This window comes from Musca vetustissima, unplaced genomic scaffold (assembly GCF_032173495.1).
Source record: "Musca vetustissima isolate MV318-11 ecotype Yass unplaced genomic scaffold, APGP_CSIRO_Mvet_v1 utg13413, whole genome shotgun sequence".
NCBI lineage: Eukaryota > Metazoa > Arthropoda > Insecta > Diptera > Muscidae > Musca > Musca vetustissima.
The window spans coordinates 18,947-163,125 of record NW_026879900.1 but is presented as its reverse complement, the minus strand read 5'-3'; the positions used below and the strand labels follow the sequence as shown (position 1 = coordinate 163,125).

The 144,179-nt window shown below is 35.5% G+C and overlaps 13 protein-coding genes across 13 annotated transcripts; 11 read left to right on the top strand and 2 right to left on the bottom strand.

Moving 5' to 3' along the window:
• The first annotated feature begins 10,994 nt into the window (after positions 1-10,994).
• Positions 10,995-12,748, top strand: LOC133325075 (uncharacterized). The gene is made up of 3 exons (XM_061533901.1): positions 10,995-11,048; positions 11,110-11,487; positions 11,813-12,748. Exons 1-3 carry the CDS (start codon positions 10,995-10,997, stop codon positions 12,746-12,748), a joined length of 1,368 nt encoding a protein of 455 aa, XP_061389885.1.
• Positions 12,749-17,235: 4,487 nt separating this feature from the next.
• Positions 17,236-19,447, top strand: LOC133325074 (histidine-rich glycoprotein-like). The gene is made up of 3 exons (XM_061533900.1): positions 17,236-17,289; positions 17,354-17,716; positions 18,341-19,447. Exons 1-3 carry the CDS (start codon positions 17,236-17,238, stop codon positions 19,445-19,447), a joined length of 1,524 nt encoding a protein of 507 aa, XP_061389884.1.
• Positions 19,448-45,165: 25,718 nt separating this feature from the next.
• Positions 45,166-46,957, top strand: LOC133325062 (histone H3.3A). Its single transcript, XM_061533888.1, has 2 exons — positions 45,166-45,471; positions 46,797-46,957. The coding sequence occupies exons 1-2, from the start codon at positions 45,190-45,192 to the stop codon at positions 46,923-46,925; spliced, it is 411 nt and encodes a 136-aa protein (XP_061389872.1). The 5' UTR covers positions 45,166-45,189; the 3' UTR covers positions 46,926-46,957.
• Positions 46,958-54,983: 8,026 nt separating this feature from the next.
• Positions 54,984-56,622, top strand: LOC133325064 (L-xylulose reductase). The gene is made up of 3 exons (XM_061533890.1): positions 54,984-55,044; positions 55,313-55,565; positions 56,202-56,622. The coding sequence occupies exons 1-3, from the start codon at positions 54,993-54,995 to the stop codon at positions 56,620-56,622; spliced, it is 726 nt and encodes a 241-aa protein (XP_061389874.1). The 5' UTR covers positions 54,984-54,992.
• Positions 56,623-57,294: 672 nt separating this feature from the next.
• LOC133325073 (mucin-2) lies at positions 57,295-74,829 on the bottom strand. The gene is made up of 6 exons (XM_061533899.1): positions 74,686-74,829; positions 72,604-74,395; positions 64,765-65,181; positions 59,596-64,713; positions 59,355-59,504; positions 57,295-57,482 (listed from the first exon to the last, which is right to left on the bottom strand). Exons 1-6 carry the CDS (start codon positions 74,689-74,691, stop codon positions 57,295-57,297), a joined length of 7,671 nt encoding a protein of 2,556 aa, XP_061389883.1. The 5' UTR covers positions 74,692-74,829.
• Positions 68,804-71,697, top strand: LOC133325061 (sulfite oxidase, mitochondrial). Its single transcript, XM_061533886.1, has 3 exons — positions 68,804-69,042; positions 69,818-70,815; positions 70,885-71,697. The coding sequence occupies exons 1-3, from the start codon at positions 68,804-68,806 to the stop codon at positions 71,691-71,693; spliced, it is 2,046 nt and encodes a 681-aa protein (XP_061389870.1). The 3' UTR covers positions 71,694-71,697.
• Positions 74,830-77,432: 2,603 nt separating the features above from the next.
• On the top strand, positions 77,433-83,941 carry LOC133325072 (uncharacterized). Its single transcript, XM_061533897.1, has 2 exons — positions 77,433-77,466; positions 82,893-83,941. The coding sequence occupies exons 1-2, from the start codon at positions 77,433-77,435 to the stop codon at positions 83,933-83,935; spliced, it is 1,077 nt and encodes a 358-aa protein (XP_061389881.1). The 3' UTR covers positions 83,936-83,941.
• Positions 83,942-86,541: 2,600 nt separating this feature from the next.
• On the top strand, positions 86,542-87,625 carry LOC133325071 (tRNA (cytosine(38)-C(5))-methyltransferase). The gene is made up of 2 exons (XM_061533896.1): positions 86,542-86,602; positions 86,664-87,625. Exons 1-2 carry the CDS (start codon positions 86,542-86,544, stop codon positions 87,623-87,625), a joined length of 1,023 nt encoding a protein of 340 aa, XP_061389880.1.
• A 12,887-nt stretch (positions 87,626-100,512) lies between these two features.
• LOC133325063 (probable E3 ubiquitin-protein ligase HERC2) lies at positions 100,513-120,707 on the top strand. Its single transcript, XM_061533889.1, has 12 exons — positions 100,513-101,493; positions 104,110-105,088; positions 105,150-107,190; positions 107,584-107,737; positions 107,796-108,713; positions 109,059-110,146; positions 111,142-111,515; positions 111,608-118,966; positions 119,039-119,564; positions 119,623-120,106; positions 120,274-120,450; positions 120,529-120,707. The coding sequence occupies exons 1-12, from the start codon at positions 100,513-100,515 to the stop codon at positions 120,679-120,681; spliced, it is 15,234 nt and encodes a 5,077-aa protein (XP_061389873.1). The 3' UTR covers positions 120,682-120,707.
• A 6,937-nt stretch (positions 120,708-127,644) lies between these two features.
• On the top strand, positions 127,645-132,172 carry LOC133325070 (myrosinase 1-like). Its single transcript, XM_061533895.1, has 8 exons — positions 127,645-127,672; positions 127,735-128,084; positions 128,927-129,241; positions 129,299-129,826; positions 129,878-130,212; positions 130,320-130,422; positions 130,477-130,580; positions 132,049-132,172. The coding sequence occupies exons 1-8, from the start codon at positions 127,645-127,647 to the stop codon at positions 132,170-132,172; spliced, it is 1,887 nt and encodes a 628-aa protein (XP_061389879.1).
• Positions 132,173-133,153: 981 nt separating this feature from the next.
• On the top strand, positions 133,154-137,014 carry LOC133325068 (uncharacterized). The gene is made up of 8 exons (XM_061533894.1): positions 133,154-133,239; positions 133,323-133,474; positions 133,546-133,634; positions 133,820-135,297; positions 135,370-135,602; positions 136,099-136,304; positions 136,373-136,547; positions 136,665-137,014. The coding sequence occupies exons 1-8, from the start codon at positions 133,175-133,177 to the stop codon at positions 137,012-137,014; spliced, it is 2,748 nt and encodes a 915-aa protein (XP_061389878.1). The 5' UTR covers positions 133,154-133,174.
• Positions 137,015-138,464: 1,450 nt separating this feature from the next.
• LOC133325067 (ferritin-2 heavy chain) lies at positions 138,465-139,156 on the top strand. The gene is made up of 3 exons (XM_061533893.1): positions 138,465-138,602; positions 138,660-138,881; positions 138,947-139,156. Exons 1-3 carry the CDS (start codon positions 138,465-138,467, stop codon positions 139,154-139,156), a joined length of 570 nt encoding a protein of 189 aa, XP_061389877.1.
• A 202-nt stretch (positions 139,157-139,358) lies between these two features.
• Positions 139,359-141,114, bottom strand: LOC133325066 (probable alpha-aspartyl dipeptidase). The gene is made up of 3 exons (XM_061533892.1): positions 140,999-141,114; positions 140,361-140,927; positions 139,359-139,421 (listed from the first exon to the last, which is right to left on the bottom strand). The coding sequence occupies exons 1-3, from the start codon at positions 141,112-141,114 to the stop codon at positions 139,364-139,366; spliced, it is 741 nt and encodes a 246-aa protein (XP_061389876.1). The 3' UTR covers positions 139,359-139,363.
• Positions 141,115-144,179: the final 3,065 nt, after the last annotated feature.

Here is a 144,179-nt window from a genome sequence, read left to right as displayed (position 1 = left end):
CACGCCTGGTATTAGTCCTTTAGAAAATATTCTTTAAAAATCCACGCCTGGTATTAGTCCTTTAGAAAATATTCTTTAAAAATCCACGCCTGGTATTAGTCCTTTAGAAAATATTCATTAAAAATCCACGCCTGGTATTAGTCCTTTAGAAATTATTCTTTAAAAATCCACGCCTGGTATTAGTCCTTTAGAAAATATTCATTAAAAATCCACGCCTCCCTAAGTCCTTTAGAAAATATTTTTTTTAAAAATTCACGCCTGTCCTAAGTCCTTTAGAAAATATTCTTTAAAAATCCACCCCTGCCCTAAATCCTTTAGAAAATATTCTTTAAAAATCCTTCTGCTTTAAAAATATTATAAAAAACCCACACCTTACATTAGTCCTTTAGAAAATATTCATTAAAAATCGACGCCTGTTATTAGTCACTTAGGAAATATTCTTTAAAAAGTATTTTTAATTTTTTTTGAAAATATTTTTTGTGAGATCCTATAAATTATATGTTTTTGATCAGAATAACATTATATACCGACTAAGCTCTGACCGTGGGTCTGTCTGCTGAAATCACGATGTATATCCGATACATTTTTAATACCCCTGTGTTGATTGAAAATAAATCGATCCATGCTTTGTTATAGTTTCCATATAAAGATGCCGGACCACATTATGTATTTTGAAGGTTGTAATTTTGCATTCCGGTGTTTTTTAATATCGGCTTATAATTTAAATTTAGCTTCCAAAAAACGGTACCGTCTCTTTTGGGTTAATTTGATGGATCTTGAGGCATTTTCTAACCAATGTGGTGATTAATAAAATTCTTTGAGGAAAATTGTCATCAAAAGTCCATGTTTTAACATAGCTCATATATAAAAGCCACGATATTTAAGATGTTCTCGTAGTCAAAATGGCTGCGATTTGGCATTTCGGGTTTTGTTGTGTGGTCCAGCCTCATTTTCAGTATGTTCAGTGTCATAGCTTATTTTGCATTTCGAAATTTTAACGGATTAAAACTTCTTGGCAGAAAATGCCCCTGTAACGTTTTTACACGTTTTTGATATTTTAAAGGTCAGACCCGAAGTTTCCAATTAATATCGATTTTCTGGGAACACCCACAAGGCCAATTTCTAATTTTTTGCATGCACATGGATGTATTAGCCTCCATGGATCTGACGCTCCCTTAAATGTCTTTAGAGACATCACGATCGTATTTTATATTTGTTAAATTTCCTTGCAATAATCGATGCGTGCCTGTCTTTGTGTCACTATCAAATTGTGCGGGATCCAACGAGAACCAACCACCAACAGATGTTCATGCATTCATTATTGAATGTATACAGGTGGAAGAAAGGCACAAGAAGGCCTCTATTTCACGGCATGTCACATGAAGATTTTCCACAATCACTTTACACATCTTCTCTGTGTCACAATGGGCGTTTTTCGTGTTTGACTTCTATATATCTGATCCCTAGATTTCTATCGAATATATATATATATATAGCTCGTGCACAACTCCTTTTCTTTATAGGCTTTTCACTTCATTTTTTCCCAAACGATTCGCTGACCTTTTGTTTATTTATAAAGACTATAACACAACTCAAGGATTGTCACTCCATTATGATGACACTGTGACCATCTGTTTATATATTAAATTTTTTGACCATCTATGAGATTCCGGAAGTTCAAATACATGTTGTTGATCAGGGAGACATGTTGTTGTTTTTGATCAGCTCGACTTTGTAAATATCTAGGCCATATGTTTTTGATCTGTAACGACTTCTGAAATTCAACTTGGCTATAGGAAACCACTGGCCACCAATATGATACTTCGTTCGTGAATTTGTTGACTACCTTTACCTTTGTTAAGACTACATTCAGCTCATTTAAAAAATCTCCCTTTACCTCGTATAAGAAGACTCCTAGCAGTTCCTTTCTGCAAAAAAAAGACATTCAGCTTTCCTATAAAGAATCCCTTTAGGTGGTATATAAAACATTCTTTTTCGCCTATATACTTTTCTAACCTTGTCTATAGAAACGCCCTTCAATTCGACTATAAAGATGCCCTTCAGCTCCGATCTAGATATTCCATAATGCTCATCTTTAAAAACTCTTCTTCTAGTCTATTACTTACTTACTTAGCTGGCTTGTTACAAAACGGTTGTTCCATAAGCCGAGCTTAAAAAAGATTTCCAAGCGCGTCGGTCTTGTGCGCAAGTCCACCAATTTGGAAGACCACGTTCCAAGATGTTGTTTTCTACTTGGTCTTTCCATCTGATTCGTGGCCTTCCCCTCCTACGGGAACCATCAGTAGGCTCATTTTTATATGCCTTTTGAGCTGGGGCATCTTCATTCATCCGCACAACATGGCCTAGCCACCGTAGTCACTGCAGCTCAATACGACTGACTATGTCGATGTTCGCGTATAAATTGTAAAGCTCCTGGTTCATTCGACGCCGATATTCACCGTCGACGCAGATCGGCCCGTAAATCTTTCGGAGAATTTTTCTCTCAAACACCCCAAAAGCTGTCACCATGCTTCTGATCCATATAATAGCACGGGTAATATCAGCGTCTTGTAAAGTGTGGCCTTGTTTCTAAACTGCTTACTTAGACCATAGTAGCATCTGTTGGCCATCACAATCCTTCTCCGAATTTCAAAACTGATGTCATTCGTTTTATTTATGGCGGTACTAAGGTACAGTGGCTCCATCGAATAATCGGACAAGTGGTTGTCAGATATAATAATGCTATACATTTCAAAAAAATTGTTTAAATGTGTAGTTTTTTTCGCTTTTATTTACACATTACTTACTTATATTTCTGAACAATACAAAAAACAACAACTTTCCTAGTGGTAACAGTAAATTTCGCCAGAAAAACAAAATTAACTCAATTTATTGTGCTCAACGCAAAATCGGACAATGCAAAGTATCAATGTCAAAAAATGCAAAAAATCGAGAAATTAATATTTAGTTGCATATTCTTTGTTGTCCAGAACGGCCTGTAAACGCTTCGGTATTGATTTGACCAAATTCTGGCATACCTCCGGCTCTATGGAGTTCCACGATTTCAGTAAAGCCTCCTTAAGCTGTACCAAGGAGTTACATTTTTTTCATACACTCTTCTAGCTAATTCTTCGCAAAGATGCTCAATTACGTTAAGGTCTGGGCTCTGTGCAGGTGTTTGTATAAGTTTGGGACAGTTATGGATCAACCAAAGCTTTGCAACACCTGATGTGTGCTTGGGATCGTTGTCTTGATAAAAGGCAAAGTTGTTCGCGATACCCAATTTGTCTGCACTTTGATTTACATTTTGTTTTAAAATGTTGAGGTAGACAAATTTGTCCATTTTACCATCAATAAAATGCAAATTGTATATTCCCGCACTCGACATGCAGACCCAAAACATAACAGAACCTCATCCGTGCTTGACAGTGGTTTTTGTATTCTTATGATTAAATTCAGCATTTGGCTTACGCCACACATACATCTTTCCATCTGATCCGTTCGAATTAAATTTGCTTTCGTCAGTAAACAGATCCTTAATATAATGGAAACTATCAATAGAAATGTATTTTAAGATGATCTATCATCAAATTACCTGCTTCCAAAAATCTTCTAATTTTAGTAAATACTCCTTGGCATATTTTATTCTACTGTTTTTATTTTTAAGGCTAATAATCATATTTATGTAATGTATTGCGAATAGTATTTAGGCACACAACTTTTCAAGTGCGAGTTTTTAAATTTATTTTAAGTTCTTTTGCGCTTTTAAATGGATATTGTTTTATTTCTTTTAATATCGAACGCTCTTCTCGCTCATTCAATATCTTCCATTGACCTTCTCTGCTTTTATTGGTCAATCTGAACTCATCACGGAACCTCTTTATAATGTCGTGGACAGTAGATTTATTCATTCCAACCAATACGGCAATTTCTCTTACTGTTTTACCTTCATAATTCAATTTATCTATTAATTGTCTGATTTCCACACTGAATTTTTTCCCTTTTGGAGCCATTTAAATTTATTTTTATTTAGTTTTACCACTTTCTTGATCTAAATGCAATTTACAAATGAATACGACAAACAAAATACAGATTAGAAGTTCATATTTGCATAATAACGGGACTTTTAACATTGATACTTTGTTTTGTCCGATTTTGCGTTGAACACAATAAATTGAGTTAATTTTGTTTTTCTGACGAAATTTACTTTTATCACTAGGAAAGTTGTTGCTTTTTGTATTGTTCAGAAATATAAGTAAGTAATGTGTAACTAAAAGCGAAAAAAACTACACATTTAGACATTTTTTTGAAATGTATAGCATTATTATATCTGACAAACACTTGTCCGATTATTCGATGGAGCCACTGTATATAAAGTCTTTAACTACCTCGAATCTGTAGTTCTCAAGTTCCACAGTTGGTCCGAGTCTACTGGACGTCTTGCGCGTTGATATCATCAGCTTGGTCTTCTCGCCGTTTACTGCCAGACCCACTTTGTCAGACTTCTTTTCAATTTGTTCAAAGGTGACTGTTACCGCTCGCAATGTTCGACCTATTATATCGATGTCATCGGCGTAGGCGAGTAACTGGTGTTGTTTGGTGTACAGAGTGCCATTTCTGTTCACCTTTGCGTCTCGTATGACCTTTCCCCGTAGGATGTTAAAAATATCACACGACAAACTATCACCTTGTCTGAATCCTCGTTCGGTGTTGAAGGGCTCCGATAGGTCCTTTCCTACTTTAACGGCTGATCTTGTGCCACTTAAAGTTATCCTGCATAGGCGTATTAATTTTGCAGGAATGCCGAACGCAGACATGGCTTTAAACACCTCTGAACAGATAGGGCTGTCGAATGCGGCTTTATAGTCGACAAATAGGTGGTATGTGTCGATGTGTTTTTCGTGGGTCTTTTCCAGGATTTGGCGCAGAGTGAAAATCTGGTCAATGGTGGATTTGCCAGGTCTGAAGCCGCATTGGTATGGTCCAATGATGTCATTGACCATTGGCTTCAATCGTTCACACAGCACACTGGATAGCACTTTATATGCGATGGGAAGGAGACTTATTCCTCTATAGTTGGCACATATCGTTTTGTCTCCTTTTTTGGATGCTGAGGTTCCAATCATTGGGCATGCATTCATCTAGCCAAATTGTGTTAATCACCTGGTGCATGCTCCTGACCAGCATCTGGCCACCAGTCTTGAATAGTTCGGCTGGTAACCCATCGGCTCCTGCTGCTTTGTTGTTCTTGAGCCGATTAATTGCTTTTATGACCTCATCTTGGCTAGGTGGTATACACTCTATACCATCATCTCTTCTATGAAGATCCCCTTCAGTTCGTCCATAGAGATTCCCTTCAGCCAGTGTTAAAAAAATAACATTATGACTAAATCAACAAACGGCTAGCTTTTTTTAGTCCGTAGCATTCGTGTTAAGCACGTACTTCACAATCGAGCTTTTTTTGTTATGACTAATCGGCAGTACGACTACATATTCATATTTCGTTGCCGACGAATAATCAGCCCTTGGTACTTACCCGGTAAATACCCGGTTGTTGTCATCCGTTTGTAGTTGATACCTTAGAAATGTTTAGAATGTGTTGGTAATTAAAGTGTGCTATCTGTTGGTAATTATTGTGTGCATTGTAATAAACAAATCATGTAGATAATCAGTGGAATTTCCCGATTTTGTGCGGTTACAGGCAGTATCCTATTGACATATATTAGGGTGAACTATAAATTGTGAATGCCAGTCTTGCTTTGACTGCGTTCGTTAAAAGGCGTGTGTTGCTGATCATAAATTTTTGCATTCACAAAAACAAAGTTCACTTATATTTTGTTCTTGTTAAAACAAAAAAAAAATCAAACAGCACCAAAAACCAAAATCTGCCAAATCTGCAACGAATGCAGTAGTTGTTTAAAATAACAAAAGACTTAACTGTGCGTACATTGTTGTTTGTAAAAAAAAAATCGGAAAAGTAAGTAACAATGATTGCTGGTGAAGTAAATTTAAGTGAAACGAGCAGTGATGAAAGTGAAGGATATGATGACCATTACAACTGGCAAGTACTTGGAGGGAAGAGAACAAACTGTGAGTCCCCTACTTTGCTTCAAAAAAAGAGACAACATCGTGATGACATTCCATCAACAAGCAACAGATGTGATATTCTACGGAGTAATGGAACCAAACAAAACAATTGTGAAGCTGAGACTACTGCGCCAAAACCCCCTCCTATTTTCATTCCAGACGTTGGTAATATAACGAAAATGATCGCTGATATAAGTAAAGTACTCAAGTCATCTGAATTTAGTTATACATCTTTGCGAGATGGTCAGGTTAGTCTAGATATTGAAACAATTGATTCATATAGAGCGTTAATTAGGCATTTTGATACACATCAAATAAAATACCGTACATCTAAAGAAAGGCCATTTAGTGTTGTAATAAGAGGTCTTCACCCCTCAACAGATGTAGCTTTTATTGAGAAAATGCTTTTAAGAAAGGGGCACCAAGTTCGTAGTGTACGTAATATTCTGTGTCCATTCACCAATAAGCCTTTGAACTTGTTTTATGTCGATTTGGAACCCAGTCCCAACAACAAGGAAGTATATAATATACGAGCGTTGGATAATGCTAAAATCCAGGTTGAAGCTCCCAGAAAAATTGATGAAACCGTACAATGCTACAGGTGTCTGGATTTTGGTCACACACAAGCTTATTGTAAAAACGAATTTAGATGTGATAAGTGTGGATTGAACCATCCTACAAAGGATTGCAAAAGAGCTATCAATACGCCTCCTAATGCTATAATCCAGATTGAAGCTCCCAGAAAAATTGATGAAACCGTACAATGTTACAGGTGTCTGGATTTTGGTCACACACGAGCTTCTTGTAAAAAAGAATTAAGATGTGATAAGTGTGGATTGGACCATCCTACAAAGGATTGCAAAAGAGCTATCAATACGCCTCCTAATGCTATAATCCAGATTGAAGCTCCCAGAAAAATTGATGAAACCGTACAATGCTACAGGTGTCTGGATTTTGGTCACACACGAGCTTCTTGTAAAAAAGAATTAAGATGTGATAAGTGTGGATTGGACCATCCTACAAAGGATTGCAAAAAAGCTATCAATACGCCTCCTAAATATATACCTTCTTCAAGTGAACATACTGCAAGCTATAGGGGCGATGCTGTGTATCAACAACTTCTACCTAAACGAAACGCAAGCGATAATGCTTATAAGAGTCAGCCAATATTTAAAAATGAGCCTACTATGCAAATAAAACTAGTCATAGCTCAATGGAATGTCAATGGAATATCGCTAAACCGCTTAAATGAAATAGAAATATTTCTGAATCAAAACTGTATAGATATATTACTTGTTGCGGAATCACATCTTACAAGTAACTCATTTTTTAGAATAAAGGGCTATGATGTCCTTACAGCAAATCATCCCAGTGGAAGAGCGCGTGGAGGTGCGGCAATTTTAATTAAAAGTGGATTAAACTACGATAATGGCAAATCTGTGGAAGAAAACTACATGCAAGCTATTGGAATTAAAATTAAATGCGACAATCGCCCTGTTTCCATTGTGGCTGCATACTTTCCGCCAAAATTAAGCGTAAAAAGTGAACAATTCGAAGAATTCTTTAAAAGCCTTGGCAAAAGGTTTATAGTGGGCGCTGATTATAACGCAAGGCATCCTTGGTGGGGTTCTAGGTCATATAACTCTAAAGGAAATGAGCTCTATAAATGCATATCAAATAATAATTATCAAGTCCTACATACAGGTATGCCCACCTACTGGCCAAGTGGCCCAGACAAGCTTCCAAATTTGCTGGATTTCTTTGTTTATGGAGGACTATCCTCAGATCTTTTTCAAATAAAACAATTGGATAAGTTAAGTTCTGATCACAATCCTATTATTATGTATTATAATACTACCATCTCTAAACTATAAGAAAATGGCGAAGTTCCAGAAGTCCAGCATAGAAAATAATTATAACATAGCTACAAATCAATTGAAAATTAAGCTTAAAAATTACAAAAAGTAAATGTTTATGTATATCCAAAAATTGGCAATGGTAGTAACATCTATCACGGAACAAAATTTATCAAAATACCAAACGACTAGAAACTTTCCAATAAAAGATATGAATGGAGTACATCTGACAAATCAGAAGTTTCTGATTTTAAGACACATCTGGAGAATACATTTAGACTGCAGTTTTTCGTGATGTAAAGCAAGCTTTCGATCGAGTTACCCACATGCCGTTTTATCTTAACGACAGAACTTTTTATGTAAATATAAATGATAATGATTCAGAAATTGGTCGGATGCCTAGTAAAAGTGACGTAACAAACAATAGCAACCTATGCTGATGACACGGCGGTCTTAGCAAGGAATAAATGCCCTATTGCAGCATCTTCGGCTGTTCAAGAACAACATAATGAAGATATTGAAGTATGGTTGAAAAACTGGAATATTAAAGTCAACGAGGAGAAATCTGTACATGTTGAAAGAAGGGGATTGTCCTGCAGTTAGTTAAAATGGTATAGAGATTAAACTGGAAAACTCATATTTTGCAAAAGCGGAATCAACTAAATTCTAAAACCCGAAAAATGTATTGCCTTCTAGGTCCCAAATCGGAACTTAGCTTAAAAGATAAAGTACTACTATATAAAACAATTTTAAAGCCAGCGTGGCATTCAAATATGGGGTACAGGGAGTTGCTCCAACTTTGAGATACTTTACAGATACCAGAATAAAACTCTTCGGTTGATAACAAATGTCCCCCTGGGTTATGAATAATAACAACATACACAACGATCTTGGTGTCCCAATAGTTAAAACTGAAATTAAAATGTTGAGTAGAAATTATTTAGATAGATTAGGTATTCACAGATGATAGCCATGGAATTAAAAGATTTAAGAGACCTTATGTACTTTATTTCCATTATTAGAATAACTTACGAAAATTGTGTATAATTATAAAAATTAAATTATGTGTTTTGTAATGTAAATAATGTATGTAATATTGTTATATTAAGCTGTAAGTTCAATAAGAAATAAAGAATTGGAAAAAAATTTACCCACATGTTGGTTTGAAATTCGTTTGGAAAAATTGAAAAAAAAAAATAGGGGAATACAGAGATTTATGAAAATTAAAAACGGTCGTGCAAATACGTACCTGAAGATAGAAGAAACAATTTTGAATGATTATCAAAAAATTAAATATTTTTTTTTTAGGAAATGAAACTCATATTTTGTCAATATGAAAGATTTTCAGCCTCGACTTAATATAAAGACTCCCTTCAGCTCGTCATATAAAGACTCGCTTCAGCTCGTCATATAAAGACTCCCTTCAGCTCGTCATATAAAGACTCCCTTCAGCTCGTCATATAAAGACTCCCTTCAGCTCGTCTATAAAGACGAGATTTTTAAAGTATTTTGTGATAAATTATATGCTTTGGATCAGGATAACATTATGTAATCCGATAAATTTGTAATACCCCTGAGTTAATTCCACTCTTTGTTATAGTCTGAAGGTTTAACCGAATTTTTGAACCGAAGTAAGTAAAATCATGACGAACTGACTGATTTAACAATTCATCAACGCCCAGACGAAACGGCTGAAGATAGAATCTTGAAATTTTGGGTGCGGGTCACTCTTGGTCCACAGGTGACATATAAAGCTGGGTTTTGGAAATTCGTACTAGAACGGCACGAACAGTACTAAAAAGTACTAAATGTGATACCATTTGTATTTGATGAAACGGTAGAGCTAAAACTCTTAAATTTTAAATGAGGTTCATAGATGGAGTGTAGAATAGATATAGCAAACGGTTTTTTGGTCATTCGAACTAAAAGAATGCGAAAAGTATTAAAATGTACTAAATTTGGTACAATTCCGTAGCATGTGAATGTACAGAGCTAAAAACTTGAAATTTGGAATGCGAATTTTAATTAATGTGTACGAAAAGTACTATATGGTACTATATTTGGTACAAATTTAATTTAGAGTTACAAATCGTGCTGGAATCCTGACATTTGAAATTAACATTACCGGAGTCGGAGTGTTGGATTGGGATATGAACATAGTTTTAGAAATTTGTTACTTATATGTATGAAAAGTACTAAATCGTACTATAATCGGTACAGTTTGGATTTGGATGTACCGATAGAGTTGGAATCCTGAAACTTGGATTTAGGAACACTAAATTTGGTACAATTTGAATTGTGAGTGAACCGATAGAGTTGGAATCCAGAAACTTGGATTTGTGATCACTGTGAGGGTGTAGGGTTGGATATCTATAAATATTCTTTAAAAGGCCTCGCCAGGTCCTTTGGAAAATATTCTTTAAAAATCCCCGCCTGGTGCTTTAGAAAATATGCTTTAAAAATCCACGCCTATTATCAGTCCTTTAGAAACTTTTTTATAAAAATAGACGCCTGGTCTTAGTCGTTTAGAAAGTATTCTTTAATAACAAATGATTACAGTCCTTAAGAAAATATCCTTTTAAAATCAATGATTAGAATCCAAATAGAAAGTGTTATTTAAAAATCCACCCTTAGAGTCCTAATATTCCTCAAGAGAATATCCTTTTACAATCCACGTATAGAAACAGTAACCTATCTCTTCTAAAAATCTAATAAAAATGCTCTTTGGGAGACCTTGAAAAATATATGAATATGACTCACGCCTTCTTCGATTTTGATACAATCGAAATTGAAAATATTTACTTTGGAGACCTCAAAACAATTGATAACACAATTTTTTCACATGAAATTACGTCTTACAAATTGCGGAACACTTCAGATAACTGCTGCTTTAATTAGAATATCGAAATAGTGCAATTGCAAGTAAATATTACGAAATCAGTTATTATTACTGCATTGCCCTTCAAAAAAATGGGAACCTATAAAATGCAATGATTTCTCGCCAAGAAGCACTAGTAAAACATTGCTATTCGAAATCGTTAGTTCGACAAAATGAAACTTTCAATATCGCTTAGTTTCCTGGCTGTATGCCTTATGGCATTTGCGGTAAGTTGGAGCTATCTTCCCTTTTTCTAATAATCCTATATAATTTTCTGACTGTCCTTAGGTCAATGTTAACGCTAAACATGTGAGATATTATCATGATGGTTATGAGTTCAGGGGAACAGAAGTTCCTACCGATGCCACTGAGACCACTGATGTACCAGAAACCACAGAACCTGTTGAAACTACAGAAGTTCCTGATCACCGTCCACCGCACCACAAACCACCCCATCATGGTCCTCCACATCATAAACCTCCCCATCATGGTCCACCACATCATAAACCTCCCCACCATGGTCCTCCAAACCAAGGACCTCCAAATCACCATAAACCCGGTAGCAATGCTCCTGGCCACCATGTTCCTGGCCAATTGAGTATTAAAGAAGTTGATAGCTTTGTTGAACATTTAATGGATACCGTGGGTCAAATAATTGAATCAGTGGTAAGTGATAAGTCACGTCAAAAAACTCCTCTGCCAGATAAAAATTTACATCTGAATCTACGTTTCTAGATCCTATAGCTCCTCAAAAAATATTTCTTTTTTACAAATCTACGATTGAATCTCCGATAGCTTCTCAAAAAATTAATTTAAAAATCTGCTCCTGTAGCCTCGATAGCTCCTCAAAAATATTATAATATTGAGCCTGTAGCGTCAATAGCTCCTTTAAAAAATAATATGATAAAGACTATTTTCCAAAAATATTCGTAAAACCCACACTTTTAGATAGAATATCCCAGTTTAAAATAATTCTTTCTCTCCCTCAAAGATCGAAGCAGTGCACTCTGGAAAACCTCTGGAAATTCAAGAGGGAGAACACCACTATAGACCTCATCCACATTTCCCTCACGACAACAAACACGAGGGATCTGGCGAAGATAATCACAGGGATCCACATGAGGGATCTGACGAAGATAATCACGAACATCACCACGAGGATCATGAGGGATCTGAAGAAGATAATGACGGGAAACATCACGACAAGGAAGATCGTCCTGAAAAAGATAATCATGGACATCACCACGAGGATCATGAAGAACCCGAGAATGATGGCCATGGTCTAGAACAACCCAACCACAAATATGAAAAACCTATAGTAGATAATCACGATCCAGAACACGAAGACCACGAGCATTCACATGAGGGATCTGAAGAAGATAATCACGAACATCCCCACGAGGATCATGAAGGACCCGAGGAAGATGGTCATGGTCGAGAAGAACCCAACCACCAACACGAAAAACCTGTTGACGACAATCACAAACCAGAACACCACAAACATGAAGAGCCCGAAGAAAGTAATCACAAACCAAAACAACCCAACCATCAACACGACAAACCAGAAGAGGATAACCACGGTCCAGAAGAACCAAACCACAAACCCGAAGAACCTAAGGAGGATAATCACCACCAACACGAAAAACCTGAAAAAGAAAGCCACGACCCAGAACCACCCAAACACGAAAAACCTGAAGAAGAAGATAACCATGACCCAAAACAACCCAACAATAAACATGAAGAGCCTAAGGAGGATAATCATGATCCAGAACAACCCGACCATAAACACGAGGGGTCCGAGGAGGATAATCACATTCCTGAACATCCAAAGGAATCGGATGAAAATAAACATGTTCCAGAACATCAAAACGAACCCAAAGATGATAATCTCATTCCAGAACATCCCAAAGAAAAGGAAACCCATTAAACCATTCCAGATGTTCCGTTGGTGTTGAGATAATTAATATTAGGTCTAATTTAAATTGGATTATACATAAGAAAGACGAAATAAAATTAAAAATTAAATTTCAAAATAGCCTTTTAAATTTTTTCAGAATAGCCTTTTAATTTTTTTCTTTAAAAATCCAAGCCTGGACTCCGAACAGCCTTTTAGAATTTCTCTTTAAAAATCCAAACCTCGAATCCCAATAGAATTTTTGATTTTTTTATACCCTCCGCCATAGTATGGAGGGTATATTAATTTTGTCATTCCGTTTATAGCACATCGAAATATTCATTTCCGACCCTATAAAGTATATATATTCTTGATCAGGATAAAATTCTAAGACGATCTAGCCATGTCCGTCCGTCTGTTGTAATCACGCTATCTTCTGAAGGAATTGAGATGGGGTGCTGAAATTTTGCATAGGGTTGTCTTTTGTATGCAAGCAGGTCATGTTCGAAGACGGGATATATACCACCCCCCACCCCCCAAATGTTGGTATTTTGGGGTTCTTGTGCACGCTTTTCAACCGAATTGACGTTTGCTACAATGGGTTATTATTGCGTTCCAAATTTCTCCACAAAAAATTATAAATATAGGTCCACTTTTTCTGGTACCCGCCATATAACGGTACCCTCTAATTTTCAGTATTTTGGGGGTTTTGATCATACTTTTCCACCGAATTGGCTGTAATTTTGTATTTTGAGTTCTTAATAGGTACCAAAACTCTACATCAACAATTATGAATATATGTCAATTTTTTCGGAGAGCCCCCATATAAGGGCACCCCCCAATTTTAGGTTCTTGAGCGCGTGTTTCAACCGAATTCGCTGTAATTTGGAATTTTGAGGTCGTATATGGTAAGAAATTTCCCTACCAACAATTATTAATATACGCCCCCTTTTTGGGGTAGTCCCCATAGAACCCCCTTTTTATATTAGAATAGTTTTCTGCTTTTTTCCGCGTTTTGGGCTTATCCCCATGTTTTCGCATTCCACCATAGTAGTGCAAATATTCTGTACTTGAAATGTATATTTCTATGACGATTTAGCCATCTGTTTTAATCATTCTACCTTCGGGGTATATTGAGGTAAAAAACTAGAACGGCTAGGTTCGAGAATCATATATAATATATCGATATTGATATACCCATTTTCGATATGGTTAATATTTAGCGTGAAGGAAGGTATTGTGATGCGAAAATGTTCGGTAAGAAATAGAGTTATGTATATAAGTCTTTAATATGGCATAGAACCTCAAATAATTACAACTCCAACTGTAAGGTATTTCCAACACGATGTAATAGCCTCCAGAAACCTACACAGTGACATGTTTTTTCTGCAATGACAATATTCATATTAAACCAGCAGTTTCCACGCCTTTTTCACTTGTTTTTCTTTAAAAATCCACGCCTTAAATCCGAAGAGCCTTTTAGAATTTCTCTTTAAAAATCCACGCCTTAAATCCGAAGAGCCTTTTAGAATTTCTCTTTAAAAATCCACGCCTTAAATCCGAAGAGCCTTATAGAATTTCTCTTTAAAAATCCAAACTTCGAATCCGAATAGAATTTTTGAAATTTTTTTCTTAAAAATCCAAGCCTTAAATCCGAAGAGCCTTTTAGAATCTCTCTTTAAAAATCCAAACTTCGAATCCGAATAGAATTTTTGAAATTTTTTTCTTAAAAATCCACGCCTTAAATCCGAAGAGCCTTTTATAATTTCTCTTTAAAAATCCAAACTTCGAATCCGAATAGAATTTTTGAAAAAAAATTTTTCGAATCCGAATAGAATTTTTGAAATTTTTTTCTTAAAAATCCAAACTTCGAATCCGAATAGAATTTTTGAAATTTTTTCTTAAAAATCCACGCCTGGAATCCGAAAGCATTTAGAAAATATTCTTTATAAATCCACGCCTGGAATCCGAAAGCATTTAGAAAATATTCTTTAAAAATCCACGCTTGGAATCCGAAACCCCTTCTAGAAATTTTCCTTAAAAATCCGCGCAGGAATCAGAATAGCCTCGTAGATTTTTTTAAATTTTTCAGCCTCAACTTAAAAGACTCCCATCAGCTCGTCTATAAAGACGAGATTTTTAAAGTATTTTGTGATAAAGTATATGCTTTGGATCAGGATAATATTATGTAACGAACAAGCCCTGTCCGCGGGTCTGTCTGTTGAAATCACGATACATATCCGATACATTTTTAATACCCCTAAGTTAATTCCACTCTTTGTTATAGTCTCCGTCTTTGTTATAGTCTCCGGACCACTTTTTGTATTCTGAAGGTTTAACCGAATTTTTGAACCGATGTAAGTAAAATCATGACGAACTGGAACCTATTTAGAACACAAAGTATTAAATTACAGCCAATTTGGTGGAAAAATACGACCAAAACCCCCAAAATACTGAAAATTAGGAAGTACCGTTATATGGGGGCTACCAGAAAAAGTGGACCTATATTTATAATTTTTTGTGGCAACATTTAGTACCCAATAAGAACCCAATGTACCAAATTTCAGCGAATTCGGTTGAAAAACGCGCTCAAGAACCCCAAAATTTCGAAAATTTGGGTGTACCCTTATATGGGAGCTATGCCTAAACGTGGACCGATATATCCCATCTTCGAACTTGACCTGCCTGCAGACAAAAGACAACCCTTTGCAAAATTTCAGCACCATATCTAAATTCCTTCGGAAGATAGCGTGATCAAGAATATATATACTTTATAGGGTCGGAAATGCATATTTCGGTGAGTTACAAACGGAATGACAAAATTAATATACCCTCCATACTATGGTGGAGGGTATAAAAACGGTCGTGCAAATACGTACCTGAAAATAGAAGAAACAATTTTGAATGATTATCAAAAAATTAAATATTTTTTTTTAGGAAATGAAACTCATATTTTGTCAATATGAAAGGGGAAAACACAGCTATGAAGATTTTAGGCCTCAACTTAATATAAAGACTCGCTTCAGCTCGTCATATAAAAAACGAGATTTTTAAAGTATTTTGTGATAAATTATATGCTTTGGATCAGGATAATATTATGTAACGAACAAGCCCTGTCCGCGGGTCTGTCTGTTGAAATCACGATACATATCCGATACATTTTTAATACCCCTGAGTTAATTCCACTCTTTGTTATAGTCTCCGTCTTTGTTATAGTCTCCGGACCACTTTTTGTATTTTGAAGGTTTAACCGAATTTTTGATGGAGTGTAGAATAGATATAGCAAACGCTTTTTTTGGTCATTCGAACTATAAGAATGCGAAAAGTATTAAAATGTACTAAATTTGGTACAATTCCGTAGCATGTGAATGTATTGAGCTAAAAACTTGAAATTTGGAATGCGAATTAGGGTTGGGAAGTAGGGTCGATATTTAGGAGACGGGTTTAAAACCGTCTATTAATGTGTACGAAAAGTACTATATGGTACTATATTTGGTACAAATTTAATTTAGAGATACAAATCGAGCTGGAATCCTGAAATTTGAAATTAACATTACCGGAGTCGGAGTGTTGGATTGGGATATGAACATAGTTTTGGAAATTTGTTACTTATATGTATGAAAAGTACTAAATCGTACTATAATCGGTACAGTTTGGATTTTGATGAACCGATAGAGTTGGAATCCTGAAACTTGGATTTAGGAACACTAAATTTGGTACAATTTGAATTGTGAGTGAACCGATAGAGTTGGAATCCAGAAACTTGGATTTGGGATCACTGTGAGGGTGTGGGGTTGGATATCTATAAATATTCTTTAAAAGACCACGCCTGGTGCTTTAGAAAATATTCTTTAAAAATCCCCGCCTGGTCCTTTAGAAAATATTCTTTAAAAATCCCCGCCTGGTGCTTTAGAAAATATTCTTTAAAAATCCACGCCTATTATCAGAAACTTTTTCATAAAAATAGACGCCTGGTCTTAGTCGTTTAGAAAATATTCTTTAATAATCAATGCTTAGAGTCCTTAAGAAAATATCCTTTCAAAATCAATGATTACAACCCTAATAGAAAGTACTATTTAGGAATCCACCCTTAGAGTCCTAATATTCCTCAAGAGAATATCCTTTTACAATCCACGTATAGAAACAGTAACCTATCTCTTCTAAAAATCTAATAAAAATGCTCTTTGGGAGACCTTGAAAAATATATGAATATGACTCACGCCTTCTTCGATCTCAAGTATTTTGATACAATCGAAATTGAAAATATTTACTTTGGAGACCTCAAAACAATTGATAACACAAATTTTTTCACTGAAATTACGTCTTACAAATTGCGGAACACTTCAGATAACTGCTGGTTTAATTAGAATATCGAAATAGTGCAATTGCAAGTAAATATTACGAAATCAGTTATTATTACAGCATTGCCCTTCAAAAAAATGGGAATCTATAAAATGCAATGATTTCTCATTCAAAAGCACTAGTAATACATTGCAATCCGAAATCGATAGTTCAACAAAATGAAATTTTCAATATCGCTTAGTTTCCTGGCTGTATGCCTTATGGCATTTGCGGTAAGTTGGAGCTATCTTCCCTTTTTCTAATAATCTTATATAAAATTTTTCTGACTGTCCTTAGGTCAATGTTAACGCTAAACATGTGAGATATTATCATGATGGTTATGAGTTCAGGGGAACAGAAGTTCCTACCGATGCCACTGAGACCACTGATGTACCAGAAACCACAGAACCTGTTGAAACTACAGAAGTTCCTGATCACCGTCCACCGCACCACAAACCACCCCATCATGGTCCTCCACATCATAAACCTCCCCACCATGGTCCCCCAAACCATGGTCCTCCAAATCAAGGACCTCCAAATCACCATGAACCCGGTAACAATGCTCCTGGCCACCATGTTCCCGACCAATTGAATATTAAAGAAATTGATAGCTTTGTTGAACATTTAATGGATACCGTGGGTCAAATAATTGAATCAGTGGTAAGTGATAAGTCACGTCAAAAAACTCCTCTGCCAGTTTTCCTCCACATGAAGCTCCCTAAAAATACTAATGCAGGACCTCGAAAAATATTCTTTGAAAAGTTACACCTGAAGCTCCTGGAAATTTTTTTTAAAATCTGCACCTGAAGCTCCTCAAAAATATACATTTTTTAATCTACACAAGTGTGTATATTTTTTAAAAAATATTCTTTAAAATTATACGCCTGAAACTTCGGTAGCTCCTCAAAAGATATTTCTTTTTTTTTAAATCTACGATTGCATCTCCGATAGCTTCTAAAAAATACTTTAAAAATCTGCTTCTGTAGTCCCGATTGTTCCTCAAAAATATTAAAACATTGAGGCTGTAGCTTCGAAAGATCTTTTAAAAAATATTATTTAAAAATCTACGCACATAGCTCCGAGTGTTCCTCATAGGTAGTCTTTAAATACCAAAGCCAAAAGTTGCGATAAAGGCTATTTTCCAAAAATATTCGTAAAACCCACACTTTTAGATAGAATACTCTTTTTTGGAAAAAACTCTTCTTCAAAATATCTGTTCTATGGCCCTGTATTGTCCTTTTAAAAAATATCCCAGTTTAAAATAATTCTTTCTCTCCCTCAAAGATCGATGCAGTGCACTCTGGAAAACCTCTAGAAATTCAAGATGGAGAACACCACTATAGACCTCATCCACATTTCCCTCACGACAACAAACATGAGGGATCTGGCGAAGATAATCACAGGGATCCACATGAGGGATCTGAACATCACCACGAGGATCATGAGGGATCTGAAGAAGATAATCACGAGCAACATCCCGACAAGGAAGATCGTCCTGAAAAAGATAATCACGGACATCACCACGAGGATCATGAAGGACCCGAGAATGATGGCCATGGTCCAGAACAACCCAACCACAAAGACGAAAAACCTGTAGGAGATAATCACGATCCAGAACACGAAGACCACGAGCATTCACATGAGGGATCTGAAGAAGATAATCACGAGCAACATCCCGACAAGGATGATCGTCCTGCGAAAGATAATCACGGACATCACCACGAGGATCATGAAGGACCAGAGAATGATGGCCATGGTCTAGAACAACCTAACCACAAATATGAAAAACCTATAGTAGATAATCACGATCCAGAACACGAAGACCACGAGCATTCACATGAGGGATCTGAAGAAGATAGTCACGAACATCCCCACGAGGATCATGAAGGACCCGTGGAAGATGGTCATGGTCCAGAAGAACCCAACCACCAACACGAAAAACCTGTTGACGACAATTACAAACCAGAACACCACAAACATGAAGAGGCCGAAGAAAGTAATCACAAACCAAAACAACCCAACCATCAACACGACAAACCTGAAGAAGATAACCACGGTCCAGAAGAACCCAACCACAAACCCGAAGAACCTAAGGAGGATAATCATAAACAAGAACAACCCAACCACCAACACGAAAAACCTGAAAAAGATAGCCACGACCCAGAACCACCCAAACACAAAAAACCTGAAGAAGAAGATAACCATGACCCAAAACAACCCAACAATAAACATGAAGAGCCTAAGGAGGATAATCATGATCCAGAACAACCCGACCATAAACACGAGGGGTCCGAGGAGGATAATCACATTCCTGAACATCCAAAGGAATCGGATGAAAATAAACATGATAATCTCATTCCAGAACATCCCAAAGACAAGGAAACACATTAAACCATTCCAGATGTTCCGTTGGTGTTGAGATAATTAATAATAATAATTAATATTAGGTCTAATTTAAATTGGATTATACATAAGAAAGACGAAATAAAATAAAAAATTAAATTTCAAAATAGCCTTATAAATTTTTCAGAATAGCCTTTAAAATTTTTTTCTTTAAAAACCCAAGCCTAGACTCCGAACAGCCTTTTAGAATTTCTCTTTAAAAATTCAAACCTCGAATCCCAATAGAATTTTTGATTTTTTTTATACCCTCCGCCATAGTATGGAGGGTATATTAATTTTGTCATTTCATTTATAACACATCGAAATATTCATTTCCGACCCTATAAAGTATATATATTCTTGATCAGGGTAAAATTCTAAGACGATCTAGCCATGTCCGTCCGTCTGTTGTAATCACGCTATCTTCTGAAGGAATTGAGATAGGGTGCTGAAATTTTGCATAGGGTTGTCTTTTGTCTGCAAGCAGGTCATGTTCGAAGATGGGATTTACCCCCCCCCCCCATTTTTTGGTATTTTGGGGTTCTTGAGCACGTTTTTCAACCGAATTCGCTGAAATTTGCTACCATGGGTTCTTATTGCGTTCCAAATTTCTCCACAAAAAATTATAAATATAGGTCCATTTTTTTCTGGTAGCCGCCATATAACGGTACCCTCTAATTTGCAGTATTTTGGGGGTTTTGATCATACTTTTCCACCGAATTTGCTGTAATTAAGTATTTTGAGTTCTTAATAGGTACCAAAACCCTCCATCAACAATTATGAATATAGGTCCATTTTTTCAGAGAGCCCCCATATAAGGGTACCCCCCAATTTTAGGTTCTTGAGCGCGTGTTTCAACCGAATTCGCTGTAATTTGGAATTTTGAGGTCGTATATGGTAACAAATTTCCCTACCAACAATTATTAATATACGCCCCCTTTTTGGGGTAATCCCCATAGAACCCCCTTTTTATATTAGAATAGTTTTCTGATTTTTTCCGCGTTTTGGGCTTATCCCCATGTTTTCGCATTCCACCATAGTAGTGCAAATATTCTGTACTTGAAATGTAGATTTCTATGACGATTTAGCCATCTGTTTTAATCATTCTACCTTCGGGGGATATTGAGGTAAAAAACTAGAACGGCTAGGTTCGAGAATCATATATAATATATCGATATTGATATCCCCAATATTGTGATACATTTTCGATATTGTTAATATTGAGCGTGAAGGAAGGTATTGTGATGCGAAAATGTTCGGTAAGAAATAGAGTTATGTATATAAGTCTTTAATATGGCATAGAACCTCAAATAATTACAACTCCAACTGTAAGGTATTTCCAACACGATGTAATAGCCTCCAGAAACCTACACAGTGACATGTTTTTTCTGCAATGACAATATTCATATTAAACCAGCAGTTTCCACGCCTTTTTCACTTGTTTTTCTTTAAAAATCCACGCCTTAAATCCGAAGAGCCTTTTAGAATTTCTCTTTAAAAATCCAAACTTCGAATCCGAATAGAATTTTTGAATTTTTTTTCTTAAAAATCCACGCCTTAAATCCGAGGAGCCTTTTAGAATTTCTCTTTAAAAATCCAAACTTCGAATCCGAATAGAATTTTTGAATTTTTTTTCTTAAAAATCCAAGCCTTAAATCCGAAGAGCCTTTTAGAATCTCTCTTTAAAAATTCAAACTTCGAATCCGAATAGAATTTTTAAAATTTTTTTTATTAAAAATCCACGCCTTAAATCCGAAGAGCCTTTTATAATTTCTCTTTAAAAATCCAAATATCGAATCCGAATAGAATTTTTGAAAAAAATTTTTTCGAATCCGAATAGAATTTTTGAAAAATTTTTCTTAAAAATCCAAACTTCGAATCCGAATAGAATTTTTGAAATTTTTTTCTTAAAAATTCAAACTTCGAATCCGAATAGAATTTTTGAAATTTTTTTCTTAAAAATCCAAACTTCGAATCCGAATAGAATTTTTGAAATTTTTTTCTTAAAAATCCACGCCTGGAATCCGAAAGCATTTAGAAAATATTCTTTATAAATCCACGCCTGGAATCCGAAAGCATTTAGAAAATATTCTTTATAAATCCACGCCTGAAATCCGAAAGCATTTAGAAAATATTCTTTAAAAATACACGCCTTAAATCCGAAAGCATTTAGAAAATATTCTTTAAAAATCCACGCCTGGAATCCCAATGCATTTAGAAAATAGTCTTTAAAAATCCACGCTTGGAATCCGAAACCCCTTCTAGAAATTTTCCTTAAAAATCCGCGCAGGAATCAGAATAGCCTCGTAGATTTTTTTTAAATCTACGCCTATAATCTGTATAGCCTTTCAGACATATTTCGGTAAAAATCCACACGTTTAGAATTTTTTCTTTGAAAATCTGCGCCAGAAATTCGAATAGCCTCTTGGAAAATTGTCTTTGAAAATCCGCGCCAGGAATCTGCCGGAATAGCCTTTCAGATATATTTCTTTAAAAATCCCAGCCGTTAAGAAATTTTCTTTAAAAAGCCACGTCTGGAATCCGAACAGTCTTTCATAAATTTGGCTTTAAAACCCACAACGGGAATTTAAATAGCATTTTAGAAATTTTTCTTTAAATATTCACACTTGAAATCCGACACATTTCTTTAAATCCCTAGACGTTTAAACATTTTTTAGGTTTAAAAAACCACACCTGGAATCCGAATAATCTTTTAGAAATTTTTCTTTTGAAAATCCGCACCTAGAATCCCAATAGAAATATTTCATAAAAAAACACAACTAGAGTCCTAATAGTCCTTTATAAATTATTATTTAATAATCCTAGAGCCCTTATAGTCCTTTATAGATTCAAGCCTAGACAGCCTAACAATCCTTTAGAAAATATTTGTTTTAAAAATCCAACTCTGGTGTCCTAGTATTCCATTCCTAGAGTCCTAATATGCCTTTAGAAGATCAGCTAAACAGCTCTTTAAAAGTAAATAATTAATCCACAACTAAAATCCTAATAATCCTTTAGAAAATATTCTTTAAAGATCCGCACCAAGAGTCCTAATAGTTCTTTAGAAATGTTTACGCCTAGAGAAATATTATTTAAAAATCAACGCCTAGAGTTCTAATAGCCCTTTAGAAAATATTTTTTAAAGATCCGCTCTCGATTAACCTCGTCGGATAGAAAGAGGTCCTTCAGATAACTGTCGACCAGCTCCCATCTATTCTCACTGATAAACCCGTCGGGGTTCCGGAACCTCTTTTGGATCAGCAGAGTCGCTTTGCGCCGTTGTAGGTGTCTGGGCTACCTGCTTCGAGACAGCGTGTTTGGTTTTAACCTCACAATCGATGCTTTTGGCAGGTTTCTCCTTCGACACTACCACCGACGCAAACGAAGCAGAGCACTGTACGGCCGACGACTGCGTGGGCCTCTTTGCAGCAGGCATCAGCTTCCTGGATGTACCAGGACCATCAACAGGTTTCTCCTTCTTAGAAGGGACTACCGCTGAGGTCCTGGTACTGGGTCGGGGGATCCTATCAATCAAGAGGTCGCTCTCAATATCATCAGGATAGTTCCCAGAAAACTTCCTAATGAGTTTGAGGTTCCTCTTGATTAACAGGAACTCCTTCCCCGTGATGGAGTCGCTGTCCCGTCCAATGTATCGTTTAGAGTAATTTACTGCTCTCCGATACATTTTCTTGGCAGCGATCTCCTTAGCGTCGACTGGTCTAGCAGATAATGGTATCGATGAGTCATCCATCTTAACGATGGGAGTCACATCGGTGCCAGCATCTGTTTCAACAGCCAACTGCCTGAGTAGTCTCGCGACATCACTGCAGGCCGTGGAGATTGAGTCGAGATACTCAACCTCGCCAGGGTTTACTTTCCTAGTCAGTAACTGGGGGAACCCTCCTTGCTTCAGAGGAGACACCATGGTTGCTACTATGTTTATCACCGTAGTTTCCATGATGTCATCCTCGTCCGACAAGGGCCCAGAGCTTCCGCCTCCTGACTGAGGTGGAAGGAGCCGGTTTCCTCTAGAATTTCGAGGAGAAGATCCGACTGCCTCTCCAGGCTTGCATTTACGTCGTCGAGAGAAGGACAATTGGCTAAAGAGAGGTCCAGGGGGATTGCTTGGGTCGTCAACACTTGGGGGGATTCATTGATAGCTGACCTTGTAGAATTCGAGACGGAGGGTGCCAAGGCAGCCACCCAGCATCAGTCGAAAAATCGCATGCGTTGTTTTTGGTTTGGGGGGGAGGGGCGTATTAAAAGTCGGCTCCATAAAAAGTGCTGTGAGTGAAGGTTTGCGGTCGACCATGGCATAGCCTCTTACCATGGTAGGGACTTGGCAACTAAGGCTGAAACACTTGTTGAGGCGCCCAGGTATCAACAAGGCTCCGTTCTAATACAGTCGGTACCCTGACTGCAAACCGTGGAACGCTGATAGGCACGAGGTCGCATGACACCCCAGCGTTAGGGGAGACACTTTAAGGAGGTAGTGTCTCAAACCTTTTGAGATGGATATAAGAGAGGGGGCGCCATTCTCTCCTCGTCGCTTCAAAATAATTCATTAAAAATTCAAGATTAGTGTCCTCTAACGTCATTTAGGAAATAATATTCTAAATAAAAATACACGCTATATGTACTGATAGTCCTTTTGAAAATGTTCTTCCAACCATTTTAATTTTCACTTTAAAATTCCACAACAACTTACCATTAGGAGACCTTGAAAAATAAATAAAGATGACTCTCATCTCGCACATCTTCAAGTATTTTGTTAGAATCGAAATCGAAAATATTTACTTTGGAGACTGCAAACAATTGACAACACAACTTTTAAAATTAAATTAAATTACGTTTTAATAAAAATGATACAAATCAGATAATGGAAATTAATTAGAATATCGAAATAGTACATCCGAAGTAAATATTACGAAATCAGTTATTACAACATCGCCCTTTAAATATTGGAAACTATAAAATTGACTGATTTCTCACCAATAAGCACTAGTAACACATCACAATTCGAAGTCGATTGTTGGCATCATGAAACTTTCAATATCGCTTAGTTTCGTGGCTCTATGCCTAACGGCATTTGCGGTAAGTTCAAGCTATCTTCCGTATTTCTAATAATTTTGTATAATTATTTCGATTGTCCTTAGGTCAATGTTAACGCTAAACATGTAAGGTATTATCATGACGGTTATGAGTTTAAGGGTACAGAAGTACCTACCGATGCCACTGAGGCAACTGATGTAACTGAAACCACAGAACCTGTTGAAACTACAGAAGCTCCAGACCACCGTCCACCACACCATAAACCTCCTGAGCAAGGTCCTCCTAATCACGGCCCATCTAACCAAGGCCCTCCAAGTCATGGTCCATCTGGCGAAGAGAATCAGGAGCATCCACATGAGGGATCTGATGAAGATATTCAAGAACATCACCACGAGCATCCACATGAGGGATCTGGCAAAGATGATCAAGAACATCACCACGAACATCCTCACGAGGAATCTGATGAAGATAATCAAGAACAACATCACGCCGAGGAAAATGGTCATAAGGAAGACAATCACAGACCAGAAAACCACCACGAAGATCACGAGGGACACGAAGATGATGGTCATGGTCCAGAGCAACCCAACCACCAACACGATGAACCTAAAGGTTATAACCGCGATTCAGAACACGAAGAATCCGAAGAAGATAATCACATTCCAGAACATCCCAAAGAAAATGGTGAATATTAAAATATTCCAGATGTTGCACTGGTTCGAGAAAAAAAATTTCTTTGGTTATCAATAAAGGAAATTTAAAATACAAATGTGAAATGACAAAAGCAATCATGTTATTTTTTGGGTAAAATAAGTAGGAACATAGTCTGCATAACAGACTGCTTCACATCTATCCTCCTTCACAGAATATATTTCGAAATGATAACCCACAGGAGTGAGAATGTCCCAGCTCAAAACGCATAAAATAGCGAGCCTACTGACGGTTCCCGTAGAAGGGGAAGCCACGAATCAGATGGAAGAACCAGGTAGAAAACAACATCTTTGAACGTGGTCTTTCAAATTGGAGGAGATGCGCACAAGACCGAAGCGCTTGGAAATCTTTTTTAAGCTCGGCTTATGGAACAACCATTCTCTAACAAGCCAGCTAAGTAAGTAATGTAACCCACAGAAGGGGTGATAGAATCCCGCATGTGGCTGACTCAGGCTATGATTGCCTGGTCAACTCGAAAGGTCTCTAAGAATTGGATAAGTGTTTCAGTGCTGACATTATTGAAAATTCCCTTGATATCAATGCATTTAGCTAAAGTAAACATTTCCTTATCGAAGGTAGTTTCAATGTAGTGTACCACCTCATGCAGAGCAATATACCCAGAATATCGCTGGGTATATTGCTCTTTATCATGATATCGAATGTCCGTTTCATAGCCGATACTATTTTTGTGTTCCGAATTTGGCCTGCTGGGCATGCGTATGAAGACTACCCTGGTTTCATGTCAGACTTTAGGAATATCGTTGGGTATATAGCTCTTTATCATGATATCGAATGTCCGTTCCATAGCCGATTCTATTTTTGTGTTCCGAATTTGCCCTTTTGGGCATGCGTATGAAGACTACCCTGGCTTCCTGTCAGACTTAAGGAGTTTACGCAAACCGTCCGCCTCTTTTTGTAAAAAATCTGGGAAGGCGTTAATCATGAACGAATTTTGGCTGCTGCACCATCCTGATCTTTCGTTTGTCTAGAAAGCTAACGTTTTTCTGCTACTATAGATGGTGGGTGGACTCTAAAAACTGCATTTGTGGTATTGGACCATTTCCTTGGTCACTGCTTTAGTGTGAATGCTGGTAATTCCTAATCGATAATCAAGGGGTTCTCTTCTATACTGTTGGGCCCATCTCTTTTTAAGTCATGTAGATCTCTCCTTAAATGCCTGGGTGGGGGAATTCTATACATAAGATGATGACATGGATAATTCCGGCGATAACACCCAAGCAGGTACTGCATCTACAACATTCTGTTGTGATAATGTACGGGTAAGACCATTGCCTCCTCATATAAAAGGTCCACTGGTGTCATATGGTGGCAACCTGTCGCAGTTCTTAAGGCTGCATTTTGACAGGTTTGAATGTTCTACCACTACGTATCGCTTACATTCGCCGCATAGCTTACAACCGACCAAACTATTGCTTTGTAGGAGGTCAACAAGGTATCTTTATTAGCACCCAAGAGCTGCCGCAAGCGACTTGAGGACCTTGTTTCTGCTTCTCATATTATTGCAAATAGCGGTGGATTGAGCAGGCGAGTTAAATAAGCTATTGAAAGTTACTCCCAAAAGTTTGGGGTAGTTTGTAGTCGGAATTAGTGCACCATCGACCATGATGTTCATCGGGAGCTTCCTTTAAGCCGTGGTGAAAACAGTGGCAGTGGATTTAGCGGCGGAATATTAATATTTCACAAATGTCATCCATAATGGAACCCGGCGCCATGATCGTATAATCATCCGCATACATTACGATCTCTTTACCATACGGTGGTTGTGGAATTTCATATAGGCAGAGGTGAAACAGTTCCGGAGATATGGCCCAACCTTGGGGAACTCACTGTTTCACTCTACGGATTTTAGACTTCCTGTTTCACAACTACACATATGACTGGCGAACACACCTGTAATTGATTCTCCAACGTTTCAAACTAGGCTCATCCTATGATGAGAAGTCGCAAAGTCGATTTCGATTCTTGGTTTATTATCACAAAGCTCAAATAGAAAATTTACGCATTCTAGAACTTTATTTTATGCCATGTACAGACGAGCGTCTTTCGCTCTCTCATTCGTTGTTCGACCCTTAATTATGAAGTAATTACTTAGTTCCCCATACAAAAAAGACTGAGCGAACACCGACTTTTGTACGTTGTTCAATTCGAATCACTCTCTGAATAACTAAGAAATTTGTCCCATCCCTAGCAATTGAGAGGATTTATCGAAAATAAATAAATTTTGACAGCATGAAAATATTTATAAAATTTTCAAACTTTTTCAGTAAAAATGAAAATGATGAATGAAAATTTAAAAATTGTATAGTTTTTATATATGCAGCAGGATGTAAATTTTGTTTTCTACATAATGCAATATGCATTTCTTTTCCCTTTATTCCAATTAGCGTACAAAACAAGAAACAAATGTGGGGAAACTCAAACAAAAAATTCTCCAAATTTGTATATGTGACAGTATGTGACATTTGAATTGAGAAAATATAAAAATGTATTAAAAACAACAAAATTTTCAGAAAAAATGGAAAACATGAATGAAAAGTAAAAAGCTATAGGTTCTGACTATATTCAGGAGAAAGAGAATAATTTTCTCCATTTAAATTCATAGGTAATACACACAAATATGTTGAGATTTCTGTGTAAAAGGAGAAACAACAAATTTGAAAAAGAAAATTCTGATGACATGAATTAAGAATAGTGTTGTATGAACGGGTTAATTCATGTAGGTAATTCTGAGAGCGAACTACGTTGTTCGAATGCTCGTCAGAACATGGCATTATCTGTTGCCAAAAATTTATATAAAAATCAAAATTTCATTCGATTTTACATTAGTCGAAAATCGATTTTGAACAGGTTTGAAAAAATCGAAAAGTCGACTATTTGGTCGGGGGCAAAAATATCCTCACCAAATGCCGTTGTTTGTGGTATCGGCGTGTCGAACTGATGCTAGATATTGTCATTTCCTTGCTCGGTATAGTTGTGTCCGATGCTGACAGCTCTGGGGAGAAGAGAAAACTGAAATTTTTGTGACATATTATACAGGTTCTTGGTCGGGAACCTGTGTTTGCATAATATATTTAGTTTATGTGGTTTCATCCAGAGACCTTGTTTTAACAGTCCAAAGTTCCTGTATTAACCCGATGTGTATATTACCTTTAATCATTCTTTCCATTAGTGGCAGTATCGCCTTTTTGTGACTATTTGGTCGGGGGCAAAAATATCCTCACCAAATGCCGTTGTTTGTGGTATTGGCGTGTCGAACTAATGCTAGATATTGTCATTTCCTTGCTCAGTATAGTTGTGTCCGATGCTGACAGCTCTGGGGAGAAGAGAAAACTGAAATTTTTGTGACATATTATACAGGTTCTTGGTCGGGAACCTGTGTTTGCATAAAATATTTAGTTTATGTGGTTTCATCCAGAGACCTTGTTTTAACAGTCCAAAGTTCCTGTATTAAACCGATGTGTATATTACCTTTAATCATTCTTTCCATCAGTGGCAGTATCGCCTTTTGTTATTGTCTCATTTATTGGGACAGTATCTGCCACTAGTATTCTCATGGCTTCTATGCTCTTGTAACATAAGTCCCTTATGCTATAGTTGACCGGATCCTTCAACTCATTGTGGGTCTCCTTTTTTAGTTTCCAAGACGCACTCTTTTCGTCGATGACTGCATAGCATCCTTTCCATAAGAATTTTGATCTCGGGTGAAATATGCCTTCTCTTGCTATTAGCCGACGGTAAACTCAAACTTTAATGTACGCTTTAGTCCTATAGAAAATATTCGTTAAAAATCCATGTCTTCAGAAAGTATTCTTTAAAAGTGCACGCCATCGAAAATATTTTTAAATGTCCTTGCTTATAGCTCTTTTGACCTTAAAGAAACTTTTTTAATAATCCTATTTAATGTAGTCTGATACTATTTTAATTACCTTCGAGATACTTTAAAAAAAATATACACAGATGACTCATGTCTTACAAATCTCAAGTATTTTGATAAAATCGAAATTGAAATATATTTAATCTGGAAAGCCCAAATACTTGATAACAAAACTTTTAAAATGAAATTACGATTTAAGATTGGCGGAGCACTTCAGATAAGTGCATTTAATTATAATATCGTAATATTACAATCTAAGTAAGTACTACGATATCATTTATTACAATAGGGCCCTGAAAAATATTGAAAACTATAAAAATCAATTGCATTTTTGTGAATAGGTATTAGTAATACATTACTATTCGAACTCAATCGTTCGGCATAATGAAACTTTCAATATCGCTTAGTTTCCTGGCTGTATGCCTTATGGCATTTGCGGTAAGTTAAAAACTTCTTCCCCTATTTCTAATAATGTTTTTAACCATCCTTAGGTCAATGTTAACGCCAAACATGTGAGATATTATCATGATGGTCATGAGATTATGGGTACAGAAGTTCCTACCGATGCCACTGAGACGACTGATGTAACTGAAACCACAGAACCTGTTGAAACTACAGAGGCTCCACATCATCGTCCTCCTCACCATGGTCCTCCCCATCATGGTCCTCCCCATCATGGACCTCCACATCAAGGACCTCCTCACCATGGTCCTCCCAATCACGGTCATCCAAACCACCATGGACCCGGCAACAATGTTTCTGGCGCATTGAATATTGAAGAAGTTAATGACTTTATTGAGGATTTAATGAAAACTGTGGGTGATATAATTGAAACTGTGGTAAGTAACAGGGCAAGAAAAAATTATATAGAAATTCTCGCACAAAAAAAAACTATTATTTTGTCGTTTTCTCCCTATGAAGATCGAAGCCATTCACTCTGGAAAACCTTTGGAAATTCAACCTGAAGATGTACCTCACCCTGAAGATCATCACGATAAACATGAAGGATCTGACGAACAACATCACGACAAAGATGATGGTTCTGAGGAAGATAATCACGAACATGAACATCACGAGGAGGATCACAAACCTGATAAACCCGAAGAAAACAACCACGATCCAGAGCAGCCAAACGAAAAACACGATGGACCAAAGGTGGATAACAATGATCCTGAACAACCCGAGGGACCCAAGGAAGAACACCCCGATCTACCCAAGGAAGAACACCCCGATCTACCCAAGGGACCCAAGGAAGAACACCCCGAGGGACCCAAGGAAGAACACCCCGAGGGACCCAAGGAAGATAATCACATTCCTGAAAACCCAAAGGAATCTGATGAAAATAAACACGATGAACCCGAGCATCCCAATGAACCCAAAGAAGAGAAACACACTCCTGAACATTCCAAAGAAGGCAATCACATTCCAGAAAATCCAGAAGTTCTCAAGCCCGAAGAAGATTTGGAAATTCAACCTCGCACCATTTTCAGTCCATTCTGGTGGCTCGTCAAATCGGTGATGAAGACCTTGCGTGGCATCAATTGCAGCATCAAGGGTGTGGTCAATATTAAACACAGTACCGAAGATATGTTGACAAATTTCAATCGCTGTGAAGTTGGTACCGTTAAACAGGTACAAGCTGTTGTCGATTCTGCCCAAAAAGTTCTAAGCATTGCTAATGAAATTCTACACATCAATGATGAGGTTTGTGATAATCGCAATTGGAAGGATGAGAATGTCGATCCCAAGGCAAAGGCTTCGGCTAGCTGTGCCAAAAAGTTGCGTAGTCAAATCATCAGTTTGAATAGTCAAATTAAGACCACTGTTAAGCTGATTAAGAAGGTGCCGAAAGATGCTGGTGATTGTGTCCACAATACATTTGCCAAGTACCGGGATACTATTGCCGATTTCCCTAGTTTTGTTAAAGAATGTTCTAAATTTAAATAATTTTGCTTTTTTCATAATTTGATATTGTAAAAGAAAATTTAATAAAGGTTATGGTATTATTGCATTGAAATAGAAAATTTAGTACAGTACTATTGGAAATTGGCGCCCAACCATAGGTCACTTTCCACTTAATGTTAAGTCCCAAACGCTGAGGTGTTAGGCGACCGCCTGCCCATCAGTGTTTCGGAGTACGGACTATAGTCGAACGGAATCTTTTTGATATTCTGGCGCCATGATCGACCTTTAATACTCACGAAACAAACATGGATGCAAACAACAACAAAAAACCTTTAAAACTCCTTCTTCGGCTAAGGGCAACCACCTCCTCAAATACCTCTATTCCCCAAATGACCACGGACCATTCTGTTTCAAATCCAAATCCCATTACTATTGATAACATAAATGCAAATCGGAAGGGCGGACATTTCCTTCAATCTAATGGAGGAAAGTAGAGTAGAGGACCTAACCTTGGATCGTTGTGGTGGTTCCAGACTTATCAAAGGCCTTGTCCAAAATGAAAAATGGCGCCCAATATATGCCACATCCCATCTAACCGGTAGGGTGTTATGCGACCTTGTTCCCATCAGTTCTGTCGGGCGCGATTATCCCAAATGATAAAAAATGGCGCAGTTCCAATCTTTGATGGCATATGTGAGATGAAACAAACATCTGCATAGCACACATTGTAAATTTCTTTCATATACACAACTAAATCCACACCTAATAGGAAACTCACCAAATAGGAACTCTAAAATATTGGGTGTAACATTCCACAGCCTTTTAAAGCACTTGGTGCCTGAAAAGAACATCTGGTTGACCAGTTGAAGAACATTCAGACCTACCAAAACCTCGCACTGGAAATTGCATATACCCGCCCATCGGCATGACCAAATATTATCAAATTTTTTCACGATCTTTAGAGTGCGATCCAAAAGGTCCAAATGTGGACCTCTATAACAGGTCAGCTTATCAGACAGGCCTGAATAGCACTGATGTAGTCACCCAGACTGTTGGAAAATACTTCATGAAAGCTATACTCAAAGACCTGACCTCATTCCTAACAAGAGATGATAAGCAGCTTAGATCAGAATGATAAAAGATGGCAAACACTAGTTTTTAACTGGGATAACACTTTTTTCCTTATGACAAAAAAAATAGAAAATTGTGTGTTAGCCATGTACAAATGTTGGACCTTTATTGAACATATATATATAGAATTTTTTTTTTTTTTTTGATGTGAAAACTGCTGTGAAGCCTAATTTCAGCCACATATACAGTCGTGAAAAAATGCCAAAAACTGTAAAATACTGAACATGGAACTGGAAAATTCGACTCTTTCAGAAAACAAAAATGGTACCCGCCTTATTTTCGTTTTCTGAATTGCATTTATGGAATATTTTCTGGAAAGTGAGTTTTATTCTTTCAAGTAGAGCTTAATGATCAAATTTTTGCTATGAAAAGGAGAGCCAGAGGATGAACCTAAGCACCCACTATTATGCGACGCATTTCGGCGTGTGTTAATTGGCTCCTAAAGCGTGTTGGACTATGCAAAACTTCGACTCACTTAAAAATCATTCAAATGGTCATCGACTAAAATAAATAAAAATATTTTTTGCAAAGATATGTTAAGCCTCCAAGATCCCGGAATGTTATATAACCTATAACCTTCAAAAATACTTTTATATGGAGGTTATGTCGAAACATGGGCCTCTTTTAAAAATGTTCTGCAATATATAGTATATATATATATAATTTTTTTTTTTTTTTTTTTTTTTTTGATGTGCAAACTGCTGTTGTAGCAATGATTTCCACACATATACAGTCCTTGGAAGTAGAGGTCATTATGCCATTGCCGGAGAGATTTCACAATGCCTATATTGCCCAAAAATCTGTTGACAACAATACTTCTAAAAAATCAAATTTTAATTCGTAAAAGTCGAAAATCGATTTCGAACAGGTTTGACCAAATCAGAATATCGAATAGTCGACTTTTTAGTCAAATACAAAATTCGAAAAATCGACTTTTTGGTAAGCGTGGTTTTATATTTGTCGGGATCGGGATCGGTGTTGATCTCTCTCAGTGGTAAATTGTGAATTGTGTTGGAAAACATTACCACAGGTAGGAACAAAAAAGTACCTAAAATTCTACTTGAAATGATAATAAATCATAATTATCGAGAAATATTGACCAATATTCATACCAGTTATTTGCATAAATAATATATGTTATAATTTAAGCGTAAATGTATTCACGAATAATAAAAAAATCTAATTTTTGTTTTGGTACGTTTATGTAAAATCGAAATGAACAAAAAGTACGCTTGTTACAAGAGAGAAAATCTCGAACAGTCTAAAAGTCCCGACTTTTATAAAACCACGCTAAGGGGCAAAAATCGAAAAGTCTATAAGTCGACTATTGCGTTCATTGGATCGCAAAACTACAGAAATACCCATCCATTTATTTACAGAATAAGAGATAAGGTGTACCAAATGTCTAGGGAGGCCTTCACTGTACACTTTTTAGCCATTGCAGCATCGATGGAAACGAGTATGTTAACTTCATTGCCACTAACCATAACCCAACCGATTCTTACCCAAAATTTTGTCCATCTGATTTGAGACAACACGACAAATCTTCGGAAGTCATATCTTGGAAAGAAAAATGGAATGGAAGTATATATGGCAGACGCAGATTTTATTAATTTTCTCCCAAAGTCAACTTTATTCCTTGGTTCCGAAATGTTTAAATGTCTTGAAGTGTCGAAAGCACAACAATTAGACTTCGATTTGGCCACAATCAGATGAAACATCATCTCCACAGAATTAACATAACCAGCTCCGACGGATTTGATTGTGATGATATCCAAACTATAGACCAAATCACCTTTAATTGCCTTGACATTGACCTAAATACTAGACGTTTTTTATTGCAAAATTTTCAAAAACTCGGAATTTATCAACCTTCAATCGATATAATACTAAAATCTAATAACATTAGGGCATACTTTGCGTTAGCGAAATACTACTAAGATGCAGCTATTCGAATTAAAAAAAAACTTATAAAAACTATATTGAAATATAAGACAATTCTATCCATAAAACACACACAAATCCCATGAAATATATTTATACCCTTGGAGATGGCATCATAGACTCAGTGTCTCATGCCACTTTAAATTTCACCACAAACATGGTGGAATTGACATAAGAAAACATATCGCTGGGTTAACTTGTAAAGGCAACAAGTCCAATTTTCGAGAAAATGAAATTTTGATACAGTTATGTATAATAAGGCAAAATATATCATCTAAAAAAATAGAAATACAGTTATCTCATTTGTTATTGCTGTTTTGTATTGATGCGTAAAGGCGCTAAGTCCAATTCATCACATGTCGCTGGCATAACATCATGTAAAGGCTCTAAGTCCACTTTTTATTTTGAGGATTTTGGACATGATTTTCAGCCGAATTGACTGTAATTTGGTATTTTAGGTACTTATGAGGTAGCTCACCTTCCAACAAAAAATTATCAATATTGGTCCACTTTTGAGGGTACCGCCCATATAACGTTATCCTCAATATTCGAAATTTTGGTAGTTTTGGGCACGTTTTACATACGAACTAGCTGTATTTTTATATAAGGGGGTTTGATTGGGTATAAAATCTCTCTACCAAAAAGTATCAATATTGGCCCCTGTTTTGGAGTAGCCTCCATATTACGTTACCCCCATTATTCGGTATTTTGGGAATTTGAGGTACGTTTTTCAATCGAATTGGTTCTAATTTGATATTTTGGATTATCATATGTGTCCAAACATACTAAAAAAATTATCGATATCTGTCCTCGATTTGGTATATCCCCCACAAAACTGTACAGCCAATTTTGACAATTTGAGGAATGTTGACCTCAAACTTCCAATAGCCAACAGTTTGACATTTCATTTTATCTTGGTAGTAATTTACGATGGCATAACACCCATATCAAAAGTCCCAATCGAATTTAAGTATTTGACTGTGCACCTCATGGTAGAGAGTATAAAAAAATCGGACCTGCTTATTATACTTATTTTTTATTGTGGATGTTTTTTAACGAATTTATAATAAAATGGAAGAAAAATAATTTTTTCTTGGCTTTACGCAATTAAATTACACATAAAATACAATACCAAATTGCATTTACAGATTTTAAAAATCTTTATTCAAAAGAAAGTTTGATTGTTTTTTTGACTCTCCTGTAAAATTGTGAAATACAGACTTGTCGCCTTTACAAGTTAAGCCAACGATATGTCTGAAGAAGACGATAATTTTGATACTAGTCTAAACAACTAGGAGTTAGAACATGTAGTCTAAACGAACCTCAAATCTTGTTGAAGAATACTTTGAAAAACCAAAAAAACACTTTTAATAATAAATATTCGAATTTTTCGTTGCCCTCGTATATATACACTATACAGAATGACAGAATTAATATACTGTACAAACTATGGTGGCGAGTGTAAAATTGCAAAAATAGTTATATTTTGTAGTTTCAGTCAAAGAAAATGAGATTTACCAGTATAAACTTCGCATTAATATTGAGACAATGCTAGGTCTTCCACTTCTTTTATCGTACGATATGTATGACAAACATGTCTAGCCACCTAACAAAATGAACTCCACACACAACTGGAATAACAAATACAACTCTGGCAATATTCCAATCGCCAATGAATGCCATGAGAAAAATACAGTAATGGCAACATGATAGCCATCCTTGTCTAATTGGAGATGCCATATGCCAATCACAAAAACAAAACAAATATAAATTTGTGCAATTAACAATAATAATAGCTAATAGAAATATCGCAAATATAATAAAAATTTCACGAATTTCATATTCCTGTTAATTGCAAGGGTAATAAAGGTTAACCAATAGGAATAATCACTGCTTTGAATTACAACAATTTATCAAAAATATGGCAACATTATCCCCTGAATTTCCAACAATCTATTCCACTCGCACTCATTTGCTTGTGCTTGAATTCATTGCTGTTTCATTAGTAAATCAGTCGCTGTTGTGAACGGACGCGCATCGACAAGTGCTAGTAAGCAAACGGAAAAAAGGTAAAAAAAATCTTTTTCAACAAAACACAACAAACTCTTCGCGAGGAAAGAAAAAAACTAATTCGAAGGTAAGTAAATTACTCAAGTGGAAAAGTGTGTTTTTCAAATAAGAAAATGCTAGTGGAAAATAAAGAAAAGTGATAATTGTAGTGGATACCTGGTAAAAAAATTGTGTCTACCACAATTGTTGTAGTGTTTGGGAAATCAATTTTGTGAAATCAGTTTTTTTTCTTGGCCCAGACTATTGCTGCTACCATTTCTTCACAGTCTGCTGTGAAAAAATCAAAATGGCGACTCGTCTCCACTGCAGAAAATACTGGAACACAATGGTGACTGCTGCTATATTCCTCCTTTTTTACAATAGTGCGCAATTAACGAAAAAATAGCGGCAAAAACTCATATCTCAATTCCTTGTTAAAAAAGAAAACAAAAATGTGCATGCTCACAGTTCAAACTTATGTTAATCACAATAAATATTTAACAATCATCATATTGATGGGTATCCAAACTAGAAGAAGTAGAAGCTGCTGAGCAACGAGAGTTTTTAAAGTTCTGTAACTTTTTTTCAAATGTGGTTTTGTGTATCTTTTTTTTTAATAGTCGGTCGGTCGTCTCTGTTGTGAGTGTGTGTGTCCATTGTGTTGCTGTTAGTTGATTTTTTCTCATGCCTGCCATCGCGCAAAATGATTGTCGTCGTCGTTTATGGTTCGTGACTGAGTACTGTTTCAACTGCAAATATATATACGGAGGGATGTGAGTTTGTGTGTGTATATACATATATTGAGGTAATGTTTTTTGGCGGTTTTGTTAAAGAGGGCTTTTCGGCTTGCTGTGTTTTGCCCCCCATTCCTCTCTTTTTTTACCGTTTGTGTGTATTTGGTTGGAGTACATATTCCCTTGGTAGACATTTGGTTTGCTGGTGTTGTTGTTGTTAAAATGATTGTGATGATGATGCATTGAAACATGTTTTGCGCGCGAGAAAAACTCACGTTTTTTTCTTTTTATGTTATGTGTGCGTGTGTTTATTTTCTGCTTGGACTTGGTGGTATTTATTTATTTGTTATGACATCTGGGAACGTACACATTTTCGTTGTGGCACATTTATGACAATCTATTAAGAATCAGATTTTATTCGGACAACCAGCTGATTGGAAATATTGATTGCAGTAGGGTTTGTAAATAAAACAAACATGTTTTTACTGATGGGATTGGACAATTGGATTTCTTTTTCGGATTTAGCCATATTAAATAAGTCATGTCGAGTAATGCATGTGGGTCAACAGCACAAACAATATGGAAAGGAACAAGTCAGGTCTAGATGTCCTGTCGTGAATCATTTTAAAAATATAACACATATTTAATGTCCACTACGCCGAAAGATACGTCGGAGACTGCAATGAAGATATTTAAGATTATCGTAATAAGCATCTTGATGAATTTTACTTATTGCTAGATGTCAAACTCGGTACGTAGGCCCTTCCAATCCAAAGCATTCTGAGAGGACATCCAAACATCCATTTCAAATGTGGTCAATTTTTTTTGGCTTAACTCTAGTAAAAACGATCAGATTTTTCTGAAATTTTTTCTAGAGGTAGGTATTTTTACTCTAATTATGGATATATATTTTTTTCTTGGGGGACGTACCCGGTTATTTGGCCCGGAAGTTCGGGTACCCTTTTATATCCGGTTCTACGGTTTATAATGGGTATCATTTTAAAGATTATAAAAATGGCCTTCCATTGAGGGGTGATACGCGACAGAATTCCCTTGTTTTTATATTGTTCTAAGGCCCATATCTTTTGATCTACAATAGATACAGTCACATGTCGCACCATTTTGGAAAGGGCAAATTGTGATCAGAGGGACTATAATGGACCCAATTGCGACTTTTCGATAAAATCGGTGTACAAAACCCAGTTTTTTGACTGAATTTCGAAACGGTTTGAGATAACCCCATATAACCTTTAAAATGACACCCGGAACAGGATATAACCGGGTATCCGTGACCGAACTTCCGGATCAAATAATCGGGTAACCGTTACGTCCCCCAAGAAAAAAATAAACCCATAATTAGGGTAAAAATACCTACCTCTGGAAAAAATTTCAGAAAATTCTGATCGTTTTTTTTTTTCTAAATTCGAGTTGTTGCAATTTTTTAACCAACTCCTAGGATGTTTCGTAATGCAAAATGCGACCAAAGGGTCCACATTTTTCATAGCACCCATATAACTAAACCAATCTTTTAAAGATTTACGCGACTTTTTATATCGATATAGGCCCATGATTTGACAGAGTCCAATCATGATGGTTCGCCTCCATTGAGGCGCCATTTTCAAGGTTAAAGCCGCAAAACAGGTCAATTTTTAACTAACATTTATTCAAAGGGTCATATTGAGGTTTACCAACCGTGGAGAAGTATATAATTATCTGAAACCATCATAAACCTACTAGCCGATAGGGATCCCGAATATGTAAGAGATGAATATATGAATTAAATCGCATTCAAACACGCCTCCAATGCCACATTTTGGTACAGCCCCAATATTCGGTATTTTGAGAATTTAAAATCTTTTCTTTTTAATTTTAATTAAGTAAAAAAATAGTTTGACATATTGTTATGGGGCCTAGCTATATTTCCCGGTCAGATGCGAGGTACTAGTAAGATTACATTTAACCAGATTTCGGTAACCCAATTGTCAATTCCTTTGCATATACGTCAAATAAATCCTCATAAAGTAGGTTAGCCCAGTAAAAAGTATGATGTTAAATGTTTTTAATTTTCTAGCTAACCGATCTCCTAAAGTGCTTCCTTAGATGCGCATTAAATATAGCTTAAACCTTCCAAAAACATTCGAATAAACAAAAAGCTTTCTATATTTTCGGTGGCTTACCATACCAATTTTTTTTACATTTTATTTCTGGTGGTAACCTGATTTAGTCTTTATATCGGCATTTATACTTTTCTTGGAAAGATTTGATTTTTCCACATTTTTTTATATTAAATATTTTTCAATGGTATTTAAAATTTCCACGTGAACTACTTTTAACAATAAACAATCTTCTTCACGTAATTTTAGTTTCTTTGGATCTTAAATTTTACTGCAGTAAAAATGCACTTGAGTTTAGTTCTTGTCATCCATCCTTGCATGTGAAGTGGCTTTTGTTCATGTGATGATGATGGTGGTCAAGGTTGGTTTCTTTGTTCTAGATGAAAAAAATGTTTGAAATAATACAACGGTTTTGACCACACACAAGAATTTAAAACATAGAATTTATTTTCAAGAAATTTTGCTGATTCTGCAATGGATATAAATTAATATTTGTGGAAAATTATTCAATTGAGTGGTAACATCTCAAAAATATCTAGTATATGTGTGAAAAAAGTCAATTTTATTTTCAAAAATCCTTAATTGAAAATATTTTAGAGATAATGATGATCCGCACGACGTAATCATTAGCAAATCAAAACCAGTTTTTTGTTTTTATTTTCAGATATTAATTACAATATTAAATATAAATACAATTTTTGAAAATGTGGTTATAGTTAAAGTAAATTTCTGAACGTATGGACTTTGCACCTTTAATTTAACAAGACGCAATTTATTATAAAATTTGTAATACCTTCGTCAATGCAGCTCTATTAAAAAATAATATTTTAACCTTGATGGGTTTTTTGCTTCGGCTCATCTTTTACACATACAACATCTACATTTTCAACTGAATTACATTCCTCCATCATCAGAAATTTTTGTAGCTGTCAATACTAAAATAAAATCTTAAATCTTGCTAATACGGACCTAAATTTTAAGCCGATACCGAACCATTATGTAAAAAACGTTTTTTGATTCAAAACAAAAATTACATATTTTCCAAAACCAAAAGATTGGTCCTAAGTCACTCGAATTAGTTCGTTTAGAATTTTACAAAAACATGCGGTTAATCACAGCAGGGTGTATAAACAAAATTAAGTAACATTAATTAATTAAAATCATCATCCATGCAAATTAGCATATTTCCGTGATTCCCAATGGGAGTGATTTCCAATGGCATTTATATTTTTGGTTCTCATTTGGTATAGAGTATGATCCAGGCAATTATGATGGTCTCAAGGCGCAATTTCACTTCGATGTGGATGCAGTTTGGTGTTATTTGTTATTGAATAGCGAACACACATTTCTATTGAAAAATTTTCAATATATTCTACATTTGATGTAGTCCCAATAATGGTACCTGGCCATTTATTGTATAGGGAAAAAATGTTCAAAATATGCCAATATTTGTTGACTAGCCTTCGTATTTTTAATTTAATTTCATCCTTATTTACTCTTTAATTGAAGCCAAATTACAATTTAATTGCCTATTTATATATAATTACAAAGAATCCACCTTAAATCGTATCTACTATAAAACAAATTTTTTTAAATATAATAAGTTAGATATTTCAAACATGTTTATAGGTCCTTGGTTAAATATATAGCGCACATACAAAGGCAACGCGTCAGTATATCGGTAGACCTAGACCGGAGGATAAAAAACCTCCAAACCCCAGTAATTTCATATGTCATAGCCCCAATAGGGTAAACGCACATAATTCCGGCTTGTACCAATAGTCGGAATTTGTTTCATATAACTTCAAATAACTAAATATGAAAAATACCTTGAATAATCTTCAATAACACTGCAGCATATCTCTGTATAAAATGTAATCGAGCTAAGTACATATATTCAATAAAAATTTGGCATTTGGCCTATGAGGTTTGTCAACACTAGCCATAATGCATGTTTCTTAAGAAAAAAATAGTGGGCATGTCGATTTCAAAAGACTTCTTTATTTTTTCACAAGGACCTTCTTCGTAATTTAAAAAGAACATAGAGGAGAATACATTAGAATTTAAAATGATTAAGAAATATTTGAAATTATGATTTTTTATCGATGCCGCCCTTAGGAACAAAAATTTTTAAGGTTTTCCTATAGTTGGCATATGGGTGAATAATAAGCACCTTTGCGATCATTTTGGCTCAAATTTGAAAAAAGTGTCCTAAATAACGATTAATTTATAAAATAATCCGTTTTGAGTGGTTTCACATAATGGAAAACTTGGTTTTAATCTTAAATTCTTTTAACCTTTGAAATGCATGCTCTATTTATTTAGAATTGGATAAAGAGTTACCGAAGTCGGGAATACTGATTGTAAAGTCCAATAATAATAATTTATTAATAAAAATTACAGAAAAATTTATTAAATAAATAATTTTTGTTTAACTAAAATACGACATGACCACTATTGGCACAAATGCACTATTTTACCTAATATTCAATTTAATCTAATTTAATACAAATTAATTAAATAAATTTGTATTGCATCGGGAAAAAAATTTCGAAACATATAAACCAAAATATAATGTAGTGAAAAAATGCTCTAGGGATGGTGAAACGTTTAAAATGCGAAAATCCTTAAAGTGCCGTCTATTGGTGCATTTAACCTATATAACAAGAAAATATTCATGATCCATGACTAGCTTCCCAAAGGGAAATGTTTATGACGCCAAGTAACAATTTTAATTTGAAGACAACACTATTTCTACCTCTGTCTTTTAAGGTACAGTTTACCTCGCTAATCGTTAAACATCATCTATATTTCATTTTAACATTCAACAACACAACGACTTGGCCAACATTTTGTTGAACACTATTAAAATTATTTATTTTTTATTCATTATTACATATAAATATATTTTTGTAGACTCTTCGTTAAAAAGATCATTGAAAGTCAACATTTCTTCAGAAATTAGTATTATCCTTTAAACTCTCTTAAATATTTAAGATATAAATCTACTTCATGTTGCGATTCCAAGAAAATAATTTAGGGGTTAGGCGTTTAGAAAACAAATATGTCGCTCAGCTGCCTGTCTGCCTACACGACAAAATACAGTAATTTAATTGTTGTGCTAACAAGGATAAAATATTTCTAATGATTTCACTCAATAGATGTCAATTATACGATTTGAAATATACCTATTAGAATTGCTTAGTTCAGTTTGTAAGTAATTGGGAGGGGGTACAACACTCGCTCTACCTACTCGGAGACATTTATGGGCATGCATACCCTTGTTCTTCATTTTTTGCGGATTTGTATTCTATTCTAATTCTATCCTCAGACAACAATCGAAAAACGAAAAAAGAGGGTTGATTTTGATTTCAACTGCGCTAAACTGGGTATTGTGATGTGAGTGAATTCTTGTTGGGTTGGCAGTTAGTCTACCTTCTCTGTTTGCGGATATCACAAATCCCTTTATTGTTGAACAAAACTGAATCTTTAAGAAATGGTGGAAACATTTCCTTTTTTCTTTCAAGCAACCCCCCTTATGTGTGCCATTGACCTTAAACAATGCTTAAAGTTTCAATTACTTTTTTTTTTTGATTTCAGAAGGGCAAACATTCCACTCAAGTATTTTTAATGATCAAATGTAGTGATTTGTGTCTTATCAAAATTGTCACAATAACCTAGACAAACTGCTGCGACTGGCTGGCATAGCCTCAGTCCAATATGTAACAGTAGCAGAACACAGATTCACCAAGAAAGTAATCCCTACAATTTATTTCTGGATGATCAATACAAATATGTCCCATGACTTTAATTTTTCACTGAAAGTTCATCAGAAAAATCTTAATTATTACATTTAAAAATGCTTAAAGAGCTTTTTTTAGAAATATTCTTAGGTTTAGGTTAGGCGAAAGGATGCGCAGTTGCAGTGCTCCATTTTGTAAATGTATAATGTGAGAGAAATAGAGTTTTGAGGTTACGTTTGTAAACTCAACCATGACAATTTTTGAACTATACTGTAAATAATGTAAAAAATACATTTCGTGGTAAAGATCATTGTCTCATCTCATTCCTTCCAAACAATCGAAAGACTCCTGTAGAAAAATATCCTTAAGGTTTAGGTTATGTTTAAGGTAACTGTATGTAGGCAACTGTACATTGCCTATAAATATTTAACGCTACTTCCATTTTTGGTGACCACTGACCATTGTGTTTATTTTTAAAAATATAAACGACGAAATGTAAGAGCCAGACTTTTATAAAGATCAGCGAATTATTATATGACTAAACTCCACCTTATGGGGAAGGGTATATGAAATGTTTTAATCAATTTTATTTTTAATCAAAAATAAAATTCGGTGCCGATGAAGCGATGTCCGCCATCTTTAGAAATCACAATTAAGCTCACAATATTTGAGGTAGAACATTGTTACTACTCCTGGGACAATTTGATATATCCACTGTATAGCTTTACCTTTGGGCATGGATGTACCTTGAACGAACCAGGTGTGACATGGACAAACGCGTAAAACTAAGCGACTATATATCACCAGTCCTGAGATTTGACGATGTAGATGTCGTTATTCCTAGTAGCGACGACTGGAACCAGAGTAACCATCCTCTGGACGGTCTGGCTTTCTATACAGACGGATCCAAGGTGGAAGAAGGTACAGGGGCTAGCGTCTACTGTGAAAGCCTAGGCTTTGAGATTACCTACAAGCTGCTGTAGTGTTTCCACGCTGAAATCTTCGCGATTTGGAAGGCAGCGGAATTGATAAATAGTCTGGATGCAAAGATGGTTTGAAACGGTGACAATTTTTGTGGATAGTCAAGCGGCTCTTAAAGCCATCAAATCCTGTTACATCAAATCTGAGGCCGTCCTCAAATGTAGAATAGTTTTGGAAGAACTTGCTTACAGCTCTCGGCTGTGTTGGGCACCAGGACAACTGTGATCTCATTGACGAATTAGCTAGACTAGGATCTCAATCTACAGATCTAGCAATTGATGGCTGAATCATACCACTGATATGTCATCATTATCGGAACTTTGAGGCGTTCTTGAACGAAATAGCCTATGAACTTTGGCACAAGGAACCTAGGTGCAATGTTTCAGGATCTATTTGGCCGACTCTATCTACCAAAAGGACACACCCACTGTTGAACCTGAGCAAAGCTGATATAAGTGTAATGACAGGAATCATTACTGGTCAGTGCAATATCAGGGCCTTTACCGGTAAATGGGACCATTATGTTGCTGATTACTGTAGTTTATTCGTTTAAAAACCACATTATATTACCTATAAAAATAGTTTTCAAAATCCACATCCTGTTGATCCTTCAAAAAATATATATTCATTAGAAATTGTAGACCTTGTTGAATGTTGCTTAGACTGACGATCCCTTCAAAATTATTCCATCTCTCCTACGAATAAATATAATATTGATACATTTATTTTTTTAAATGGCGTTTCCCAAAATTTCCCGCCAAAATGGCAGATTGGGTAGTTAGGTAGACGAGACATATGTGTCATCAAACAAAGAAAATATGTTTTGTTTTTCCTTCCTCCTCTAAGAAAACATCTGGCGGGGAGAAATGGCCAAGAAGTTACCATTTTCTAAGGTAAATTAAAGTGATGTGTGGTAATCACCTTTTTCATCTTATAGCGCCCTTAGGTAGAGTGTATTTTCGGGAAAAATTAAAACAATAGCGCGCGCCCATTGTATAATCTCATACTCTCGCTCTTGTCTACCAAAACCAAAAAAGGTACAGCTGCAAAGTTAAACCAAAAACAACAAGGTGGCATTTTTTGATATCTATTCATTATACTGCTTACTTACTATGTGTGTACAGCAACTACGATGTTGTTGTTGTTGTAGGTAGTAATAATATATCACCCTCTCTTTCTAACCTGTTGGTGGATATATGGCTGGAGTAGATGTTCTTCGTGGTAGTAGGCAAAATTTTGGAAATTGGTAAAAATTCAAGTAACCATTGCATCAATTGGAGACAATCATCAGTTAGCTACAAGCATTCTAAGAGAACGTTACACGAGACATTTAGTTATTTTGTAAAGATTTAAATTAAAATTGTTTGTTAAATTTTATTCTTTAATTTATACTCTAAATGTAAGCTTTAAAAAAAAATATTTTTTGTTTTGAATTTTTAATACAATCTTTTTTTCTTCTTCTTGTTTTTGCAGTAATCTAAATTAGAGCAAAATGGCCCGTACCAAGCAGACAGCCCGTAAATCTACCGGTGGTAAAGCACCCCGTAAACAATTGGCCACCAAAGCCGCCCGTAAATCGGCCCCATCTACCGGTGGTGTCAAGAAGCCCCATCGTTATCGTCCCGGTACCGTAGCCTTGCGTGAAATTCGTCGCTACCAGAAATCCACTGAATTGCTTATCCGCAAATTGCCGTTCCAACGTTTGGTACGTGAAATTGCCCAGGATTTCAAGACCGATTTGCGTTTCCAATCGGCTGCCATTGGTGCCCTTCAGGTTAGTACTACACATGTTGGATTTTTAAATTTACTATTCCATTTAAATATATTTTTTAACATATTTAAGCGTAGCATAATAAGCAGTGATTGAAGTTTGTTGTGAAGAGCGTAAATGGAATTTATATTGATTTATGTCTGCTTATCAGATAAGGGTGGTTTTTAGTGACAAAATCCAATGTCTGCCAATTTCGGGGTTTTTGCTTTATTGAGATTTCTAAATAAAGAAACCTTAATTGTACCTTAGGCAGGGAAATTTTGGAATTGTTTGTCGGAATAGGTTTATATATCCTTATATATAAGTTGATTTGATATTACAACAGTAAATACTTCATCAAAAGCTATATGAAAAGAACATTTTAATACTCATGGTTTTTGAACTGCTACGACTTCCTGATTGATAATTAATCTTGAAATTGAAATGTCCCAGAAAAAAATTTAAATATCAATCCATTATAAACCCGACAGTATATTAGAAATTATTGATAAAAAAATCTTGAAAACCCCACGGAAATTGTATCTCTGATAGACCAAAAAACTTTAGAAAATCTACAAATGCTCATACAAAAGAAGGTCTCAAAAATGAACTACCATACCAGGCTTAGAGATCAACATAACAGAATCCTCTACCTATGGTCACTCAATAGATGTCTATAATTTTAGGATTAGACCCTTAAAATATTGCAAGAATATTTTCCTAAAAACCACGATAAAATTGCTCTTCAAGGAAGGATTTAAAAAAATCCACACTCTTGTGGTTGACTTTCAGAAAATATTTTCCCTCAGACAGTCCAAAAATATGTTTTTAATTACTCTTCATTTTGATTTGCTAGTACTTCACTTTTTTTATTCGAAAAATATTTTTAATAAATCCTATTAATAAATCCTTTAAAAGTATTACTCTTTGATATTAGTCTTTCAAGGAAGGAGTATTTTTAATTAATTTCTTTACATTCAAAACTAAAAAAAAATCTCCCTCTTAATTCTTAATTGGATCCAGGTTGTAGTAGAAGAATTATTAAAAATAACGCTCTGTTACTATTTAAAACTTGGAAAATTAAAGAATTATTAAGCAACTAGTTTTTTAAAAATTATTCTCTAAAAAACTACTCCTACAAAAACTAAAAAAAAATCCGCCATTAACGCCGCTATAATGGTCCTTTAGATAATATTCGTTTAAAAAATCCATGTCCTTTAGAAACTTTTTATTGACAAAAATTTAGCTTTACTCTATTATCTGCTCTGTTAGTTTCCTATTTTTTATCTACTTTTACTTCTTATCGCAATATTTACTAATTTGTCCTTCTTTTTATGTTCACATTACAGGAAGCATCTGAAGCCTATTTGGTCGGTTTGTTTGAAGACACCAACTTGTGCGCTATCCATGCCAAGCGTGTAACCATTATGCCTAAGGACATCCAATTGGCTCGCCGTATTCGTGGTGAACGTGCTTAAGCATCTTTAGCAATAACATCAGCTAATTATAATCATAATAATATTAATAGTAAAGACAGTAACAACAACAGCAAAAATGTCTACATTATTTTATTGAAAAAATATCAATGTGCTTGCAACAAACTCTGTTGCAGCAGCATAAACAACAAAAACAAAATTTACATTTCTTTTATACATTTTAATTATTATCTCTCTTATATCTTATCATTTATATTAATTATATATAAAAACAAAACAAAAACAAAAATATATGCAAAAATTACTATAAAAAATAATAATAATATACAAGACAACTTATAAAATACAAAACAACAAAAAACCACAAATATATTTTTTTCTTTTTAATTTTCAAACTCGTAATAATATAGTTCGAAATGAGAACAACAACTTGTCGAAACAACATTCAACCGACGAAGTGAGTTCTCCTTTGGAAAAACCCTAGATTTAAGAAAAAGTTCAAACCACAAAAAATCATTATATATATACAACGGAATAAACGACTCTATGGAAATATATATAAGATTTAATTAAATGATTATTATTAACAATATTATAAATAATAAGGACAACAAGAAAAACAAAAAATACATTTATTATTAATATATCAATATATACTAAATATAAATAAATATATATAAAAATAAATACATATATTATCTATACAAAAATTATGAACAACAAATTATATATGTATGATGAAAAACAACACTTATATCTAAATAATAACAACAAGAAAAAATCGCCAATTGATTGATTTACAACATCATATATATATAAATATATATACTAGCTATGTAAGATTTGATGATTATTCCAAAAATCTTTTTTTTTTTTTTTGCATATTGATTGTGGATTCTACCATTATTATTGTGATCCATCCCCCAATGCCATCCCGGGGCAAATAGCAGCAGGATCTCATAATATCCAATTTCTATGCAAGGATATCTTTGCGAAAAAAAATATTCAAATAAAATCAGTTTAAAACCAACCAACAATCCATAAAAACAACAACCACCAAATGGAATGAATGATGATGAATAGATATACTTTTATAAAATATGAATGAAGAGACATCAAAAGAGCGAGAGAGACTATATTTTTCCCACTTGGGGGTTAGGCTATAATTTTCTGTGACAAAAAAGACTTAATTATATTTTTTTAATATATATTTTAATCTGGAATGTTTTGAACATTTCAAAGTTTCGCAGTCCATTTCCAAATAGGAAATTAACAAATTCACTCTTGAAGTATCCGATGGAATCTCATATTCATTCCCTTGGAAAGAACTCCCCGCTTTCCATATTGACAATCAAAAATCTTGATTAGGATATTGAAGATCCACCCCACAAAAAAATTCTTTCTTCATATGGAACAATTTTCCTTTTGGAGAAAGAGCGAAAAATGGATGGAGTATTTGAAAAAAAATAATTGACTGATGTGTCCATAAAAACATAACTCGACCTACATTTAATACATTTTGTAGGCATAATTTATCAAAGGTTTAAATCCTCCTCTCTCAAATTCATCTTTAAGTGTTGAGTCCTCTTTCAAATGGATAAACATTTTCTGATGGATCCATCGAACCATTCTGGGAAAGAGCTGCAATTAATGGATTTGGGAGAATTTTTTCTCAATCATTGAGTCTTGTCATAAAGGACCAGACCACCCTATTCATCAAGGGGAGTTCCCGAGTCGCACGAAAATAACCCAGCCCCCATTTTGAAACACAAAAATCTCACAGAAAACCCATCATTTAAGATAAGTCTCTCTCTCAATTGTCTCTTTAAGAAATTTTTTGGAAAAGAGGAATGGAAATGAATTTTATAAAAACATCTATGTAAAAACACCACGCCCCCCATTGTAAATGGAGATGAAAAGAAGTACTCCATTAAAAACGAAAATAATATCACCATATTTTCAAAACATTTAGAAGAGGGCTTGCAGAATTGTATTTTTTTCTAACATAAATAAATAGAAGAAAAAAAATCAGACTTTTTTTAAACAGAAGAAGTTTGAATATAAATAGCAACCATAACCACATAAAAACAAATATATAAAAAAAGAACATTTAAACTAATAAATATTAGCAAACTTACACAACCCACAACAACATATGTATCAATGTTAGTTTCAATGAATGATCTAGAAAATTCAAATGAAAAACCAACCCATACATTTTAAGTAGCGCCGAATTAATGTAAGGTTTTGAAAAATATAATTAAAAAAATAACATAAAGTAATTGAAAAAACCTACGACTCACAACTCCAGAAGTTTACAATGGTGGAAGGTGGAGAAAAACAACAACAACAGTTTTTTCAACACGGCAGCTGAGGGGGAAGAAGAACTCATCACACCATTAACAAAAAAAAACATCTAAACATTTTGAATGTCCACTATGAAATTTAAAAGTAAAAAAAAAAAACCTAAACCGCCAATTAAAAAAAAACTTTCAAATTCATAAAGAGAGGCATTTCATAATGATGATGATGTGATTGATGGTTGATGTTCGTTCTGCCTTCCTCTCTATGTTGTGTTGTACCCTCTCCTTCCCTTAATGTAAATTTTTTGGTGTAATTTTTTTAATAGTTGACAAGAAAAGCTGATGTTTTTTGAATATTTTTACCACACTGAAGTTAATATTATATTATATTCACAAAACATATTTTTTTATTATTATTCAATATATACATTTATTTTCTTATATTTACTAACACTTTGATTTTTTTTATATATTAAATATTTTTTTTATTACTAACACCCAACAATTTATATTGAACACAAGTTATACGAATTATACCATTAATTTTAAGCAATTTTATTTTTTACACAGTTTTTTCTTATTTGTTTTTTTTTTATATATATTTTATATAACATTATTATATTTCAATATATAACTACATATATAATTTTTAATTTTTTGTTTATAAAATAACAAAAATAACACAATTGATTCTAGAACAAAGTGGATCAAACAAAACACAACATATAAATTCTATTATTATTCAAACAAAACAAAAAACATAATTAAAAAAAATATCAAACATAAAAGTAAAAAAAAAAATGATTCAGCTAACAAACAGCAAAACAGAACAAGAAAAACAATTAAAAAACAAAACCCTGGATCTTCTAGATCCAGTCGAACAAAAACATTAATTGTGTTTTAATTGCGGGAAAGAGAGAGGGTAAGGCAAGGAGTTTAAATATTTGTTTACAAATTTTTCCAACAATTTTTTATATAAAATGCCTTTTATTTAAAGAGTATTTTTTCAAAGGAGTGGATTCAAAAAAAACCAATTCATTAAAACCAATCAAGGGCGGCGTCCATTTTTTAAGAATATTTTTTCAAACGACCATCCAAAAACGTGTTTTTTTTCTAAAGAATATTTTCAGCCTTATTCTGGATATTCGCTGGGAGATATCTCGCATATACAAAAATTTTCGCTTTCACATTCTCGCCTTATTCTGAATGAATTGGGAGACGCAAAAAATGCGAGATGCGGATTCGAGTTTTCGAAAATGGTGGTTGAAAAAAAGATTCGTGTTGCCATATTGTAATTTAAGTTGCAATGTGTGTTGCCATTTTGTAATTTAAGTTGTAATGTGTGTTGCCCCATTGTAATTTAATTGTGTAATATTTTTCAATATTTTATTTATTGATTATTTAATTAAAAATTGTTACTTGTTATTGTGGTTTAAACTTTATAACAATATAAATGTGAAATATCAAGAATCCGCTTTATAAATGCTTTGTAATTAAAAGAAAATTAATTAAAGTTTGAAAATATGGCAACCTACAATATGACATGTGAAACAGCTGTTCATTGTTTTGATGCATTTTGGTACAACAACTACAATAGATTACAAATAAAAGAACATCTTTTTATGATGGGAAAAACACAGGCACATAATTGTGTGCCTTTTTATTTAATTTCGACATTTTATCTCTCCAAATTCTTAAAGTGGCCTGTTATGCTCCTACTCCTTTATTTCTTCCTTCAAATAATACAAACGATAATTTTGAAAAAAAAAATATTTTTTGTATTTTTTTTTTTTTTTTTTGTTTCATAATTTTTATTTAAGTTTTTCACTGTTAAGCGGCTCATTATGCAAATTTGGTTTTTCTATCAGCCTTATTCTGGATATTCGCTGGGAGATATCTCGCATATAAAAAATTTTTCGCTTTCACATTCTCGCCTTATTCTGAATGAATAGGGAGACGCAAAAAATGCGAGATGCAGATTCGAGTTTTCGAAAATGGTGGTTGAAAAAAAGATTCGTGTTGCCATATCGTAAATTAAGTTGCGCTGTGTGTGGCCATATTGTAATTTAATTGTGTAATATTTTTCAATATATTATTTATTGATTTTTGTTATTAAAAATTGTTACTTTTTATTGTTATTTAAACTTTATAGCAATACAAATGTGAAATATCAAGAATCCGCTGTATAAATGCTTTGTAATTAAAAGAAAATAAATTAAAGTTTGAAAATATGGCAACCTACAATATGGCATGTGAAACAGCTGTTCATTGTTTTGATTCAATTTGTTGCAACAACTACAATAGATTACAAATAAAAGAACATTTTTTTATGATGGCAAAAACACAACGAATAATAGGAAGAAATCTGCGATTTAATTAATTAATTCACAGTTTATTATTTCACTACATAATTGTGTGCCTTTTTATTTAATTTTGATATTTTATCTCCCCAAATTCTTAAAGTGGTCAGTTATGTTATGATTTGCTCCTACTCCTTTATTTCTTCCTTCAAATCATGCACACGATAATTTTGAAAAAAAAAAAAATTTTTTGTTCTTTCATAATTTTTATATCAGTTTTTCACTCTTAAGCGGCTCATCAGGCAAATTTGGTTTTTCCATAATTTTTAAAATTTTTTTCTTGAGAGACAGATCCTCACACAAATGTCTGTATTTCGCCTCCAAAATGCATCAAACTCGACTTAAATATTCCTTATTACCTTCATACATTCTTTGGCAATACTTGGTTCAGCATGCATCGTTATCAATAGGATTTCCAATGGCATTTTATTGGCTGTTTTCCAGTTAAAAATTTGCTTACTATCATTTATAATATTCTAAATCGTCATAGAATAAGTATTGTGTAAATATTTTTCATAAAAATAGTTATTACTTATGTTTTTGTAGTCAACTCCCCTTAAATTTATTAGCGAAAAATTTCGCACAAAATTTCATCTCATCTGTAATTCAGAATACCTAATTTTTCGCCAAAGCGGATTTTTTCGCTTTCGAACTTCATTCAGAATAAGGCGAAAGCGAGAATGCGAAAAAATTCACTGGAAAATGTTGTTCAGAATAAGGCGAAGGGAAAGAGCGAGTAAATTCACATGGAATTGACATCTAGAATAAGGCTGTATATTTTTTTTCCTGAGATACAGATCCTCAAGGGAAAGAAGGGAAAGAGCGAGTAAATTCACATGGAATTGACATCCAGAATAAGGCTGTTTGTTTCAACGAACAAGGCGTGGATTTTTTATTTAAAGAAAGTTTTTTTTGTCAAAGGAGTGGATTTAAAAAAATCAAAGGCGTAGATTTTTTAAAGAATATTTTTTTCAAAGGAGTGGATTTAAAACATTTTCAAATGCGTAGATTTTTTAATGAATATTTTTTCAAACTACCATCCAAAGGCGTTGTTTTTTCTAAGGAATATTATTTCAGCGACCAAGGCGTGGGTTTTTATAGAATATTTTTCAAACGACCATTTAAAGAGTTTAATTTAAATGATTTTTTTTTTTTCAATAAGGGTATATTAACGGATATTTTTTTTAACTATCGTTCAAAGGCGTGTATTTTTTAGAGTATATTTTTTTTTCAAACCACCGGATTTTTATTTTTTTAGCAACCATTCCAAATCGTGAATTGTTTAAAGAATATTCTTTTAAACGATAAACAACCAAGGTTTGGAGTTTTTAATATTTTTACCAACAATCAAGGCTTGGATTTTTTAAATATTTTTTTTTCAAACAACCAAGGCGTGAACTTTTTTAAATATTTTTTTCAAACAACCAAGGCTTGGAGTTTTTAAATATTTTTTTTAACAACCAAGACATGGATTTTTTCAAAGGGCACATAGCTCTCATATAGATTTCCATCCCCTTCTTCGGTATTTTCTAACTAAATTGGCATAGTTGGAGGGTGAGAAACATTTTTATAGCAAATTCTGGATGATTGGATTACTTTACCGAAGTGACTATCATAATTTGACATTTGCAGAACTAGTTCAATAAAGATCCATGTCTTGGCACAGCCCCAAAATATAAAAACAAGGTTCCTAACCCATCTTCGGATTTTTTATTGATTTAACCGCCACCAATGTTGCTGTAATTTGACATTCCAGGTTCTTGGAGGACAAATAAATATAAAGATATAAAGGTCCCGATAGATTTAGGAAATTTTTAATGTTGATGGTATGAAAAGTTCGATCGAAAATTGTTTACTTGTTGGACGATCTTTAATTATATGTCTTTTCTTGAATTGGTTGGGGAATCAGAAGGATAGTTATTTTGAAAACTATAATATAAATTGGATAATATTTGGCACAGCTCATTTATTTGGCCCAAGGACGAACGCTGTTGAAATTGGGAAAAATCGATTCAGATTTAGATATAGCTCCCATATATATTTTCGTCCGATTTTAGGTAAATAGTGCACCAAAGTCCCTTTATATCCTTCGATTTGTACAAAATTTGCATCGCGTATTGAATTGGATCTAGAATAATGTGTGGTAAGTTTCGGAAAAATTGGCTCAGATTTCGATATAGCTCCCATATATCGCCAGATTTTATGTAAATGGTGCAACAAAGTCCCCAAAAATCATTCGATTTGCACGAAACTTGACATACCGTACTGAATTGAATCTAGAATGATGAGTCGTATATTTAGGGAAAATCGGTTCAGATTTCGATATAGTTCCCATATATATTCTCGTACGATTTTATGCCAATTGAGCACCAAAATTCCTATGTAGCTTTTCATTTGCTCGTAATTTGGCATGGCGTACTGAATTGAGTCCAGAATGATGTGTGGTAAGTTTCGGAAAAATCGGTTCAGATTTCGATATACAAAATTTAGCACAAGGAATCAAATTGAGACTTGAATAACGTTATTGCGTGTTGTTGAAATTGGTGCAGATGCAGCATAGCTTCAATATGAATTTCGAACCGGCATCTGATTGAAATTAATTTTTTAACAGTGCGACGTACCGAATCGCGTGTATCAATTTTACTATAAATCTTTTTTTGTCCCATGGTACGCAGACGACTATAAATCTGCCCGAATTAAATTAAATTTATCATAGACAGAATGACATGAGTATGTTCCATGCAATTGTAATGATACATATCGCTCATTTGCTGCAAGACAGGCATAACTCAAAAAATGTGATTTTGGAGTTAATGATGCACGATTGTTCGCTATAATAGAATTCATGTTGTGTAAACAATTCATATGAATATCTCTTACAAATTTTTTTGGGTTATGCCTGTCTTGCAGCAAATGAGCGATATGTACAATATACCCAAAGTTGTGAAGGGTATTACATAGTCTGCCCAGAGCAGAACCCATATAACGAATTCTCCATTATTTAGTATTTTGGGTATGCCCCAAGTTTTGTTATCTTGAGACCAATTTGCCTTTTTTATTAGCAGGAATTTACCATGACAATGCCTCTATATAAATGCCCGATTGTTTCTACGTCTTTAAAAAAAAAATTCAAAAGACGTGGATTTTTTAAAGACTATTTTTTTAATTCCACATAATATGTCCGTTGTATTTTAAAATATTTTAAAATTTAATCGTTATTTATTTATTATTATTTTTTTAGAAAACTTTTAAAAGCTTTGCTATGTTAATAAAAAGCTTTAGTTTGTCTTTAATAAAATCCACATCACCTTTAGTGTGATTTTTGTGCGGCTAGGAGAATTTGTTTCCGAGTAATATTTAGTTCTACTTGAACATCAGTGAGTTCTCATTGCATGTCAGCTGTGTTGGCGTATATAGGATAAAACAAATCTGAAAGAACCAGAAACATGTACGAGAATATGAAGAACAAAACAATATTGGTGACCGGTGCCGGGGCAGGTAAATATAATAAAAAATTGCAATTATTTTCCTGCTTTGCATAATTTAAGAAATAGAAAGATTTTTTAAAGCCCCACTCCTACAACTTTGATAACAATATTTTGCGTTGTTTGATTTTATTAACCCCCCACCTCACTATTTATAGTGATTGGTGGGGATAATAAAAACCAAATTTACTTATCAACTATTTACTATTCTAATCATTTTTGCTTTGGAATTGTTGTTGTTTTGCTGTGTTTGTTCACGCGTTCATCTGTGACCACATCAGGTATTGGCAATGAACTGTGCAAACAACTAGCCCAGGCGGGAGCAAATGTTATCGCTGTTGCCCGTTCCACCGAACAGCTCAAAGAATTGAGATCATATAGTCCGCTGATAAAAACTCTACAGGTGGATCTTAAGGATTGGCAACAGGTGCGTCAAACATTAGCCGGTGTTCCTGATCTGGATGGTCTGGTGAATAATGCCGGTGTGGCAATTATACGGCCATTTACCGAATTAACTGAACAGGATTTCGATGAGTAAGTTTTCGGTAGACTATTTTAAAAGAAAAATATTTTTCATAATTGTGGATTTTTTTTATAAAATATTTTTTTCACAAGGGTGGAGTTAAAAAAAAGTTGGTAGACTCACATTCGTAGATTTGAATGAAATAATATCCAAATATTGACTAAAAAAACTTTTTTCAAAGGCTTAAAAAAACATTTTTTCAAAACATAAAAAAATATTTTTTTACGAATTTCCAAAAAATATTTTTTTCAGATTTAAATATATATTATTTAAAGTATATGTAGAAGCTATATCTAAATCTAAACTGATTTCAACGAGACTTGCCAGATATTAATTTATATTAACTACAGTTCATTGTAAAATTGTGTGGCAATCGGGCAAACTTTGCCTCTTTAGTGTACAATTTAAATAAACTCGGAAGAAAATATATATAGGAACTATGTCTAAATCTGAACTGAGACTTAGCACACATAATTTTAGACTTAATTCAGTACGATATGCCAAATTTTGTGCAAATCGAAAGATATATAGGGACTTTGGTACACCATTTACATTAAATCGGACGAAAATATATATAGCAGCTATATCTAAATCTGAGCCAATTTTTCAAAATTTTTTAATTTTAATTTAATTTTGAAATATTACAGCACATTCGATGTCAACATTAAAGCTGTTTTCAATGTCACCCAAACTGTGTTGCCCAAATTGAAGCCAAATTCGTGCATTGTCAATGTATCTTCCTTGGCAGCAAGCAGATCATTCGATGGACATACCGTTTATAGTGCCACTAAGGCGGCAGTTGACTCATTGACACGTTCACTGGCATTGGAATTGGGTCCACGGAAAATTCGTGTAAATTCCGTGAATCCAACTGTGGTCTTAACCAAAATGGGTCGTGACAATTGGAGTGACCCGGCCAAATCAGGGGCTCTATTGGCTCACATTCCACAACATAGATTCTGTGAAGTTCAAGAAGTTATAGATGGAATTGTCTATTTACTGAGTGACAAATCGAGTTTTGTTAACGGTCATCATTTGCCCTTGGAGGGTGGCTATTCAGTTCAATAAAAAAGCAATAGTGTTTTTTTTTATTTTCATATTTTTTATTATATTCTTCTGTAAATAAATGTAAATTAATAGAATTTGGTTTTTTTTTTCTTTATACATTTCAAATATGTAATTTTAATAGATTTTAAATTCCTTTTTTTGTTATAAATCACTAAGAAACTAATATGTAAATAAAAACAATTTTTTAAAATAGAATATAATTATTGGCAGAATTGTAGTTTTTTTATCCAAATTAAAAAGTTTACAAAATGTTGTTTGTGTTTTATTTTACATTACTACATACAATCAATATGGTGTACTTGGAGTATTTTTTCTGTTTGCAACTCTACTAAAATCTAATTTTGAAAAAAAAACTTTTAGAATTGATTCTGCCCAAAAAGAATGGTTGGTTGGTGGTTAGATAGTAAATACATTTTTTATGTTTTGAACATTGCAATGTACGTACAAAAAATATATATTTGTTATTATGAAATTCGAATTCGAATTTGTTTTCTTCGAAAATTGTCTTATAATCTACTAGGGTGGTTATTATATTAAATATTATTAATACATACTATAATCAAATTGCAACGTTTAGCGTTTTTGAAAAAAAAAGGTGGAAGGGATGAGCGATGATGTATCGAGGGAGGGGGAGAGATAAGAATGTTATGGTGTTTCGATCGTTGTCGTCGTTCATGTGCCCACTTTCATCTGTTGTTGACTTTGCATTAGCTGTTTCTTTTCACGTTCTCGCCGACGTAGCTTCTTGCGTCTTCTATCAATACTGGCTAAATCGCTTTTTATAATATTATAGGTTTTGCGTAGATCTTGTATTTGTTTTAATAGTATTGCTATACACTGATCGGAGCTTAGAGAGGGATCTGAAATTAAATAAAAAATATATATTTTTCATATAAATGTTTAAAATTAAGTATAGAGTTTAAAAATATTTTATCAAAGTGGTGTATTTTCTATATCCAAAGGAAACTTTTGAGAACACTTCACACAATCCTATCAAGGGCGTTAATTAAAAAATATTTTATAGGTTTTAAGTGAGTAGTGGATTTAAAAAAAAAAAAAACATATTTTCTAGTAGATTAAAAAAATCTAAAGAGTTACTGAGTGGATTTAAAAAAACTTAAAGAGGCGTGGATTTAAAAATATATTTTTAATCTTTTAACTAATGCGTGGAATTTAAAATTTTTTCTGAAGCCTTGGCTAGAAGGCTTGGATTCAAAAATATTTCCTAGATTTTATCTAAGTCACTTGGATTTAAAAAAATATTTTCTAGATTTCTATGTTTTAATTGAAAAAAAAAAATATTTTTTTTTTTATCGAGGCATGGATTTTTTAAAAATATATTCAAGTTTCTAAGTGAGGCGCGGATTAAAAAAAACAGTTTCCAAGTTTCAATTGAGGCGTGGATTTAAAAAAATAGTTTCCAAGTTTCAATTGAGGCGTGGATTTAAAAGAATTTAAATTTTAATTGAGACATGGATTTTTTAAAAAATATTTTCCAGGATCTAACTGAGACGCGGATTTTTTTAATAAATATTTAAGTTTTAAAAAAAGTTTAATATTTAAAAAAAAATTGAGGTACAGGGTATTATGTCTTTGTGATTAAAAAAAAATATATATATTATTTATGCATTTGTATACCCTTTTAAATTGTACACAATGTACAAATTGGTAAAAATCGTATTATGTCTCCCATATATATGCATATGTTTGTAACAGGCATATATCTTTCGAGGAAATTTAGCATATAATAAATTAAGTCAAATGTGTGTTAACTTTTTCGGTTTAAATTTAGATATAGCTCCCATATATATTTCCGCATGCCCGTCCATGTTTGCAAAATTTGGCAAACAAAGTACAAATTGGAAAAAAATCGATTAAGATTTCGATACAGCTCCCATATATATTTTCGTCCGATTTTATATAAATAGTGTACCAAAGTCCCTATAACTTTCGATTTGCACGAAATTTTGCATAGTCTACTGAATTAAGTCTAGAATAATGTGTGTAAAGATTCGTGAAATTCGGTTCAGATTTAGATATAACACCCATATATATTTTCGTCCGATTTTATGTAAATAGTGCACCAATGCCCCTTTGTATGCTTCGATTTGCAGGACATTTGGCATAGCGTACTAAACTAAGTCTACAACGATGTGTGTTAAATTTCGTGAAAATCAGTTCAGATTTAGATGTAGCTCCCATATATATTTTCGTACGATTTTAGGTAAGAAGTGCACCAAAGTCCCTGTGTATCCTTCGATTTGCACAAACTTTGGCATAGCGTACTGAATTGAGTGTAGAATGATGTGTGGTAAGTTTCAAGAAAATCGGTTCAGATTTCGATATAGCTCCCACATATACATATATATTCGTCCGATTTTACATAAATTGTATTTAGTTGAAATTGGTGAAGATGCAGCCATAGCTTCCATTTGTATTCGTTCGACACCCGCTATTCGACGTACCGAATAGCGAGTATCAATTTCGCTATTAGTCGTTTAAAATAATGTTTTACCCAAGACACGCAGACGGCTCTAAATCTCCCCGAATGAAATTAAATTTAGCATAGGTTGCAGAAAGACATGAGTATGTTCCTTTGAGGGAACATTGACATGAAATGTAAGGATATATATGTGGAATATACCCAAAGTGGTGAAGGGTATCATATAGTCGGTCAGTCCGACTTTACTACTTTCCTTACTGGTATAATATTGTTTTTATTATATTCTTACCTAATTGTACCAGGAAATTATATGGACATGGTTTTGAACCCGATGATGATGAACCTTGTTGTGTCTGAGACTGTTGTTGTAAATTATGTCTAGATGTATGTGCGCTGCGCTGAGATATATTATCTGAATTGTCATCGCTATCAGAACCAGCTGTAGATGAATATAACAAAAAAATAGAACAAAGTTAGCTACCCACAAGACTGAAAATATAAATGAAAAATAAAAAAAATCAAAAATGTACCTGTTTTATTTTTATTTATTGTCATAGCACGACGTCGCTTTGATTGTTGTTGATGGTGTTGTTGCTGCTGCTGTTGTTGTTGTTGGTCTACAGACATAGAGACATCGCCTTGCTTACGAGTACGTCTTCTCTTTTGTGGTGAAACACCACCATCGAGATCAACATCCTTTTTAATATCTTCACTTGATTCGTCTTCTTGACTGCCGGAATCATTGGGAGAACTATTGACGTTGCCGACACCTGTGACAGAAACCGACGTCGTTTGTGCCATATTTGCTTCGGCTGTTGTTGTTGTCGTCGTCGTTGTTTTATTGCTGCTGCTACTTAGCACGGAAAAGTCTTTGTCACCACCGCTGCTAACCATCACAGGATCGGGTAGCAGAGATGTGGCCGTCCTTTCTTGAGAATCTTCACGTCCTGCAATAACAGAAGCTGGACTACCGGGTATTGTTTCTTCACAGCGTAATTGATTAATGGAATCACTGTGGGTATCTGTCAAATTTGATGCAACTTCCATGGGTGGCAAGTTGCTGCTGCTGCTACTTGTTGTGGTGATGATATTTTCACCCCTGATTGTGGCAGAACTACTTAGCGGCTTGGGTATATCAATTAAAGGCTTGAGACCATCATCTGGTCTTAATTCGGTACGAGGATCCAAATAGAAACCCGATGTGGATGCTGGGGGACATGTTGCTGTAATTGGATGGAAACCTCCGGAAGTTTTGGTTGGCGTTGACAAAGGTATACCACCACTTGTATTTGTATTGGGTTTAATAATCTGTGGTTGTACAACGGGTCTAATGGTGGTGGAGTTTTCAAATGATTTTGTTGTGGCAACAAATGCTGTGGGACCACCACTACTTTGGACGGGCGTAATGAGACTTTGCATGGGGCTAGACACCGCTGCCGTTGATATGGGAATAATCGGAGTCGGTTTGGGTATATTTCCACTAAGACTGGGCGTGGGAGGTGTTTGTTTTTGTGGCGTCTGTTTGGATGTTTGTAAAGCTGCTGCCGCAGCCTGGGCAGCTGCCATAACTGACGGTACGGCCGATGAAGCCACAACCACAGAGGCTGGTATATCTGGTAAATCGATGGGTACCCCTGCACTTGAAACAGTAACTACACCACTTGTCTGAGTAGCTGGTGCTCTTGCAGCTTGATTTGTTTTCTGTGGAGTTGATATGACATTTGTTGGAGCACTGTTACTGCTGATAGATGGGGGTTCGTTGCTTGCACTCGGGAGAGTAGTAGTAGTTTGCAAATTTATTGTGCTGGACATAACCACCACACTTTTTTGTATGGATTGTGGTGAGGAGGTTGCCGAGACACTACCGCTTGCACTTGATTGTGGATTTGTTTGTATAACCGGTTTAAGGCTACTGGGATATGCCACTGTCCCTCCGGTACCAGGTTTATTCACCACCAAGCTGGGTGAAGCCACAATATTAACAATATTTGTGGGATTTGAGGCAACGGTGGGAGTAATGGTAGCCCTTGTTGCTGTAATGGCTGTGACGGCTTTAATCGGTATTGGAGCAGGAATGTCATGTTGGGCGGCATAAGCAATTTTCGTGGGTACCATTGTGGTAGATTCCAGTTTGATGGGTAAACTACTGCTGCTACCAACGGGTGGGGTTATTGTTGTGGTTTTCGGTGATTCTGTCCTAGTCAATGTCACAGGACTGGGTTTGTGTTCAACCAGTGTTGTAGTTGTGGACTGCGATGTTGATACCGGCGGTGCAGTTGGTTCCTCAACAACATCTTCGATGACCAAACGTCGTTCCGAATCTGTACTATCGTTACTATCCTCGGAAAATGTTTCGGGATTGGTGGTGGACAGAGGTGTGGTTGGTGTTACCGGATGACTGGTAACCGGGGTACGTCTCTGTATGGCACATTCCAATTTTTGTATGGTTTCGGATAATTGATTTTTGGTTCCACCCATTGATTCTAGTATTCCCATTTTTGGTTCTGGCGATGTTAGTGGGGTGCGTTTGTTGGCCAAGAAACTGTTGAGTGGACCACTCAACAATGTCGTGCAAACTGCACCGGTCGAAGAGAGATCTGTATTGATTTTCAATGGCTCACTTAGCAACACCGAAGACGTGGTTGGGAAATTACTTGGAGATGGTGTTAAGGCATCTAAACTACTTTTAATGGGAAGTGCTGGAAGTCCCGAAATACTTGTCCCGCCTGGCTCCTTCGTTTCTAAGGGGGTTCCTTCTTTTTCTTTCCTGGATTCCTCTTGTTTTTTGTTCTCTTCTTCCTCTTTCTTTTGTGAAATGGCTTTGAGGACTTTATCAGCAATGGATGAGGTTGATGGCTTGGTTTCCAATTTGGAAACATCCAAATCAAATACTCCACCGGTGGCCGAGAGTAATACCTTGGCATTTTCAAGTTCAAATTTATTTTCTCGACCGCTGGTACCAGCCCCAAAGGATAACTCAAAGACACTACGCGTTTCAATGAAGGGACTGCCCACTTGAGGTTTAGCTGTGGTACTGTTACTACTGTTGCTGGGTGGTGTGGTAAGTTTAGGTGATTGTATAGTTGTTGCTGTTGTAGTACTACTAAGTGCTGTTGTTGTTGTTGCCGTCTGCGGTACTGTTGACGGCGGCGGTGGTGTTTGTAGTAAAGGTGGTGTAGGTTTCAAATTTGTTCCCATGGCTGGTATTATTGTTTTTGTGGGCGTACTTTCATTCGGATTGTTCGGTACAATCACCTGTGATTGAGGTGTTTGCAGGGCATCGGTTAGGGCTCGTGTCGTTTCTTGTACAGTTTGTGCCAGTTCTTCGTTTAAGGCATTGATATTCAGATTAAAACTAGGCGATTTGCGCAGGGCATCAAAGACAGATGGCGTTTCTGTAGAGGACGATGAGGCGGCGGCGGGAAGTTTCTGTGGCACTGTTATCACAGGAGCCAACAATGATGAAGCACTTGACGCTGGAGTGTTGAGCGGTGCCGTGGTTTTTGGCAATGCTGGAGCATGCATTATTGTTGTTGCGGTTTTAGCCATTCCACTTGTTGTTGGATTCTTAACAATTGCCGTTGAAGGAGCTGACGACGCCATTGTTGAATGATGTACTAGTTTAGCATCTTGTACCAGTGGACTGGGAGTGGTGGTGGGTTTCTCTTCCAATTTCAAAAGCTTTGATTTCTCAATAACGGACTCCTTCATAGGCGAGCCACGTTTTTTACTTTTAACAATGGTGGACATGGGATTTTGTGCCATGGGAATATGGTGTTCGGTTTTTACGTTAGCCTTGAGGCGTTGGGTCGTACTAGGCGTAGGTGGGCCAGTTACTGCCGTAAAACCACTGGAAGTTGTGGCAGAAGAAGAGGAAGCCGCAGCCAAAGAGGCCGCCAAAGAGCTACCCAAATTAGCCGTAATAACTGATGAACCACTGCTGCTAGCAGCAGCAACCATTGGTGATTTACGTATTTCAAATTCAAATGGCTCGGTGTCCTTGAATTCATAAATATCAGGTGAGGGTGGCTTGTTGACAGCCATAATATTACTGGCCTTCTGCTCCTTGGCAATGGCACTGGCATATGAAGTGGTGGACGACGATGAGGTTGAATTTGAGGGTGACGACGTTGAATTTGACGAAGACGATGTTCCGCTAATGTCCAATTTACTCATATCGGGCAAGAATCTTGAGCCCGAAGAACCCGTTGATGTGGCCGAGGATGATGAGGACGATGTTGAAGAAGATGTAGATGATGTTGATGAGGGCGAACATGCTGCTGGCGGTTCCACTTTTAAAATTTCTTTATGGACATTTGGTTCAATGAATTTCTTAATGGTGTGGACACTCATTTGGCTTTCCGTCAGAGATGAGGATTTCTTTGGTGTCTCCACCAATTTCTTTGTGTTGAATGATGTTTCCAATTTCTTGACAGCCGATAATGGTTTCTCAACAATTACTGAAGCATATTTATTGGGTGTCGATGAGGGTGTTATCGATGACGTTGCCGTGGAGGGAAATCGTGTTGGTTGTATCAAGGTACATTTGGTTTCCGACGAACCAACAATTGTGCTAATCAACGATTTCTTTTCTTCATCCTTCATGGGGGTGGTGTCCTTCTTCATGTCCATTTCCATTTTAAGCGATGCCAATGTGGGCTTTATTTCTTCCTTAATTGTGATTTTGGCCTTGGACTGTTCATTGCGTTTGTCAGAATCACGCTCTTTGATGATTTTTTCCACCACACGATTACCGCTACTGCTACCGCCACCCGTGGAAAATGTTGAAGTTTTAGATGTTGATTTTTCGCTGGATTTATCCGCATTGATTAGTTGTTGGAATTTCTTACGCATATTTTCAAGTTTTGTAGTTTTATCCGAGGATTGTGATTCGTCATCACCAAAGGAATCTGTTTCCGATGACATTTCGGTGGACGATCTTTTATTTGGCTCCTCCTTTGATTCAGATTTTAATTCCTCTTTTATTATTAGAGAGGATGTGGCAGAATTTGTGGATGATTTTGAATCAAATTCTGGCTTTTCGGTTTTAATCTTACTTAGCAGCGAGTCTTTCGTCTCGTTTTTAGTTTCCATAGAATCGTCCATTTCATTGGTGGCTTTAATTGTTTCAAATCCCTTTAGTTCGGAACGAATTTGTGATAAATCATAATCTCTGCCTTTGCGTGGCGTAGCTGTTTTACTTGTTGTTGGCATATCTTCCTCTTCTTCTTCATCGTCGTCATCTTCATCGTTTTCATCACTTTCCGATTGACTGTTTGGTGCTGAAATAGACATTTTGGATTTACCGGGTGATTTTCGGTTTTTGTGGGCGTCTTTTATATTTGGACGATTTGGACGTTTGACGGGTTCATCAGAATCAGTATCCGAATCTTCTTCGGTTGCCATAGATACATCGGAGACATTTGCCGATGTTCTGCGCATATTACCTTGCATTTGACGCTGAGGACGTTTTTTCAAAGCCGAAGATGTTGCCGGAGATTTGGTACGGCTTGAATTTGAGGCAACCGATGAGGGTGTCGTTGAACGTGGTGGCATAGAATCACTACGTCCTCTACCACGTTTGGCAGCAGCTGTTGGAGTTTTAGCGGCCGTCGACGATGAAACATTCTGTTGATTGCTACTGGAAGCTGTAGATGATGTGGAACCACTATTTCCCCCACCTCCAACGCTACCACCACCTCCTCCACTAGAATTGGATGTTGCAAATGATGATGCAGTTGGTGGTTTTGGCGGATTCTCTTTGGCCTTTTCATTACTATTCGATGAACGACCACTCTTAAATTTCGAACCTTTAGTTAGATTTTCAGCGATACGTTCTCTTGGTACCCATTCATCATAACGATTATTCCATCCCGTATAATGAACCAAATACATTGGTGTATTACGTTGTAGTGTTATTTCAAGAACTTTCGCTTCGTACGTGACTTTCTTTTCGTGATAATAGACTTTGAGTTTGTCACCCGTCTCCACTACGAAGTCACCTGTATCGATTTTCTCCACAACAATTTCATCTTTACGTCGCTTGTTGCGTTTATCGTCACTTTGTGATGATTGTTTACGTTGTGTTTTATCTTTTTTACTGGAGACATTCGAACCTGTAAGAAAAATTAAAAAAATAATAATTAAATTTAGTTGCGTATATTTTTTTTAAATAATTTTTTTCCCAAAACCTTTAAGAGTTGGGCTTTTAATAAAATAATTTTGGATTTTGTATTAAATATAGTTTCGAACAACTATATGAGGCGAAGATTTTTTAAATAAATTTTTCCAACACCTATATAAGGCGTAGAATTTTAAATATTATTTTTCCATGCCTTTTTGAGGCGTAGATTTTTTAAATATTATTTTTCCATGCCTTTTTGAGGCGTAGATTTTTTAAATATTATTTTTCCAACACCTATATAAGGCGTAATTTTGAAAGAGGTTATTGGAGTTAAAAAAATGTCTACCACAAAGTATTTTGGCTTTATGTTTCAAAATTAAAAAAAACAACAATTTTTTGATTTCAGTTTGGTGGTTTTTGTCTTCGTTTATACGATGAAAGCTTTAATTTTTCTTCATCTACTTTATGTGCTGCTTCTACATCCACACATTTGGTTATTTAGAGCTTTTTTCACATTTCTCTTTTCGCTTGGCTATTATCGTTTTCTCAATCTATAGTTTGACATTTAACGCATCAGCAGTAGCACAACGCAAACAAAAATAACAAAAAAAAAAAAATAGAGAAGACGAATAAAGTTGCCGACAAACACAGACTGATTATTATAATAATAAAATAAAAAAGTGAAACTAGTAGAATTAAATAATTTAAATTTTTTAATCAAACAGAAAATAAGGTAATACAAAAAATATAATTTAAAAAATAATATAAAATTTTAAATTAGACTATGAACAAATAAGACCATGCCTATCAAATTAATTGCAAGTAGTTTTCCATAGTGAAGTGGTTCGTTCCTTTCTTCCCGAAAATATCCAAATCCAAAATTGTTTAATAATCACAAGACATATATATATTTTTTTTAAAATCTTATCAGCTTCAGGTGGTTTAAAATTCCTAACACAGGTCAATAACAAGACACTTTGTAGAAACAAGAAAACATTGCGAATCAAATGCTGATATGCGAAACAAAGTTTGTGTTTTTCAATGTCCAATCAAAGAAGCATATCTACAAATATGTTAATAATGACGACAATGCTCCTTACCCCATAAGAAGTATAAAACCCGTGGCAGGGGAAGCATGTTGTTAATTGACCGAATTAAAAATAAAATTTTTTGTCACCAAATGAAAAAATAATTAGAAACTTAAATATTTGTCTTTATTCAAATTTGTTGATAAGAGAGTGGCACATTTCAGGCGCTTTCGAAGGTCTAATAACTTTTTTCCACATGCAAAGACTTAATGAATAGTTTTGTGTGTACGGAAAGTGTTTTGTAAATTTCATTTTACATACATTTTTTAAATTTTCATTCATGTCAAGTCTATACACAACATCGGAATCTACAAGGCCCATAAAATCTGGTATTTATGTAGAAGAGGCCTAGACTTTAATGTCGTTTTAAACCAACGATGATACACTGGAAGGGTTGACGATCCGAAACGACCCGAGTCTTTCTCGGCCAACGTCTGTCACGCCAGCCCAATAACATCTGGATCTATATTATTCTATATTGACTACAATACACCGCACAAACATATAATAGTGTTGGTCAAATGTGATACTCTGATACCAGACAGAGACTGCCCTCTGGAAACTGTTGTCACCTTAATGACTCTCTTGGCCAGTAGGAAGGGCGAGACTGAAATCCTTCATAGAAGAACGGGAGACTGAAATTTCACATCTACAGCCAGATCACAATATGATCCTTTAGGCATATGTTCGAGCTATAAGAGAGTGTCTAAAGTGGTTATGTCCAAAGTCTACAACTTTTTCACATGTTATTTAAAACATATCAAATGTAATTCGAGAATTTAATTTGTAATTCACAACATATAATTTGTAATTTGAGAATTCCGTTTGTAAATCATACACTTTTATTTGCAAATCTTATACTTCCATTTGAAATTCAAAGGATTGCATTTGAAAAGCATAAATGGGAACCAGGGTTCAAATCCCAGCCGGACTAATGCTGAATTTTTGAGTTTTTTTAGGGCATAATTGGTTTGGCACCCAAATATCGAGCTTCTTTTTGAATATAGCTTTGTGTAAATGGGTTAAAACAGTTTTATGGTCGATTTTTAGCTCCTGGGCGATGTTACGACTGCCGGTTAACTTCGATCATATATATATCAACCTATTATACCGGAGTCAAAATATACCCAAACAAAATTCAATCTCGTATAATTTTATAGTTTTGATTTCCATACCTCTCAATATATTTTTTGCACACGTCTTTAAATCTAAAAATAGCACGAAGAGTTATTGTTTGTAAACAATTTACTTTCGACGGAAAGTTCCTCCATTTTTTTAATTTTAAATATTTCCATTTTTGTTCTTAATCTTGTTGTTTGGACATTTGTTAATAGTTTTCTAAAAGTTAGTGGGCTCGGCAATTTGTGCGTATTTTTATCTAATCAATAATTTTTTGACTAGTCATAACGTTGTAACATTGGACGAGTGGATAGACATCGGACATACAGCACAAAAACATATTATAGGCAACTACTGAGTCAATAATCAATACCTTTGATTCAGACCACATACCTGAAACGAGAGTAGTAACACGGTGCGAAACTATAATACCAGATAGAGAACAATGGAATAGTGGAACACTAGTTCAGATGCCGACTGGTAACAGTTGCTACACAGATGATTTTCGACTAGGAGGAAAAACTGGACTGGGATTTTTTATCGAAGAAGCGGGTACTGAAATTTCTCTTCGTCCCTCAGATCACAGCACGATCCTACAGGTGGAGGTTCAAGCTATAACAGAGTGTCTTAACTGGTTAAGTTCAAACCAAGGACAAAATTCAAAAAAAAATATTATTACGGATAGCAAACAAGCTATAAAAGCAATATCTTCCAAAACAGCAAAGCAAATCCCAACGCTAAGCAAATCATAACGCTATCCGGCGGGACACCTCAGCCTGAAGGCACATCTACTCAAGATTGAATGCGAAGGTAGCAGCATGTGCAGAGGAAGACAGTGAAATGCTGGAATATTTTCTGTGCCAATGCCCAGATTTTACATGCCTTCGGAACAATTCCTGGGAAATTACACTTTTCACGGAGTACCGATTTGAGGGGGTGTGAATGGAGAAGACTGAAGGAGTTCTCAAAAAACACGGAATTCCTAGATTCATAGGGGGATTAAACCCAAAATGTTTTTTAATCTAAAATTTCACTAATTCTAACTTTCTCCTCATTTCTAGAGCGCACAACAGACTTCAATTGGCTTATATGTCCTTCTCATGGTATTATCCACCCTCTTTTCAACCTAACCTAACCTAACCTAAGTTGTAGAATTTAAAATACGATAACACCGCTACTAGAAGTCTTCTAGATTTATAACAAAAAAACCTCCCGTTCTTCTATGAGAACACTTCTAGCTTTCTCCAATGAGAATACTTTTATAAGAATTCGTCTGATATGCTATGAGAAAACATCTGGTCTTCTACGACAATTTATCTAGTTCTTCAATTGTAAGAGCTTTTCGGCTCATGAAAATCATTGTAATAATTCTAGGAGAACATTTAGCCAATACAAGCCATACAAGCTATGCCTGTCACCTCGGCCATTTGCACACCCTTGCCTGGCGAAAAGGTCAAGGTGACCGAGGATGGTTTTGTGGAGGTTCGCGGCTATGCATGGTCTGGGGGTGGTCGTCGTATTGTTCGTGTAGACTTAACGGCTGATAAAGGTAAATCATGGCATGTTGCTACATTGGAACAAGAAAATGAACCCGATGGACGCCTCTATGGTTGGTCATTGTGGACAAATTCATGCCAAACTCAAAGGTGAAGAAGTTGAAATTTGTTCAAAGGCTGTCGATTCAGCGTACAATGTCCAACCAGAATCATTTGCAAATATTTGGAATTTAAGAGGTGTCCTTTCGAATGCATATCATTCTACGACAATTTATCTAGTTCTTCAATTGTAAGAGCTTTTCGGCTCATGTTTGAACATGTTTCCTGGACTATTGAGTTTCTTTTCTATGAAAATCATTGTAATAATTCTAGGAGAACATTTAGCCAATAAAAAATTGTTTCGCTATCTTGCCGAATTTCTATTGACTTTTATTATGCTGGCCTTCATTTTTGGACCCTCTGGTGGTCCGTGAAAAGATACATTGGGCTTCTATTCTTGTATTCTATGAGAAGAACTTAGGGGTTTTTTCTATGAAAATCTTAGGAATGATGCGAAGCCTATTCGGACTTCTAAAAGAAAACATCTAGAAGAAGACCATTAACCCTCCTGGAGAAAATGTTTTTTTTTTTTTTTGGCGAATTCATATTTTCAATTTTTAACCACTTATAATATTTTCTGAGGGCCTTTTGGTTGTCAATGATTTGAGGATTTGAGAATTTGAATTTCATTGAGGGATATGTAATCTTTTTGGAATCTATTGGAAGACTTTTTTTATTTTCTATGAGACCATCTCTTGAATTTCACTTAATTTTATTATTCACAAAATTATTATGCATAAGCTTATATTCTACAAAAACAACAACCTAATTGCTTAATTGATTTTTTTCTTTTCATTTTTTTTACTTTAAGCACTAATTAACCCAGCCTGGTCATGAGTTTTTTAATAAAAGCAGCTGCAACAAATATAAGGAATTCCTACACACCCGGTTTAAAATGTTTGTCAACGGGTTTATATGGAAAACTCAATCACAGCACATCACATGGTCAACATAAACAGCAACAACAACAGTACAGATATGCCTCAGGTCATACAAAAACAGCAAAAAATCAAACTGCCGTTTACACACTTTTCACAGTGGGTGGCATAACTTTGGGTTATTTGTTTTTCGATAATTTGGAAAAAATAAAACAAATGGCGAAGGAAACATCCAAAAGCAATGCCACAGCTACAAAACTAACAGAACAACACACATTCAATTCGAACGATACGAATGATGAAGAAGCCTTCAGGCATTGGCATTCAACGGAGCGTACAGATTTGCCAACCTACAAATTGGAAGATGTACAAAAACACAATACACTGGAAAAGGGTATTTGGGTAACCTATGGCATTGGTGTATACGATATCACCAAATTTATTCCCAAACATCCGGGTAGTGATAAAATTATGTTGGGTGCCGGCAGTGCCATTGATCCCTTCTGGGCGATTTATCAACAACACAACAATAAGGAGATTTTAACGCTATTAGAATCATATCGCATTGGTAATATTTCACCTGAAGATGAAGTATCTACAGATGATATGGGTTCACCATGGGCTCTGGAACCAAAAAGACATCCTCTCTTAAAGCCAGCTTCGGAAAGGCCATTTAATGCTGAGCCACCATTAACCATTTTGGCAGAGAATTTCTATACACCCAATGAGTTTTTCTATGTTAGGAATCATTTGCCAGTGCCGGCTATTGATGTCAAAACCTATGAATTGGAAGTGGAAGTAGAAACAGAGAAAGCAGGAGCTACAAACAAACAAAAGGTATTGAAATTTGAAGATATCAAGGCATTGCCGAAGCATAGTGTTACCGCAGCCATTATGTGTGGTGGAAATCGACGTTCGGAAATGACTGAGGTGAAGGGTGTTAAGGGTAAGGAGGATTTAAATTAATAATTAATAAATGATAGCAAATTTTAATTTGTTGTGCTTTCTTTTTCAGGACTGTCATGGGGTGCTGGTGCTGTGGGCAATGCCAAATGGTCGGGAGCCCGTTTACGTGATGTGCTTTTGGCCATGGGTGTACAACCCAATGAAAATCTTCATGTCATACTTGAAGGTGCTGATTTAGATCCCACTTCAAATCCTTATGGTGCCTCGATCCCTCTCTCCAAGGCATTGGATGAAAGAGGTGATGTAATTTTGGCCTATGAAATGAATGACAAGCCCCTCAATCGTGATCATGGTTTCCCCATACGTGTTATAGTGCCAGGTACTGTGGGTGCCCGCAACGTTAAATGGTTAACACGAATTGTTGTCGCCGACCATGAATCCAATTCCCATTGGCAACAGAATGATTATAAAGGTTTCAGCCCCAGCACCGACTGGGATACGGTTGATTTTACCAAATCACCAGCCATACAAGCTATGCCTGTCACCTCGGCCATTTGCACACCCTTGCCTGGCGAAAAGGTCAAGGTGACCGAAGATGGTTTTGTGGAGGTTCGCGGCTATGCATGGTCTGGTGGTGGTCGTCGTATTGTTCGTGTAGACTTAACGGCTGATAAAGGTAAATCATGGCATGTTGCTACATTGGAACAAGAAAATGAACCCGATGGACGCCACTATGGTTGGTCATTGTGGACAGCACGCATTCCCGTCGATGCCAAACTCAAAGGTGAAGAAGTTGAAATTTGGTCAAAGGCTGTCGATTCAGCGTACAATGTCCAACCAGAATCATTTGCAAATATTTGGAATTTAAGAGGTGTCCTTTCGAATGCCTATCATCGTGTAAAGGTTTTGTTGAATTAATGTTGAATAGTGGAAATTACCTTTTTTATACCAGAATGTGAAATAAAAGTGCATCAAATGTGAAATATTTGTTTTTGGAATTTGAAAGAAGAAGACCAGGAGGGTCTGTAAGTACAAACTTTAGTTTTGGATTGGTATTTTATAAGATCTCCTGATTTATTATATGTGAGAAGACCCACTGGTTTCTTGCCTTCTAGGTCTCATATTGCAAAATAAAAGTGCATCAAATGTGAAAAATTTGTTTTTGAGATTTGAAAGAAGTCCACAAGGGGCTGCAAGAACAAACTTTACTTTAAATTGGTAATCCATAAGATCTCCTGTTTTATTAAATGTGAGAAGACCCAATGGTTCCTTGCCTTCTAAGACTTTTATTGGAATATATTCAGGTCCCATATGGTAATTTAAAAAGGGGTTCATGAAAGCTCTCGAAGATCAAACTGTATTATGACAAGATTTTTTGTATTATGACAAGATTTACTTGTTTCTTATTAGAATATATGCAGATCTTTTTTAGCTGTAATCTATGAACACATTGACACAATTGGTGTTAGATGAGAGCTTCATTAGATTAAATAAGGTAACTATCGCTGGTACCACCACTCCCATATTATAGAACCAAAATATTCATTATACCTCTTCAACTGACATTTCAAGACATTAATAGACCGTATGCAAGAGTCGCAATGTAAAATCCTTGTCAGTACACCGTCTTTGGAACTAGACAGAGTGCTTTCTATTAAAACCATTTGCACAAAAATATTTGTCAAAATTCGCTGAACAATCACCATACAATCCCTGCAATATTATCAAATAAACCTAATTTGAATGAGCTTGCCAAATCACTTCAAGAATATCCAAGCGCTATTTATAAAATATGAAAAAAAAAAAATCTTCTAAATCTCCCACTTACCAGATGGCGATGAATCTCTTGTTGCATGACCCGATGAATCTTTTGAACTGCCACTATCTTTGTCTTTTTCCTTTTCTTTCTCCTTTTCAGCTTTCGCCTCACGTTCCTTTTCTCGTTCTTTTTCCTTTTCTTTGTGGCCCTCATCGGATTTCTCTTTGTTTGAACTGGCAGCAGCAGCAGCTTTAATTTTCGATAATGGTACATCACCGTCATCTTTCACATTTTTCTCCTCATATTTTTCCACCATACCCTTAACTTTATTACTACCGCTACCACCTGTGGTGGTGGTAGCAACACCACTACTCGACCCAGCTGTTGAGGAACCACCCAACGATGATTTACGTTTAGTTTTATTTGTATTATCTTGGCTACTGGATTCGCTGGTATTTTCCGATTCCTCAGTTATGGAAACATTCGTATTGGATGTTGATAGCGAAGCAGATGTGTTGGCAGCAGCTGCTGCAGCTGATGTTGAAGCCGAACTTGATGTTGAATTTGTTGCCAATTTACTAATTGGCATTGATGATTCTCGATTGGTATCTTGCGGCTTTGGTGATGCTACCGAATTGGCTCGAACCAAACTGCGACCCTTACTGCGATTTGAGTTACGTGGTGACATCAACATTGAACAACCCAATTTACGGTGAAATTCACCATAAGGTTGCAAGAATTTCTTATATGCCTGCTTAACCAAATTGGTAATGCTCACGGTGACGGGGGCAAAGCCCAGACGCACCGCAATTGATTTCCACTGATTTTGAGCTGTGACACGATTATAACCTCCTCTCTTTTGGACAGCACGGAACAGGCGATATAGATCGACATCTTTGTTTTGAATAGAGGGTACCTTATTTAGTGGGGTACCACGATCATCCATATATTTATATAGCTGGGCGACAAACCGATCTTTCTCTTCACGCGGTTCATCATCTGAAGAATCGGAATCGATTTCATCCTCATTTTCACTTGATGTGTTGCTGAGGGCAAACAATGCATCTCTTTCCCAGTGAGGCGGCAGTACATCACTATCAAGATATTCCAAAGCAGCCTGTATGGCTGGACCATCTTGTTTAGCAGCAGCTTCGCGTGTGAAACCCGTTGCTTCCTTCTTCGGCACCGTATAATAACGACCATCTTTAAACGAACGTACCAAATATTCATCTTTAACACGAATCCGTACTGTGGCTTGTGCTGTTGGGGCAACCACCAATCCGGGAAACCATTTCTCTTTGTCTTTTTTCTTCGATTCCGTTTCGACACATACCACTTTGCCAATATGTTCTTCCTTCTCGTTGACAACCTCTTTAGCGTCACTTTCATCGTCTTCATCGGAACTGCCATCATTCATGTGACCACGTCTGCGTCCACGTCTACCACCTACCACTGGATTTCCAAAATGTTCTGGATGTGTCAGAGGTAATTGATCAAGGGTTTCACTTTCATTGAAATGGCGTCCACTTTTTAAACACAGGGCCGTACGTCGCAGTGTCGTTATGTCGCCATCGTCAAAGACTACCGTATACTGGGAACAATCTTGGATTTTAGTGACGGTTGCCTCAACATAATCTTTGCGATCCGGGTGGCGAACCTCAACAACAGCTCCCACCCTAAGCTGTCCAGGTGTTGCTTTAATATCATCATCGGATACGACCCCGGAGCCAAGGCCTTGTTTGTAGGCAACCTTGACTTTGATATTGCGAACAACTTCACTGACTTTGGCTTCACAAAAGGCGCCCTTGTATTTGGCACTGACTTCCGTGCCCACTTGTAAATAGGGAGGATCGTCCACTTGCTAAAATGTACAATTAACAGAATGCAATTATTTTAGTAATCAATTGATATCTTTAATAAGGTTATGTTTTTGCTATTGAATGAGCCGTTCACGTCCAAACCAGAAAATTAACCCGATGCTTTTCCTGTTGCTATTGCAACAAATGAATAGCATCGCTTTGGGAGGGCCAATTTGTCTGGAGTTTTCTTTTCTTACGTGCGTACGCACACACACACACTCACTCAAACAGGCAGAACTTACATGAGTCCCCCTGCCCCAATAACAAAAAAAAAAGAAAATTGAAAACTCACCTGCATTTTCTGAAGAAAATAACGTTCAAAACTTAAATTATCGCTTACAAACGCCACTTTTGCAACAATTTATTGAACATTTCCCCAAAAAAGTAAATATTTTCTTGGTGAAATTCGAAGAGTTTTAAGATTTTCTTTCAATATTGTTTTTACACTTTTCCACAGTTCCTTTTCTGCTGCTACTGCTGCTGTGCTGTGGTGTCTATCGTCGTTGGTTTGTCCGTGTAACTTTTTTCTACATACACACATACGTAAACTTATTGGTCGAAAGCAATCTTTTTGCGAAATATTTCATTAAGATTTTCCACTATTTCCTTGAAACTTTCCTTTATATTTGCATAATGCTATAGTTATCTGACCCATGTATCGAAAGGGAAAACTTCTGGATTTTGGCGCACACAAATAAAAGATTTTCTTTTCTTCTGAAAGGCACCAGCAAACGAAATACAGTTGACATTTGCGTCGTATGTTAGGTATCTATAAGTCGATAAGTAGACTCTTCGGAGTATGAGTAATCGATTACTCATATAACTCCGAAAAGTCTATTTAACGATTTGTAGATGTCTATTATACGAGACACAAATGCCAACTGTTGGTCTTTTACCGTACTGAAAAGAATTTATTAAATTTTACTATTTTTCGATACCATAAAGGAACATTTTTATTGCGGTTCTTTTAGAAAAAATATCGTTTATTTGTATTTAAAATATCTGTTAGATTTTAAGTCGATGAGACTTCATAAATCCTTTCCGGCTGGATTTACTGAGGTGAAGTACAAAATGCAACTCTGTATGTAGTGACTTAATCCAGCAGCAAAATTAATCAATATGGTTTCATTCGCCAATATAAACATTCCAACTGAATATTGGGACGACGTTAAATTTTGCGATGAAACCATGGTACAATTAATCAAGCTAGGCCATAGCAACTTATAATTTACAATTTTTTCATACTGTGGCTTGTTATGCAAAAGTCATATACCGAATGTGTGACTGTTTGTATAATGTTTTGAAAAATATAAAAAAATATATATCTGAAAATCGATTTTTTGAAGACGAATTTTACAACATTTGTAAGAAGAAATATATGATTTGTGAATGAATCAATATGTAAATCACATCACCAACTCGATTTTGAAAAAAAACCTAACATTCCATTCATTTTTCGCGTTTGTGGTAAAATGTTAAAAATATGTCAAATGAACAGAACGACTTGTTGCATTTGTACTGACATTATTGCCCATAAGGTAGAGTTGTATTTTCTCCTTTCTGACAAAAGCTACTCTACTGATTACAAATTTGTTAAGGTGGCTTGTTCCATCAAATCAAAATACATTTCAAAAACGTAGCAGCCAATCAGAAGTAGACATTCGTGTTTACCATTTTTACTCGGCCAAATTTCTCGAGTAAAAAGTTTATAAAGAGAAAGCCATTTTGTTTTGTTCTCTCTTAAATTTGATTCAATGTCTTACCAGTTTTGTGGGTTCAGGAACGGTTTTCGAGTAAAAAACTGCAAAACTTGTAAAATTAGAAGATTATTTTAGGTTCTGGAAGGAAACTAAGGTAGAGCAGCTACCAACTGATTACAATTTTTTCTTCTTCATGGTATAATTATACAAGGTAGTCTCATGTATTCATATGTTTCCAATTTTTTTATAAATTTGCATTTGACAACATTCAGCTTTCAAAATTTAAATGAAAATATGTTCCTTCGAAGTGTATGGTTCAATGGCAAAAATTGCTAAATAATTAATATTTACAAATATTTTGAATTTCCCTGTTGTTTCTGACATTACACAAATCCTTGCAATTTTTTTATATTTGACGTAACTAGGCTTTTTGGAGAGTTGATTTTTTAATAATACTTTTTTAATATGAATTAAGAATATAACATATTTTTCCTGCTTGGTCATGTATATATGCTAAAAAAATTATTTAAATGATTATTTAAAATGATGAATAATAAATAAAAAAAATTGTATTATTATTCTACGGATTGTTGTACAACATCATTCGCTATCAAATTTTTAATTATACCCTGCGTTTATGCTGTTATAAATAATATCTGTAGCTCGTGACTACAACTGTCAGTCAGTTCTATCCCATTTTCAATTAAAGTTTTTGTTTGCCAATGTAATGCCTAGTTTCTATAACAGAATTACCGTTAAATCGGGGGATGTTTCATTCCATACTGTTCTATTTGAACTCTCTTTCTCTCCCTGGCTCTCTTTCAAAATTGCCCCACATTTGTTTTGACATTTAGATTTTATGTTCTCATCACCAATGCGGCACACACACACACACAACCACACATCATCTAGTGTAGGCTGGCTGCTGTGATGAGTGCGACTGCTGCTGCTAACGCGCAGACACACTAACTAGAAACTAGAACACAATCGACATAAATATGTATGACGTAGTGATGCTGTTACAGCAAAGCCTTACCCCCCATAAAACCCTCATCCTTTATCAGATCTAAATGCAACTAAGCACGACGGACGACACGACGAATCTGACTAACGAACAAAGCAGCCTATGGTCTAGTCGTGAACTGCTCTGTTCTCTTTGCTAAGTAAAAGCTATTGGATGCTGAGCATGGTAGTTCAGTGTTAGTAAGAAAGGACGACAGGACTGTAACGGCAAGCTAAGATCTGCACGTATTATATACGGACCGAAAAGGAAGAGATATCAATTAAATGTATAATATTTAGATTAAAAAAAAATATGAAAAACTAATTTCATATTACAATGGCCACTACCGCAGCGAGCATAGAATGTGATAGTAAGTTAATGCTAAAATAACACACAAAATTTACACATATGATTTCGAAAATTATGTCTTTTTCTGTGTACACCATTTGTTGCCTGCAAAAAAACCCCGAAATTATTAACGTAGTAGTTGATTGATTTTTTATCCTTGAAAATGCCCAACTATTTGCAAGTGAATGAAACTGTGTGTATGTGTTTCCGTTCCTTTGCTGTGCTTGTGTGTGTATATATGCTATGCTGCGTTCTGTGTGTGTATCCTGTGTGCTTTCCAATTTTAGTAGGATGCTGGATGCTAAACGCCAGAGAGCGTATTTTTAATAGTTAGTATATACGAATCGTATAACTTTCTAGCTGCTGTGACTTTATACCAGTGGCATGACAGTGGTGGTGATGTTAAGTGATGTAACTGTTATGCTTCGGAACGTAAACAACAATAATAATAAACCGTTATACGAAAAACTGTTATTTACATTTAAACTGTTAGAAGTTTACATAGTAGCTGTGTAACAGGTTATGATTATTGACGAGTAAAAAACCACTATTTAAAATGTTGTTCAGCAATTGACCACACAAAATACTGCATTTAAAAAAAACGAAAAACTTTATAATAAAAAAATATACTAGACAAATAGACCACTATGTCATCATACAAATTGTTATGAAACCCTATTCTGATTGGAAAATGACTTTAAAGTGGGTTTCAATTGTCCTTCGCATATATGTCAAATAAATCCTCATAAAGTAGTAAGTACAAGGAGTTTTAAGTCCGCTCTATGGGGAATGAGGGTGTTGACAGGTACAATACAATGGAATTCTCCCAATAGAGTCAGTACGTTCAACACGTACTCGCAAGCAAAATCTTTACTAATAAAAGAGTAAAGTGATTGGTTGACTGACTTAACGATTCATCAACGCCCAGACGAAACGGCTAAAGCTAGAATCTTGAAATGTTGGGTGAGGGTCATTATTGGTCCAAAGGTGACAGATAATGCTGGGTTTTTGGAAATTCACACTAGAACGGTACGAAAAATACTAAATTTACCATTTGTATTTGGCGAACCCGAGCTAGAACTTTTAAATTTTGAATGAGGGTTACTGATGGAGTGAAGAAAAGATATATCAAAGGGTTTTTTTGACATTCGAACTATAAGTATGCGAAAAGTACTAAAATGTACTAAATTTGGTACAATTTCGTAGCATGGGTTGGGAAGTAGGGTCGATATAAGGAGGTGGTTTTGAAATCATGTACTCATGTATACGAAAAGTACTATATGGTAATATATTTGGTACAATTTTTAATTGGAAGTACAAAATGGAGCTGGAGTATGAAAATTTTAAATTAACATTACCGCCAGAGAGTAGAAATACATAGAATACGTACCTACGAGTTTTGGAATTTTTGTACTTATGTGTACGAAAAGTGCGAAATCATACTATAATTGGTACAGTTTTGATTTGGTTGAACCAATAGAGCTGGGATCCTGAAATTTGGTGTAAGGATCATTGTTGGGGTGTAGAATTATGATATGTAGGGACAATTCGTAATAATGTGTATTATATGGTACTAAATTTGGATTTGGGTGAACCGTTAGAGCTAGAATCTTGACATTTGGAGTTAGGATCAATGTTGGCTTAGATTTGAGCTATTTAGGAAGTTTTCGAAATTTCTACTAATGTGAACTAAATTTTGTGCAATTTAACTTTTGAGTTAACCGATGTATGAAGTTTTGGAAATCTGTACTAAACGGTACCAAATGCGGATTTGGGTGAACCAATAGAGCTAGAAATTTGGTGTTAGGATCATTGTTGGGGTGTAGAATTATGATATGTAGGGACAATTCGTAATAATGTGTATCAGGGATGCAAAAGTTGGCACAATTGTACTAATTTTAGCACTATTTGGAAGTCAAAAGTACAATAGCACCCCAATGACTTATTTATCACTATTTCTAATTTGTATCAAATTATTTTTACTTAAAAAAAATTGTAAATTGTAAACAAATTACAGGCCGCATTTTTGATTCGAATTGTATGAAATTTGGCCCAGCTCATTTATTTGGCCCAAGGACGAACCTTATTGAAATTGGGAAAATCGGTTCAGATTTAGATATAGCTCACATATATATTTTCGACAGATTTAATGTAAATGGTGGTCTTTCGATTTACACAAAATTTGGCATAGCGTACTGAATTGAGTCTGGAATGACGTGTTAATTTTCGTGAAAATCGGTTCAGATTTAGATGTAGCTCCCATATATATTTTCGCCCGATTTAATTTTTATTTGACATAGGTACATGTGTCAAGTTTTGCTGAAATCAGTTGGGATATATATAGCTCCCGATTTTAAATAAATGGAGCACCAAAGACTCAATGTTAGGCAGATTCACACAAAATTTTGTACAACGTACTTAAGATAGTATAGCCAAACGTGTGTCAAGTTTTGTTGGAATCCGTCCAGATTTAAAGTAGAACCCAAGGATCCAAAATATATCCATTAGGAACAAAACATGCATAAATTAGTCTAACCTAACCTGTAACAAGTTTCGTTGAAGTCGGTTCATATTTGTATATAGCTTCCATTTCTATTTTCATCCGATTTTAAGTAAATGTTGCACCAAACGCTTCATGTTTTTTCAGAATAGAATGACGTAATTGCGTGTAGAAGTACAGATGTAGCCCATATATATTTCTGACTGACTTCGTGTTAATTGGGCTCCAAATATTCCACGGGTGCCCGATTGATATTTGCTTTAAGGGGACCCCCCATTCTCGGGGTCAAAATTTTTGTTGATACAATTCGAATCTACACTGATTAAAGAATGTCTCTACAAAATTTCAAGTGAAAATCTCAAGAACTCTTGAAGATATAGCCGATTTATTGTGTCAGCATCAAGTGACGGCTGAAGGGCTTCTCAAACTTTAAACGCGTTTTTCTCTAAACATTTTTTTGCGAATGGCGGGCACGATAACTCAAAAACTAATAATCCAATTGGTTCCAAATTTTGCAATTTGAATTAGTGTAGATTCGAATTAAATCAAAAAAAAAAAATTGACCCCGAGAATGGGGGGGGTCCCCTTAATGACCCTTCTGTTAAGATGCATCTTTTTGATATACCCATAGTGGTGAAGGGTATCATATAGTCGGCCCCGTCCGACTTTCCTTACTGGTTTATGTATGTTTTTATTAATTGATAGTAACAATATTTTTTTTAATGTATAAAAAGTACAATCGGATTGAAAAAAGTACACATTTTATTGAAAGCCAGTACAATTTGAATAATTTCATTTCGCATCCCTGATGTGTATTATATGGTACCAAATTTGGATTTGGGTGAACTGTTAGAGCTAGAATCTTGACATTTGGAGTTAGGATCAATGTTTGGGGTAGATTTGAGCTATATAGGAAGTTTTGGAAATTTCTACTAATGTGAACTAAACTTTGTGCAATTTAACTTTTGAGTTAACCGATGTATGAAGTTTTGGAAATCTGTACTAAATGGTACCAAATGCGGATTTGGGGGAACCAATAGAGCTGGAATCTTGAAATTTGATGTTGCGATCACTGCTGGGGTGTAGGATTGGGCTTTGTATAAAGTTTTGGGAAATTCGTACTAATATGTACTAAATTTGGTACAAATTAAATTTTGGGTGAACCAATACAGCTGGAATCCTGAAATTTTGATTTATGGCATGTTCTGAAGGACATTCGAACAACATTCCGAATTACGAACCAGAATTAACCCGTTCATACAACACTATTCTAAATTCATGTCATCAGAGTTTATTTCTTCAAACTTTTTGTTTCTGGTTTTACACCAAAATTGTAACATATTTGCATAAATCACATATGAATCGAAATAGAAAAAATAATTATCTTTCTCCTGACTATAGTATGAACCCATATCTATTTACTTTTAATTCATGTTTTCCATTTTTTTCTAAAAATATTGCTATTTTAAATACATTTTTCAAATGTCACATATAAAAAATTGAATAATTTTTGTTTGCCCACATTTGTTTCTTGTTTTGTACGCTAATTAGAACCAAAGGGAAAGAAAAGCATATTGCATTCTACCGTCTACTAGGCTGGCCATTATATTTTTACCATCACGCAGGAATATCTGAAAAAGAAAATATTTAGCAAGAATTTAATGAAATAATACAAGAAAAAAACCGCCAATACCACCATCGTTTGTACCTTTTGCTATATTTTGTTTTTCTTTGTTTTGTTCAACGAACATCTGACCGAATTGCCAATTCTCTTTTGGTTACTGATTATCACTATTACCGATACAGAGGTGGGACTCTTACTTGGAACCCCTGAAAAATTAGGATCGCTTAAATTTATTAACTTAGTACTTAATAATAGAAAAATTAGAAAAAGAAAATACTTTCTATATTACAGTAAAGGGATAAATATAGTTTAGAAGATGTCGATCTCTGGAAAGCTGCCATAGTCTCAATAAAATTCTAAAAAAAGAGTGTAGTTCAAATGATGTTGAGGCAGGAGCATTTGTAAGATAAAGTTAAATACATGTATTCATTGTACAATAATACAAGGTAGGGGCAGCTTGAGGTGAATAACAAAAAAGCAACTATGCACGTGTGGCTTCTTCTGCCAAAAATAAAATAAACATTCGCAACAAGTGTTTGTGTTTATTTGACATTTTTTCAACACAAAACTAAAAACGCGAAAAATTAAAAACATTATTTTCATTTCAATTAAATTTGAATATATTCAATTTAATTTGAATTTATTTGACATTGTATTCAAAACAATACACAATGGAACAAGCCACCTTGAGAAAAACTTGTAATCAGTTGGTAGCTGTGCCCTACTTTTTAATTATTATACCATGGGCACACGTAACAATTGCTCGAATAATTGCAAACATTTTTTATAGATCTTTTGTGATGTAGGTGATTTTTTTACATTCCAAGCGATCACGGCATTGCAGAAACTTTTCCATGTTTGTAGTTTTTCTTTTCAAATTACAAACAAATATCCTTGGCACCACTTCATAATTTTTTATGTATACTAAAAGGGTTGAGGTTATAGACAGCTCTGCATTATCTCCGACCTCAATGTCAATAAGACAGTTGTTAAGTAGCTCGTAAACAGCACATATTTATGGGCTTTTATTTTAAATAAGTTTTTTCCAACTTTTGGTAAATATAAACATTTGGACATTGACAGTCCAATAGCCTTTTTTAATTTTATTATGACATTACTAAGATCACAAAGACGAGCCGAAAAGCTCGGTGGCCCTTCAATAAAAATAATAGATCGGTAAAAAATGTCTAGCAATTTTATTTGAAAAAATAAAAAAATGACAAGCGATATAAAATGCTGCATTTTATTGTAGCATATACGACGTTATAAGGTCACACTACAGAGTTCTATTGTATTTTTCTTAATTTTTTGTACATCCTCTCAGATTACTATCAAATTAGTGACGATGACTTAGACGATTGTGAAGATTTACCCGATGATTGTTTGTTGGAAGAAGCCGATATAGGAAATGCCACAACATCCCAATCTTCGCAAAATAATACACATACCCGTGGACCCTATGAACGAGCCTGGACAACAGACGCCACACGAGCATTAATTCACATACGAGGTCCGATGGAACATCGTTTTACCGAAGGACGACAAAAACGTACCGCTCTATGGTTGCACTGTACACGACAATTGCAGAAAATGGGGTTTCGTTATAGTGCCGGTAAAGTCCAAAAGAAATGGCACAACATTCTGATTACCTACAATAAGAATTTGAGTAAAAAATTCACATCCGGTTATGTTCATTGGGAGTTTTTCGAAGAAATGTATAAATATTTACAAGGTAAAAAGGCGGATTTCAATGAGAGCTCTTTTGGTAGCAAGAGACATCAGCAACAACAACAACAACAGCAGCAACAAACTCTTCAAGCAATTACCACAGGAGGTCCAACAACATCCACTTTAAATGTTGAGGGTACAACAAACAACTCATTTTCAAATGCCAATTCTGAAACGGCAATAATACAGCCACACGTGGAACTAGATTCGAAATCAAATGATGATTTCGATGAAGAGGATAGCAATTCATTGTCAGATCTGAAGAAACCAAAATTAGAAGTAAAAGACGAATCAGACAGTCCCGAAATGTATCCCATAGAAATAAATGATACAAATAATTTAATAAATAATAAAGTAGATTATCGCAGAGAGAATATGATGCAAAAATTTGTGGTATCTGGCGGCGATGAAAACGCCCGAATGGATACGCAATCCTGGTGGCAGGATTATTTTGATCGTAAACTACAAGTTGAACGTGAAAAAATCGAAATGCAAAAAGAAATGCATCGCGAACTGATGCAATTCAATAAAATGTCTCTACTGCAACAGGAAAAAATCGAACGTATAAAAATTGAGGCCATCAATAATCTAACAAGTACTCTGCAAAAATTAGTTGAAGTTAAATATAAGAAGCTATAAACTTGTAAAGTTGAAATTTGCTGTAAGAATTTTTAGAATAAACACAAAATTAGAAACAAGCGAAAAGGTTTTTATTTATTCCCAATAACATAAGCTGGATATGGCTGGGATATGCCAACAATATAATAAACTGCAGACCCTCACTTGACGTAAGTGCGAACATTTCCAACTATTTAGCCACCACCACCAACTTCTTCCGGGAGCGCAATCTAAAATTATCTACTGGAAAGTCTACTGTAAGTCAATTTTGAACTTGACATTTCCATTGAAGGTAGGCGCATCCCCACAGTGCATAATCCGGGAATACTTGGGCAAGGATAAAGAAACGTTGGTAGCGACATACAAGGCCATAGGACATTCAATCCTTAATTATGCTGCCCCGTTTATTCCGAGGCACAATGGATATCCTTGCAAACAGCAGTAAATAATGCACTCCGAATTGCAACCGGATGAGTCCAGATGACGAGCGTCGATCACCTACATGAGGTATCCTCAGGATGCTGTCAGTAAATCATCATAACGTGTTGTTGACTATACAGTTCCTGCTGGCATGCTATCTGCTGTATATTCCCAACTATCACACAGTCTTGGCGTATCGAAAGCAAATTGTGTCGGGTGTTCCCGACGACAACACCCAAGCAAGTACTGCATTGACAACATATACTTGTGTCGATGGACGGGTAAGATCTACGTCTCCTCATTAAAATAGTCCACTGGAGTCATGAAGAAACACCATGTTGCAATTATCAGGGTAGCATTCTGGCAGGTCTGGATATTCTTCCACGGCGTATCACATACATTCGCAAACCACACTGGCGCCGCATAGGTTACCACTGACCGCCGTCTAGCGACTTGAGCGCATTGTTCCTACTTCTAAGCTTATCGCATAAAGCAGTGGCTTGCGCAGACGACTTGAAAAGTCCATCGAACTTTAATCCCAGTATCTTAGAGTAGTTAGTGGTCGGAATCAGTTCTCCATCGACCATTTTGTTCAGCGTGAGCTTCATTTTCGCCGTCCATGTGATGAAAAGTGTGTCTGTAGATTTTGTGGCGGATATTTTCATATTTACGAGATCAACTATATAGAAGTTTAAACTCTCACATATGTCATCAATAATGGGAACCGGCGGCATGATCGTACAAATCTCCGCATACCATATGATCTCTTTGCCGTCCGGTGTTTGTGGAATATCAGAAAGGTAGAGGTTAAACAGTTCCGGAGAAATTACCCTCCTTGAGGAACTCCCTGTTTCACTTTACGGGGTTTAGACTTTCTGTTTCTGAATTCACACATATATTTGATTATCCAACGTTTCAAACACGATCGGAGATTTGTCTTCACTATATCCTCGAACAGCTTGGCATGGTTGACGGTTCGATAGGTCAAGTGCCAGGCTTCAGGATGTATGTGGGTGGCCAACGACAAGTTGAGAACAGATGTTAAATACTCAACTCCGGATTCATTCAGTTCCTTAAACATTATCATGGATATTCCGTCCGGGCCCAACGCTTTGGATGACTTAGCGTTTTTGAGGACATCTGCAATGTCCTGCTTCGTGAATTGTGGTGGTACCTCTTCGGCTCGGAGTGCCCTTATGCGACGTAGTACACTCCTTTTTGCCCCGTCACTCTCGGGGTGCTCAATCAAATCGAGCACTTCTTCAGGTGTGTCACAGTTACGTAGTTAAATGTCACTGCCGTTCTGTCATCCTTCCTTCCAGTATTAACTTAACCGTTACCCACAATTTACTTGTTCTTACTTGACAATGTTGCATTGCTTCAGAGGATCTCGCCACTTTTTGTGCTCGCATACTAGTCTGTTGTTTTCAAGGGTAAGTTCACACCACAATAGGGTCTTCAAGGGTCGTACGAAGGAGCTAATCACGCTCATTAGCCAATACAGTTGCCTTTTCAGGGAAGCTTGGTTTTACTTTGTGTATTCGACCAGCAGGTATGAAGGGAGCGAAAGTAACACTGCTTTTTCAGAAATTTTTCTCAGCTTCCCGAGGATATGAGGGAATGGGCAACTCTCTGCTGTGATCGGAGCCTCAATGACTAAATATGATAAAAATTTCAAAACTATCCGCAACCGCGCCATAAACTACACTTGTTGCCTTGATTATTGCGAGTTCTATGTGTATTTAGTATGTGCTCTCCGACGAATATTTCGAGGTATTGCAATAAAATTACAAATTTTATATACACTCCACCTTACGGTAGATGATAAAGCCTCTAGTGAACATAATTAGGAACAATTAAACTAGTTCCGTTTCTTGTAATGGTTCTATTCTCGAAACCTATCAGCTGATTACATACAACATTTTCCATACATACCTCTTTCTAAACATGGCGTTATGTGTCGCACTTCATACGTAAACAGATGGGTGTCTTTCGTTTTTGTTTTGATATGGATTTTATCGTTATTCACTTCTGTCTTCAGCTATTCGCAGCGTGGTTAAATGCCCTTAACGCAGAACGAACGAATTGGTTGGAATTTATTTTGTTTGGATAAAAGGAACAACTTGGGAGCAACGGTAACCAAAATTCCAAAGCATATCCCTTTTACAACAATTCGAAACAATTTTATAATTTAAAAATATTTTGAAATGGATTTAAAAATATTGGAACTATTTAGTGGTATTGGAGGAATGCATTATGCCTTTGAGTGTAAGTAACCTGTTCAGTTCAGACAAAGGATATATTGAATTAAACAATCCATATTTTTTAGACTCTCAACTTAAGGGTGAAGTTTGTTCAGCAATGGACATAAATACGGTGGCGAATACTGTATATGCCCACAATCATCCGTCGACTCCAGTGCTGAATAACAATATACAAAAACTCAGTGCGAAAACTTTGGACAAATTACAAATCAATACGATATTAATGTCTCCGCCATGTCAGCCGCATACACGTGTTGGTCAGAAACGTGATATCGAAGACAATCGTTCGGATGCTTTAAATCACATCTGTGAGTTGTTACCCATGTGCCCCTCTGTACAATATATCCTTATGGAAAATGTCAAAGGATTTGAAGAATCAATGGCCAGAGCGAAATACGTTGAAGCATTGGAAAAATCCGGTTTCTATTATCGAGAATTTATTTTAACGCCCACACAAATGGGTATACCCAATACACGGCATCGTTATTATTGCATAGCAAGAAAAGGCAATGATTTCCAATTTAGTGGTGGGCAAATTTTGACAACACTACCAGTCGATAATGCAAATTTTGAAACCAAAACACTGCCATCATTGTTGGAACCACCTTCATCCGATGAATTTCTGTTGGAACAAAAAATTTTAAAACGGCGAGTGTGGTTATTGGATATTGTCACAAATGAAGCAACAAATACAATGTGTTTTACCAAGGCCTATACCCATTATTGTGAGGGAACTGGTTCGGTGTATTGTCCACTGTCATTGGAAGAAATGCAAGAAATTTTTGGCAAATTGAAACTAATGGACGAAACTCAAAGCAGCTGTGCTGAAGAGCCAACATATTTGGAATTATTACATAAATTAAAATTACGTTATTTTACACCACGTGAAGTCTCCCGATTAATGTGTTTCCCCGACTCGTTTCAATTTCCACCCGAGACAACAAATCGTCAAAAATATCGTTTACTAGGAAATAGTATAAATGTACAAGTTGTAGGTGAATTAATAAAGTTGATGTGCAAAGTGTGATTGATGTATATACATATATTTTTTTTTTGTATTAAAAAAAAGAAATTTTGAGAAAAATTTTAAATTAATCGCTATAAAACATTGGTGATTAAAGGAGTTGACAATACTTGTTATAAGTTGAAAAGTATAAATGCGCACTATGTTTCGTACGCCGATGGCTGTACGATTATTTCGTCCGGAGCTAACATTGCCTTCCGAGAAGCACAATCTACATTTATCCACTGCAAAGTCTACTGTGTCATTTTTCACTTCAAGATGTGTCCAGATGACGAGCGTCGATCACTTACATGAGGAGACTAGGATGGAGTCAGTCAAGCAACATAATGTGTTCTAGACTATACAGTTCCTGCTGGCATACTATCATCCCAACCATCACACAGTAATGGCAGATCCACCTCTGCGGGACATCCGTCAGGATTTCAGGCGCTATCGTGACGACATCCAAGACATCATACCAACGGACGTCAACAGATTGTCTATGAAATTCGTGCATCAACTGGCGGTCCGAAGCCATAAATAGATGCAGATGCCACAAAGTCCTACTACAACATCTACCTGCAATTTTGCAGAGTGAGAGTCTTCTTCCTTGGCAAACCAGTTTTATTCTGGCACAACTAAGGTCCGGATACAGCAATGTTTTCAATTCGTATCGAGAGCGCATTGTCCTCGGAACCCTAAAAAGGTGTCCCTCCTTCCAGCAAAGCCCTCACGACACACACCATCTATTCAATTTTCCGTCCGAGCCTAGAAGGCTATTGCCTATAGACTTATGGCTAAAGCCAATAGAGGTGGCACAGTTTTTCCGGGTACCCTCTTCAAATCCGAATGATATATATATAATATATATATATATATATATATATTCGTCCGATTTAATGTAAATGGTGTACTAAAATCCCTGTATATCCTTCGATTTAAACGAAATTTGACACAGCGTACTCATTAAAGTCTAGAATGATGTGTGTTATATTTTCGTCCGATTTTATGTAAATGGAGTACCAAATTCCCTATATATCTTTCGATTTCCTCGAAATTTGGCATAGCGTACTGAATTAAGTTTAGAATGATGTGTGCAAAGTTTCGTAAAAATCGGTTCCGATTTAGATATAGGTCGATTTGCACGAAATTTGGCAAATAATCAAAGGGTGTCTGATTGAGATTAAATTTTAAACGGTGCAGCACACCGAACAGCGTGTGTTGCAGTTATAGATAACAAACTAAAATATAGATAAAGATTACATATTTTAGATTACATATATTAGTAACGGGTATCATATAGACGGCCCAGTTCGACTTTACTACTTTTCTTACTGGTGGATAATCGGTTCAGATATATCTTCCTCACATACGTATATTCCTCCGACTTAGTCGGATTTATACCAAAGTACGCACAGGTGGCCTTCTTGAGCTTAGAGAGGAAAAGCTTTTGTTTATATCGTTTTCGATTTGAATATAACATCCATGTATATAGAAAAGGGATACAAACATGGTGTAATTATTACAAGGTAGGACATAGCTACCATCCGATTACAATGATATAAAGGTGGGCGAGAGCCTCGGAGGTAATGGACGAGGTGTGCCTTTTATCTCAAAATTGGTGAGATGGAATGAAATAATCAATTTCCCTTCTCCATTGAAAAAATATAGCTTAAACATCATACCTACCAAACAGTCAGAGCCATTTGCTATTTGGCATTTGACATCGATCGCTTCCAGTTCTACCTTATCCTCATATAAACGGCAGTACTTTACTCCATTGTTGTCCCAATTAAGTGTGAGATTTTGATAACCAAAAAGCGCCAACTGGCGATCGACATATATTATATAATCAACGGTTCTCGGTAATTTGTTTCGTATGGAAAGCCATTGCCAACGTCACCAGTTGTTGTTAGTCGCTCCCAGAGATGGTCCGTCAGAAACAGTGACATAAATGACATACATTTCCGACGTATAATACATACGTCAGAAACGTCGGAAACCCACACAAAACCGTTAGGTTTTTGACAAGTTAGCTATTCCTATTAATCAATTCGAAAATTACGCATGCTTGACCCAAATCCATATAAAATGTCAAAATTTTCTTCTCAAAAAAGTTTAGAATTTTTTATCAGCTCTAGTAAGGAATAGTCAGATGTACGTAAAAATAATATATACATATGTATATATTCTTGAAAATAACTGTTTATGTCCTGATTTATATTAGGCGAGTTTACTTGCGGCAATTTTTATCGTTCTCTTTTGAACTTGCTCCATGCGTCTATACAAGGCAATTCGGTTTCCAAAAAAATTTTTTATTTGTTGTTTTTTTTCACATTTAAATATATATAAAATGTCAACAAATACGAAATACACAAAACGAATTGCCAGAAAATTGTCGGTACGAGCAATTTTTTTCCATTTCTATTCCCCTTGCCCCTCTCTCCAACAAACAAAGACTTGCCGCAAGTAAACTCGCCTAATCTAAATCAAGACTATGGTAATAATATTGAAATAAATGACGTTTACTACATTTATTACATTTTATACAGGTATATGACGTTTTCGACGTTTACAACTTTTTGACAGTCGAAAACCTAAAAATTCATCACACGGACCATCCCTGGTCGCTCCCTACTTTTTTGCGTATGTAGACAACAAAGTTCAAATGTACTTACCGAATTTCGGAGGCCCGTATCACAAGAAGAATAAACTTATTGGATAAGAAGAAGGAAAATAGGAGGAACCCACAACGAAACTGTAGTGAAACATATATTTATATCGTTGTAATCAAGGCAATTTGTCGTAAAAATTTCAAAACGATGCGGGACCGGCTCCTTAACCAGACATCTTCCTTTAATATTTGTTTTTATCCTCAGCCTTAATAGCCTCACTAAAAAGGTGGAGAGCCCGACAGTATTTGTTGTAGTACTATCTGATTCTGGAAAAATTAGTTTTTTTAAGTCCACTCATAGCGACCAACTTCACCCGTTCCTTGACCTCGCTATAAGCAATATTGACTGTATCTCATAATTTCACTCAAAATACATAATTTTTACTCAAAACAAACCTTTTCACTCATTTTCAAATTTTTTGTTATTATTTTGTGGTTTGTTGTGATCGCTACAAACGTAAACAATCCTTGTCTTTTCCCTTTCCACTTTCTCAAACTTAATTGTTTTTCCAATTTCCTTTTATGCTTTCCATTTATCCAATTTGACAATTGTCAAAGAAGTGTCATCACATTTTTTGTCCATACCTTCTTTTTTTCAAATTCCTTTCGTCCTCATTTCTTCGAAATACTGAAAATTGTATACGGAGGAAAATTTTTCGCAGACAGGGTCACAAAATTTTTTTTCTCAATGAAAAACGGCAAAAATGCAATGATTTTTCGTTTTAAATCGTTTAAAAATATCGAAATATAACTGAAAACGAATCGAGTGTTGTGAAAATTGTAAAAATTTACAGAGAATATAGGAGGTGATGCAAATGTGGTATACCCATTTGTTTTTAGATTGCCAATTTTTTATTTTTTATCCGATTAAATTGAAAATTTACACTTAACATGCTACATGTGTTGCCTTTCCATGTATCAATTTGAAAATAATATTATTCTAACAATTTAAGAGATATTTGAGAAAATATTTGAAATCCCATAAAAACTGATTTTAAAAAAAGTGTAGGTAATGTGGTATACCACATGATGTTAATGTGGTATAGTATAATTTTCACTTCCAATTGATATCTTATATAATTTATTGTTTTTAATAAATGCGAATTAGATCGAGATTTATGCCTGTTAAGATTTTTAACGGATACGTTGAGTGCAACTTTATATAATAATGTCTACACATGGCAATATTTAATTTTTGTATGGAGAAGTAGTTAAAACTCATAGCCTTTGTTTTTCATCCTTGTGATTCATGGTAGACTCTCGTAGAGTACAAATGTTTCACATAGTAATGAGATTTTGTCTAGTGCTGGCCTTTTTTCATGCAGAATCAAGGTATACCACATTACCTACACTTGTGTTTACTGAAGAAATGTCTAGTTTTTTTTCCAAATTGCTGATTATGTGGTGCAATCGCGCATATTATTTGATTTTTAGTTCATACTGATTATTTTAATGCTTTAGTAATAACGATTAAAGTACATCCGTGAAACAAAAAATTATTTTTAAACTTCAACCGAAAAAAAGTCAATTTCATGAAAAATTTTATTTTTGGTACTGATTCTCAACGTGATTTAAATAAATTAAACAGGTCATTGCTATCTTATTTTTTTGAGAACAGCAAACTATAGAACATGTTTCAGTTATTCTAAAATTTTCAGTTTACAAAAAAAGTGACTATACCACATTACCAACCTATACCACATTTGCATCACTTCCACTAATAAAAAATTAAAAGGAAAAAATTAGTGGAAAAAATTTAAGGTGGAGTTCAGTGTTGTAATATTTAATGTAAAAAAACCAATAATGGTCCCTTTCAAATAAAATATTTAAATATACATAAATTCTTAGTTAAATTTCCCAGTGAAGAAAGAATTTCAATGAAGTTTTATAATGAAACCTTTTTAAAAAGAAAAAAATCTGTAAAAAAAATTATATTAGATATACAAAGGCTCATAGAAGAAAAGAATGACGTTATACATGGTGTTGCCAGATTTAAATATTCGACACGGTTGACATTTCATATTTTCGCCAAATTGCCAGATTGATTGATATTAGTTGAACGTGATTTTACGAACAAAACAACAAAATAAAATTGAAGAAAAACATTGGTTTTGGATTTTGTTTTGACCGGTATTCACGTAAACAAAATATTCCAATTAGATATTCTCTCCCTCTCTCGCGCGAGAGAATATTTTGTTTATTTCTTTTATTTGACATTCTCATTATTTTTTTCCTTTTCAATTGGAATTTTCTTTTAATCTGACAATATGGTTTTAAGATTTGCTATTAGTGTAAGTTATTTGTTTGGATCTTAAAGTTTTTGAGGCGGTATCAGAAAGTAACTTGTACGGACTTCGTGTAGCTGAGATGAAAGCAGTTGGAAGCCAAAAATAATATGGTTTGTGTGGGCAGACGATGTTTTTCACCTGGGTTGAGCTCCGAGGACGGCAATCACTCATCAACTACATAAGTATGAATGCTACTTAGACCTGCTCGATTCGCAACATGATCTGGAGACTCTCATCTTTCTCTCTCTCTCTAGATCATACAGATACTTCCAGGCATGTCTGGTTGGGCATAGAAAACACCCAAACATGTACAAACAAAGCCTATTTCTATGCTGACCTAAGAGAAGGAACTTCATCATCTCAGGAAGATGGTCGACTGATGTTTGTGTTATTGCCTTAGCACAATAGGAAAAAAGAAAAAGCCATCTGGCAATGTCATGCATGAAAGCGGCAGTAGTCCATTCCATTGTTGTCCTAATCAGGTGTGAGAAAATTTTCCTATAGACACCTGTTTTGATCCACATACTGATTTTTTACCTCATTTTCTATTAGTGAGTGATTTTTTACCTCATTTTCTTTGTTAAGAAATTCCCAATAGTACGATTTTTATGTTTTGCACCCTAGCTATCTTCTGTCAGTTTTTTTCGCAGTATATCTTGCTGACCAATGTAATATATCCCTCAATCTGCAGATCGTATGAGTGTGACTAACCTCATCATCTATTTCAATACCATTTATTTCACTATATCTTGGAACCCAACAAAGATTAATGACTCGTCATAAACTAGTTGATAGCCTAAAAGGGCTACCGACGTATCGATCGATGAGTACCAAAACTGGCTCTAATGGTTGTATCATCGATGTTCCTTGGTTATCAGTTGACCAGTATCTGATGGTTTTGCCAGGTTAATTTTTACAAATGGGCCAACATCATAACATCATAAAAAGGAGTCTGAAGAATATTTTAGGACATTGACAAAGTCGATTCAGATAAATATCCAGGGGTTTCAGACATGTGGCAATTATTGACAGAGCTGAATAATGCTCAGGGGTTGTTGCAGACATAACTTCCTGCAATGAAATTATTCGTCAGAGCGTGCAAAATATACCAAGGGTTCAGGTTTATCTGCAGAGTTCCTTAGAAAGGCAGTTGAGGACATTGATTCGCTTGCGGAACATTGCAAATTCGTTGTTATGTCGGTCCCAAGATATCATTTTTTCAATTGTTCCTGAGTTAGGAGTCGAAGCAAATTGATTTAGCTAACCAGCCAATTTTCCAGGGGTTAGCTGGGCAATTGCTGATAGAGTTGAATCTGTGGGTTTGTCAATATAATAAAAAAACATTTTCCTGATAGACAAAGTTATGCGTCAGAACCAGGGTATGACCATAGAAAAATACCTAAGCTAATAAGGCCTATTAATTACCGTCCTCATGAAGGTAGTTAATCAAATATACTCTCTTTGGTTGTAAGCTGGTGGTCATATCGGTACCGCAAAACTCCCTGAATTCAGAATCGAAGCAAGACTACTCATCTATAAAGCCAAGGGTTAATCGTAAGGTTGCAGATCACTTGTAAAATTTTACTGTAAGTAGCAATCGAGGCCCAATATGGGCAGGTCTCCTCTATCAAGCCTTATGGCTAATGAGTGTATATACACTTTGAAAATGTGACTCATAGAAATATTGGTTTTAGACCCCATGTTTCTTTAGACCAATTGCGTTTCAGACAATTTGGAGTCGATTTTCAAATGTCCAGTGAGCTGTAATGATCCCTACAGTCAGTTTCATATCTTTTTTGCCAAGAGAGTTTAATGAATTTGATCTACGCCTAGAGATCAAAAGCCAGATGGATTAGAGGTTCCTCCCGTCATCTGTATCCCGCTTTCTTATGGATTCTACCTATGTAATCGGTGGTTTAACAGTAGATAGGTGGTTTAACAGTAGCATCAACTGGTATGTTGATCGACTGCGAGCCAGTACGAGCAAGCTCGTCAGCTATTTAATCACTATGTCCGGGTTGCAATTAAATCCAGACGAAGTGGATATATATATTTTTTTTTTGCTCGAATTGTGATTGCTTCCCAGCCTACACATGCTCTTACATTTCTTGCACACTGGTTGATTGCGCCAAGGATATGTCGTCGTTCAGAGGTACTTTACAAATTTCTAACTGGCTCCATTTTGCACTCGAGCTACTTTTGCTGATAATTCATTCATTGTATAAATGTGAAGGAAATCGGTACTAACATCCAAGTAAATGGTCATTTGCCTTGAAAACTACGGCGTGCCACATTTCGCCATGAAGTTTTTTCTTCTCTGCCAAGTTTTTAGTTGAAAAGAAATTCTGTTATATTGGTATCCTTCTATAGAAGAGAGTTTTTAATTATTTTCGCCATTAAGTTGATTTTTCCAACTGCGACAAAATCAGTGTTTTTCCTGCCACCTTCGATTATTCTCCTTGAGTTCGGCAACTTTCAATATAAAAGGAAATACTGTTGCGTAGCCGGCCTTTGTAACAGTTTATAGTTTCAAATCCCGGTTCGGGAACGCCGCACATCTACAAAATCTTGAATCTTCTTTTTTTGTTATCATCGGTCCATAGGACAAAGGGTCTTTTAAGACATGTAATGCACGACTAGACGTGTTCCCTTTTTAGGAAATGTTTGCATGAATGTCGTATTATTGGCGAACATGAACAGTCCCGCGAAAAAAGCAAGCAAATTTTGAGCCGATTTGTAAATACCAGCTACGTTGAGGTTTGTTTACTAAACAAAGAATGCCACAGTTTCATCCCTTTCCGATGAATGCATGCCGCATTTTGCGAACAAAACAATAAAAGAAAATAAACAAAAACATTTCATGTTTGTTTTGCTAAATCTATACGTAAACAGAGAGCTTTTTGTTTTGAAAAAATCCCAATTGCTCTCTCCCAGTTTGTTTTTGTTACTCTTCCTTCATTGCCATGCATTCGTATTATTTTTTTTCTTATTTGACAGCCAAATGACATTTACACAATTTTTCCCCATTTTACTTATATAGCCATACAGACATTCATTTTCCTGTTGTACGTTTTTCGCATAAGTACTGAAAAAATCATACTCGGAATCTGAATAATAGAATTTATTATAGCGGACGCTTGCCAAGAATTTTCCCAGGAAAATTTGAAAAAATTTAACAAAAAGTAATTTAGAAACCACAAGAAAATTATATTATTACACTAATGAAGGAAATATATGTGAAATGAATGAAAAATTGAATTGAATGAAGTGAAAAATTGATTTGTGTAAATCGAAGAATATCCCAAATTTTAAGGTGGAGTTATTGAATTTTACAAAAGAAAAATACCTTGAAAATTACCCTTACTTGTGTTTTAAATAAAAGTGAAAATAAACAAAAGATAAAATATTCAATTTTGAAGGATTTCGAACAAGGTTTCGTTGAATTAAAATAATTGTAAAATTGTGACACGGTCATTTAATTTTTTTTGTGTGAAAAATATACATTTAATGCACACAAAAACACACACGCACACAATGAAGCAAGTGACGTTATACATGGAGTTGCCAGATTGAGGTATCATTTAATTATTTAATTGGGATTTTAATGGAGAAATTGTTGGAAGAAAAGTTGTCGGGGTTTTATGGCTAATGAGGGTATTCTGGTACTATCAAAAATCTGTTTTTTTGATATCATAATGGAACATTTGTTACAACGCGTTTAGACTACTAAATCCACTTGATCTCAAATGTCTCACTTGGTTGGGGTACACCTGATTTTTTGACCCAGAAGTTCGGGTACGGGTATACCGATTCTACGGAACCGATTATAATTTTAAAGGTTAATGGAATTATTGTAGTTTTCTAACCATAATAATAGAAGGTAACAGCAAGTGTTGTTGTACAACAACCACATGTAAATTTGTTGTTGTAAGTTATACTAGTGTCAACGTCATTTGACAGAAAAATGTAAACAAACAAATTATCAACAAATTATTTTTTTATTTAATATTTTCTAATCCTCAAAATAAAATTTGAAAAACATGAATGAAAATCTATGAAATTTATATTTCTATCGCTTCCACATCTTTCCTATAATTGAGCCATTGCCACCTATATATGTGTAACACATATTAAAATACAGGGAATTGCGAGTTATTCCATGAAGAAATATTTGCTTCCTCAAACTTTCCCAGCAGGCAGATTGAGTAAATTGGATACGGGAGCACATTTAATAAAGAACAAATTCAAGTTGTATGCGTTCCCAATTTTCCTGATGGGTGATTTTTAAAAACATAATTTGTCAAATTCATATTTACACTAGTATTACGTTGGAATCAAAACAGCTGGGATTTGCTGTTAGTCTTGATTTATATTAGACGAGTTTGCTTGCGGCAATTCTTGTTGTTCTCTTTTGAACTTGCTTCATGCGTTTATACAAGGCAATTCGGTTTCCAAAATATTTTTTTATTTGTTGTTTTTTTCACATTTAAATCTATATAAAATGTCAACAAATACGAAATACACAAAACGAATTGCCAGAAAATTGTCGGTACGAGCAATTTTTTTTCATTTCTATTCCCCTTGCCCCTTTCTCCTACAAACAAAGACTTGCCGCAAGTAAACTCGCCTAATCTAAATCAAGACTTACCTTTTATAATTGTACAATGTTTTCTAACAATTTTGAAAAGCTCGGGTCAAATAACCAATTAACCGGGTATGCCTGCCAAGAAAAAATATCCCCATAATTTGGTTAATAATCAGAGATGGCCTGTAAGAAATATTGACGTAAATGACATACATTTCCGACGTATAATACATACGTCAGAAACGTCGGAACCCTACCCAAATCCATTAGGTTTTTGACAAAATATCTATTTCCATTAATCAATTCGGAAATTACGCTGCTTTACTCAAATTAATAAAAAATTTCAAAATTTTCTTCTCAAACAAATTTAGAAATTTTTATAAGTTCAAGTAAGGAATGGTCAGATATATGTAAAAAATAATATATATTCTTTAAAATAGCTGTATATGCTGATAATATTGAAATAAATGACGTTTACTACATTTTATACAGGTATATGACGTTAAGAAACGACGTTTATTTTTGACAGTCGAAAACCTAAATATTCGTCAGACGGGCCATCCCTGGTAATAATACTTACCTCTGGAAGAAACTTAAAAAAAAATCTTATTGCTTTTAATAAACAAGAGTTAAGCCTTCCTCTTCTATAAATAAGAACTACAGATTAAGCTCTTCCTCCAACTACTTGAAGCAGAATGGTATCGGGCACGTCCGAAGTTTGAGGATAGTATAAACCCCATTAAATTTTAATTAGTATATCTGAATATTTAGGAAATGAGCTTAGGCCGTTTAAAACCCAAATGTGTTTTGGACATTTAAATTGTCAAAGTATTCGACCTTCGAACAATAATATTAAAATTGATGATTTGTGCAGTCTTTTTTGTGAAAGTGGTCTCAGAAACATGGTTAAAAAGCTAGTCACTATTCCTGGGTACACTCTTGACCGAAATGATCGTCCAATGTCTAGAGGGGGTGGGGTTGGATTCTTCATTTTTAATCACATTAAATTTGAAGTAGTTCGTCGGTCCTTGTATTTTGGAGTTAGTCGCTTTTTATTGTAGTTAGCGACGGCTTAGAAAAAACTTTTTTTGGTGTTGTTTATTTGCTTCGTGGCGACATTTATAAGTTTGTCCTCTGACCCTTTCGCTAGGTATTGTTATGTTATTTTTGTTGCAGATTTTAATTACAATTGGTTTAACTTTGCAAAATCACCTAAAATGAGGGATGTATCAATGAGATTGGGACTTACAATCGTCCATAACACTCTTCCTACCCATTTTGATGTTTCGCATACATCGTCGTCTTCATGGTTTTAAGTCGTCCTGCTTCAATGAAGTATTCTGGGAAACTTCAATCTCCATCATTACGTGACATATCTATTTACTTTCTACAACTTTTTAAGAATATTCTAACAATTTCAACTTTCCCTTTATGCTAGAAAAAAATGCGTGTGGTCCTATCCATAAATCTAAGGGATCTTTCGGTATGGAAAATTTATGTCCCCTTAGTATTCTTCCCACATTGTCTAATATAGAGTAGCATCTTATGAAATATCAAATATAAGATTATATCGAAGGCACGAAGACACATTGTGTGACAAATATTCATAAAAAATAATAGCGTTCCATTTTTTTAGCCTTTTTAAGCCCATTTTCACTGTAGGTCTATGTTCCGCTGGCATATCAGGTTGTTGAACATGTTAAATGTAAGTCTTGAAATAGACCCCATTTAAAGATCACGTCTGATTATAGGTATTTTGATGGATCAGAGCGCATTTTTTAAACGAAGTGGCTGGTAATGTCTTTGCAAAAAGATTACCAGTACCTTGTTTTGATTATATATACCATTATATGGCTCATCTGATGCTGATTACAACAGCATACATTTTTTCAGTTAGTCCGTAGGAGAAAGTCTTAAATCCCCGGCCGAAGGCGGAAAAAATACTTAAATTTAAAGAAAATCCTGCTCGCGTAGCCCAATGTCCCACCTGTCTATAGGAGAAAGTCTTAAATCCTCGTCCGAATGCCGTTTACTCAGAAAAAATTCAAATTAAAATAAAATTCTGTGGGGGTGTTTTTTGAACTTTGGACGCCCATATCTCGGGAAGTACTGAAGCACTTACTATATATATATATAAAATGATCTGAGAGGTGTCAGATAAGTGCGTTTGTTATAAATCTCCTACTATTCACCAAACTGGCTCAAATATTGACCTCAATCTTAAGTTTTTTTTTTATAATCACCACATAATTAATTAATTGCTACATTATCCCATGTTCTCATGTAAAATATACTCACAATCTGGCAACACATTACAACACAATACAAAGGCAAATTTAAATCTATTATTTTTTTGTTTTGTTGATGTTGGTGCTGCTATAGTAACCCAAACCAACCGACCGTCCGACTGAGCGACCAATAAACCAACCAGACAACCACTCACAAATCTCAGATTCTTTTGTTACAAACAAAAGTGACAAGTAAGTGGAGAACACTCACCCTGAATATAGGAGTGGACCCACTGTGGCTTCATCAACTCTTTTTCCCCCATCTGACGGCTGATGCGTGCGCGTATGTCAAGCTTACTCGGCAATGTGCAACCGACATTGAATGTGTGTCTAGTGGAGGTGTGCGGCAGAGTTCCCTGATCGGTCATATACACAATTCTGAAATTGTAAAATGTTTAAAAATAAACAACAGCGATATCAATAATAATAATGCAAATGCTGGCCCCCAAAAGCATCTCTTCCATTCAGATCAATTACACTTTGTATACATAATCAAAATAAATACATGTGAATGTGAGTGAGCGAGCTTGCTGTCACTTTTTGGTTTTGAAATTCCAAAACGGTGAACGTGAGGGGTTCAAGTCATTGAAGTAAACAAATCGGTTACAATCACTAATTAGGCAGGCTTCCAATTTCCATACTCTGCCCATTGGTTTGTTCGTTGGGTTATATATTTACATATATACATAAATAATTTGTTTTTTTATTAGCGGCTTTTCACTGCAACGTTTATTTTATTCGATTTCCATATTTACAGATAGACGACACAACACCATCATCATCACTACGACATAACGACTTTCCGATTGAAAATTGATCTCATTGAGCTTGATTTGAATTACGTTGAATTGGCACAACAACAAACAAACACGTTTCGATTAAAAACAGAAACGTATTTGAATACTAACGAAGCGCAATAAAAATGAAAATGCTAACACAATATGTATTCTGCTGGTGATTGATGTAGTCGGAGGAGGTCATTCATCATCTCATACTGCATCAAGTAGTAGTCAAACGTAGCGTAACTTATCATCATACGGTAGAAGACGCCGCATACCTAATCTAAATTTCCAAAGATGTCAACAAATGCAAATAATTCCGATCTATATTTGAGACCTCTACCATTTCTCGATCACAAATGGGTAAGAGCAGATCTCATATCGAGTCTACGAAGCCCCGAAGATGCTGCTGTATTGTGGAATAATCTAATACAAGATTGTGAATTGGTATCATCGCCGGCTGGACCTGTCCTAAATACTGCCGGTAATTGGTCATATTTGGGCGATGATGGAAAACATTATTGTGGTGTCCAAAAATTACAATGTTCCTGTTGTCCGGCAAATGACTATTGCGGTCCGCTATCGGCCTGTAATTGTAGTGCTTGCCACAGTCTGGATTCGGATGCGACCATTAAGAAAATAACCACACAGGCCCAGGCGGCTGCTGCTGCAGCCCAACGTATTGCCAGCGATGCCATCTTTGAGTCTTGGCTATGGGGTCAGACCCCAAATGCTGTGGCCAAAATTGAATGTCAAAAGACTTTAATTAATGAACTGCATGATATTGCTTTACAGGCAGCCGGCAATTGCCTTTCGGCCATACATTTGCGGCAGCAGCTTTTCATATATGAACGATATTTTGTGGCACTGGCACGGTGTAAACAACAATTGCAGCAACAACAGGCAATGCAACAACAACACAGTCTACAACAAATGCAATCAACAGAGATGCCAACATCACTTAATCCGACAAATCCATTTTTAAATGTTGGCGATAAAACCCGCCTATCGGAAGAGAGTAATTTCTCGTCGCGTGATCGTTTTGGTAAATATCGTCAGACATCATCACAGGAGTTGCGATCACCGGGACGTGATAGTGAACGTGCCACATTGGGTTTGGCACGTGTCTGTACGCGGGCAGCCTTGAATTTTTCCTTCTTTTTTCTGCGTCGAGCATGGCGTTCCGGTGAAGATACGGAAATGTGTAGTGAATTGTTGTGTGAAGCCTTAGAATCGTTACAAGATTTACCCGAAGCATTGCTGTTCGATACAACACAGGTAAGTGTGGGTAAAAAAGGAAATTATAGACATGTAATAAATATCCTTCAACAAAACATACAGTTTGTCACGAAATCGAGAATAATGACAAACTACCATATTTAGGCGCAATAATAATTAGACAAGGTAATGAACTCAATTTCAGTTATGTTTAAAAATATCCAATACATCTTCCGCAATAGATCCTTAAAAAAATAATTTATGAAATCGAAGACTTCAAATAATAGTGTTACGAATTCAAATTTGTATCCCTTATATTTATGAAAAAAAAATAGTACTAAGAATTGAATCTTTGTCGTGAGATATTCTCCTAATAGATTTTCAAATATTGCTATAAATTCAGTTATTTAATCTTTATATATCTTCGAAAAATATTCCATGGTATATCCTTGGAAATAACGTATAAAATCCACGTCTTCCCCTCTGATATATCTTTGGAAGTAATGTAAAACATCCACGCCTTCATCCCTGATATATCCTCGGAAATATAGTAAAAACGCCCATATTTAATCCGTGATAGATCCTTAGATCCAAGCTTCCAAACCAGATATGTCCTCAAAGAATGGTGTTATAAATTCAATTTTTTTTATTTCTTCAAAAAAATACTAAGAATTGAAGTCCTCATCCCTCAAATATTGCTATAAATTCAGATAAATATATCTTCCTGGTATATCCTTGGAAATAACATATATATAAATTATCTTAAATAGAAAACATCCACGCCTTCATCCCTGATATATCCTCGTAACCTTCAAAATGTAAAGTTAGGCTTAGGTTTGAATGGTGTTATAAATGCTTTTTTTATATCTTGGACACATATATATATAAAACAGAAAGGATAACCTCTATAAGTTTCTGGTGATGTAGATTAAGGGATGCTCCGTAGTAGAGTTGAAGGTTAGACGTGGCGGAGAATGATCACCTATTAAACTATGCCGTTTGCAGGCCAAACCTGGACACCAACATGGGATATGATCTATCGTCTCCGTCCTCACATTATCGTCTCAATTGATGGTAAAAGTCCTGATATAGCAGTTACAAGCAATAACTCCCGTTATTTCTTTGAACATGACAGAGTTTGCCAGATGGATCTTGGCACATGTGCTATAATTTACTGGTCTCTATATTTGGAAAAAGATTATAGTCTAGTTAGTTCGCGGATTTTTAAAGGATATTTTTACATTGATAATCTAAGGCGGGGACTTTTTAGAGATTATCTTTAATGGCTCTATAAAAGGCGTGGGTTTTTAGGGGATATCTTTCAAGGGTATATCAAAGGCGTGTACTTTTAATGGGATATATTTTAAGTGTCTATTAAAGCGTGGACTTTTTATGGGATTTTTTTAGGGAATATGTTTCAAGGGTCTATCCAAGGCTTGGATTTTTTATGGGATATCTTTTAAGGATCTATCAAAGACGTGGGTTTTTTAATAGTGCCACATCCAGGTTTTTGATCTACTCGCGAAGACTCAGTCTGGAATACACTACAGTCGCAATATAACCTTTATATATTTTTAAGACTTAGCCTTTCGCAGTAGACACCAGCTTTAGTGCATTCCTACGTTTTGGAACCGTCACTCTTTCGGGAAACATTCATAGGCACAATTTCACCAAAGATTCTGATTTTGCAGCTTTAGAGCACTACGTACTGCCAAACACTTAATGTTGAGTCTTAGAGGCCATAAGTTCAGCACTGCGTTCAAAGCAGCTTGAGGTGTGCGCGGTTCCAGTTATGAGAATCAAGGCTGCTCTTTGCACCTTGTTAATGTAGTAGAAGCTCTAAAGATAATTTGAAAATTTCAAATCTTTCAGTAATAATGTTAAAAATCCAAGCAATCTTCCCTAATAGATATATAAAAAACAATCTTAAGATGGCGCCTCATCCTCCCCGATATATCTTCTGAAAATACTGGTACAAATTTAATTAAAATTCCACATAAAAATTAATTAAAATTGCATGAATATATCCTTAAATGAAACTTTATAAATCCCCAACTTCGGATCTTATAAAGCCTCAAATATAATGTGTAAAGGTCTTCTAAATAAAATCTTAAAAAAATTATATTCCCAAATCAATGGCTTCAGATCTGATAAAAATAAGGTTTAAAATCTACGACTTCATCCATTAAAAATGCGCTAATCATCGCAGATAATGGTCATATAAATACAAATATCTATTAGTCAATCCATACGCATATGGCTATATTAGTCCTTTGGAAAATTTTCCTTTAACAATATTGATCGATCCTTTAAAGTTGTTTTTTTAATTCTTAGTTCTAAAGCTCTTTTAGGATTTTTTTTCTTTGTATTTGTATTTTGCTTTCATATCCATTACTATGGTAAAGAACAAAGGAATATTTGATATGTCACTGAACCATATTGACGCTGTAGAGAAAGGTCAGCAAAAGTTTGGTACAAATATATTAGTTTGTTGACCTTGACATAAAGGAATCATAAAATCTTTACACGAAGTTGTATACTTGGGTGCAAATTGTCTATGCCTATACAAAAAGGATAAGAAATAGCTCAGCAATGTGACAATGAACCGCTACCATCTTGCACACACTCTCATATATTATCTTTCTCATTTTTTTAATTTTCCTATCTCCCCTTTAGGTATCACCCCTGTGGATTGAAGTGTTGGAACGTTCAATAAAATTTCTACGACAAGTTGCCTTGGGTGATCCATTGGGTGGCCGTTGTTTGGCCCCCAAAGAAGATCGCCACACAGCTCTGTGTTTGCTATTGGAGCTGGGAGCCCAAAAAGGCAGCCTAGCTGCATCATTGGAAGCAGTTGTCCTTCTACTTACCCTCTGGGAAAAAGACAAATCTACAGATGATAATCGTGATGTACCACAAAATACAGGCGCCCCATTGGTACCCATACTAAAACGTTATGAATGCATTGGTAATTATGGTCTAACACCAAATAGTTCTGCCAATGTTTTACCATCCAGTGCCACGGAGTGTTTTCTACGTTTCTTGACATTACCCGAACAGGAAAATGCCAATGTTGATTTGAAACAGGCAGCTGTTGTTATTATATCACATTTAGATCGATTGGCCAAACCGCACATGCCTACAGCACATTCCATACAAACGAATTACAATGCAATGCAGAATAAATACAACGCCTCCGCGGCCGGATTGGGAAAAACCTCATTGATTAATCAAAGTTCTCAGGAGAGTGGTTCATGTGGACCGGGTGCTTCGATAACCACTAACAATAATAATAACATCTCGTCAAGTACTCCTCAATTGCATGAGCAGCGAATTTATGCCCTGGGATGGTTATCATTGAATCCCCATCAAAATGGCTTTACCGCCGAGCCCGCGGTGGGCATGCCCTTGAATGGAAATCAAACCACATATAGTCAATATTCAGCGCCGGTTTTGAACTTCTACTTCCAAGTACAACAAGTGGTTATATCCGAAGAGTATGTTTTGTTCTTAACCCAAGATGGCAAGATGTACACCTGGCGTATTTCCAAACCCGAGACGGAACCCATGTTGATTGAAGAAATGTCCGAGGTGCATGTAATAGCAGTGGCAGCCCACTGTGAGGGTAGGCATTATATGGCTGTGGATAGTATGGGTAAGTTGGAAGAAATATACATTTTATAAATGGGAAGCTAAATGTGGACATTATATTCCAGGCAATGCTTATTCCTGGGGCAATGGTGTGGGTGGCCGCCTGGGTCATGGTGATACATTACCGCGAGAACATCCCACAAAAATCAATGCTTTGGAGAGCACGGTCAAATCGGTGCATGTTGGTTGTTCCTATAGTGCTGCCATTACCTTCAATGGCACTTTATACACCTGGGGTCGTGGCACATATGGCCGCCTGGGTCATGGCAATTCTGATGATAAACTCATACCAATGCCCGTTACTGCTTTGTCGGAACACAAAATAATCGATGTGGCCTTGGGTAGCGGTGATGCCCACACCTTAGCGGTTACCGCCTCTGGTTTGGTTTATGCCTGGGGTGATGGTGATTTTGGTAAATTGGGTAATGGTTCCTGCAACGGCTCACCAATACCCCAACTTATTGATACCCTACCACGAGTGCAACGTGTATTTGCTGGTGCCCAATTCTCGGTGGCCCTGACGTGTGATGGCAAATTATATTCCTGGGGCAAATCGAGTGGTGGACGTCTGGGTCACAGCCAGCTGGACAAACAAGTACAGTGTCTGAGTACACCCAAATTGATAACAGCTCTACAATCAAAAACTATTATTGATGTGGCCATTGGTGTTTCCCATTGTTTGGCCTTGAGTGCCAATGGTGGTGAGGTTTTCGGCTGGGGTCGTAATGATTATCAACAAATATGTCCAGCCTCGATTTGTAAAGAACCTTTGGTGAAACAACCCATTTTGGCGACTCATCCTTCCGTTTATGCCTATGGCATAGCTTGTGGTGCCGCTCAAAGCATTATCTGGAGTCAAACTTCGATACAGGGAATACCGGCACGTATACCGTTTGTCATTGATTTAAGTGAACAGACTTTCCGTCTGTTGGATCAGCTGTTGGGTATGGTTTGTGGCCAGGATTCCAATAATCGTCAAACACCAAATCAAGAAGCTGAATGTGTGGCCGTGGCTTGCTTAAATCTGCTACGATTACAATTGCATGCCCTCATTGCGAATGGCATTGCAGCAAAAAGTGTGGGCCTTTCGGAAGGCTCTCGATTATTGGTTAGCTTGAAAACTCGCATCCTTAGCCTAGCTGGAGGAGCAAATGTTTTGAAAACAATGCAAGAAGCTGCCCAGTGGGCATTACAAGTTGGCTGGAGTGTACTTTTACCAACTGCCTCAGAAAGAGCACAAACATTAACATCACTACTGCCATCGGAACCGGGTATTTCGACGGCGGGTCATAGATTTATGACCGACCTCTTAGTGGGTTCGCTAATGGCAGAAGGCGGTCTGGAAACAGCTTTGAAACAAGCCATACGTTTGGAATGTAATGATTGCTGCGCCGACAATGGTCACAACCTACCTTTGCTACATCTCATTAAACAACTATTGCGCAATAATTCTGCCTTAACTCAGGCCAAGCTAACACAACTAGTACTCAACAATGGCTGCCTCAAGACGACAGAAGAAGACAATAATCCATCCCTGCAATTGTTGGAACATTCTAGTCCCAGTTTAGATTTACTCCATCGTTTTCAGCGTCTGCTCTTCGCACACATCCATGAATGTCCCAAAAATGAAGATTTAACCGGTGCCGAATTGCTGCTTAGCAAATATGTCCAAAGTGCTATTAGCCTATGTATACATTCCCTACAGAAAGCCCATGAAGTGGCCTTGCAAGGCAAAGAAGGAGTACCCGATATTCTAATGACAGACATTTCCGATACTCTACTCTATGAACTTTTAATTGGCCTTATAATTTTAAAACGTGATCGACCCACGCTAATGCCGGCATTTGATTGGTCTCATCATTTTGTTCCTCTGCTGCATGCCTTAGATAATTTAAATCGTCTCATTTGTGATAGTGATATACAGGATTCAGATGATTTGGGTTGGCCCGGTATTATATGCCGCGGAAATTTGAAAAATTCTTCTATGTCACAACAACAACAGGAGGAGCTGATGCTGATACGTAAAAATGATTTTGAAAATCATTTATTGGATGGTGGCAAATGGATCATATTGAATGGTTATGTGTGTGATATTAATGATTATCAGTAAGTAAATATTAATATGTTTATATATGAATGTATGAAAAAAAGGGATAGGTCATCAAAAATATTTTTAAAATTTGGTGTTTATAGTATTACTATGAAAAAATTGCTCTGAGCCTCATATTTCTTAAGAAGCCCATTTCTCTGAGAAATTGACGTGTGATGTAAAATCATATTTATGGGGAAATCAGATGAAGGAAATTTATTTTTAATATCCGATATTCTTAAAATCTACATGTTTTGACGAGTATTCGTTGCAAAAAATATTCTTAAAAAAACACACCGATTGCCCCGATTATCCGTTGACAAAATACCCTTAAAACTATTTCAAAATAAGTTTTTTTCTTTCAAATTTTGGTACTCGTCTTATAATCCATATTTTCTTTCCATTCTTAGAAATGAAAATTCCTGCATTAATGATTACTTGAACGAAAGCATTGGTAAAGATCTTTCTGTGGATTTGAATAATACCAATTATCGTTCATGTCTGGAGTATATTCTAAGTCATTACAAGGTTGGACGTTATGCACCTAATATTAGTGAGGAAAAGGTATGTCATGCAATTCTTTGTATTACATTTTCCCTAAAATATATATATTTTTTTTCAGCCACATTTACAACAAAGTAAAGTTTTAACCCACTTCAACTCGGAACGAGCATTGGCTTACCTCTTGGGTTTAGTTGTAAACACGTTGCAGATTGGTCCACCTCCCCAACCCGCAGAATTACAATGTAAAACGATTATTAAATCAAGTATATTAAGTGGCGGTTTACAGGTACTACAGCCGAGTAATCCCTTTGATGAGGAGAAAGGTGAGGCTCGCAGCAGTGCCAGTACGGCTGGTAGCACTCCAACTGAACCACCAGCTCATACCATGGCAACAATTGGTGCCACCATTTTATCACCCAATAATGTGCAACAACGTATAGAAACCTTAGTATCCGGTCTATCCGATGGTCGCTTAACAGATCCCTTAGTAGTAACCTGGATGACAATTTCCGAACGTTTTTGCAAGGAAAACAATTTAATATGGCATCAAGAATTTCCTCCCGAACATCCGGTACAAGAGCTGGAACGTTTGCTGACCGCTGTTTTAATACGCCATCAAAGTCTGGGTGGTTTAATCCTAACCACCATTGAACGTGATTTAGGTGGTGTTACAACAAATCCAGCTGGAAAATTACCCAAACAAATTGCCGAAATTATACGTTTAATATATCAAACGAAATGGTCGGTTGTCCGTATAAGACAACAATTAAATCGTAGCTATAAAGAGGTGTGTGCTCCAATGTTGGAACGTTTACGTTTCCTGCTGTATGAGGTACGACCCGCAGTGAGTTTAGAACAAGAAGGTCTACACAAGTTACCAATTCTACACAAACTGCCAAGGTTTAAGCAAATTGTTCGCAAAATTATTGCTGAAATGCGTGTGGCCAAGAAACAGCTAATATGTGCCAAACCGGAGGATATCCTTAATGTTACCATACAAAGTCAAAATGTTGCACAAAAATTAAATCAATCACAGGTGAGTTGAGTTGGGATATTCAAATATATATAATATTCGAGTCTGATCCTTTAAATATTCTGCACTGGGCCTAAAAATAACTGCGCTCTGCTGGATCTGTGACTTCACAAAATATTTTTTCAAAAAATTCACACTCCGCTGGTCCCTTGAATATAATCTTTTATAAAATCTATGCTCTGCTGATCATTCAATAAATATTCTTTTAAAAAATCTACACTCTGCTAGTCCTTCAAAAAAATATCCAACCATTGATCGTCCATACAAATTATTTTGTACACACTAGTATATTAAAAATACTTATAGAAAAAAATTTTAATTTTTTTTTCATTTTCTCCTTTGTTAAAGGAATCTCTTTTGGAAGCATCAAATATTGACCGCAATATGCCAGCCGCTACAGAAATTGTGACAATGCCCCCGGCCCATGCCACAACCGTACAAATACCATCGACCCTCACAAATCATCCATCAAATGAAAATCTCCTCGAAACCGGTGATAATAATGTCATCTTGAGTGAACGTAAAGCCTCTCATGATGAAATAAAACAACAGGCAGCTGCAGATCTCGATTATGAAGATAAAAAACCCGATGTAGAACCAAGACTTAGTAGTGATCTCATACGACGATTATGTGAAAAATGGTATTTCTCGGGTGATGTCAACACGACAATTATGAATGAAATTGTTGAATTTGTAATGCAAGAAATCTGTGATGTAGAAACGGTGCGTCGCGCCATGTATTGTCAGGTGCAACGTTATCAGATACGCCGTCAAGGCTTGGAAATGTTCCATACCATTTTGCAGGTTAATGGTTTAATGGATGCCGTTAAATATAATATGCTGAGTGGCTATTTGGGTTTACATCTCAAGGGTAATAAACAGACAACCACAAATATCCTAGATGATCTCGGTTCAATAACGGCATTTCAAAAAGCCAATTTAATGTTGGCCCAAGCGAAAATCTTGGAATGGTCTGTTGGCGAACTTCAAAGACTAGTTAATCAAGAACAAATACATTTTAAATCGAAATACAACAACACCGGCAAGGACAATACAAATTTGGGTACATATGTTTTTCTCAAGAAGTTACCCAGAGCCCGATTCCTTTTGAGCATCTTTGGTATTTTGGCCAAAGATGTAAGTTCAAATGAACTTAGTTTACTCATCAATTCCGGTACTTTGGGAACGGTGTTGGGCTTGTTAAGTCAAACTGGTGGTGATATACCGGCTGTAAAAAATACCTATGAATTGTCAACAGTCTATGAAGATACCATACTCAAACAGAAATCGAATAAGGCGAATTTGACGGGTCCGGAATTGGCAAAACTAATGAAAATTGGTACGCGTATTGTACGAGGTGCTGACTGGAAATGGGGTGATCAAGATGGTAATCCACCTGGTGAGGGACGAATTATCAGTGAAGTTGGTGAAGATGGGTAAGTAGAAAACGTATTTGAAAATTATTCGGACAGTAGTTATATGGTATGGTTATATGGTTCCAAGAATGTAGAATGAAATGTGTTTTGTTTAAATCGGTTCAGATTTATGTATAGCTCCCGTATGTATTTTTATCTGTTTTGATATAGAAGGTACACAAAGTTTGCTCGATTGAAAAGAAATTGTGCAGATCATACCGAATTAAGTCTAGAAGGATGTATGTTAAATTATATTGAAATCGGTTCAGATTTTTATATAGCTCCCATATATATATATATATATATATATATTCGTCCGATTTGAGGTAAAGTCCCTATATATCTTTCGATTGGCACAAAATTTTGCACAGCGTAACTATTTAAGTCTAAAATATCTTGAATTAAGTTATATTGAAGTCGATTCCGATTTAAACATAGCTCACATATATATTTTCGTCAGATTTTTCATAAATCGTACACCAAAGACCATAAGTTTGTTCGATTGAAACGAAATTTTGCACAGCGTTTCTAATTGGGCCTAGAAAGTTGCCTGTCAAATTTGATAACAATCGGTACAGATTTTGATATAGTTCCCATATACAATTTCGTATGATTTGATGTAAATAGTGCACAAAACAATCGAAAGTTTGTAAGATTGAGATGAAATTGTGTAGGACGCATTAAATTAAGTCTAGAATATAGTGTATTAAATTTTGTTGAAATCGGTTCATATTTTGATATAGCTCCCATATATAATTTCGTCCGATTTTGTGGAAATTGTGTACAGAAGGTCAGGTTTGAAATTTTGTACCTTGTGTGCTGTTTTATCCGATTTTATGTAAATCGAACAGGAAATACCTTTTGTGACTAATATTATGTGCGTCAAGTTGTAAAAAAATCGGTTGCGATTTAGGTATACCTCCCAAATTTTCGTCCGATATATTTCCCAAATTTTCTTCCGATATATCTCCCAAATTTGCGTAATTAAATCTTCATGCGTTTTCTTCTTCTTTCAGTTGGGTACGCGTTGAATGGTATACTGGCGCCACCAATTCCTATCGTATGGGCAAAGAGGGTCAATATGATTTGCGATTGGCCGACAGTGCTCTAAATATTGTATCACCAGATTCGGAAACGGAAAAAGAAGAAATTAGCTGTGACTCGACATTGAATGGTGAATCGCATCCAACAAAATTGTTGCGTTATGCCTGTACGAAATTTTTACAAATTGTATCGGTTGGAATTGGTCTACATTCGGAGAAGATGGATAAGAATGCAGTACGCGGTATAGCATCAATGTTTCGTTCAATATTAAATCCAGATTCGACATTGGCAAACATATGTGGTTTGGACAATTGGACTACATTGGGATTCCTGAAGGCAATTGCAGGTGAGTTTTGATTTTAATAATTAAAAAAAGAATATTTACAACTATACGATTCTAATTTCACTGTTCCCTCTCTGCCTTTCTCTCATCAACAGGTGAATCCATAACCTTGTCTAAGCACCTGACCTCCCCCATTTGGATTGATTTCTATATAAATCTGTTGGAACAACCCACAACCCGTGAACAAGATGTTTTTCGTAAAATCCATTGTTTGCGTTTGCTGCAAATTGTTCTGCTGCATTGGAGCGATGAGGGTGATTTGAATAAAATGACAGCCTTGGTTAGACAAATCTTTTCCACCCTGGGAAAATTAACTTTATATTGTCCCAATGATTCTTCGCTGCTGCAAACAACATCCGAAAATAAACCTAGAATTTTATTAACTTCATCACATTCTGGCACTGTGGCTGAGGAAATTATTACCCTACTGCGAAAATTACATACCCTACCCGTTTGGAATACGGCCATCAATTCGTTCTTATCACAAAAATTATGTGTGGCTGCTGAATTGTTCGGGGAAGATGGTTTAGATTTGCAACACTTGGAGAATGAATATATTTTCGTAATGGGTGTCCTCACCACAATTGGGGGCTGTGATATAAGACCAAGGGTGGGACTTCAAGTGTGCCACGAGGGGACAACAGCAACAATATGTGGTTTCACCACCAAAGGCAAATGTCTGCTAAGCACCGATAATCAATCTTTAAATGGAGAATGCCGTAAGATATCCCTGAGTGCAGCATTGGAAAGTGCCGATTATTCAGTTTTTAGCCTCTCCCGCTTGCCAATGAACGAAATGCTATTGAACTCCTGGTCGGTTTTGTTATATGGTCCAGGCGAACGTAAGGAGTCGGTACCAAATATAATTGATATAAGCCTTCTACGTTCGCAACAAATCCAATTGGCTGTATTAAATGCAAATTGTGTGCTATATCGTCATCAAACCTCATTACGTAAAATACTCAAACAAAGATCTCCGGGCATGTGCTCATATTCATCCGAAGAAAGTATTTCCGATGAAGAACAACCCAACAAGGGAGCAGAAAGTAAACATGACGGTAGCGAGGAACACGATCAAATAAATACTTCATCACAATTTATGATGGGCGGTAGTTCCTCTAATGAAACCGAACTTCTGATACAAAGCATTTTGATTAGGGCCACACAACCCTCACCCGTTAAGGCCTGTTATACATACAGTGAATTAGCCACAGCTGCTTTGAATTGTTCTCAAGTTTTGGCATCGCACGTCCATTCTGAACTGAATGATAATTGTTCGGCTTCGTCGCGTAATGGTGGTGGCAGCATTATGCCTTCAATGCAGGCCACCATGATTCACGGTACTCCAATTTACAATATGGGCGTCTTCGATGAGGCCACGGGTACCAGCTCCGCCAGCATTCCATCAAATATTGAAATTAAAGACTCCGATACGACAATGAATACATCCATGTCATTGATATCACAAATTATGGAAATGGGTTTTAGTAAAAAATCCGTAGAATTGGCTGTTAAACAATTAACTGTATATCCCATGATGCCGACACCTGAACAAATTGTACAATGGATTTTAGAACATCCAGACATATGTAATAATACCATTGATCCTACAGACTACAATGATCCGGCAGAGTTGATGGGGGGACCGGCATCTTCGTCATCAGTGGATGCAGCAACTTCGGTACCGCATCAAAAATTAACCTTGCAAGATCCCGAATGTGATTCAGATAATGACAGTGTCGATACCAGCTCTGACACCGTGGAGGGCTCCTCGGTGCAAGACCATCAATTTAAATACCAAACTCGTAAAGATTTCCAAACAGCTGACCAATATGCCATGTATGTACGAGGCTTGGTGTGTCCCGGCATGATTGTACGTTGCTGCCGTGATTTTGAAGAAATCAAGCAAGGCGATATTGGCACTGTGCTCAAAGTGGACACTGAAGGTTTGCACGATCTGAATGTACAGGTAGATTGGCAGCTGCATGGTAATACTTATTGGGTATGTTTTGTCCATATTGAGTTGTTGGAAAAGCCAGCCGATAAGCTTAGCATCTCCTCGGTGGCCAGCTTGGAAAGTAATGGTGGCGGAATGCCATCTTCCCAGGTGGTAATTGGTTCGCAAGTACGAATGAGAGCAGCTCCACGCTACAAATGGGGCAACATTATGCGTGGCAGCGTTGGCACCGTTACAGCTGTCAATGGGAAAAATGTCTGCGTTGATTTCCCACAACATCCTGGCTGGAAGGGTTCCATAAATGACATAGAAACTGTGGGCACTTCTGCTCAAGGTTGTACCCTTCTAGGACTGAATAGCCACTCCGCTCCAAATGCCAATGATCTCATTGAAGATTGGTCCAGATGTATACGTTCGCTGAGCGTTTCCTCGAATGAATCAACCGCCAAACATTTACTCGATCGTAGTCCCAATTGTTGGCAGAGCTCTTCAAGTACCCAAGGCAAACACTGGATCCGACTGGAAATGCATGAAAATGTTCTCGTACATAGTCTCTCGATTACGGTCAGTCCAAGTGATCATTCGCATATGCCATCGTTGGTTGTGACTCGCGTTGGCGACAGTATTGGCAACCTGAAAGAATATTCCTGGATTTCGATCAAAATCACCGATACCACTGTGGCTCTGATGACCGATGTAAGGCAGTATTATCCCTGGATTGAAATAGTCATCAAACAATGTCGCAACAATGGCATTCAATGTAAGGTGCATGCCCTGAACATAGTTGGACGACGTAAACAAACCGATTTGGACTTAATGCTAATGAATGCCTCCTTCCTGGCATGTGAATATGATAATCTGTCGGATTCCAATCAAAATCTATCCATTTCGTCGTATGCCGATGCCAAATCTTCATCATCCCTTAGCGATCCACCATGTACCGTTATGGTGTGGGGTTTAAACGACAAGGAACAATTGGGTGGCCTTAAGGGGTCCAAAGTGAAGGTGCCCACATTTTCACAAACCATCAGCCGTCTGCGACCCATACACATTGCCGGTGGTTCGAAGTCACTTTTTATTGTGTCCCAAGATGGCAAAGTTTATGCCTGTGGTGAGGGCACCAATGGTCGCTTGGGTTTGGGAACCAGTGCCAATGTCTCAGTACCACGACAAGTTCCAGTTCTACATCAATATGTCGTCAAAAAGGTGGCAGTACACTCGGGTGGCAAACATGCTCTGGCCTTAACTTTGGATGGCAAGGTTTTCTCATGGGGTGAGGGCGAAGATGGTAAATTGGGTCATGGCAATCGTTTGACCATGGACAAGCCGAAAATGATTGAGGCCTTGCGCTCGAAAAAGATTCGCGACATTGCCTGTGGTTCATCACACAGTGCAGCCATAACGTCGGCCGGAGAATTATATACGTGGGGCTTGGGCGAATATGGACGTTTGGGCCATGGCGACAATGCAACACAATTGAAACCCAAATTGGTGGCTGGTCTCAGTGGCAAACGGGTGATACAAGTGGCCTGTGGCAGTCGTGATGCTCAAACATTGGCCCTAACTGAAGATGGCGCTGTGTATTCCTGGGGTGATGGGGATTTCGGTAAATTGGGAAGAGGCGGTTCGGAAGGTTCGTCGGTACCCCATGAAATTGAACGTTTGAGTGGCATTGGTGTTATACAAATAGAATGTGGCGCCCAATTTAGTCTTGCTCTAACACGTACCGGTGAAGTATGGACATGGGGTAAAGGTGACTATTATCGTCTGGGCCATGGTAGTGATCAACATGTACGTAAACCCCAACCCATACAAGGCCTTAGGGGACGTAAAGTTATCCATGTTGCTGTTGGTGCTCTCCACTGTTTGGCTGTCACCGATACCGGCCAAGTCTTCGCCTGGGGTGACAATGATCACGGTCAACAAGGATCCGGAAACACCGTGGTGAATAAAAAACCTGCTCTTGTTATTGGTTTGGATTCGGTATTTGTGAATCGTGTGGCTTGTGGTAGTTCACATTCCATAGCATGGGGTTTGCCACAATCACCCTCAGAGGATGAGAAAAAGGGTCCCGTGCCATTCGCAACCACCAAAGATCCCTTGGGTGGTACAAGTTTGGGTATATATGATGCAGAACCGACAGTGTGTGTGCCGGCGTCGAGCACCAGTGGTAATAGTAAGAAACCTAGCAAGGCTAGTTTAAGCGAAACGTTGCTATCTTTGGAGACGAACGGAGCCAGACAGACGGCCTTAAATTATGTTTTAAATGCAATGAGCATTCTACAGGCTCGGCAATTAATTGTGGCCGCCCTAACTAGTCACAGTAAAGTGAATTTGAACGAAAGACTAAGCAGTGATATTGATACAGAAAGCGGAACCGGAACTGGAGGAGTTGCAGGCGGATTGGGCGGTGGTGGTGGCATGAGAGATACCCTAAGCCATCAAAGTAGCCAACAACAAATTGTAAACAATACGAATGAAATTATAGCTCAAGGTGGGGGTGAAGCTTTGGCAGATGCCTCCGATCCCGCAGTCCATGAACCTTCCCCAGAAGCAGAACTACCTACCAGCGTTATGCCAACAGACAGAGGTTCAGAACGTATACGTTCTGACTTGAGTGCTTTTCATAGCCTTACTGGGTCAATGTCATTGTCGGCGTCGTTGTCGAGTACCGCACCCCATAAACATTCAAAAATGTCTGCCTCAGCAATGTCGGTAATGGCAGCCACGATGAATAACCAAGAAGAGATGATAAACGAAACTTCGTTAACGGGTTTGGATGATTTCACCTCACTACTGGGTGAGTCAGAGGCCAAGAGTTTGGTGGAATTATTGAAATTAAGTGTGGCGGGACGGACGGGACCTTCAAGTACATCGCAAACTATTGCTGAGACCCTCATAGCATTGGGTTCCAACAGCCCGACAATTGGTGCCATGCTACTGGAAACCTGTATAACCGAATTGGAAGATCTCTGTACCTCCCGCTACAGTTTGGGTAAAGTACCCAAACCGGTGATGCAAGAAAGCAGCCATCCTTATGTTGATAATGTCACCACAACCGGTCATGTGAAGATACCTGGAGCAGAGGCTTTACGTCTGGAATTCGATTCAAATTGTTCCACAGAAAAACGCAACGATCCTTTAGTCATCATGGATGGTTCTGGCCGAGTGATCGCCATGCGTTCGGGACGAGAATTTGCCCAATGGGCATCGGAAATACGTATACCTGGAGATGAAATGAAATGGAAATTTACCTCCGATAGTTCAGTTAATGGATGGGGTTGGCGTTTTTGGGTACATGCCATAATGCCGGCCACAACAATGAATGAACGAGGTTCCGACCGGGCAGTACTATCACAACCGTCAATGCCACTGGTAATGGCGTTGCTGGATGAACGTTTGGGTCCCAACAACACCAGTGTCCTACTGCGTTTGGCCGCCGCCTTGGCTGCTTGTGCTCAACTGAACTCCTTGACTACAACACAACGTATTTGGTCTTTAAAGAGATTGCATGCGGTATTGCTAACGAAATATGCCCCCAAGCCATTGGATGCTTCCTTGAATCCAATACTAATGCCTTTGATACCAGAACTCTTGAGGCAATATGAATACGAAGAGCCACAGGTAAGGGGTGGCATCCATTTAATGCATTCCGATTATTTTAAGACATTGGCTGCCCTGGCATGTGATATGCAATTGGATGCCGTCTTGCCACCGGCCGATGTTCACAAATGGGCTTGGTTTAAACGTTACTGCATTGCTGTGCGGGTGGCCCAGTCCCTGATAAAACGTACCGAATTGCCCAAATCATTTTGCATGGAGGTGAGAAAAAAATTTGCCGAAATGATGCCGCAACCGACACAATCGCATACGCCCCAACCGGGTGGTTCCTCGATGATGAACTCGACCACATCGTTGGGATCTTCCACAAGCACGGCTACAAATCCCTCGCCACAACCTTGTCTAACGGCCATGGTAAATACGTTAACACCTAGCACCAGTAGCTTGATACAGTATATAGATACGGTTATGACATTGTCATTGCAGGAGACCGGAGGAGCTTGCGGTGGCAGTGGCGGTGCAGCGTCAGCAGGTCCCATGACACCATGTTCCACGGCCGGCGAGCACATACAATTTATGCATGAAGATCACCACCTATTCAAGACCGAACATGATAGTCAATTGCTGCAATGGCTAAACAGACGTCCCGATGATTGGGCCTTATCTTGGGGTGGGGCAAGCACAATTTATGGATGGGGTCATAATCATCGTGGTCAATTGGGTGGTCTGGAGGGCAGTCGCATTAAAACACCAACACCATGTGAAGCTTTAAGTCTTCTGAGGCCTGTCCAGTTGGCGGGAGGAGAGCAGACCCTGTTTGCTGTGACACCAGATGGAAAACTGTTCGCCACCGGTTACGGTTGTGGTGGAAGACTTGGTGTGGGTGGTACTGATTCTTGGGCCGTTCCCACCTTGGTGGCATCACTGCAACATGTTTTCGTGAAAAAGGTGGCTGTCAACTCCGGCGGTAAGCATTGTTTGGCTCTTACCACAGACGGTGAGGTGTATTCCTGGGGTGAGGGTGAAGATGGTAAATTGGGTCATGGCAATCGAATGGGCTATGATCGGCCCAAACTAATCGAAGATCTTACGGGCATTGGTATTGTCGATATTGCTTGTGGTAGTGCCCATTCCGCGGCCATTACTGCCTCAGGTCATGTTTTGACATGGGGTAAAGGACGTTATGGCCGCCTGGGCCATGGCGATTCGGAGGATCAGCTGAGACCAAAGTTAGTAGAAGCCTTGCTGGGCTATCGGGCCATTGATATTGCTTGCGGTTCAGGTGATGCCCAGACACTGTGTATTACCGATGATGACAATGTTTGGAGTTGGGGTGATGGAGATTATGGCAAATTGGGACGAGGTGGTTCGGATGGCTGTAAGGTACCCGTTAAAATCGAAAGCCTTTCGGGTTTGGGTGTAATCAAAGTGGAATGTGGTTCACAATTCTCTGTGGCCCTTACAAAGTCCGGAGCTGTCTACACCTGGGGTAAAGGAGATTTCCATCGTCTGGGTCATGGTACAGTGGATCATGTGCGAAGACCGAAAAAGGTTGCAGCTTTACAGGGTAAAAAAGTCGTGTCAATTGCCACAGGATCGTTGCATTGTGTGGCATGTACGGATAATGGCGAGGTGTATACATGGGGTGACAATGATGAAGGTCAACTTGGTGATGGTACGGTTAGTGCCATACAAAGGCCACGATTGGTGCATGCCTTGGTTGGAAAACACATTGTGAAGGTGACCTGTGGTTCGGCCCACACCTTGGCGTTGTCAACGTCACAGTTATCGGAGAGGGTAAGACCACCACCAAATCCTCCTTTGGAATATGATTTGGTTAGAGATTTGCCACCGGAAGCCTTGCATGCCCGTCTTGTGTTGCTGCATCATTTCTCAGAACTATTGTGTCCATGCTTGGCCATGCTGCCCATAACAGGTTTGTACAATTATGCTATTTTTTTTTATTGAAAATGGGGAATGTATTTTTGTGTTTGTTCTCCTTTTCCAGGCGAACTTAGTCTGGGTGCTTTGAAAGATGTTCTGGTGTACACCATAAAAGAGGCAGCCTTCCGTAAAGTCATCCAGACCACCATGGTAAGAGATAAACAACATGGACCGGTTATCGAATTGAATAGGATACAGGTGAAACGTTCCCGCAACAAATCCGCGAATGGTTTGGCTGGCGTGGACGGCATGAAAAGTGTTTTTGGTCAAATGGTACAGAAACTGCCGCTTCTGACACAGGAGGCATTGTCTCTGCCCCACCGTGTGTGGAAGGTGAAATTTGTTGGTGAATCTGTAGATGATTGTGGCGGTGGTTACAGCGAATCGATTGCCGAAATGTGTGATGAGCTACAGAATGGTAGTGTACCACTTTTGATTGGTACACCAAATGGCCGCGGTGAGGCAGGGGCAAATCGTGATTGCTTTTTGCTGGATCCCACGCTCACCTCGGTGTTACAAATGAACATGTTCCGCTTTTTGGGAGTTCTTATGGGTATTGCTGTACGGACTGGTTCACCGCTTAGTTTGAAGTAAGTTCGGCTTATTTAGGGTAAACTTTAATGTAATGATCGCTCTCTTCTTTTCCAGTCTCGCTGAACCCGTTTGGCGTCAATTGGCCGGTGAACAATTACGACCATCAGATTTAACTGAAGTGGATCGTGATTATGTAGCCGGCCTGTTGTGCATACGCAATATGGATGACGATCCGAAAGTGTTTAGTACGCTGGAATTGCCATTTTCAACATCGTCGGCCAAGGGCCATGAAGTGCCATTGTCGACACGTTATACCCGCATTACACCACAAAATCGTCATGAATATGTACGCCTGGCATTGAATTTCCGTTTACATGAATTCGATGAACAAGTTAAGGCCGTACGTGATGGCATGTCCAAAGTAATACCCGTCCCACTGCTCTCCCTATTTTCGGCATCTGAGCTACAAGCTATGGTCTGTGGTTCGCCAGATATTCCATTGGGTCTTTTGAAATCCGTGGCTACATATAAAGGTTTTGATCCGAATTCTGATCTGGTACAATGGTTCTGGGAAGTTATGGAGGAGTTCTCAAATCAGGTAAGTTCTACGACAGCCGTTTACATATAAAGAGGAGCCATATATCGTCTTGATATTACGAAGACCGATATGTTTTGTATCTAATATAAAATAGCTCAAAAATAGTGTTAACAACTTGCTCTAACCATCGTTAAAATCATTTTTTTTCTTTTTACTTAAATTTTTAGGAACGTTCTTTATTCTTGCGTTTCGTGTGGGGTCGTACCCGTCTACCACGCACTATTGCCGATTTTAGAGGACGAGATTTTGTTTTACAAGTTTTAGAGAAAAATCCGCCCGATCACTTTTTACCCGAATCATACACATGTTTCTTTTTATTGAAAATGCCTCGATATTCATGCAAGGTAAGCACACATTTCATGTGGAAGTTCCATGTTTCATTAACCGCTTTATTTCTCTTTTTCTTTCCACCTTTCCCCCAGGCCGTTTTAATGGAGAAACTCAAATATGCCATACATTTTTGCAAAAGCATTGACACTGATGAATATGCCCGTGTTGCAATGGGCGATCCCACCGAAGCAACCGGCAGCGAAGATAATAGTGATTTAGAATCTGTAGCAAGTCATGAGGCCTAGAATATGGAAAATAACGATTTCGAAGAAGATGACTACTTCTGAATGCAAAAACGAAGAGGTGGAGAAAAAATTCAAACATTTAATTTATTCATCCGAAAAAAACACAAATAAAAAAAATGGTAGTGGACAACTTTGAAATTAACATAAAAGAAGAAAAAATGATCAAAACAAATGCAACAAGTAGTTGATTTTAAAAAGAAAACAACAAATTGCTACATTTTTGGCCTTTTAAGTGACACAGACACACATATACACAAAGAAGCAAATCGAATGTACAAGCAAACATAATAAACATTGGTAAGTATTTGATTTGATGTATAAATTAAATTTACGTTATAATTACAATTAACACTAGATTGCCGAAGGCGGTCATTTTTACCGTTTTTCAATTACAAGTACAGAAACAACTGTGCATACATAAACACTTTTTTTTTAAAATTTGATGACTTTTTGTACCACATAGAATTACGTTTATTATAAAAAAGTCACAAAATTTTCAAAAGCTGTGTCATACACAGTTGTTTTTGTACTTGAAATTTAAAAACGGTCAAAATGACCGCCTTCGGCAATCTAGTGTTAAGATAACCCCTACAAAATATTTATATTAAAATCCACGCTTAATGCTACGTTAGTCTCACAAAAATGTCTATAAAAATTCATGCTTGTAGGCGCGATATTATGTGAAGAAATTAAAAAAAAAAATCAGCTCATACAGACTCTAACAAAAAATTAATATAAAAATCCACGTCTATAGATTCGATAGTCCTTTAAAAAAATTATTAAAAATCCCCTCTTAAAACCCCTATGCTCCCTCCAAAATATTCACTAAAAATCTACATTTATAGCTCGCATAGAAAAATTAATTAAGAAATCCACTACTGCAACTCCTTTAAATGTTTTTCATATTTTTAAGAACCTATATAAGGCGTGGATTTTTTAAAAATATTTTTAAGGAACTATAGGGTAAATGCACCAATAGTCGGCAGTTCGGATTTTCGCATTTTATAAGGATTTTCGCATTTTTCGCCTATTGGTCTTAAGAAATGTCTTTATAAAATCCACGCCTATAGGTCTTAAGAAATTTCTTTATAAAATCCACGCCTATTGGTCTAAAGAAATTTCTTTATAAAATCCACACCAATTGGCCTTAAGAAATTTCGATTTTTTTAAATATTTTTGAAGGAGCTCAGATAGGCGTCGATTTTTTAAAATATTTTTTAAGGAGCTCAGAAAGCCGTGGATCTTTCAACATATTTTTTAAGGAGCTCATATAGCCGTGGAATTTTAAAATATTTTTAAGGAGCTCAGATAGCCGTGGATTAGAATTTTATTTGGATCATTAATTTATATTCTTAATTATAGTGATTCCATTATTTAATTTTAACAAGTAAAGTTCTGACATCAAGTATATTTTATTAAAAGAGTATTTTTTTAATAAAAAAATAATTTGATAAAAAAAATATTTTTATTGTCTTTCTTTTCAGCACTGCGCTTTGAAAATGTTGCAAAAATTAAACTGATGAATAAACATAAATATTTTAAATATAAAAACAACAAACAAACAATTATTGGAAACATCACAAATTCCCGTACTCTTCTCTCCATTATACATGCAAGAATGATATACACACAGAACAAAACAAACTTAAGCAAAAAACCAAACAAAACTTGAATTTAAATGAAAAAGGTTTGATTTGTTTTTTTATTTATTTTCTGCTTTAGAAAGCGACACACATACAGCTGTTGATGAAAAAGATTTTATTTATGTTACTCTAGTATTCTTTAATATAGTTTCCTTTAATATAATATACACTATAATAAAAAAAACTATTTATTTTTTCTACTCTTAGTATTACACATAGACAAATCCAAGTAAAAACATACATACATACATTATGTCTTTCCAACTAAGAAACTAATAAAGCTCCTTTATATATTAATATACACATCCTTACATCAAACATTTTTTGTATAAGAGAATTGGTATTTAAATGAAATTGTTTAAAAAAGTATATATATAAAAGTATTAAATTGATGTTTAACTTTATCTATTTTTCGCTTAATTTGTTTTCTATATCACCCTTTTCCATCCCCATAACTTGTAACAATTAGTTTCTTTAAGTATAACAAACAATTAAAATGTAATAATTTTTTTAGTATAGTTTAGTTTTTTTCCTTGTATGAATTGTTTTTTTAATTAATTTGTAAAACTACATATAGTTTTAGATAATATATTTTTTAACTTTGTTTTTCATTTTATTAGTTTTTAATTTTTTTAATAATATGTAGTAAAGTCACTACAAGAATTTTTATTTATATCTGTTCTTTTTTGTGTTAAACTTTATAATCGGTAAGCATGCCTGAATTTGATTAAAATATAATAAGTGGGAGATAAGAATGGAGTTTTACTTTTTTTATTAAATTTATTTTCTCCATGAGAAATTAATTAATCGCCACAAGACAGATGGATGTTGATAGAGAGTAATGATGCTTTGTGTTCGGTAAAGTAGTTTATTGTTTTGACTGACTAGTTTGCAATAACAAAATACTAATGGTATCCCAAATAACCTGCCGACACTACTGATATAAGGAATATTTATTTTTTCATGGATATCGTTATGTATGTATGGAAACAACGACTACAGGGTCATAGTTTCTGGAAATATATGTGAAAGATTGAACAGCTATCTATCAGCCTTATTCTGGACATCAATTCACTATTAATTTGTTCGCTCTTCCCTTTAAAGTTATTCTGAACCAGAACCCCCAGCGAATTTTTCGCATTTTCACTTTCCCCTTATTCTAAATCAAGTTCGAAAGCGAAAAAATCCGTTTTGGTGAAAAAGTAGTTATTCTGGATTACAGGGAATGGGAAAATGTAGTTATTCTGGATTACAGGGAATGGGAAAATGTTATCAGCGTTATTCTGAATGTCAATTCCAAGTGATTTTACTCACTTCTTTTCCTCCAACTTATTCTGAACAAAATTTCACAATGAATTTTTTTCTCGCTTTCGCCTTATTTTGAATGAAGTTCGAAAGCGAAAAAAATCCGCTTTGGGGAAAAATTAGTTATTCGGGATTACATGGAGTTGGAGAATGTTCAGCCTTATTCTGGATGTCAATTCCAAGTGAATTCACTCGCTTCTTTTCCTTCGACTTATTCTGAACAACATTTCACAGTAATTTTTTTCGCATTCTCGCTTTCACTGCTTTCGCCTTGTTCTGAATGAAGTTCGAAAGGGAAAAAATCCGCTTTGGAAAAAAATTAGTTATTCCGGATTACAGGGAATGTTATGACATTTTATGCGAAAAATTTCGCTAAGAAATTTAATGGGAGCTGACTACAAAAATAAAGGTATTAAATATTTTTATGAAAAATATATCCACAATAGTTATTCTATGATGATTTTGAATATTATAAATGGTTGTATGCATATTTTTCACTCAAAAACATAAAATAAAATGCATACTCAAGGAAGGAAATAAAAAATATTTAAGCCGAGTTTGAGGCAATTTGGAGGCGAAATAAGGACATTTTCTTTCAGTGAGAATCTGTCTCTCCAGGTAAAAAATATTAAAAATTATGGAAAAACCGCATACCCACATTTGCCCGACGAGCACAATAATAAAGCTTGCAATGGGGCAACACACATTATAACATAAATTACAATATGGCAACACGAATCTTTTTTTCGACCACCATTTTCGAAAATTCGAATCTGCATCTCGCATTTTTTTCATTTAGAATACGGAGAGATTTGTGAAAGTGAAAATTTTTTCGCAAGCGAGATCTCTCCTTAGCGAATATCCAGAATAAGGCTGATAGTCGAAGCCGTCCGACGTTAATCCCCCTCTTTCCTTAGTGGTTTTTTATGATTACATTCATTCTGATGTGTTGAAAATGTTAAAAGTATGACGCTGGTCTATATCTGTTGTCTCGACAGGTTGTGTAACAATAACAATATGAAAGGCTTGAATCCAAACGGTTATTTCCATTGAAGACGGACGAATATCGTTTAAAGATCGATATTGGTATTTGTTTAGATAATTATCTTTACTTGTGTGTGTGCTTTTTTATTTTATTCACATTTATTTCTTATTTTTTTAATTTAAAAAACCCAATAAAAACACTAGACATCAAAATTGGAAAAAAAAACAACAACAAATCCTACATAAATACTCAATACTATCATGTAGTAGTACTAAAAACAAACATAATATTACAATAATCTATACTGAAGTTACTGTGTTAATTAAAGTGAAAATAAATGCAAAAAATAAAAATATAATTTTAAATAATAAGATATATTACCAAACAAAGTATCTATTATTAATGTATTGTAGAAATAAATATGAGTTACATTCGCAAAAAAACACAAACAAGAATAAAATTACAATAATAATAATGTTTAAAAATAACTTCGTTGTTGTAGTTGTTGTTTTATTTATCAATAGAAAAGGAAGTAATATTTGTAGCTAATAAAAAAAAAAACTAAAATCCCTAGTAAGTAGTACAATTAACCATTTATAGATATTATATTAAATATTAAACAAATTATATATTACATTTCAAATTTAATTATCCATTTTGTTATATTTTTCTCTCTTATTTCCAGTATAAAAAAAAATCAAAAATAGTTTTGAAAACTTTACTCTTGCCGCTGTTATCTCTACACCTCCTTATCGTCCATACAATAAACTTCTGGAATTTATCCTTAAATCAAAGTAAAACCGATACATTCTATTCTACATTGGAAATGATGCTTTATCTTAAGACTGACATCATGTTACGTACATACAAACATATTTCAAAATAAATTTACTTTATATCCTTATTGTATTCCTATCTATATATTATCCATATAAGTAATCCTGCATTTTTCTCTCTTATATAATTAATTAATATTGAATAAACAAAAATTGAATATTGTTAAAATTCATATACACACAAATAAACAAAAACAAATATATAAAGCAAACATATTAACAAAGAAAAATATTCTAAAAAATCTAAATAAAAAAAATTAAATTGTATAATTCGTTGAGTTTCTGAACTCAAAACTAGGTTTCTTACACGAATTTCTTACAAGAATCGAGAATTTAGATAAATCATCACTCAGCTATCAAATCGCAGATTTTATGAGAAGCCTTAGGGAGATTTCTCGCATAAAAAAAAATTTCGCATTCACATTCTCGCCTTATTTTGAATGAAAATTGTGGTTGAAAAAAGATTCGTGTGGCCATATTGTAATCTGTGTTCACATTTTGTAATTTAAGTTGTAATGTGTGTTGCCCATTGTAATTTAATTTTGTAATATTTTTCAATATTTTATTTATTGATTTTTTTATTAAACATTTTTATTTTTTATTGTTATTTAAACTTTATAATAATACAACTGTGAAATATCAAGAATCCGCTGTAAAACTGCTATGTAATTAATAGAAAATAAATTAAAGTTTGAAAATATACAACATAAAATATGACATGTGAAACAGCTGTTCACTGTTTTGATGCCATTTGGAGCAACAACTACAACATATTACAAATAAAATAACATTTTTTGTGATGGCAAACACCGCATTGAATGTCAAAGACGCAACGAATAATGGGCAGCAATCTGCGAGTAAATTAAATTAATTCGCAGTTTATTATTTCACTACATAATTGTGTGCCGTCTTATTTAATTTCGATATTTGATCTCTCCAAATTCTTAAAGTAGCCAATTATTTTATGATATGCTCCTTCTCGTCTATTTTGTCCTTCAAATCATATTCAGCAACTCAGCAGGCAAATTTAGCTATGAGCTTTTTCCATCACCCAAACTGTTTTTATTTCGCTTCCAAAATGCGTCAAACACGGCTTAAATATTCCTTATTACCTTTATGCATTCCGTGATACTATTTGGTTGAGCGTGCATCGTTAACAATAGGATTTCCAGTGGCATTTTATTTTTAAATTTATTAGCGAACATTTTCGCACAAAATGTCATCACATTCTCCCACTCACGGTAATCCAGAATAACTTATTTTTACCCAACCCATAAGCGAGAATGAGAAAAAATTTACTGTGAAATGTTGTTCAGAATAAGTCGAAGGGGAAGAGCGAGTAAATTCACGCGGTATTAACATTCAGAATAAGGCAATTATTTTATGATATGCTTCTCCTCCCTTATTTCGTATTTTTGTAGACAGCTCCCTTTAAATTTAGCGAAAAATTTCGCACAAAATGTCATCACATTCTCTCACTGCCTGTAATCCAGAATAACTAATTTTTCCCCAAAGCGTATTCCGAACTTAACTCAGAATAAGCGGAAAGTTAAAATGCGAAAAAATTCGCTGCGAGTTCTGGTTCAGAATACCATTTAAGGGAAGAGCGAACAAATTCACGATGAAGTGATGTCCAAAATAAGGCTTGTTATTTTATTTATAATCTGTTGCAGTTGTTTCACCAAATTGCATCAAAACAATAAAAATTTGTTTCACATGCCGTGCCATATTTTCAAACTTTAATTTATTTTCTTTTAATAACAAAGCAGTTTTACAGCTGGTTCTTGACATTTCACACAATTTCACAATTCTCGAAAAATTTCAAACAACATATAATCACATTCTCCCACTCCCTGTAATTCTGAATAATTAATTTTTCCCCAAAGTGGCTGATTATTCTAATAATTTTTTAAAATTTTGCGTGTATTACTCTGATATGACCACAAAAAATATTGTTAAAAAAATACAATGATTCCATGAATAATATTCTTTATAAAAATCCACGATTATTGCTCTAAATCTTCCTGAATACCTCTTTTTAAAAAGTGAATAACTCAAGTAAGTATTTAAAGGAAACAATTTATAGAAATAAATTGTTTCCTTTAAATATTTTTTGTACAAATTGTATTTATTCAATTTCGATATTTCCGGATGTCATAATTAAAAACCCAAATAAACAAGAGATTGAAAAGAAATGAGGTCTGCAGTGGTCGCCGATTCTGGTAAGACTTTAAATTTATTTCCCCCATGAAATTTATTACAAAAGACCATCCATCTCTTGCAGCCCAACATGACATTGAACGTCAAGGTCGTCATCAAGAATATACAGAATTTGAAAATGATTTGGTGCGAAGAAAATTCATACGAAAAGTCTATTTTATATTGGCCATACAATTGTTGGTTACCATGGGACTAGTAACCCTTCTCGTGTCATCGGATATTTTTTATGAATATATCGAAGAGAATCCAATGTTAGTTTTTGTTGCAATGGCTGCCTTATTGATAACAATGCTGGCAATGGCATGCTTCTCCTCGCTACGACGTAAATCACCCATAAATTATATATGTTTGGGTCTCTTCACGCTGATCCAAACATTTGTTCTGGCAGTTATTAGCTGTCATTATGATACGAAAGTAATACTACTCGCGTGTGGTTTAACGGCCTTAATTTGTATTGTTTTATCGTTGTACGCAATGCAAACGAAATGCGATTTTACCACAATGGGAGGAATTCTATTGATATTTGTATTGATTCTTATGATCTTGGGATTGTCAATGCTATTCTTTCGTAGTCATATTATGATGATCATCTTTTGTTCATTGGGAGTTTTCATCTATTCTATATTTTTAATCTATGATACACAATTGATGTTGGGCGGTCAACATGCCTTTGCAATTAGTCCCGATGAATATATATTTGCTGCCTTAAATCTTTATATTGATATTGTACAAATATTTTTATATTTATTGTATTTAATTGGAAGTGATAATTGAGGGGAAAAACAAATACATATATATTTTTTAATGAAATTATAATTAAAAATCTCTGTTAATTGCCACAAAAATATTGCTAAAAAATCCAAGTAAATTGTTGTGATAGTCCCATAAAAACTATTGTTTAAAATCCACGATTACTGTTCTGATAGTCCCCCAAAAATATTGTTTAAAAAATTCGCGCTTATTGTTCTGGAAGTCCCCCAAAAAATGTTGTTTAGGCTTTGTAATAATTCAAAATCCCGATGCTGTGTTTTTTTATCGCATCCTCCGACCAATGAATGCAATGCTTGACATTACAAGTTGATATTCATTCGAAAAGAATGCAAATATTCTTTTGTATTATTGGAATTAATATCAGTTTCCGGACCAAAGTCAGTGAGATCAGAGGCCAGTCTTAAAGCAAAGGCAAAGTTAAGTGTAATAATGCATTCACTATTCCTACTTTTAAGGTAAAACTAATTCCCTTCTTTAAAAAGTAGAAAAAATCAAATAAGAAAATTAAAATTTCCAGCCTGCTACTGCATTTGGTGATCGCAGAGGAAAATGTAAACAAAACCTGTCAACTGGAACACAAAACGGGAAGTAAATATTTTCCAGAAAACTTCAAATTTGGCGTGGCAACTGCGGCCTATCAAATCGAAGGTGGTTGGGATGCGGATGGTAGAGGCCCATCGATATGGGATACATATACACATGAACATCCGGAAATGATTGTGGATCATTCTACGGCAGATGTTGGACCGGATTCGTATCATTTATTCGACAAGGATTTGGAAGCGTTAAAGGAATTGAAGGCAGGACATAAGAATAGATTTTTTTATTATTTTTTTCTAAACCATTGTGTCTTTTAGGTACACTTCTATCGTTTTTCAATATCCTGGTCTCGCATACTACCCGATGGCTCAATAACGTCAAAAAATAAAAAAGGCATTGATTATTATAATATGGTTATTGATAAACTATTGGCCAATGGAATTGAGCCTGTGGTCACAATGTTCCATTATGATTTACCAGCCACTTTAAATCTATATGGTGGCTTTACCAATCTACTACTGGTAAAATATTTCCTTGATTATGCCAAAATTTTATTTGACAATTTTGGCGATCGTGTTAAAGTTTGGATTACCTTTAATGAACCATTTGATTATTGTATGCCTGGTTATGGGGCGGGAAATTTTCCACCGATGGGTAATGATGCTGGTATTGCTGATTATCTCTGCATGGACACCACTTTAAAGGCCCATGCTGAAACATATCACCTCTATAAGAGAGATTATTTTGAAAAACAGAAGGGTAAAATTGGCATAACCATAAGTTCCAGATTTTATTATTCCAAAACGAATAATACAACAATTATTGATCGTGCAATGCAGTATTCGGTAAGTAACCTCATACTAATATATATATATATATATATATCTTCTCCTCAGTTAGGTTGGTTGGCCTATCCCATATTTGGTGAGACTGGCAATTATCCCCAACTAATCATAGATGATATTGCTGAGAATAGCCGTAAAGAAGGAAGAACCTACTCTCGCTTACCAGTCCTCAATGAACAGGAAAGGGATCTTATAAAACATTCTGCCGATTTTCTAGGTTTAAATTATTATACTTCGCGTTATGTTGAAATGGCAGAACCACCTAGAGGCAAACAACCATCATGGGATTATGATTCACGTTTAAAGTATTCATTGGATCCGAAATGGAAGAGAGGGAAATCATCATGGCTTTATTGTGTGCCAGAGGGTCTTGAAAGTCTTTTGAAGTAAGTAAATTAACACTTAACTAACACATTAATTTTTGTAAATAGGTTTTTGAAAAAATTGAAAGTTTATTCTCAAAATTTTGTTTTTATATATTTTATACTTTCAGTTGGATCCGCCTTAGTTTCAATAACATTGAGGTTATGATAACTGAAAATGGCTGGTCAGATGATGGACAATTGGATGACACCGAACGCATAGATTATCTAAAGGTTTAAATTTTTATTTTTGATTATTTTTATTTATTCAAGATCTTCGATTTATAGGCTCATTTACAAGCAGTTTTAAACGCTATTAATAATGGATGCAATGTGACTCATTACGCCCATTGGAGCCTTATAGATAATTTTGAATGGCAACGAGGTTATACGTAAGTACACAAGCAAATGTGAAATGATATATTTAACAAAACTAAGATATACAAATATTTCTAAAAATTACCTCTTTGGTTTGAGTGATAAATGTTCATTGGACAATACACGTATACACTAAAAATTTTATGTTGGAAATTTAATCGGGAGGTCTTTAAAAATAATATAAAAAATTTTAAAAATACAGCTCTAATGTCAAAAATCTTCGTTTTTATCTCCGAAAATATAATTAAAAATCGATGATTATTGTTCGGATAGTCCCTAAAATATTCTTTAAAAATTCACAATTATTGCTCAATAATATTTATTAACCCCCACATATTTTTCTCGAAAAGTCCCTGGAATTTTTTTTTTAAATTTCTGGAGTATATAGGTCAATTTTTTCGGATATCCCCCATATAAGGGTACCCCCCAATTTCGGTATTTTGGGGTTCTTGAGCGCGCTTTTCAACCGAAATCGCTGCAATTTTGTACATTGGGTTCATATTGCGTACCAAATATCTCTACTAAAAATTATAAATATCGGCCCACTTTTTCTGGTAGCCCCCATATAAGGGCACCCCAAATTTTCGGTATTTTGAGGTTCTTAAGCGCGATTTTCAACCGAATTCGCTGAAATTTGGTACAGTGGGTTCATATTGGGTACCAAATATCTCTTTTTAAAATTATAAATATCGGTCCACTTTTTCATTTCAAATACCTGTCAGTATACCTGTGGTGGAGGGTATCCAAAGTTCGGCCCGGCCGAACTTAACGCTTTTTCACTTGTTTAATAGTAAAGCTAGTAAAAGGGAAACATTTCAAGTCTCAGAGTACAAAATAATTTGAAAAGTTCGGGAACGCAAATCTAGTAAATATGCCAATTCTTTTAGGTTTTGGAACGGAGCTAACGAATGGGAGGAGAAGACAAAATGGCCGATAAAGATGAACTCAAAATGGTATAACCGAAAGTTTACGAATGAGGTGGGATAGAGACTAAATGGAAACCGTGTTGTTTACGAATGAGGTTTAGGCAAATTATGATTAGGGATAAGTAAATCGACTTTTTGTATTGAAAAGTCTAAAGACGAGCGTTGTTCCCTCTCTCATTCGTGGTTCGACTCTTAATTATGAAGTAATTACATAGTTCAAAGGAACTACATTAAGGAACTAGTTCCTTTTTAAAAAAGAAACTAGATTGCCCAACTCTAAAATGTGTGCTTTCATTGCAAAAATTGCGGATGCGTCTTTGTTTCTTTATAAAGGAGTTGCCAGATCGAAACAAAATTTAACATGTGCATAACAGAGATGGAAATTTTCAAAAACACTTTTTGTGCTAGGCTAAGAACTTTCGGAACTGCCCTCGTCATTATAGGTTATATTATGTATTGTATACATAATAAATTTATTAGAATTATGCTTGTAAATAAATATATATATTTTTAATAAAAATATTAATTTTTAATTCATTTTGATTCGTATTTTCAGAGAAAAATTCGGATTGTATTATGTGAACAGCGGCAGCGTTAATAAAGATCGTATTGCAAAATATTCTGCCCGTTATTATAAAGGTGTTATTAAAACAAGAAGTCTTCAGTTGGAAAATTTTTAATTACAAAAATAATAAATGTAAAATTATAATAAAATATAAGTAAAGGTATATAAATAAAGGAAATAATATATTTTTTTAAGTACTTGTAATAATTATAATTGTAGTGATATTATGTTTAACGACAGAATTACCGACAATTGTCTATAACAGGGAGAAGTAAAAAAAAAATTCGAAAATGGTGGATGAAAATAGATTCGGGTTTGCTATATTGTAATTTAAGTTGTTATGTGTGTTGCTCCCATTGTAATTTATTTTTGTAATATTTTTCTAAATAAATTGGGTATGTTTAACGACAGAATTACCGACAATTGTCTATAACAGCAAATTTTCATTTTTTAATTAATGAAAATGTTCGGTAAGTTATCGCCCAAATGATTAGGGAGAAGTAAAAAAATTTTGATTTGAATAATTTTATCATTAATATTAGAAAACACAATAGCAAACATTAACTGCAACGTACATTTACGCATGTCTACATTGCGTTTGCGTATTGTATACTTACAACTCTGTGTGATAACATTGTGTGTCGATAATGCAGTTCACTTGCAAATAAATAATCTATTAGGGAGGAAAATAATAATAAATTAAAACCATAGAAGAAATAACTATGTGTCTGAATGTGTTAATATTCAATTTTTTATTGATTTTTGTTTAAAGTTGTAGACTTTTTTATTTTCCCGCCTTCTACAGATTTTAACAAACATCGAATTCTAGAAACCTACCAACAAACATTTTCGATTTCTCGTACCCAAACTACCTTTGTCCTTTTGTTTTGATTTCTCATCTTTATCTGCAATTTTCGCTGTATCCCTTTTCGTATAATTTAAATGTATGTATGTGTGTATTTGCGTGTAAAAGGGACGAGGCGTCGTTTAGTTCGCGGAGAGTCCTTCAAATTTAAAAATAAACAAAGGACGATTTTGATTTTGTTTTTTTAAATCGGTTTAGTCTAGTTCGTGTGTAACAGGAGTAAAGAGGTGTTCTTCGTATTAATATGTTATCATGGATCAACGAAAAAATTACTTGTCCTTAATGTTATTGGATGCTTTGGAGGATGAGAATGAAGGGTTGGTTGGTTGTTATGAACAAAGTGTTTTTTTTAATAAATTTCACTGTTTTAATAAATAATATAAAAAAATTATGTTTTCAGGGATATTTATTTTGTGCTGGATCGTAATGTGGAAACAATTGATCCTGGTTTTGTGCCTCAAGATCGTGGTATAGCACCCTTGCATTATGTCTGCGGCATGTCCAATGAAAAATTGGCCATTGATATAACCAAACGATTTTTGGATATGGGTGGTGGGTATTAATTGAAATTAGAAAAAAAATAAAAAAAAAACAATATATTTTTTAAATATGTTTGCTTTTAGCTGATCCCAACTGCAAAAGTGAAGATGGCATGACACCCTTGCATGTGGCCGCTATGTATGGTAAAGTGGATATTGTGCGTTTATTATTGGTGAGTTTTGACTGTACACAACACAAGGTATTTACATATTGGTGAAAACTACCTTGTTGGCAGATGTTGGGATAAACCCACAATTCTTTTTTTATGACCGTCTGTTTAACACCTTTTCTATTCCTGGGATAATTTGTTTATTCATGATAAGACATCTAAAGGAAATAATTTTTATTTGTTTTCAGCAACATGGTGCCGATTTGGAGGTCTACGATGATGAAAATAAAACCCCCGTATTATATGCTATTGAAGAATGCCAATTTGAGGTAGTACAAATTATGAGAGATCACATATTTCTAAATAAATACGCCAAAAAGAAACACATGAACTCCATATTGATGTCGGAGAGTAAATTCGAATATTCGCTAAGTCGAAAATCACTGAATAAACTTTCAACGCCGGTCCGTTCTGCAAATGCTAATAGAATAGAAAAGAATACAAGTCCTCCTCCTGCTGCAGTTCAGTGTATAAATAAAAATCTCTTAAAAGTAGCTGGACTCAATGAAACTCCCAATCAAATCCATGGAAGAGACGAATGTACAGGAAGTCCTGGTGGCTTGGCTGACAGTGGAAAATATACACCGAATCGTATTAATTATAATTATGATGTTACCTCACCTTATTATATTAATATAACACATCGTAGGCATAGGCCACAGCCAAAGTTCCCCGAACCAAAACCAGTAGCGGAACCAGAACAAATAGAACCAACAACACAGATTGAGCCTGAAATATCACAAAATATAGAACCTGAAGATAACCTTGAGGACTGTTTACAGCCAGATGAAGAAAACGACAACGAAATTGATAATATCTTATCCATTTCCATGCAAGATATTCGCGAAACAACACCCGAGCCGGAGGAGTATGAAGAATCGGTAAATATTTTCTCATTAACCAAGGAAAATTTAATGGAGTTAACCCAACGAACAAGAACCAATGAGAAAACAAAAATTTCCCTCATACAAACGTGGCGTGATAAGGTACAAAAATCCCGGGAACGTAATTCAATACTTACCAATTTTGATGATATGATGGATGCATTAGAGGAAATTAAACAGAAATCAGAAAAGGATAATGATGATCCACAGATTGCAATAGCTGAACAAAAACCCCACAACAATACAACCGTTGATAAAAATGCCAAAGTCATTGAAAATGATAGTGGAGCTTGTGATACCACCTCGACATCCTCATCATCAGATATGGAAATAACACAATATCGCCTCTTGCCACAAGAACAAAAATCTCTAAATGAAAAATCAACCACAACGATAACAAATCTTTCCATAAAACCCAAAAATACCATATCCTTTGTTCAAACCAAATTGGAAACCCTTAAAGAAACCTCATTCGATGAGGAACCCATTACAATAAACGAGGTAACGACAAAGACACCATCACCTCAACAAGATGGCATTACAGATTTAGATAGTAGTTATAAGACAGTACCCGAAATTAAAATTTTTTCTCCACAAGCCAATACCAAAGCCGACGAACAGAATACATCAACGAATTTTATACGTTCACCGAAAAACCATGAATATTTTCTACAAATGGCCGAAGCGTATGTTCACACAGACGATGAAAACGGTATGGTCTTCTATGAAACCCGATTGTTAAGTAATGTGGGTAATAAGGTGGCCAATCAACGGAATCCAGAGTAAGTTCAAACGGAATGACTTTTGTTATATCTATTTTAATGAGTTATTATTGTTGTTCTCTCTTTTTTTAGAACTCCTCGAAACCATGACATTAACAGCTCAATGACATCCCAATCTACCAATGTCACCTTACCTTTGGACTATGAGACTGACACACTACGTGCTGAATTGACAATATTTGGTGATCCTCCAGGTCCCATAACGAAAACAACAAAACGTTTATATTTGAAACGTCTTATGAAATATAAACGTAAAACCGAATTGGTCCAGGAAATTAAATCGCGTCAGAAAGAAACCGAAGCAAGTAAGTAAAGGATTTTAATAAACGTTTTTATTTCAAGGTTGAGGTTATTTTTTTGAATTGAATTATTTTTAAAGGGTTCAAGCATGGATTTTTTAAAGAAATATTTTTGAGGATCAAAGCGTGGATTTTTTAAAGAAATATTTTTGAGGGTCTAAGCGTGGATTTTTTAAAGAAATATTTTTGAGGGTCTAAGTGTGAATTTTTTAAAGAAATATTTTTGCTTGCTTTTATTAAAAAACATATATATTCACTGTCTTGAAAATACTCTTCTTGAGGACTATTTTTTTTAAATTTTATTTCCAAAATTTATTCATTTCATTTTTGTTCAGCAAAATGTTTATACAAAATTTTCTCCTAAAAATTATACCATTTTCTCTTAAAAATTTGCGAAATGTTGCAAAATTTGCCGTTCAAAAGCAAACCAAATCAAGTTCGTTCTTCTTAAAAAAAATAAATAAGTGTAAAATGTCATATATTTGCCTTTATTCGATTTCAGAATTTTCTGTAGAATTACAACGGACCACAAAATCGGAAGAGAATTTCCTGCGCATACAGGACTTTATGAAATACGAGACGCAATCGATGCAATATTTTGTTCACAATCAAGATAAGAAACGTATGCGCGAGGGACATTTGAAACAAAGTTTTATTTATATGTTAATTGATCCACGAATATCATGTAATTTACCGGGAGAAAGTGCGGTATGTAAACTGATTGTGGTTTTCAAAAATATTTTTATGTTTATTTATTGTTTTTTTTTCATTATTAGTTTTTGGAAAAATTTGATGTCTGGCAAAGATTTTTGCAATCAATATTCTATGTGGGTAAGGGTAAAACATCCCGGCCATATTCACATCTTTATGATGCCATGAAGGCCCATGCCAAAATGCACAATAAGGATGCTCCTGCTGAGATATGCAGTAAAACGGGCAAAAAGGTTTCAAGTAAGTTGTCATCAATAAATGTAATTTATAAAAATTTGAAATACTATTTCTTTTTTGAATAAAGAAATGAAATTATAAATAATAAAAAAAAATTTCTTTTTTGTTCCTTTCTTCTAGTCAAAAAGAAACCCCTAAATGTGGAAATGTTCAAATCACCACCCGAAAAATCTTTGGATAGCAAAAAACTAGATCGCATTTTAAATATATGGGGTAATGGTTATGGCGTGGTTTGTTTACATGTCTTCCATAATATTGTGCCAACCGAAGCGTATACACGAGAGGCGGCCATAATTGATGCCTTAAGTTTACAACATTTGACAAATTGCAAACGGGGTGACTATTATGGCCCAGCAAAATCATGGTCAATGAAAGAGAAAAAATATCTAGGTATTGCATTACTATTTAAAGCAATGCATATCTATTTGGCTGAGGGTGAATCGCAATTATCACCTGGTGATCTCGTTTAGGAAATAAAAACATATTGGTATTATCATGGTGTGTGGACAACCATATAAAAACAATGTATCTGTGATGCTAGTTTTCCAAAGTAATTTTTAAGAGTGTGTGTGTTTTTGTGCATGAGTATATAATTGATAATCCAAAAGTGCATCTGCAAAATTTTTTTCTGATTTGTAAATTTTTTATATATAATGTTAGCATATTTTTGATATAATTATTATTTTTTCCTAGTAGACAATTAAAGATCAATAAAGTGTATACTAATTTATTAGATATTTTGTTTGAATTTCTGTAAAGAGATCACAATAGATCGCTATGAAAAGGAATTAGTTTAACACATGAAAGATTTTTTTACTTTAAACTAGGAGTGTGGTGTGATTCTAGTGATAGATGTAAGTTTATATTTATTTTAATAGGCAATAAACAATTGAATATTAAACAATACTTTTTGTAGAATTATCATGCCTAGAAATCATGGATTTATTAAACGATATTTGTTTACGGACTATAAGAGCCATAAGTGTGGATTTTTAACTATATTTTTTGAGTTGTCCTATAGACGCCATACCCTCAGTATTCCTATAATAATAAATAATTATAAATCAATCCTATAATAGTCAGCAATTAGTACTAGAAAAAAATCCTTTAAAATTCTACTATATAATAATACAGTTATCCTTGTGTTTTTAATGTTAAAAAAAATAAACTTCAAATATTTGTTTCATATATTTATAAAAACTACATCACTGCCATTATCCAATAGTGAAAGTTTCATTCAAATATCTCTATTCATCGCCGAGTTATGGTCCTTTGAAATTGATTATGTCAAAATATAGCTGCTACACGATTCTGTTTGCCTGGTACGGCAAATGGGAAAACTGATTAAATTGCAATTCCACAAAAACAGAAGAACGTTGGTTGGATGTGTTGCCGAATTATTTATTGTGTAACGCCTGAAAGTATGCTCATAATTTTGCAAACTAACATGGAAGAAACACAAAGCAAACAATCTGGCAATACCTCCTGTATTTTTCTGTTTTTGTGGAATTACAAGATCTTCAGTTTTTCCATTTGCCGTACCAGGCAAACAGAATCGTGTAACAGCTATATTTTGACACATGGTCAATTTCAAGTGGCTATAACTCGGAGATGAATAGAGATATTTGAATGAAACTTTCACTGTTTGATAGGGACAGTGATGTAGTTTTTGTACAAAAAATATGTATCCAACGTTTTGTTTTTTTTTTATTTATCTAAAAACACAAGGATAACTGAATTTTATAATATTTTTTTCAAGAACTAATTAATGAAAATTATATTGATCTATTGATGCAATAGATTGAAATCTATAGCAATAAATTACAATTTCAGTCTTTATTAAAAATTCGAAAATTTTCAAATATTTTTTTTCGTAAAATATTTGTCCTTCTTTTTTGTCGTTTTGTCTCGAAAATAGTTATGAAATCGTTGTGTTTGTTAAATTTCCGTCGCCTTTTCTCCTCTCTTGTACGACAAAATTTCGCCAAAGAATGTGAAGATGCTCTAAATAAACAAATCAATTTGGAATTGAATGCCTTTTATAGATATTTGGCAATGGTAAAATAGATAAAAATCTTTTTTTATTAAAAAATTCAAACGATTTCTGTTTTACAGGCCTTTCACTTCAATCGCTGTGATGTAGCAGCACCGGGAGCATATCGTTTTTTCAAAACAGCCAGTGATGAAGAACACCAACATGCGGTGGCAATTATTGAGTATATGAATAAAAGAGGTGGTCATATAAAATTAGCGCCAATTGATAGTCCGAAACAAGATTATGAATCGATTAAAGAAGCTATGCTGGAAGCATTGAATATGGAAAAGGTGGTTAATGAGGTAAAAGATGTAGCAATGTAGTTTACATTTTGATTTGTTGGCACCTTCATTTCCACGCATTTCAGGCCCTTCTGGACGCCCATGCCATTGCATCGAAACACAATGATCCAAATATGTGTGATTTTTTGGAATCGAAGTTTTTACAAGAACAAGTGGATGGCATAAAACAACTCGCCGATTATATTACACAAATTGAGACGTCCGAATGTGAGCTAAGTAATTACCTGTTCGACAAATATCTGCTAAATGATAGCCGATCTATGCACAAGAAATAATTTCTATTATTTTTAATAAATACATTTGTTTATTTTGTAATAAAAAATATTGTATAAAAATAGATATTTGTTTAATCTTTAAAGTAGTTTTTTTTTCTGGGGCACTGTTCACTATTTTATGTGGCTCCGCTTATGTGTTTTTGAAAATCGTCTGTACATTATCACTTTAGTTTGATTATAGATTAAGAATTTGTGTTTTACAATTTGTTATTGCAATAAAAAGCTCAAATCGGCATTTGGTTCATATTCAACGGGTTCTTGATTGCTGGAAAATAAAGTAAACAAAAATTGAATTATATTGGGAATTTTATAATGAAAGTTATATGTGGATACAATGACGTTAATGGGTATCAATATTAGTGTTTTTCATATCAATAAAAAATTAAAAGGTATGCTATAAATCTCTGTTCATTTGTTTTATCTACAGACCAAGTGGTTTTTATAATGACATGTGGCCTATATACAGATCAATTGGTCTATATAAAGATCTGTGGTCTATATACAGTCCAATTGGGGTATATAAAGACCTGTGGTCTCTATACACCTAAGTCTGTTTTTTTCACGGTTTTGATATAACACGGTTTGAAAATTGAATATTTTAAATTTTTTTAGACGATTTTATTCCATTTGAAATTTTATGTACTTAATTTTTTTAATTAATTTTGCGAAGTATGTTCATATCACAAAAATGTATTTATGAAAGAATTTGCGAACACTTTAAATATTTAAGTGAATTCCCCTATAGCGCGTACAAACAATTTTTACTGGTCAAAGCAAATGTGAATAGCACTAATTTAGGAGAATTCCCTTTATATATAAGATCATTGTATGTTTTACGCGGATTCTTCTGGAACCAATATACCGTGTAAAAACAGACTTAGGTGTATAAAGACCTGTGGTCTTTATAGACCAATTGGTGTATATAAAGTCCTGTGGTCTCTATACAGACCCATTGGTCTCTATACAGACCCATTGGTCTCTATACAGACCAATTGGCCTTTATAAAGACCTGTGTGTGGTCTCTATACAGACCAATTGGTCTTTATAAAGATCTGCGGTCTGTATACAGACCAATTGGTCTTTATAAAGACCTGCAGTCTCTATACAGACCAATTGGTATATATAAAGGTCTGTGGTCTCTATACAGACCAATTGGTATTTATAAAGACCCTGTGAAATTTTGTATTTCCAGACAAATACTTACGGTCTAAATAATTTCGCCCGTCTATCACCAACCAATGTAGCCTTCTCCCCCTCCACCAGCAGGGCAGTACCCTCGCGTAAACCCAATACACCACGTGATTGTGTTTCATATTCCAAATATTCATTAATACGTTGATCTCGAGTCTCGCCCTTGTGTTGGGTATTTGGGTCGGTTTCCAAATAATGTGGATTAATATTGAACGGTACCAAGTTGAGAGCAACAAATGTGGGTGGATATGCCACTGGCATATCATTTGACGTATTAATAGATGCTGTAGCAACATTTGTACCAGCACTACTACCCATATAGGGTATACCATGATTTAAAACACGATCCCTTATCACATCCACAAGATTATTTTCATACAAAGTCTTGAGAAGAACAAAGGTATTTCCACCACCAATGAATATGGCCTCAGCCGTGTTAACGGCCTTAACTGGATCCTCCTTGGTATGGAGACCTTCAACCTTGTAACCCCATGGTGTGAGAGCTTCACGTACAGTAGCCGTATACTTATCATGATCTTTAAGGGCATAGGGTACAAAGAGTATAGTTTGGACTTTACGTCTGGAAATACAGGAGGTTGGAATGTTTTCATTATTATTAAAAAAAAACTAACTCCATAATTGTCCACTTACTTATTGAAAAAATTAGTTATGTCAGTTTTGGCATGTTCCAAAAAGCCATAACCATGTACCCGGGACGAAGACAATAGCAATAGAGATCGCTCGGCCATTTTTATCACTGTCTGCATGAATACTGTTGGAAAATAAAATAACTTTGACCGAATTTACAATTGAAAGTAACAATAATTGAGTTTATCTCGCCGAATGGCCCGTGCCAAGCTGATAAAGTCGAAACAACTTGAAAGTTTGACTCACGAAATAAAAATCGGCGGAGGCTATGCCGAGCAAATTTAAAAACGTTCCATACGATGTACATGGACCTACATACATTCATATATATAGATGATTACGAATGAGTGTGATGCATAATGATAATAATGTTTAGAACGTGACATGGAAAAATAAGAAAATCAGCTAATTGATTTAAAACAAAATGCCGGTTTTAAAAGATGCATTTCTCTGTGTATTTTTTCATATTTCGGTAATAGGTGCCCAGCAGCGTACAGTATGTATATTTCGGAATATCTTTGAATTCAAATGCAAATAACTCATCGACCGATTTTCATACATTTTATATAAATTTTTATAGGGATTTCTAAATTTTCGCTTAATATTGGATTAAAAAAAATACCGAATTTAGAGGTACTTCATTTACATTTGGTAAAAACACGACGATGTACAGAATTTGAGTGAAATCCGAAATTCTATTCGATTGGATTAATAAAATTCGAAACTTCAATATCATGTCGAAATGTATGGATGAGCGCTGTTAATGAACAAATTTCCAGCTTGAAACGTAACAACACCGGTTTTGTGACGGAGCTACCTACTTCGACGAGTTGTCAAACTCGTACTGGGCGCGACTTCCCGGGTAGCGGATGGGAAGGGTGTTTTTACTATGTACAGGGTGGAGCTGACCTAGTTGAAACTAGGCCGGGGCTTTTCTCTGCACTTCGTGGAAACCTTGGGGAACTTCGGATCCCCGTGGACCAAAATGGATCGGAGTAGTTCCCTTAAAATAATCAACTAAGATTTGGAAAAAGAATAGGATAAATAAAGTTACGGTTCAGGGGGTTAATAACCCAGTACCGGCGGCAATCGTTGGTGAGACCACAAGCCACGTGTCGTTGAGATCAAGCGACAGTCTAGAGAAACAGAGTTGGGAACTCTTCGAGATTCGTAAGGAAGTTTAAAAAAACTTACCCGCAGGCTCTTCATGGAGAAGACACAAACAGCTCGATCAAAAATGTCAATGGAGACCTCTGATTCGAGAAAAGTAGTAGAGTTGGCGGAGCCCACTGTCTCTGACAAAGGTGTGGAACTGACTTCTAATGGAGGGCAGCGGCTTTATTTTTTATTTATCTTCTCGTTTATGTAGATGATCTACTAATTTGTACAAAGAACGACAATATTTTGAATATGTTTATAAAGGTTATACATACATATTTTGAAATTAAAAATTTGGGAAATATGACATCTTATTCAGGTATTCAAATTAATCACAATTCCCGAGGAGATTTCCAACTACATTGAAATGAGAAAATATTCAACTTATAAATGAGACGAAATTAGAAGAAGGAAAATGTTCAAGGGATCCAGAATTTCCCAATATAGTAAATTATGAAAACTTTCTACAAAATAATGACAGATACCGATCTATTTTAAGGATGTTTCTTCAACTATCAATCACTACTAGACTAGACATAGCCGTTTCCATTTTATGTCGAAAAGTTGAGACTCCAAGAAAATGCGATTGAGAAAATGCTAAGAAGGTCGTTAGATATTTGAAGGCAACAATGCACAGCATTCGGATTTAAATATCAAATGCTACACAGATTGGAGAAATGAGATCGAAACTCAACTAGTGGTTGTCTAATTTTGCTGGGTGGCATCGCAACATCATGGTCTTCAAGGAAGCAGTCAACAATTGCGTTATCATCTACAGCGGCTTCCTATGCAGCTCAAGAACTATTGTTGATCAAGCAATTACTACATGATATGTCAATTACAATCTCATATCCGATTTCTATGTATGAAGACAACCAATGTTGTATTAAGATCATAAAATCTCCAAAGTTTAGTTCATGAACCAAACTTATGTTAAGTATCATCACCTAAGAAATTTAGAGTCTGATGGTGTAATTGATTTATTGTATTGTTCAACATATCAACAACGAGCTGATTTCTTGACCAAAATGTTGGATTTATCTAAGTTTAAGTTTTTAATTAATGATTCATATTGTTGAGATGGGATTTTAAAAATACTTGTTTCAATTTAATTATCAGCAAAATACTTTATTAATATGTTTTGATATAATAGGGGGCCCCACAAGAAAAATGTATAATCAACAGATACCATTAACTTGGTACTTGTTATAGTAGCACGATACTTGCCATTGCTATTTTGTAATTAATTTCCACATAAAACAATATATGTTTTCTTTTTTTTAATACAATATATACACACATTTTATTACTTAATAATAAACAAAAATATACAACATTTTTGGAAAATAAATTACATATTTGTTTTTTATATAATAATAATAATAAACAGTAGCAAAATTAATTTTAAAATCTATATTTACATAGAAAGGCAAATAAAACATATAAATAAGTTAGGAAAAAATAGAACTAGATTATAGGAATACATCAAAAGAATAGTTGGAAACAATAATTTTAAATAGGAAAAAATACCTTTTTCATTTTTTCAACTTTCAACATTTCAAAACTTTGGTGAAAAACTCTTTTTTATTTGTTTTTTTAATTATTTTTATAAATGTATTTTTTTTTAATTTTACAATTTATGTGTATGACTCTTGTATCATTTTTTATTTAATTTTTTCATAAATATCAAATTTTGATAGATATAGAGAGAGGTAGTAACATCTAAGGCAGTCATATGTTTTAAATAGTATTTTAATAATAACGAAAATTATATATTATAAAAAACAAACAAAAGTCCACAATTACAGATCTACGAGTATGGAATTATAATAAGCAATAAAATTATTCGGAAATATGCATATATGTATATAGTAGAAACACAGGCCTTTTTTCTTCTTCTTGTATATCTATTGAATATAACTAGTTTATAGGAAAATAAAATGTAGATTTGACTTAGAACAATAAAAGCCCATTTGTCGACATATTTTGTATGATTCTGTATTTTAGATATTTAAAAGAATGAAGA

Bases quoted from the DNA above. Each gene is read 5' to 3' on its own strand.
- LOC133325075 (XM_061533901.1), top strand. From the start codon at position 10,995: ATGAAACTTTCAATATCGCTTAGTTTCCTGGCTGTATGCCTTATGGCA. The intron at 11,049-11,109 runs GTAAGTTGGAGC...GACTGTCCTTAG, and splicing joins TATGCCTTATGGCATTTGCG to GTCAATGTTAACGCTAAACA. The intron at 11,488-11,812 runs GTAAGTGATAAG...TCTCCCTCAAAG, and splicing joins GTCAAATAATTGAATCAGTG to ATCGAAGCAGTGCACTCTGG.
- LOC133325074 (XM_061533900.1), top strand. From the start codon at position 17,236: ATGAAATTTTCAATATCGCTTAGTTTCCTGGCTGTATGCCTTATGGCA. The intron at 17,290-17,353 runs GTAAGTTGGAGC...GACTGTCCTTAG, and splicing joins TATGCCTTATGGCATTTGCG to GTCAATGTTAACGCTAAACA. The intron at 17,717-18,340 runs GTAAGTGATAAG...TCTCCCTCAAAG, and splicing joins GTCAAATAATTGAATCAGTG to ATCGATGCAGTGCACTCTGG.
- LOC133325062 (XM_061533888.1), top strand. From the start codon at position 45,190: ATGGCCCGTACCAAGCAGACAGCCCGTAAATCTACCGGTGGTAAAGCA. The intron at 45,472-46,796 runs GTTAGTACTACA...TTCACATTACAG, and splicing joins CTGCCATTGGTGCCCTTCAG to GAAGCATCTGAAGCCTATTT.
- LOC133325064 (XM_061533890.1), top strand. From the start codon at position 54,993: ATGTACGAGAATATGAAGAACAAAACAATATTGGTGACCGGTGCCGGG. The intron at 55,045-55,312 runs GTAAATATAATA...TGACCACATCAG, and splicing joins GGTGACCGGTGCCGGGGCAG to GTATTGGCAATGAACTGTGC. The intron at 55,566-56,201 runs GTAAGTTTTCGG...GAAATATTACAG, and splicing joins ACTGAACAGGATTTCGATGA to CACATTCGATGTCAACATTA.
- LOC133325061 (XM_061533886.1), top strand. From the start codon at position 68,804: ATGCCTGTCACCTCGGCCATTTGCACACCCTTGCCTGGCGAAAAGGTC. The intron at 69,043-69,817 runs GTGAAGAAGTTG...TAATTAACCCAG, and splicing joins AATTCATGCCAAACTCAAAG to CCTGGTCATGAGTTTTTTAA. The intron at 70,816-70,884 runs GTAAGGAGGATT...TTTCTTTTTCAG, and splicing joins TGAGGTGAAGGGTGTTAAGG to GACTGTCATGGGGTGCTGGT.
- LOC133325073 (XM_061533899.1), bottom strand. The intron at 59,505-59,595 runs GTACATTTTTGA...ATTCATCTACAG, and splicing joins AATAAATAAAAATAAAACAG to CTGGTTCTGATAGCGATGAC. The intron at 57,483-59,354 runs GTAAGAATATAA...ATTTAATTTCAG, and splicing joins TAATTTCCTGGTACAATTAG to ATCCCTCTCTAAGCTCCGAT.
- LOC133325072 (XM_061533897.1), top strand. From the start codon at position 77,433: ATGGCCACTACCGCAGCGAGCATAGAATGTGATA. The intron at 77,467-82,892 runs GTAAGTTAATGC...ACATCCTCTCAG, and splicing joins AGCGAGCATAGAATGTGATA to ATTACTATCAAATTAGTGAC.
- LOC133325071 (XM_061533896.1), top strand. From the start codon at position 86,542: ATGGATTTAAAAATATTGGAACTATTTAGTGGTATTGGAGGAATGCAT. The intron at 86,603-86,663 runs GTAAGTAACCTG...CATATTTTTTAG, and splicing joins AATGCATTATGCCTTTGAGT to ACTCTCAACTTAAGGGTGAA.
- LOC133325063 (XM_061533889.1), top strand. From the start codon at position 100,513: ATGTCAACAAATGCAAATAATTCCGATCTATATTTGAGACCTCTACCA. The intron at 101,494-104,109 runs GTAAGTGTGGGT...TCTCCCCTTTAG, and splicing joins TGCTGTTCGATACAACACAG to GTATCACCCCTGTGGATTGA. The intron at 108,714-109,058 runs GTGAGTTGAGTT...CCTTTGTTAAAG, and splicing joins AAAAATTAAATCAATCACAG to GAATCTCTTTTGGAAGCATC.
- LOC133325070 (XM_061533895.1), top strand. From the start codon at position 127,645: ATGAGGTCTGCAGTGGTCGCCGATTCTG. The intron at 129,827-129,877 runs GTAAGTAACCTC...TCTTCTCCTCAG, and splicing joins ATCGTGCAATGCAGTATTCG to TTAGGTTGGTTGGCCTATCC. The intron at 130,581-132,048 runs GTAAGTACACAA...TCGTATTTTCAG, and splicing joins GAATGGCAACGAGGTTATAC to AGAAAAATTCGGATTGTATT.
- LOC133325068 (XM_061533894.1), top strand. From the start codon at position 133,175: ATGGATCAACGAAAAAATTACTTGTCCTTAATGTTATTGGATGCTTTG. The intron at 133,240-133,322 runs GTTGGTTGGTTG...TTATGTTTTCAG, and splicing joins TTGGAGGATGAGAATGAAGG to GGATATTTATTTTGTGCTGG. The intron at 136,305-136,372 runs GTATGTAAACTG...TTTCATTATTAG, and splicing joins ATTTACCGGGAGAAAGTGCG to TTTTTGGAAAAATTTGATGT.
- LOC133325067 (XM_061533893.1), top strand. From the start codon at position 138,465: ATGAAATCGTTGTGTTTGTTAAATTTCCGTCGCCTTTTCTCCTCTCTT. The intron at 138,603-138,659 runs GTAAAATAGATA...TCTGTTTTACAG, and splicing joins TTTATAGATATTTGGCAATG to GCCTTTCACTTCAATCGCTG. The intron at 138,882-138,946 runs GTAAAAGATGTA...CACGCATTTCAG, and splicing joins TGGAAAAGGTGGTTAATGAG to GCCCTTCTGGACGCCCATGC.
- LOC133325066 (XM_061533892.1), bottom strand. From the start codon at position 141,114: ATGCAGACAGTGATAAAAATGGCCGAGCGATCTCTATTGCTATTGTCT. The intron at 140,928-140,998 runs GTAAGTGGACAA...CTGTATTTCCAG, and splicing joins ATAACTAATTTTTTCAATAA to ACGTAAAGTCCAAACTATAC. The intron at 139,422-140,360 runs GTAAGTATTTGT...TTTATTTTCCAG, and splicing joins CGGGCGAAATTATTTAGACC to CAATCAAGAACCCGTTGAAT.